Here is a 121785-nt window from a genome sequence, read left to right as displayed (position 1 = left end):
AGCGATAGATAGGTTGTATCTGTCGTAACGGTCGTTCCCTGACGACTCTGACGAGAAACGCAACACTGTCTTTCGTTTCTCAAGTACACCTGAACTCTCCGTATCATAGCCGGCTATTTTTTTATTTTAATGAAGCTTTAATTAAATTAAAAATATATCGTATTTAAACTTTTTTATATTTTCTTAAGATTTAGGAGAGGTTTTTTTAAATCAAAATTTAGAAAAAACGTCTTAGAGTCCAAAAAGGATAAAAATAATAAAATACATGTTATAGAAGAAATTTTATAATCGAAATTACGTATTTTTTGAAATTAATAATAAATTATTAATTTTAGTCAAACATTTACAACCCCTAATAATATAATCAAAACAGGATCTATTCTACAGATATAATAGTATATAATCGGCGACTGGGAGAGAAAAAAAAATATGATTGTTGTAATTTTTTTTCTGGTTAAGTGATATCTTATTATGTAAATTAGAGAAAACATAAATCTGTCCCATTAAAGCAAGGAAGGTGATAGGAAGTGGATAAAATGAAAACTACATTTATTTAACTCGGTACTGTCTTTAATATACCGGGTGCGTCCCAAAAATGGCTCATACCCATAATTTTTTTATTTTTTTCAAATAAAAAAATAAGATTTAGTATGTTAGTATATGACATAAATTAGGATTGATTGGCGCATTCAATTGTTCTTGGTCACTTCCTGTTTCACCGGAAATGACTATAACTTTTAATTTTTAAATGACACCCTCGGTATATTTCTACTTTATTCGATAGAAAATGACACTCTGAATAGAATGACATATCATATGTCAACTTTTGACATTTTCGCATATAGTTTAATTGTAATTGTAACACGCGGTTCATAACGACAATTTGACTTGAAATACCAAGTGTGTGGTATCAATATATTCATAAAAAATGCTTTTTCCAAATATGCTAATGAGTCATCTTGTTCCATTTGAAAAAATTGACATATGATTAAAAATACGATTTGTACATCTTTTAACCGGCCTAGACAAGACACGAAACCCAGGCTCCTTGATTAAAACTTAGTGTTTTTAACAACACCATGGCACCCTGGATTGAAATTTAAAATACGATTTGTTTTTAAGCGACAATGTAAGTTGACATATGATATGTCATTCTATTCAGAGTGTCATTTTTTATCGAATAAAGTAGCAATATACCGAGGGTCCCTTTAAAAATCAAAAGATGTAATCATTTCCGGTGAAACAGGAAGAGACCAAAAACAATTGAATACGTCAATGAGTCCTAATTTATGTCATATACCTACTAACATACAAATCTGTTTCTTTTATCTGAAAAAATAAAAAAGTTATAGGGGGTGAGTCACTTTTGAGACGAACCCGGTATATTAAAAAATATTGTTTCATAATGTAATATCATTTTAAAATTCTTGTATGTTATTTTAGATTCTGGAGATAATTTTAGAATAAACCGCAATATATTTTTAATAAAAACATTATTAATTATTAACAGGGTTATAATTATGATTTTGTGACAAAAACCTTTATATAAATGTTTATGTAAGAGAAAAAATTCAGATTTTACATTTTACTAAAATATTATCTAAATAAGCACATTTCTACAACAACGCCACTGACTCCTAATGGGTAAATTGAGAGTTGCCTACCGGTCGAAAGTCGTTTCAAGACTTAAATGGATTATTTAAGTAAAATTCCTTGCAAATTTGGCACTGGCGAACCATATTTTATAGTTCTTGAACAGAAAAAGTATATAAAATAAACACTTAAGGACTACAAGCTAAGAAAATGCGTTAATACAGCCGGGGACATAGGGACAACAAAGCTTTACCGCACATGTTCGACGCGTACTACAAGGTAAATAAATGAATGAATAGGCGACCTCGCCTCTAATCGGTGTTGCCATATTGTAAAGAACTTATCCTTTTTAAATAGTATCCGACTTATAATTTAGTAGTATAAGGACTATTTAATACATCTATGGAATATTAAAACCTACTTTATTAAAATGCTGTATTAATATCTCAATATATGTGTATAACAAGAAAAAAAATATTGATAATTTTAAAGACGTGACAATATAGGCTGGATGAGGAAGGCTCGGTCGACTGTGCCCAGAAGTAAACATGTGTACAAAAAAGATTGTTTGACCGCGTTTAGATGTAAATAGTGTAGTCTATATTTTACTTTAAGTCTATGGTCAATACAATCAAAAATACGGAACGGATATGAATGGAAAATCAACCTTTAATAAGAATTTAAAGATGCTGAAATTAATATCACGTAAGATTGTTGTACGCATATTTAGTTACCTAATTTTAAAAAATTAGTGTCTGCATTTAAGGCATACATATATCGATATGGGATAGTGCGATTTTTAGACTTTAGTTTAGAGTGTCTTTTGATAGCATGTTTTGTGCTCTCTCTTTTTACAATGTATATTATTTTAATACACTCTAAAATGTAATATACATATTTGTTGCTATTCTGTAATATTTTAAATAGTTCGTTTTAATTTTCTAAGTTACTTTTATATAAAAGAACATATAAAAATTGTTAAGACGTATGTATTAAAATTTCTAAGTTTTTTTTATTGTATTTGGAATCGATGTAATATAAGGAATCTCTTGCCTGGAGAAGTATTTGAAATTGAAAAGGTAAAATTTTAATTTCTAATCTATAATATATTCGAGTTCGAGTATGTGCCAAATCTTAGTATTTCATTAATTTTTTGCCTGTCATGACTTTTATATAACATCAAAATTTATCAGTAAAGCAGTTTTATACCGGAGAGTTTATTTGCCAATCTTTCTTTTTTATTTTCCAATTTTTTTTATTAACTTATTAGTGGAAAGTTGTGATCATTATTTTACATTTTTATTATCTGGTATCCAGGTGCCCGGTGGCTGGCGTAGTGATACAGGCTCTCGTCTACCAATCTCAAGGTAGTGGGTTCGAATCCCACACCCGGCATTGCATCAGCCGATTATTTTTATTAAAATAAAATAATTGGGGTACCTAGGTCGACTCAGCCTTAAATGAGTACTTGGGATTCACAATCCTGAGGTAATAATAGGCGGTTGAAGCGTAGTGCTAGCCACATTACCTTCTTGGTATACCGAACGGTTCTAGTATGGCAAGCTGTACAGGGTGGGTCAAATTCGACGCTTTTAAATGGAAACACCCTTTTCTATAGGAGATAGACGAAAACTAATATCGGTGTCTGGAGCTCAATTTTCATCAAAAACATGATGGTGAAAACCGCACATCAATATCTGTTACCGTTTCGGAGTTACGAGGTGTTTTTCAAAAATGTGCATTTTTAACAAATCGCTGTAACTTTTTTGCTGTGGAAAATTTTGTATTTCTATGAAAACATTTCCAAAGCACCTTTTTACGTAGAATTTAATGCTCTTAAGTATAATTTTTTTAAAATTAATAATTTAAGAGTTATCAACAGAAAAATTGATTTTTTATTTGGGACACCTTCTATATTTTTAATTAACTGAAAAGAATTTAAAATTACCTTTCCAAAAATATAGCACACTTGATATTTTGTTATAATCCTCTTCGAAATACAGAATTTTTAAAAGTTCGCCACTTTTAACTAGTAGGCTTTGGACACCTTATTGATGATATGCGCTTAATGGAACTCGAAAACATATTTTTCCAGCAAGACGACGCACCGACTCTGAACGCTGAAATATCAGCAAATTATTACAGCCAATTAGCTTATTTACAGCCAATTTCAAGAATAATTGAATAGCTAACGAAGATCCCAGCCGTTGGCCGTCGAGGCCGCCTGACTTAGTGCCCATGGATCTAATCCTATGGATATATTTGCGGAAGAATAAAGGTCTCTTGCTCCTTATTCTTCCATATAATCTAGACAAGAATTAGAAACACTTAGCAGTTATGAGAGGGTATCTTTCACCCCCACTGAGTTAATGAATTCCGCGAGAAATGTTCAAAAACTGCCCCGTCTGTCCATAACAGAAGACGGTTGATATGTCGAACACCTGTAGCAAAATCTCATGTCCTGGTTTGCTATTTATTTTTATTGTTATTAGATATGATAGCTGGCGTCGTCTAAATTACGTCAGCTACAACACCTGATCTCCGAGACCGCCGCAGCGTAGCCCTTCTTTGAAAAACAAAGCTGGGGCAATATTGCGAATGTTGCAACATTCTTATAAGTTTAGTCAGTTAAGATCGACTTTCGAACTGTTCACGTACTTTTAAGCGGAATAAAACGTATTTTTGAGGAATATAGTGGTTTGATTTAAGTAAAAAGACTAATCATCTGTCCCTAATCTATCAGATATAGTTTAAATGTGTTGATGTTGGTTAAATATATTTTAAATTGTTATTTTTGTTTTAATTAATGCTCACAGCTAGAATTTTTTTGCATTACAGCCGGTGCCGTTCAAAGCCTACTTATTTAAAGCGGGCGAATTTTTATATACTCTATATCTCGAAGAGGAATCGAGCAAAAGATCAAGTGTGTTATATTTTTGGAAAGGTAATCTTAAATTATTTTCAATAAATCAAAAATATACAGGGCGTCAAATATAAAAAATCAAATTTTCTGTTGATAATTCTTAAATTATTAATTTTAAAAAAATTATACTTAAACCATTAAATTCTACATAAAAAGGTGCTTTGGAAATGTTTTCATGAAAATACAAAATTTTCCATAGCAAAAAAGTTACAGCGATTTGTTAAAAATGCATATTTTTGAAAAACACCCCGTAACTCCGAAACGGTAACAGATATCGATATGCGGTTTTCACCATCATGGTTTTGACAAAAACTGAGCTCCAGACACCGATATTAGTTTTTGTCTATCTCCTATAGAAAAGGGTGTTTCCATTTAAAAGCGTCGAATTTGACCCAACTGTACCTTGCTACTCCCAAGGCGTTGAACGCTATATACGGGAGCTATTATTATTATTATTATCTGGGGGTATCAATATCACGCTGAACAAGTAACTATTTTTGAAGCATCTAAGATTCACAATAATCTCGCTGAAATTCAAATCCTGACACAATATCTTTCTAGATATTGTGTCAGGTCTAGATAAATAAATAAATTGTCTTGTGTAAAACTGCTTTTACGCAGTTTCTATAAAATGTTTGAAGGATTGAGTAAAGAATTATAAAATAAATGTCAATAAAATCAGTTTGTTGGCATTAAATTTGTGAACATACCATATGGTTAAAATGTTTTATGATCAAGCTAGTCTTTGATATCGACTATTAGGCAGATTTAAACGTCCAGTACTTCAATTTTATTCATTTCTTGGGATTTTTTATATACTATACTAGTTTTTAGATAAGTCGCGTACAAAGCCCACTTGATCATAAAACCTTTTAGTCAAGCTGTAACAAACTAACTGCTGTTAGTTTAGTTCGTTCCCTGAACAAGAATGTTTTGTAAGAGACATGTATCCTTTATTTTTGTGATAAAATACAGTGTTACTTAAATATTTGATTTTTATTTACCTCCATTTATTATAACAATATTTTTAATAATGCATATTGTGGAAGCAGAGCTGTGATAAGTATTTTGCAAATGTACTTCAAGTAATAAGTATGAAGTAATTGAAATTCCAAATCTACTTATAATATTAAGTACAAGTATTTTACTAAAATACTTAAAGTAAATTCAATATACTGAAGTTGTTCTAAGTACTGGAAATATATTAAAAATACTTAAGTACTTTTAAAGATTCAGTATTTTGAAATTTCAAGTTCTTAACTCGAAGTTTTTAGTATACACGTCAGCCAAACAAATAGTTTTGACTGAAAGCAGTGTTAGCTTCATTTCGAAGACGAAGATTTGATTTGTTTGAGCGTTTACTGTCCAGTTAATATGGTATGGAACGGAGTTGCAGTATTTTTGATAAAATACTTAAAGTAAATGTAGATACTTAAAGTAACTTTAAAAGTACTTTAAGTATTTTCCATTTAAGTACTTACTGCTAAAAAACACTTAAGTATTTTTAGAAAGAACTTGTAGATTTAGATATGCCAGTCCTTTTTTTAGGTAACAAGTAATACTTAAAATAAAATCGTAAATTTAAGTACAAGTACAAGTACTTTTTTGCAAAAGTAATAAGTAAAATTGCCAAAAGTATCGTTAGTTCTATAAGTAAAATACTTAAGTAGAAAAAATACTGATTATTTATTTCAAGTACTTTTTGTACTCAGTACATCAGCTCTGTGTGGAAGAGTAGTATTTGAGTATATCTAAATTTCTATTAAAAAATCACAGTATATACCGGATGTTTCTCAAAAGTGGCTCACCGCTTTAATTTTTTATTTTTCCAGATAACAAAACGATATTTGGTACGTTAGTATATATGACATAAATTAGGATTTATTGTCGTATTCAATTGTTCTCAGTCACTTCCTGTTTCACCGGAAATGACTATAACTTTTAAATGGCACCCTCGGCATTTTTTTACTTTATTCGATAGAAAATAACGCTCTGATTAGAATGACATATCATGTCAACTTTTTGACATTTTCGCATATGGTTTATTTGAAATTATAACTTGCGGTTCGTAACGAAAATTTGACTCGAAATACCTAGTGTGTGGTATTAAATTATTCTTAAAAAAAATATTTTTCCCAATATGCTAATGAGACGCTCATTCCATTTGCAAAAATTGAGATATGATTAAAAATACGATTTTGGTATTTTTTAACCGGCCAGGATAAGACACGGAAAACACTAGACGATCAAATCTATTTTTCCATGGCTCCTTGATTAAAAATTAGTGTTTTAACACAGCCATGCCACTCTAGATTGAAATTGAAAATACGATTTTCTTAAGCGAAAATGTCAAAAGTTGACATATGATACGTCATTCTATTCAGAGTGTTCATTTCCGATGAAACAGGAAGTAACCGAAAACAATTGAATACGTCAATCAACCCTAATTTATGTCATATACTAACATACCAAGTCTCGTTTTTTTTCCATGAAATAATAAGAGTTTTAGGGGTGAACCATTTTTGAGAAATACCATACTTACATATGAAATAGATACTGAAGTCTGCCCCCCCGAATCAAGGAAGATTTCTATAGACGACCTCCAAAATATGACAAAATACAATTTACATGTGAATTAAATGACAGACACTACTGTCGCTGTCATGTATCCTTAAGTTCCACCTTAGAAAATGATCTATGTGTGTGAAATCACAAGAAATAAAACAAATATCTTGCTGTGATAATGTTATATTAATCATACTTGCTTATAAAAATGTACCACTACAACTTGACCCATCATTTGGCTACATAAGCGTTTGGAAAATAAATATATCTCGTAAATTGTTTTCCTTTTTTGTCAGAGTTTTTTTTCTTCTTCATTTAATATACAAGTAAATCTATTATTATATTCACAACAGGTTGAAATAATTTTTGTACAAAACAAAAACGAGTAGCACTATAGCACTATCTTTTTCTTTCAAATATATTACACATTAAACTCTTATAAAGAGTACAGTATATGCGAATATCTTAACAAAGTTTCTAAAGAGGAATAATACACAGAAGCAAACAATCAATCTGCTTCCTTTTTTAAAATTTAAAAGTCTCAGTTAAATAATGTCGATTGAACAAAAAAGGACATTATTACATAAAATAAAAATTAGGTGCAATGCTAAATCTAGGCTAGTAATTAAACCCAATTTCGATTACACAACGGTCTATGTAGATTTTTAACTAAAACAGAACAATAGTTTAAAAAACTACATAGTATTTTACCGATATATGCTTAAGGTACTGTTTTTACATCAAAAACTAAGTCCCAAAACTCGTTTAGCGTACGAATCTGAAGAAACATGCGTAAATTCACAAGCCTAAATATATAGTAGACGTCGACATCGATTAAAATAAGTTTAGGGTCCCATAATATGATTTAGTAATGACAAGCATCAATTATTGGACCGTCTATATTATAGTGCACGTAGCGTTTTGAGAATATAATGAATTTCTCAGTAAGGAACTAACCTATAAAACAGCGTAATTCTATTAATAGGTATAAAAAGAGTTAAATTTTCATCTAAAGTAGAATAGTTTGCAATACGAATGATAGTTATGGAAATATTCACCACCCTGTATAGTCAAAGTTTATAACTTTGACATAAATAAGATATATTGACTGCAATGTTCAAACCCGTACTTATACAGGGTGTTTCAAAACAAATGCGAAAAACTTCAGGGGGTGATTCCTTGTTCAAAATAAAGGGTAGTTTGCTTCATAAACGTTGGGTCAAAAGTCTACCATTAGGGAGTTATTGCGGTACAAAGATGGCGGAAAAATAATGTTTTTATTTTTTATCTTGAAAACGAAAAGAGATAGACTAATCAAATTTTATGGAAGCATTACTGTTATGAAAACACACTTTCTGGTAATTTTTTCACTTTTTTAAAATGAGTGGAAGGGGTTGAAATAAACTACCCCTATCATTCTTGTTAACGAAATTTAAAGAAAAATCTTAGCAAACACATGCAAAAAATTAATTTGGATAGTTTAGTTTGTTTAGAAACTTCTTTATCTTTTGTATTTTTTTTGATAAAACTCACCGATTTGAAATTAAAAATAAAATGTAAAGCATTACATGTCAGGACAAAAACATTTTCTGATAAAGAATCTAGTGGGCTGCTGTAATTTTTTTAGGAAAAAATCTAGTCGGCCGCTGTTACTTTTAGGATGTTCCTAATATTATTTTATTTGACATTACTCTACTGCAATACGTTATTATCTAGATGATTATTATTATCGTTATTATCAGTAGATTCTTAATCTAAAAATGTTTTTTGTCCTGACATGTAATGCTTTACATTTTATTTTTAATTTCCAATCGGTGAGTTTTATCAAAAACACAAGAGGTAAAAAGTTTCTAAACAAACTAAACTATCCAAATTAAAGCATTTGCATGTGTTTGATAAGATTTTTCTTTAAATTTCGTTAACAAGAATGATAGGGGTAGTTTATTTCAACCCCTTCCACTCATTTTAAAAAAGTAAAAAAATTACCTGAAAGTGTGTTTTCATAACAGTAATGCTTCCATAAAATTTCATTAGTCTATCTCTTTTCGTTTTCAAGATAAAAAATAAAAACATTATTTTTCCGCCATCTTTGTACCGCGATATCTCCCTAATGGTTGACTTTTGACCCAACGTTTATAAAGCAAACTACCCTTTATTTTGAACAAGGAATCACCCCGTGAAGTTTTTCGCATTTGTTTTGAAACACCCTGTATATTCGAAGCGGACATAATATACGTAAGGTATGGAAAAACGCAACGGGAAAATTTTTGGTCAAGTGTTAAATGTTATATTTTTGTTATTTTTAGCTCTAATTCTTTTAGCAAACTGTATAAAAATACCGTATGATCGAAAAAAATTGCGTCCAGTTGGCTTTGAAATGACAATCGATGACATTTACCATATAATTTTACATATAAAATGACAGCGATCTTCATTTCATAGCCATCGCTGACACCGTTTTTATTCGATCATACGGTATATCACCTTTAATTAGTAAACTCAGTTTATTATAAAACTTATTAAACAGTTGTTTTTTACTCTTTCTTTAAAACACCCTGTGCAATAATTTCGAGACCAATTTTTCCTAAAACATTATTTTTTTCGGTCAGAACCATGTCTCCTAAATATTTTTTTTTCTCATGTCAAGACATGCCTTGGGTAATTTTTAAGAACAAAATTAACTTGCCACAGACATTTTGTAATGTTTTAAAATATCGTTACTTTTTTATGTTTTCTTCATAATGACGATGTGGCTTTGGTGATTATTGTTGTGTACGATTGAATATGGTTCTTAGTGTCGAAGAAAGTCATTGATTTTGTTGAAGATGGCTGAAACTATAAATATTTGCTTGATCCTTGAAGAAGAATGGGAAAACAACACAATCTATTTGCAGCCTAATTAACAGTATGAACCGATGTTTACAGACAATTATAGTAGCAGGGGATGAAAATACAAAGTATTAGAGTATTTTTGTTTGTTTGTTCACTTAGTTATTACAGTTATTTTTTTGTAATATCCTTGCTCTGTTAGTGTTACTAATATTTATTAAAACCAAGCCTGTATCGTTTCTTTTTAAAATTTTTTAAATCATTTTAATATAGAGTTCTAATCAATGTCGATATGATATTATGACAAAAGCCACCAAAGCCACCTAAGAATATTAAAAAATAACATAATAAAGTAATGATAGTTGAAAAAATTGCAAATTGTTGGTGGCAACTTCATTTCCCTCTTAAAAATGAACCAAGGCATGTGTTGACATGAGTCAAAAAACAAAATGCTCAGGAAACATGGTTCCGACTGAAAAATAATGTTTTAGGAAAAAACCAACTCACGGAATTATTGCACAGGGTGTTTTAAAGTTAGGATAAAAAACAATCCTTCAATTAACCCTGTATAATAAGCCAAATACTACGGTTTGTAAAAAACTGAATTTATGAATTAAACTTGATAAATCTATATACAGTTTGCTAAAAAAACAATAAAAATAGGGCCAAAACTAAAAAAATACAACACTTTTGGCGAAAAAATTTTCCGTTGCGTTTTTTTGCATGTGAGTGTAGTAACAATTTAATTCAGTTAATAATTTAATTAGAAATTTTTGTCAAATTAACAAAATCGTGAACTTTACTAAGTCTATCGTCCTAAAAATTACAAGTCTGTATACAAGGAGATCCATACAAGAAAGCACATCACAGGGAGATCTCATTAACTAAAAGATACTTAAATTAGAGAATAGTTGCACTTTGTTGAATCTTAACGTCATGCTTCGAAATCTAAAAAATAAGATTACATCCCAAAGTATTTTAAGAAAACCCAAATTATCCCAATTTCGTTTTAATTTTTTTCTGGTTGCATTTTAAAAGGTATGACAATAAGAAAATTCACAATAAATTTGAATTTGTAGAACAGGAAAAGTAGCAATGGCAATGTGAAATTTGTATTGTCATATCTTTTCAAATAAAGCCAGAAGAAGATAAAAAGGGGTTTCCAAAATATTTTCGGAAATCGTCGTTTTTATTAGATTTTGAAACATGTTCTTGCAGGGCAACTTTCCTCTAATTTAATAAACTGTGTATCTTCTATTTTACGAGATTTCTGAACCGTCATTCTTATTTGGGACAACCTCTATATAAAAACTTTGTGGCGTAGTAAGCGGTGCAATATTTTTTTATATTATTGAACTTATGGATCACCAGGAAAATTTGAAAATTTTGATTTTCGAATGGTAGCTTGTTAATAGAAGATTGGCAATAATCACAACTCTTCTTTGGATTAGTATAATTTTTACAACGTAAAACTCGTAGTAGTAAATTCATTTAATGTAATGTAAAACTACGTTTTTATATGATTATATCGAAAATAATGTTTCTAATAGCGCTCTTAGTTGAAAAAAAAAACATCAAAGTTAATCAATTAAATCCCTACCTAGTCTAATTCTTTGTACTTAGTTGAAACGTATCAATAATATATTAAGCCTTCTTTTGCTCTATACGCGTAATATACACAACATATTGTTGTTATGTCGTTTTAGTAGATAGATGTTATATCGCTATAATATATATTTTTTTGTTTAAGGTACTTTTATCATTGATAATAAAACAGTACGTAAGAATATGCGGTATTCAACATAATTAATATTTATTAGATTAATGGAGAGCTAAGTAAACAATTAAAAAAATACCTAAATGCTAATCGGCTAGTAGTTTACTTAGAAGATCTTGAAAGTCCATTAGTAACGATTGAACCTGAAACAGAAAAAAAACAAGATATAAAACGGCCATTACACTATTCGCGAAATAGCTCAAAGTATGTCAAGGCCAAATAGTAAAGAGGGTTATCCCGTGCTTCTTCGTCTAACTTTGTCTCGTCTCGGCTTATTTTCGTTTCTTAAAACGCCTCTAAACTACTCGTGAAGTTGCGCAGAGGAGCTTGATACTTACTCTTAATCTCTTAAATCTACCTCCGATGGTGTTTGTCCTTATGTCCGGATTTCTCCGCGTCGGTCCATTCAGGATCGTTAGGATCCTCATCTTCTTCCTCTTCGTCTTCCATGAAAGCTTCATCCTCGTCTTCTAGAATAGCATCGTCGCCTGTAAAAGAAACATACATTTTAAGTGGAGAAATTATTTTTCCAAAAAAATCCTTTATGGGTATTTCGCCACTGCACTGCAAGAAATTCTACCTTTGAATAAGAAGACTAAGGAAGGAGAATAATGCTATCCATGTATTCATGCATGGTGGGCGGAAAAAGGACTCTAGGGTGGGGATCCTTGACATTTCTGTTTGACGATTCATTTGACACATTTGAATTTGATTTGAAACTTTGTGGATTTGTCAGTCTTTACGGAGTTTATTTTATGTTATTTCTTATTTATTGTACTACTGACAGTTGTATAAAGGTAGTAAATCTAGATGGAAATTGTGGCAGAACTTAAATTAACAGTGACACTATCGCGATTTATCGAAAAAGACTCTAAAACAGTTGGTTGTGTAGCGTGCGGTAGATCTCGGCAAAAATCGAGTGAAATAATGGAACAACTTTTCGCTAGTAAGTGACTATATAATATACATACGTGTAGTAAACCGATCATTTATGAAATTCGCTTAAATTATCTAATTATATATTTTTTCTTGCATTTTTGCTTTTATTTACTCCTTGTCGAAGATTAGATGTAAAAGAATTTAGATACGTCAATTTGACTTACCTGCTTCAGTAGCGTATCTGATGTTTATGTTATATAACTTATCTATTTTTATTAGAATTTTATATTTTTATAATAATTTTAATAACTACCAACATTTATTCACAACGTAAAATAAATTAACAAATTACCGAGTCTACCCCACGTCTACCCTACACCATAGTTTTACATTTTTTAAATAAAATTAGAACGGCACTGATAAACCGGAATTTAAGTCGGCCATATTTGAGGCCCATCGCGGTGGACCTAAGATTTTTGATATGCTCCTTCCTTAGTCTTCTTATTCAAAGAAATCTACAAAATAAAATAATTATTTTAACCTAACCTAACCAAATGACATTTTAACAGAACGTCAACGGTTTCTTGTAGACGTATCTGTTAAATAGTTTTTTTCTTTATTCTTTGTATTTTTTTGCTTCCGACGACGGAAAGAGATAACTTTCCGAAACGTTAAGCATTTTTTTTCTTTGTTAGGCAAATTTGTATTACTGTAAACATAACTTCTGACAAGCAGCGTCCGTTTAGGTTTAACGCAGAAGTGTTTACAAAAAATAATTATTTTATTTTGTAGATTTTCTTGCAGTGCAGTGGCGAAATACCCATAAAGGATTTTTTTGGAAAGATAAATCCGCCACATAGGTACAGACATTTTTTGGAAAAATTATGTTGAAAAATCAACAGTCTGGACGCACACAGAAAGAGCAAAAAACATTTTTACTCTTTCCACAATAGATCTAAAAAGGTTGCAATGGAACCTCAAAAATCTAACCTAATATCATAGGTAAAGGAAATAAATTTAGATTGGAATGCCTATCAAAATTTATAATTGTTTAGGGTCGCGACTGTTGTATGCGATCTGGCGCTGCTATAGCAGTTGCTCAGAACAACCGCAAACAATAACAGAAATAATTTTCTTTCGTTAAAGTCAGAATTTTCAAAAATTATAAAATTTTTCAAAATTTAAACCGCCCTCGTTGAAAAAATACCGAAAAGTGTTTAAACCGTTTATTCTGAAAGTAATTATTGCTATCTTGCGAGTTTAATTTAAATTATATTTACTCAAACCCGTGATAATTGTGAAAAAGTGGCATTATAAACTTAAAAAGCTGTGTTGTGAACTGTGAACTGCAAAAACCATCGTGGATTGTGGCATAACGTCGATTTCGAATGTTTCGTTGGTATTTCATACATATGTCCTTATATAAAATAAAGTTTCTTGTATGCAACACGCTGTATTTTATTTATAAACTTAATAGAGAATAATAATAAATTTTGGAAAAAGCCGAACCAATCCGAAATTACCAAAAGCTTTGGGTCGCGACCGTTGCAAGAATAGCGCCAAATAGTGTTTACATTGTCCTTATGGGCACTTTCCAGTCTAAACTTGTTTCATTTATCTATGCCTAATATCTGTCTTATAAAATTATACTCACCAATAGCAGACTCGGTAGATTCGCTGTCTGCAGACTCGGCTCCGTTGCCCTCCGTAATATATTCTCCCGTATCTTGCGCTCTAAAGTTGGTTTTAATTTCTCGATGGGCATCGGGCATTTCCTGAACCATTCGCTCGTATTCGGGTGCCGATAGGGGAAATAATCGAGCCTCATATGGAGGTTGCTTTAAAGAAGAAAAAAAAACGTTACAGTTTTCTTAGACAAATTAGAAATTAAATCTGCGTTTTGTTCAGTTAAAACTGCGAGTTTCATTGCAATAAAATGACAAAACCTCTTCTAAAGTTTGAACTTTAGAAGAACTGAAATCAGTTACATAAATACACCTTTATGTTTCCATTAAAACATAAAACACGCAAGAAATTCCTTGCGGAAATTCATCGTTGTCATTTTTGAAAAGATTATAGCACAGATTAGGTATCCTATAAGTATACAGATAAAAATCTTGTCCCTAATTCGTGGTACGAAAATTGTTTTTTATGACGATGTGCAAACGAGTCAAATTTCTTGTGCGCAAAAATAAACTTGCGTAAAATAACAATAAACAGCGTAATAGAGAGATGTCGCTAAACCGAATAGCGTGCATGGACGTTAATAAGGCCAGGTGTTATTTCCTTTATGTGATGTGGTATTAACTCTCTTCATTTATAGTTATCAGATCGGAAAGAATTCTGATCGCGTCGCGTCCGCTATTTAAACTTAACCTAACTTTGAATTTAAAACTTTGAAATTGTTTTGTTTACTAGGTATTTTAAAACTAAAGGGCTAAAGTGCTTATTTCCAATACTTTATTGTTCAACGTCTGCCAGTCGGTTTAGGGCAACAAGCAACAAATTCTCTTAGAAGGGCTAAGTCGTCATTTGCTGTAAACCTAAGACTCTTATTTATAGGTTCTTTAGTATTGGAAGAGGTGGAATCCATATTTTGGGCCATATTTATTTAATTAAAACTAATCCCAGCTACTTAAATATCAAATTACCTAATAAAACTAAAGCAATAATTCAAAACAATTCAAACATAACCTAAAATAAAAGATCTCGCCGGCCGGCTCCGATTGTCAAATACCCGCACATGCCCATTTAAGCAATTTTTGAACGTTATCAGAGGTTATTTAGAAAGAGCGCTTGGTGTAATTGATCCGCAAATTACGTCAGGCGGTAACGTTATTAGCGGGTGTTGCGTTAAAAATTGACTCGCGCATATCGTAACCATGATAAGGTACGCGTAAATACTGGATGACGCTATTCGGATTCGGTTTTCCGATATCTCTCTAATAACTGTGCCGGTCAGGCGCTGTGCACAATTTTAGAGGCCATAAGTGGGCGTGCTATGTGCGCAAACTAGTCACCTAACTAGTGCCCGATTCCGAAAATTGGAACCACGAAAAACAATAAAGAAAAAACAAAGATTATAATCTGTATAATCTGTGATTATAGTAAAATAATTTTTAAAAAATATTAATAAAAATGTAGAAAATCGCGAATGAAAATTTCGAAACCAAAGCAATCAAAATCGATAGGAAAATAATAAATTTTAGTACTGCAGAGAGATAATGTCAAAAGATACTGGTTTACAAAAATTAAAATTAAAGTTAATTAACCAACTTTAAAGTATAAAATTCAGTAAATGTTGGTTAGGCGTTTATTCATTTGCAATATATTTTTTTATTTTTACATAAGTTATGTAAAAATAACATTTTTTATAACTTATTTACATAAGTTATGATAAATGTAACAAGTAACAAATAAATAAATAATAAATGCAGGAAGTTGCTTGAAACACAGCTTGAAATCAGGAAATCTTTTTATATCTTTTTTTGGTAAGTGGTGTTTTTTTAAATACACCCTTGTTTGTAATAATTACAGTATTATTATTAAAAACAATTATTGTTTTTAATAAAATACCTCGATTAGATTTTTTCAATTTTAGACAGTTTTTTTTCACAATATTTTGAAGTAATCACTTGTCACTTAAATTTTATAGTTATTTTTTATACAAGACGATAAAATGGTATTTTATCTTCGACCGAAAAGATTAATTAGCAATTTTATCGTCGTGTAGTCAATATTTTTTAATTCTCTTTCGTGTCGATTGCTGATTGAATTGAAGCCAGAAATGGCTCAAAACGAAATAAGTAAATTACCAACAGATATTCAGGTCGAGGCGACAAACGCCATATCCAAACTACTTCCATTTAAATCCCGAATAACTTATAAAAAGGAAAACAAAGTTTTTCAAAAATGGAAGCAATTAATAAACGTGCGAGAAGAAATACAGTTTTTAACCTATCCTCGCTGTTAAAGTATCATTTAATCTACCCTTGCGGTTAAAGTACTATTTTATCTACTATTTTTAATAGATATAAGACAATTTAGCAGTTTGGAAAAAAATGCGTTCCAATTGTACCAACTTATTTCTTTGTTAAAATAAAACAAACTACTTTGAAAATAAAATGACAGACACCTCTATCACTGTCAAGGATCTTGTTGCTGGATAGACTATAACTGGTTTCAGCTATTCTAAAGTTGAAAAACCGAAAATTATGCATTTCCGCAGAAAAAAAATCGTAACTTTCTATTTGGGAAGGCTTTTGAGCCAAACTTACTTCGACGAAATCGACGGGAACCGGATCCTCCTTCGCTCGGGACTGTGACACGGTGCGCCTGCGCAGCATCGCCTGGATCGAGGGCAGCGCCTCCTCGAGCACGGCCCCGGGCGTAGGCGGCGGCGACGCCAGCGCCGGCATCCCGTCCGAGCTCTTGGCTCCGCCCTCGGGGTGGGGACTGGCGGGGGGATCAGGCGTGTTGGCGCGCGAGTTCTCCGCGACGCTGTCGTGGCGCTTGTGGGAGCGTTGGCGGCCGTAGCCGGCGGGCAGCTTCAGGTAGCTGAGGAAGCGTTTCTTCTCCTCTTGCTCGCAACGGTCGTGGCGCGCGACCACTTCCTCTTCGGTAAGGTCTTCCACCTTGAAAGAACGATAAATAAAATGGCATTAATATTTAAATTTTAGAACTGCTGCATGTATACTAAGGTTATTGATTTTATGGAAAGCACTGTTCATTAAAATGTTGTATCCTATGTTATAGGGCTTGTTTCTCTCTACAATTTCCTGTCTCACAATGTACCATTTGTGTCGGAGAAGGGATCATATCATAGTTGTCTATTTTCGAAAGAAATCAGTACATGTTTATTATTTCGCATATTTTTCATTTTATTGATTTTATAGAAAGCACTGTTCATTAAAATGTTGTATCCTATGTTATAGGGCTTGTTTCCCTCTACAATTTCCTGTTTCACAATGTACCGTTTGTGTCCGGGAAGGGTTCATAGTTTCGTAGTTGTCGATTTTCGAAAGAAATCAGTACATGTATATTATTTTGTATATTTTTCATTTTATTGATTTTATGGAAAGCACTGTTCATTAAAATGTTGCAAGGGCTGTATGTTATAGGGCTTGTTTCGCTCTACAATTTCCTGTCTCACAATGCAATGCAATGTACCGTTTGTGTCGGGGAAGGGATCATAGTTTCATAGTTGTCTATTTACGAAAGAAATCAGTACATGTTTATTATTTCGTATATTTTTCATTTTATTGATTTTATGGAAAGCACTGTTCATTAAAATGTTGTATCCTATGTTATAGGGCTTGTTTCTCTCTACAATTTCCAGTCTCACAATGTACCATTTGTGTCGGAAAAGGGATCATAGTTTCAGAGTTGTCTATTTTCGAAAGAAATCAGTACATGTTTATTATTTCGCATATTTTTCATTTTATTGATTTTATGGAAAGCACTGTTCATTAAAATGTTGTATCCTATGTTATAGGGCTTGTTTCTCTCTACAATTTCCTGTCTCACAATGTACCGTTTGTGTCGGGGAAGGGATCATAGTTTCATAGTTGTCTATTTTCGAAAGAAATCAGTACATGTACATTATTTCGTATATTTTTGATTTTATTGATTTTATGGAAAGCACTGTTCATTAAAATGTTGTATCCTATGTTATAGGGCTTGTTTCTCTCTACAATTTCCTGTCTCACAATGTGTCAAAAAGAATCGACGAATATCTTTTTTCACATTATATCTTTTAAAAAAAGTATATCTATCTAAAAAAAGAAATCTGTCTTAAAATAATCAAACTTCAACCTTTAATAACTTTCGAACGGTGAGGTTTACAAAGAAATTGTAAGAAACCTTTTTTGTAAAGAATTTAATTTCCTACAAATATGTGGACGAGATATTTTTTACAATAGTAGGATACTGAGATATGAATTTTTCTTTCTAATTATAAGGAAAAAATAGAAAACTGAAAGGCGGACCACAACCACCCTAATGTATACTCTGAATAAGGGAATATTTTGACAGACGACGACATAAATAAAGCAAATTAAGTCCATACTAATCCATTTATTTCGCTAAAAAATTTCTAATATTTTTTAAATTAACTATGGAGGGGTATGATTGGAATGACAGAACGACGCACGGACGCAGATGCGTATGAACTCGACTTAAGATTACTGAAACTTGGCAAACTCTTGTCAAATTAAAGGTTATTATTTGTGTCAAATATCTAGCTTTCTGGAAAATTATAAATATTGGTTATTACGTGTATTTTTTAAAGTTAAGTGGAGGAAAAATCCAGGGAAAACTTATTTCTTTGTAAAATAAAATAAACTACTTTGAACTTAAAATGACAGACACATCAATCACTGTCAATGATTTTGTCATTGTACAGACTATACTTACATCACTATCCTCCACTAAATCAGTCACAGTACCGTTATTCTTAGTTTCAAGTTTGTATAATGGCTCTGTTTCAGCAATCCTCCACCTAAGCGAAAAAAACAGTAAAATTAAAACACACATTAAACGCCATCAATAAAAACTGATAAGTATGACGTTAGTACTTACTTTGGTGTCAGAATTTCCTTGTACTGAAGTTTTTCTACACGCGTGGACGCAGCCACGCTGTAAGGTATCACAATGTTATCAATATCATACGAATCCGACCTGACATTCCTGTTGTGTTGCTTGTAACCAGATATAGACTGAAATTTAAAAACCCCAAATAAATTCATATTAAATAAATATTACTATAAATTTAATTTATTTCTTAACAAATTGTTTTACTTAATTTTTGAAAAAAACTTCAATTTGAAAATCGTCCAAAGTTATGTTTTTTTTTCAATAAATCAGAATCATATTAGAGCAATTCCAAAGAGTACTCACTTGCATCTGAAGCAAAGGCGAACCGTGTGGCGAATCCAGTTGGTTCCGTTCCTGAGGCGCACCCAAAAACGGAGTCGAACCTTCGCCGATCATCGCTTCCACCTCCGCATCCTCCGCAGCTACGTCATAGTTCTGCAAAAGCAACTGGCTTTGTCGCTTCTTAAACTTACTGATGCCCGACGGGCGTCCCACCTTACGCCGTTTGATCTTGTTCTTTATTTCTGCAAAATAAACAGAATACAGATAAGAAAATGTCAATTTTATGTCATAAATCGCCAAGCTAGGAAGGTTAGGTTAGGATGTGGTATATGATTAAATGCGTTGTTTCGTATGCGCAGATTGACAGCACAGGTTAAAGTACTTTAAAAAAGGTTAAAACTAGGTTGAAAATCTTTAAAAAATGATATAATAAATATATTGTTTCCGAATTTTACATTATGATTCATTTCATAAATCCATCACAATCTGGCAACTCTGTCGCTATCGCTTGTCACTCAAGTTGATCACGTGCATCGGAAATTGTTTTGCAATTACTTTATATTATTGCTAAAAAAGAGCTAAACCATCAAAAAATCATTAAATTGTGATCTATAGTCTATTTCACTAAAGCTGTCAATTAAAATATTCAATAATATTTATTAAATTTAAGTATTTCAGCAGAATATAAACGTACACAGTAGATAAGATTGCCGAGGTTGGACGTCTGGAAAATGTACTAAATAATTGAACTAAACAATAATTTTAAGAATTACAAAAAAAAACCTTTTCTTACATAATTTCCTACGTGATGAATAGAAACTATTTCTCAGATCGCTCAAATTTTGCGTGAAATAATGTTTTTCTTTCATATTAAAAATGTACTAAATATAGTACAAAAATATTCGGTAATAACATCCCTTGTTTTAACGGTCATGCTTCAGGGCTGGTAAAGTAAAAAACCAATGACACATACTATACAAAAGGCTGTAAGTTTGAGAAATACTAGAATAGTTAAATTACTTACTTTCAGATAGCGTCGCCATAGTGCTGGATTTCAATCGACCGTACTTTTTTCGATGGTCCAATTTCTTCGTTCGATGCTCCAGCGACTTGGATTCCCCTTGATCCCGTTTCTGCAGTACCTTCATCGTCTTCATTCGCAAGCTCCGTTGCTGCCACTCGTGGAGTTTCATGATGGCCTCAAAGTGCAAATTTTGAGAAGAATCTACAAAACAATCATAATACATAAGACATAGGAATCGACACGTAAAAAAAATTTAAAAACTTATGATAGAAAAACTCCCAAATGGTAGACTTTTGACAGAACAAGGGATCAGCCATTAAAGTTTGCCACGTTTGTTTTGAAACACCCTGTGTATAAAGATAGATATACAGGGTCGCTGATATGTATGAAATCGGTCGATTATTAGGTAAAATATAGGAGGTACCGCAAAAAGTTAGATACAAAAGTCATAGGGGTTTGTTTTAAATATCTATTGGTGGGTAATAAATTTAAGTAAACAGGGTCGGTCATAAAGTCGTGGCACATCAAAGTTTCATTTTTTTTTAATGGAACTCCCTGTATATTATTGCATATTTCGGTTCTTCCTCCAATTCTAAGCAAAAATCGCGATACACAATGTACCTCAAACTAACCGTTTCCGAGTTATTGACTTTTGAAAATATCACTTAAACAATTCAATTTAATTAATTTCGATGTGTTCGGTTTCATTTAACAATGCCATTCTGCGGAAACTATGATACTTAATTATATTTGACATTAGTTTTCAAGTTAGCATTTATAGATGTATAAAATGAGATTATAACAAGTCTGGAAATTACGAAATTTTCGTTTAACATTTCAGAATCAAAACTTCATAATTCGGAAATTGTTGAATTTGGGTACATGATCGTAATACACATAATATAATAAAAGATTGTTCTACTTTGATGTAGATAGATGATAGATATGACAGTTATATTTTTCAATTTCAATTTCAAAAGTACTTTATTGTTTAAAAAATAGAAATATATAAAAATAGAAAATAAAAATTTTGTTAACAAAGCATAAATATTCCTAAATCTAAACCTAAATTAAAAAAAATTGTGTAAATATAAGATAGAAATACATCCATTTAAACAAACAAACAGTATTCAGAAAAATAGGTGTAAAATAACATATACAATATACAGAATAAAGAGAAAATTAAAAATAACGCTAAAAAGAATAAGTCAGACTAACAAGCAATTCTAGACTCTAAAGAGTAATATCAAGGGAGCCCCGGTAGAATTCGTCAACGCTGTAAAATGCCCTATTTAAAAGTTCCCTTTTCAGTAGTCTCCGGAAGGTTTTTATGGAATTAACCAATCTTAAAACAACCGGCAGATGATTAAAGATCTTTCGGCCCTCATATATTATAGATCTTTTGACCAATGTGCTATTTGGAAGTGGTAAGGGCAGATTCAGATTCAGGGTTTGGCGGGTAACAATATTGGGTATAGGACCCTGTAGTTCGATTTTTAAAAATAAGGGATGATGTTTCCAGAATAATGATAAACGCCATTTATTGAAAGATTGAAAGTCAGATCATGTCTTATATTTTTAAAAAACACAATTTTCTCATTAAAGAGCCATATTAGGTATAGGAAGTCCTTAATAAAACAAAATGATTAAAGAAAGTCTTGTTCGATTATGATACAAAATACAGGATCTTCCATTTAAAATAGTGGAGAAAAATACATTTAGTTTTGACTCGTCCTGTATATATCAAACAAGATTGCAAATTATGGTAGACCGAATTTTGAAGGAGACACTAATATACAGTATTTCCTGTTAAAATTCGAATTTAGAATTTTAAGTAAGAAGTAAATTTAGTTTAAAAACGGTTATATTTTAAAAACCACTCAGTATAGTATATGACATTATGGTATTTTTGGAACAGAAATCTAATAGCAAATCCACTGAGTTAAAAAATATATACTGGGTACGTCTCAAAAGCGGTTCACCCCTATAACTTTTTTACTTTTTCAGTCAAAAAAAAAACGAGATCTGGTATGTTAGTATATGACATAAATTAGGATTGATTGACGTATTCAATTGTTTTCGGTCATTTCCTGTTTCACCGGAAATGACTACAACTTTTGATTTTTAAATGGTACCCTCGGCATTTTTTTACTTTATACGATAGAAAATAACACTCTGAATTGACATATCATATGTCAACTTTGACATTTTCGCATATAGTTTATTTGAAATTATAACTTGAGGTTCGTAACGAAAATTTGACTCGAAATACCAAGTGTGTGGTATCAAATTATTCGTGAGAAAATGCTTTTTCCAAATATGCTAATGAGCCACCCTCGTTCTATTTGAAAAAAATGAGATATGATTAAAAATACGATTTGAGCATTTTCTAATTCTAACTGGCCAGGACAAGACACTAAAAACATTAGACGATCAAATCTATTTTTCCAAGGCTTCTTGATAAGAATTAGTGTTTTTAACATAGCCACAGCGCTCTAGATCGAATTTTAAAATACAATTTTTTATTAAGCGAGAATGTCAAAAGGTGACATATGATATGTCATTCTATTCAGAATGTCATTCTCTATCGAATAAAGTAAAAAAATACCGAGGGTGCCATTTAAAAATCAAAAGTTGTAGTCATTTCCGGTGAAACAGGAAGTGACCTAAAACAATTGAATACGTCAATCAACCCCAATTTATGTCATATAACATACCAAATCTCGCTTTTTTATCTGAAAAAATAAAAAAGTTATAGGGGTGAGCCACTTTTGAGACGCACCCGCTACTATTCTATTTAAAAATATATAACTTTGGTTTGAAAATATGTTTGAATCACCTGTATACCGAGAAAAATAGTTTCAAAATGTGCATTGCCCCCATATTTAAAAAAAATAACCGAAATTCACAAACCAAAAATCTAATATAGCGCTTTTTCGGAAGCCTCACTTAAAAAATGTGTCATTTATTGACTTAAAATTTGACCATTTTATGGCTTAAGAAAAAAATAGAAATAATTACCTTCGGGTAGAGACAGGACTGGATGGAAACCGGGATCAAGCAGGGCGACTTTTTCGGCTTTCACAAGGGTTTCGGGTGGATCTCTGGGATGCATAGGATCCACCCGTCCCGTGCAAAGGGCACAGGGCTCTTGACACGGCACGCAACTGCATCGCACGGTGCTAGGACGAGCGGCTTTCTTGGACACTGCATGCAACCCGGCCACCTAAAATTAAAAAAAATCATAAGAATATTAAAATTTTAAGGGGGTTAATTAAAAAAACGACAGAAAAATCGTACACAGAAATGTGTATACTCAGGTAAGATTTCGACAGACGATGACAGAAAAAAAGCAGATGACGTCCCATACCAATCTATTTATTTTACTAAAAAAAAGTTTCTAATATTTTTTAAGTTAACTGTGGATGGGTTTAAATATATATCCGTCCTGCGTCGTCTCTTGTTGTTTTTAACCAGTTTTATTGGTTTATTTCAAAAATGACAGATCATATTAGTCAATTTTATTGGTTTGACGGAACGATGAACGACAAACGGACGCCGATGCGTATAAACTCGCTTTTAGATTTTTGAGGCTTATCAAATTATAGGTTATAATTTTGTGTCAACTTCTCGGCCAACTTATATCAAATACCCTGCGTTTTGGAAGATGATGTGTCTTTTGAAGTCAAGTGGAGGAAAAATCGAGGGAAAATTAACTGTAGACCCAGAGCACAGTTTACAGTTAATACTCGGTGCCCAGGCAGAAAGTCTTATACACCAATAAAGTTACCATCAATAAAGTTTGTATACCATCTCGTCATAGATAAGTGCATCTCGTATATGGTACAAGGATCGTACTAAACATATACAAAAAACTGGAGTAATGTAATGTAAAATAACGACATCACACGATAGGTAAATAATGGATTTTAGTACTGCAGAAAAATAATGTCGGAAGGTACTGGTTTACAAAAAATGTGTTAATTTTTATTTTTTTTAATAAAATTTGTAGGTATTTAAGTAATCTACGGGAACATGGTTTGATAACCAAGTCTATAAAATTAAGATTAAAGTTAATTAATCAACCTTTAAGGTATAAAATTCGATAAGTGTTATTATTAATAAAATAGTTTGTTTTATTTATTCCTGTGGAATATTACAGATTTGTATTTGTACATAAGTTATATTAATAAACATAATAATAAATGCGTATTGTTGTGTAGGGTGATTTATTCTCAATAGACTCGTTTTATTGAAATTTTTATGTGCAGAAATTTAATTTTTTGGTGTTGTGAAAAATTGTACAAGGTGTTGTACAAGAACAAAGCGACAATGAATGAAAAATGAAGAGACATTTATTTTAAAATATATCTTCTCAAGCGAGGCATTTTTTATCAAATGCGTAATATTGTTTAACACATGATAGTGATTTTATACATGCTTGCGTTTCTTATTTATGTACAATTATTATGCTCTGATATTTAGAAATTACAATTTTCCAAGAAATTCGATTTTTTTTCTTTTTTGATTAGTAATCTAAATCGCACGTGCATCGTAATCTGTTTATATAATCTATCTTTTATATACAAGAAAGTACTCAATTTCACTTGATTTTCATATTCATTCGTCTATAGTTATGTATTCGGATTAGGCTTACTCGTTCATGTAACTAAATCAGCATTAAATTAATAGGTTATGCTACTGATATTTTTTTATAATTTTTTTATCAAACTATGCACAATGATAAAAAACGGCGTCACATGGGCATTAGAAAGGATGATTGAATACATTTTTTCAATTTTCGTTTCCATAAAAACTTTATTGAATGCAAATGGAACAATGAAGTAATTTTGAAATAAAAATCCGGCAATTCAATCCAATCGTTTTTAAGTGTTGCGTTTACTTACCGACGAGTAACATTTCATTTTTATTTATATAGATGAATTCATTTCACTATTCTATTTTTATTTTAGAAGATAACTTGGACTTAACCAGTCCGATTCTTTTGTCTTTTTTTCAGATTTTTTTATTGACAATCAAGACGTCATCCAAAAAAATGCCAGAAAATGCGATTTACACATATCGATATATTTTATTAAATAGAAATTACCTGAAAATAGATATTGCTTCTTTTATATTATATTAATAGAGGTGCCACATTTTATAACCAAATAAATTATGCAAACAGGTATCCCATCAGCCTACAACAACCTGTAAACCTGACTCATTTATTGACGTAATAATAATAATAAGCCTAGTAAACTACATTTTCAACGTTAAACGGCATTCAGATAAGGATTAAAGTACTAACAATTAATAGATAGATATAATTCAAATTAAGAAGTGTCTATAATATAGTCCTCCCCAATACTACGATACCACAAAATCTATATCTACAGGGTGGTCCAAACTGTATTCCGGAAACGTCGGCAGCATAATCTGCAGATAAAAATAAGTAAAAAAGTTTGTATGAATGTATGCCCTAAAATGCTAAGTTTCGGAGATACAGGGTGTAGAAGTTTCATTTTTATTTCGATTTTTTCGAAATAATTTCTGAAGTAACGTAAATATTTGGATGAAAATTGAGAGTTTTTTAATACGAGAAATTTGATTTAGATGTCAATATGACTCCTACTTGTAGAGGGAGATAGCTACCTAGGTATTTTTAACGGGTTTGAAGAATAATAACTTTTCGTCCGTACCTGTATAAAACTACTGAGTAAAAAATATACATTTACGACGTTTTTTTTTACGTAAAAAAGGTCTCTTGGTAAAAATCGCTACGAGTAATGGTTCTCGAAATATTTGGAACCGAACTGATCAATACCTGTCATCATTGACATAAATTAAACACGTTGAATAAATATTTATTACACTGAAATCAAAAATTTGAAATGTTTTTGTGCCAAAAGTTCAACAGAAACTGTTTTATCATCATTTTTTCGAAGAAAAATTTATAATTAATTTAAAAACTAAAAAGTTCCCAAATTTATCATTTCAATCAAAGTCAAATAACTATCTACTCAACATGTTTATTTTTTGTCAATAATGACATGTATTTATTGACTATTTCCATACTAAATACTCTTGAAAACGGTTGCTTGTAGCGATTTTTTTTGCGTAAAAAAAAGAGACATTTTTTACGTAAAAAATCACAGAAATGTAATTTTTTTTACTCAGTAGTTTTATACAGGTACTAGGGCATTCAATCCAGAAAGAAATTTTCAATCCCGGGATTTCGGGATTATAATTTTTCGATCCCGGGATTGGTCCCGGGATTCTCGAAAAATTAATTACATTGAAATTATATTATATTTTCTTTCTTAAACAAATTTTTATTGAACAAAAAAACATTAACATAAATTAAACGTCATCGCCATTACAAAACAACATAACATATAAGTTTATTTAACAAAAAAATCATTAAAAGGAACTAAAATATACATTTTTTATTTAATTTACATAACAAAACGAACAAACACAGCATAACACAGGATTATGTAAGATACTAAAATACTAAGATACTAAAATACCAACTTATGCAGTAACAAAGATGAGGATCTAAACTTGTTTTTTGAAAAAAAAAATCTTAAAAAACAAGCTGATCAAGAGTATTATCACTCAAACTAAGATCTTCTACATTCTAGCAATAGAAAATGTCCTTTCTGATTCCACACTCGTTGGAGGAATAGTCATCAGCATGTCATAGGCTAACTGCAAGTAGAAACCTCGGTCAGCTCCATTCTCGAAGAATTCCATCTCCAGGAATATTATTTTGTTGAATCCCGAAAATCCCGGGATTAAATAAAAGACAATCCCGGGATTTCGGGATTGAAAAAATGTCCGGGATCCCGGAAAACGGGATCCAGGGATTGAATGCTCTAACAGGTACGGACGAAAATTTATTACTCTTCGAAACAGTTAAAACACATGTAGATGGCGCCTCCTACAAATAGGAGCCATATTGACATCAAAATCAAATTTTTCACGCCAAAAAACTCTCAGGCACCGATTTTTATCCAAATATTGACGTTACTTCAGAAATTATTTGGAAAAAAATCGAAATAAAAATGAAACTTCTACACCCTGTAACTCCGAAACTAAGCATTTTAGGACAGAGTACATTTATACAACCTTTTTTCTTATTTTTATCTGCAGAATATGCTGTCGAAGTTTCCGGAATACAGTTCGGACAACCCTGTATATTACAATCCAATACTATGATGTAGCACACACACATTTGTCTAAAAAATACATATACATTTTTGTCATATTGATATAAGTAGATTCAAGCTAAATCTAAACAGTGAACTGCCGTATGATCGAAAAAAAAAACGGCGTACAGTTGGCCTTTGAAATGAACATCGATGAGATTCCCCATATAAAATGACAGCGATCTTCATTTCATAGCCATCGCTGACGCCGTTTTTTTTTCGACCATAATATTGTATCCCACTTTAGGATGAATTAATTACAAAACTCGTCCTTGACTAGCAAGGTGAGAACAACGGAACAACCGTAGAAATAGAAATCGAGTGAAGCACTTAACTATGACGTAAATATTAACGATTTTTTTTGTTTACAACTCGGTTATCTTCGATGGTATCTGTGACACATTTACTGTATATTTAATCTGAGCAATATTGTTTCTAAAAATATTTTTGATAGTTTATTTTTCTTTTTTTATAGACTTGTATAAAATTTCGAGTTAATAAATAGATAAGGTAAATGAACTCTCATACTCGATCTTGGAGTAATTCTTTATGATAAGATAAAAAAAATTTAAATTCCTAATTTAGTTTTTGAGTCGTTGAGAAAAATTGAAATAATATTTTGTCCTACTCTGTTTTTTATTGATCAGGGTTTATTTATATACCAGATAAAAAAAATATCTGGAAATTAAATTCACATCTACAGAATGTTACAAAAAAAGTTAGCTACATACATGGGAAAAACCATTATTAAAAAAAAGATGAAATCTCTCATGCCCAAAAAAAAATCAGTAAAAAAAATATTTTGACGTATATGTCATGAACGTCTGATGTCAAAGAACTCCCAGACACCAACTTTCATCCAAATATTGACGATACTTCAGAAATTATTTGGAAGAAATCGAAATAAAAATGAAACTTCTACACCCTGTATCTCCGAAACTAAGCATTCTAGGACACACATTTATACGAACTTTTTTACTCGTTTTTATCTGCAGAATATGGTGCCGAAGTTTCCGGAAAATACAGTTCGGACCACCCTGTATATGATATACAAAATTGGGATTGGATAAAAGAAAAATAGAAAAAATGCAATTAAAATTGAAATAATATTTTGTCCTACTCTGTTTTTTATTGATCAGGGTTTATTTATATACCAGATAAAAAAAATATCTGGAATTTAAATTCACATCTACAGAATGTTACAAAAAAAGTTAGCTACATACATGGGAAAAACCATTATTAAAAAAAAGATGAAATCTCTCATGCCCAAAAAAAAATCAGTAAAAAAAATATTTTGACGTATATGTCATGAACGTCTGATGTCAAAGAACTCCCAGACACCAATATTCATCCAAATATTGACGATACTTCAAAAATTATTTGGAAAAAAATCGAAATAAAAATGAAACTTCTACACCCTGTAACTCCGAAACTAAGCATTTTAGGACAGAGTACATTTATACAACCTTTTTTCATATTTTTATCTGCAGAATATGCTGCGGAATTTTCCGGAATACAGTTCGGACCACCCTGTATATTACAATCCAATACTATGATGTAGCACACACACATTTGTCCAAAAAATATACATTTTTGTCATATTGATATAAGTAGATTCAAGCTAAATCTAAACAGTGAACTGCCGTATGATCGAAAAAAAAAACGGCGTACAGTTGGTTTTTGAAATGAACATCGATGACATTCCCCATATAAAATGACAGCAATCTTCATTTCATAGCCATCGCCGACGTCGTTTTTTTTTCGATCATATTGTATCCCACTTCAGGATGAATTAATTACAAAAGTCGTCCTTGACTAGTAAGGTGAGAACAACGGAACAACCGTAGAAATAGAAATCGAGTGAAGCACTTAACTATGACGTAAATATTAACGATTTTTTTTGTTTACAACTCGGTTATCTTCGATGGTATCTGTGACACATTTACTGTATATTTAATCTGAGCAATATTGTTTCTAAAAAATATTTTGATAGTTTATTTTTCTTTTTTTATAGACTTGTATAAAATTTCGAGTTAATAAATAGATAAGGTAAATGAACTCTCATACTCGATCTTGGAGTAATTCTTTATGATAAGATAAAAAAAATTAAAATCTTAATTTAGTTTTTGAGTCGTTGAGAAAAATTGAGATAATATTTTGTCCTACTCTGTTTTTTATTGATCAGGGTTTATTTATATACCAGATAAAAAAAAATATCTGGAAATTAAATTCACATCTACATACATAGGAAAAACCATTATTAAAAAAAAGATGAAATCTCTCATGCCCAAAAAAAATTCAGTAAAAAAAATATTTTGACGTATATGTCATGAACGTCTGATGTCAAAGAACTCCCAGACACCAATATTCATCCAAATATTGACGATACTTCAAAAATTATTTGGAAAAAAATCGAAATAAAAATGAAACTTCTACACCCTGTAACTCCGAAACTAAGCATTTTAGGACAGAGTACATTTATACAACCTTTTTTTCATATTTTTATCTGCAGAATATGCTGCGGAATTTTCCGGAATACAGTTCGGACCACCCTGTATATTACAATCCAATACTATGATGTAGCACACACACATTTGTCCAAAAATATACATTTTTGTCATATTGATATAAGTAGATTCAAGCTAAATCTAAACAGTGAACTGCCGTATGATCGAAAAAAAAACGGCGTACAGTTGGCCTTTGAAATGAACATCGATGAGATTCCCCATATAAAATGACAGCGATCTTCATTTCATAGCCATCGCTGACGCCGTTTTTTTCGACCATAATATTGTATCCCACTTTAGGATGAATTAATTACAAAACTCGTCCTTGACTAGCAAGGTGAGAACAACGGAACAACCGTAGAAATAGAAATCGAGTGAAGCACTTAACTATGACGTAAATATTAACGATTTTTTTTGTTTACAACTCGGTTATCTTCGATGGTATCTCAGTGACACATTTACTGTATATTTAATCTGAGCAATATTGTTTCTAAAAAATATTTTGTTAGTTTATTTTTCTTTTTTTATAGACTTGTATAAAATTTCGAGTTAATAAATAGATAAGGTAAATGAACTCTCATACTCGATCTTGGAGTAATTCTTTATGATAAGATAAAAAAAATTAAAATCTTAATTTAGTTTTTGAGTCGTTGAGAAAAATTGAAATAATATTTTGTCCTACTCTGTTTTTTATTGATCAGGGTTTATTTATATACCAGATAAAAAAAATTATCTGGAAATTAAATTCACACTACAGAATGTTACAAAAAAAGCTAGCTACATACATAGGAAAAACCATTATTAAAAAAAAGATGAAATCTCTCATACCCAAAAAAAATTCAGTAAAAAAAATATTTTGACGTATATGTCATGAACGTCTGATGTCAAAGAACTACCAGACACCAATTTTCATCCAAATATTGACGATACTTCAGAAATTATTTGGAAGAAATCGAAATAAAAATGAAACTTCTACACCCTGTATCTCCGAAACTAAGCATTCTAGGACACACATTTATACGAACTTTTTTACTCATTTTTATCTGCAGAATATGGTGCCGAAGTTTCCGGAAAATACAGTTCGGACCACCCTGTATATGATATACAAAATTGGGATTGGATAAAAGAAAAATAGAAAAAATGGAATTAAAATTTACAAAGTTTTTTACGCTATCAACATGGTTTACATTTCATATAAACCAAAACAGTTATTAATTGAGGGAAATTTCAGTGAAAAAAGTAAATCATTTTTTGATTGATTTGTGGCTATTTATAACCAGCACATTCATGGGAAATCCGGGAAATCTAAAACATTTTCTTATTAATACATCAGTTAATAATTAATTTAAACAGGAAGTTCAAAAAACTATTTAACTATTTGAAGGCGAGTAATATTATTAATTTATAAATAATACCTTTCGTAGCTTTACTGTTATTAAACTGTTACTGTCTCATATATTATGTTTACTTGTTATTGCTCTCTATAATAGTCTAGTAAACAAATATTTTTTTAATTTATTACTTTTTCAAACATGTCCTTGAAATCTTTCAATTTAATAGCTGCTATAGTCTGTGAAACGAATAACTTTGAATTTCACAGTTCCCGCGGACTTTTCTAGTGTTAATTTTCTTAGGTTAGCAATTTATGACGTCATGCTAGTTAGATACTAGGGATTAATAAATATGTTGTAGAATACATGGAAAACATAATTATTCCTCGTGTTTTTGGTTTGTATTTTAAAAATGATATAGTTTACATGAAATATACATAATATACAGTTAATAAATACAATAGGTATATATATATATATATATATATATATATATATATATATATATATATATATACAGGGTGTCCCAGAAATGAGTGCAGATATTTTAAGAGGTGGTAGATCTGGTCAAAATAAACATATTTTCTCTTTACCATTTTTAAAATAAATTGAAAATAACTGAGTTATTTAACTTTGAAAATTTAAAAAAATAATCGCAACATTTTGAGAACCGCCGGCAGATATTGCCAACTACATCCAATTACCCGGATCAAGCCCAGATTTCAGTTAATTCGACGCACTGTGTTGCCATATGGACAAGAAAGTATATGTTTACAAGTAAGTCATAAAAATCACAACACCTGAGGAGTTTGCAGAGATGCATTACATTTTAGATTGTGATATTATTACATAAAATAAATTAAAAGTTAAATGTTTAAAAGTTAAATTAAAAAAACTTACCCAACATTAAAAAGATACTTATGACAGATCGATGTAACTGCGACAGTTCTCTTTTTCGATACACACTTAACTAAAATACACTTCATTGTGCTGCTTTACTTGTACGTGCTATTATAAAACTGCTAAAATAACAGTCCCCATTTTTAATTTAACACATTATTTTCGTATAGGCTTCATCACAATTTGAACCACTGATTTACAAAACACCTTGAAAAGCACACATTACACATTACTTTGAATATCTTTCTGAATGAATAAATGTTGAGAATTATTGTCTCTTACCGCCACTTTACGAACTACTTTCAATCTAAGAAAATACATGTTTCACTCAACAATTTTAAATGCGTATTTTGCTTTTTCGCTATTTTTTTCGATGTATTTCGACAATTCCGTCAACAGCCCAAACATCCGTCGGCCAAGACAGCCACGCATCACTGGTTGGTAACTGCCCAGTGCTTCTTTTGTCGCGCCGGCGTGTCGAGCTTGAGTCATGCGAGGTTGCCGTAGTTTCAACAATTTCAAATTCAAGACACTCGAAGCAATCAAATTCTTATTAAATTTTAAAAATAAAACAGAAAAACATGAAAGGAAATAAACAAAACAAAAATGAATTGATTATTGATAAGGTCACAAAAAAAAATTTCTAAATTGTTTATCGTAATTCAGAATTCAATATATCGAAAACAGCCCGACGAATAATCAATTCATTTTCGTTTTGTTTGTTTCCTTTCATGTTTCTCTGTTTTATTTTTAAAATTTAATACAAATTTGATTGCTTCGAATCTCTTGAATTTGAAATTGTTGTAACTACGGCAACGTTGCTTAACATCGTCGTCTGACGCAAGGCTGCCACGACGCAAGGCTGCCACGACGGCGCGGCTCAAAGGACCAGTTCACACGTGGCACTCTTGGCCAATACGCGACGGTCGGGCTGTCAAAATACATCGAAAAAATAGCGAAAAAACAAAATACGTATTTAAAATTGTTGAGTGAAACATGTCTTAAATTGAAAGTAGTTCGTAAAGTGGCGATAAGAGACGGTATTCAAAGTAATATGCGCTTTTCAAGGTGTTTTGTAAATCAGTGGTTCAAATAAAACAGAGAAACATGAAAGAAAACAAATATTGAATTCTAAATTACGATAAACATTTTAGGAATTTCTTTTTTGTGACCTGGTTGTGAATAATATGATGAATCATTTTCGTAAACGTCATAAACGTAATGTTTTAGTTAATTTTCGGTGGTTTTGTTAAGTTTTCATTGAAAGGGTAAGTACTAAAAATAATTAATGTTTTTTTTCTATAATAATTATTAATAATGAGCACTGATAAAATTTAACATTCTTAATTTTTGAGTAGAAATTTTTCTATGAATTTATAAATGTAGAACTATGTCGAATGTGGATAACATAGGAGGTTACAACACTGCAAGGCACTAAAAGTTTTTTCAAATTTCCCGGAAAATGTCAAGAAAAATTTTAAATTTTCAACATTTTTTTTCGCAAAAAACCTTATAGGCGTGTTTCTGGGGTTGAACTATACTACCAGTTAAAATATTTGCACTTATTTCTGGGACACCCTGTATGTGCTGGATAAAAAACACTTTCATTAAAAGGGTAAGCTCTAACTAAACATTAAAGGTTATAATTGTTTATTGAAACGATTGAAAATATTTCCTAATATGGCGAAAAAAGAAGCTAATTGTTAAGATTTATTTTTTCAGTTTACTCCACTGTAAAAAGTATTTAAAATATTGCGCGTTTCTCTACAATTAGTAGAGCAACCTACACTAATATGAATAAAATTAATTTTCGTATTTTTTTCTGTAGCAACTTAAAATAATTGAGTTTATAGATAAACATGCAGAATGTGGGTATGGTAGGAGGTGGCAACGTTGCATTCTCTCCGACACTCTCTATGCCCGGTAAACGAATTTCCCGGGGAGTGAACAGTGGCACTCAAAAGTTTTTCAACATTTTCGGAAAATGTCAGAAGAAAATATAAAATTTTCAACATTTTTTTCGCAAAAAAAAACCTCATAGGCGTGTTTCTAGGGTTGAACTATACTACCAGTTAAAATATCTGCACTCATTTCTGGGACACCCTGTATATATATATATATATATATATATATATATATATATATATATATATATATATATATATATATATATATATATATATATATACCTATTTATAGTAATAAATAACTTTGGCAAATAAACTATGAACCATACAAATGCAGCAAATGTTTTACAATATAGCTGAAATCGTACTCCATAGTCAATGTAGATAGTTTTAGCGTTGAGAATAATAATTTAAAAAAATATGTGGTCATCTTTTGACAAGTTTATATTAGTTTATTAATTGCATTAAACATTATGTGGTGTGTGGTGTGAATATTTTATATGTAATTTTTTGGATTATATTCGACACTATTTTTTTCTAATGACACAACACTGATGAAGGCTATAATGTTAGCTGAAACGTATTTTTTTAAACCAAATAAAAATAATGAAAACTTAATCAGCGTTTTTCCCGAACCTAAATCCCAAGAAAATCAAAAATTTTAGAACAATTTTACATATAAAATGATAGCGATCTTCATTTCATAACCATGGCTGACGCCTTTTTTTCGATGATATTGTATTATTTGCAAATATAATTTTTCGAACATTGATACTTGCAAAATATACATATAAATTTTGTGAATGCAAATAATAATACATCACTCTTAGTTAGTGATGTTGGTAGCGAATATTTCCAAACGAATTTTGCAGGAAATTTCGGAAATTTCTGAAATATTTGGTCCCAAAATCGCGAATATTCGCAAAAATCCGAATTTTGCAAAAAAATTTCTTTTCAAAATTCAAGACATTGAGCAAAAATTTAACGAAAGTGTATCAAGTATGTGTATTCTTAAAACAGAAGAAAAAGAATGCTTCTCTGCCTTACAAAATAGAAAACGTATGGCTCTTAAACCAATGCATTTTGCCGCGAACCTCTTGGACCCCTGTTTCCTGGGAGAGCACCTTAACAATGAAGAACACATAGCCGCTACAGAATTTATCAACAATATCACCAACAAACATCCTCAATTTGTCAATAATAAAGAAGCCATTTTTACAGATGTAACAAATTATTGCGCTAAATCGGGCTCTCGACTACGTTTGGATGTCAGTTAAAAATGTAGACTGTCTAAGTTGGTGGCAAGCAATGTGTAAAAATACTCAGTTGAAATATTTAGCTGTTGCTCTGCTGTCGTTACCAACGTCATCTGCAGCCATAGTTTGAATTTTATTGGTTTGACGGAACGATGAACGACAAACGGACGCCGATGCATATGAACTCGACTTAGATTTTTGAGGCTTATCAAAGTCTTGCCAAATTATAGGTTATAATTTTGTGTCAACTTATGTCAAATACCCTGCGTTTTAGAAGATGATTCATTTTGATTCGTGTTATTACATGTGTTTTGTGTCTTTTGAAGTCAAGTGGAGGAAAAATCGAGGGAAAATTAACTGTAGACCCAGAGCACAGTTTATAGTTAATACTCGGTGCCCAGGAAGAAAGTCTTATACACCAATAAAGTTACCATCAATAAATTTGTATACCATCTCGTCATAGATAAATGTATCTCGTATATGATACCTACAACGATCGTACTAAACATAGATATACTAAAAACTGGAGAAGCTGTAAATTAACATCACACGATAGGTAAATAATGGATTTTAGTACTGCAGAAAAATAATGTCAAAAGGTACTGGTTTAAAAAAAATTAAGGTTAAAGTTAATTAATCAACCATTAAGGTATAAAATTCGGTAAGTTTTATTATTAATAAAATAATTTGTTTTATTTATTCCTGTGGAATATTACAAATTTGTATTTGTATATAAAAGTTATATTGATAAATACCGTATGATCGAAAAAAAATGGCGTCCAGTTGGCTGGGAAATGACAATCGATGACATTTCCCATATAAATTTACATATAAAATGACAGCGACCTTCATTTCCCAGCCAACTGGACGCCGTTTTTTCTCGATCATACGGTATAATAATAAATGCGGAAAGAAATAGTTCTTTTTTTATATGTGGTGTTTGGTCCTTGTTTGTATTACATCAACACACCGGTTTTTTTAAATAAAATAACTCAATAAGATTTTTTCAGTTTTGTACAGTTTTTTTCACAATATTTTGAAGTAATCACTTTTCACTCAAATTTTAAATATATTAATTTCCTGCTTTGCGTTTCAATTGTGCCAACTTATTTCTTTGTAAAATAAAATAAACTACTTTGAAATTAAAATGACAGACACATCTATCACTGTCAAGGATCTTGTCGTTGGACAGACTATAGGTTTTGACTGAAGAGGTAAAATGGTTATGTATAGACGGGGCTTAAGAAATAATAAGATTATTCATTATTAAGATTTTCGATTATGGCGTAAAAACAAACTTAAAATGTGTACTTACTTGCAGTAACCTTCTTTTCCTAAAGTTAACCAACGGTCTCGTCCTGGCACACTGTTGACAGTCCGTCTTGTCATTTTCAGCCTTAATTCCCAATGCCCCGGGCAACTGCCCGACGTATCCGTTCACGGTTGACGTATTGTCACTTGCAGGTGAGGTTCTTTCGTGTTCTGTAATGTGAAAATAAACAGTATGTAGAAAGTTATTATTGTCATGAAAGTCTTTTGATCAGAGCATATTCAGATCATTCAGCAAAATATTCTTGATCACAGCATAACTCACTGCCAGAATTTCTTTTAAAATTTCAAAATATTTTCTCTTTCTTCTTTATATTCATTTTTGAATCCGTTTGCTTAATCCGCAAGCACATATCTGCTATTCCCGAAAAGCCATCTCACAACTATACACTTAGGAATTCGGAGCACGATCTTTATTTGCAGAGCTCAGAACTAGTTAAAGGCTCATACTGTATAATGCCAAAAAAAATGTACAATCATCTGCCTTTGAATGCCAAGTCACTTTCATTATTTCCCGTATTTCGCAAAGCTCTGAAATCATACTTACTGGAAAGCCATATATGCGGTAAACGACTTTTTTGTTGATGTTTAATAATGAACAATTTTGAATTTTAAAATTTTGATCATCTCACATACTGGTTAAAGGTCTAGCCATTTAATATTTAATATTTTATAACTCTTACATGATTATATCCATTTACAATTTTCCTATTGTAAAATTTTATTGATACGCCTTTTTTGTGTTCTTCATGTATGTTTTATTTGTAATAATTTTAAATGACGTAATTTTTTTTAATTGATTTGTATTTTATGATATTTTTGTGCTTTTTTTGTTTTGTAAATGCTTTGTCGATGAAGCTATTTTGACTTTTTGCACAATAAAGCGTTGTTTATTTATTTATTTATTCACTGCCAGCTAGCCATTTTGATAATTTCCATACAAGTTTTTGGAAATTCCGGATAAGTAAACTCTGAAATCAGGTCAAAATTCGGACAATGACAGTTGTCCCTGACTTGTTGGGGAGACGGACAGACATTACTTTAAAGGGGAAATTAAAGGCAATTGAAAAAGTATAATCTTTTGTCTTTGCGAACACTACTAAAAAAATTTGTACTGCATACGTTACAAATGACATCAATTGGATTATACTTTTTTAGTACAAAACATTTAGATCACTATACACTTTCGTTTTGGTATTATTATAATGCTTAATTTTATTGTTAAAATTAAATATTGCATTCCAAACCAATCTACCCGTTACATATACAGGGTGGTCCGAACTGTATTCCGGAAACTTCGGCAGCATATTGTGCAGATAAAAATAAGTAAAAAAGGAAAAAGTTCGTATAAATGTATGTCCTAAAATGCTTAGTTTCGAAAATACAGGGTGTAGAAGTTTCATTTCTATTTTGATATTTTCCAAATAATTTCTGAAGTAACGTTAATATTTGGATGAAAATTGGTGTCTGGGAGTTTTTGACATGAGAAATTTGGTTTTTGATATCAATATGTCTCCTATTTGTAGGGGGCGTCACCTACATGTGTTTTAACTATTTTGAATAGTAGTAACTTTTCGTCCGTACCTGTATAAGAATTCTGAGTGAAAAAATATATCGAAAAAAAAACGAAATATGAAATTTCTACACCCTGTATCTTCGAAACTAAACATTTTAGGACATACATTTATACGAACTTTTCTAATTATTTTTATCTGTAGAATATGCTGCCGAATATACTGTAGAAGTTTCCGGAATACAGTTCGGACCACCCTGTATAATTAGCATGAGCTATGTCAAAGAAGATTTCGACAGGTGACATTCAAAAAGTGACAGAAAATACAATTTACAAGTAAAAATACAAGTGAATTCAAATGACAGGCACAACTGTCACTGAAATGCATCGGTGAGAAGACTAAAGCCAGGGGCGGGAAAGTGAAATAGCAAAAGCGGTTCCACCGTTTCCACGGAAATTTCAAATAAAATAGTTCCAGCCTCAGGCGCTAGGTGGTAGTGCAATTAATTTTTAGGTTAAGAAGTTGCTACTAGTTATTGCCAGATGGCGTTAAATCAGAAATTTTTTTATAGTTTCCAACAGCCATTGTCATACTATTGTCAAATTCTCAAAAAATATTGTCGTTGTCATATGGTTGTCATAGCGCCAATCATAATATTATCAAATGATTATGAAAACGTTTTTCAAACTATAATTTGTTATATGTGTTTTAATTAGACATTTCCTTTTGTTTGTGGCCCTATATAATGTAAGTCTTTTATTTTTGCCATCATTTAAGTACCTATTTATATTTACTCCATTTACAAAACTTAGGGCGCATTACGTTGGTCTTGTTTTATTATAATAAACGATGTTTAAATATTTGACTTATAATTAAAAACTTTAAATAATAAATAATATTTCACATGTTTGGCTTTAATTTTATTTAATAATTGTATAAATTATACTGTTAAATCTTTTTTTTACACATCACAACGATACTTGTTATTAGTATTATTGAATTTGTGTAAAAAATAAGATTGAATAATCAAATTTAATTATTTTAGAGTAAAATGCAATAAATACGCTCATTTAAAAAGCCCGCGCTTCGGTCCATTTAAAACAGGCCCTACTCAATAGATGGCGCCACTTCTGTAGGGCCATTTTTCAGTATGGCAGAGTCCATTCTTTTTCTAGCTAGGTATATTCTTTGGTTATAACCGAATTTTTCAGGAACCGTGTTCCGTATTAAGAAAATTTTCAGGAAACTGATAGAAACGGAACATAAAACCATAACCAAGGTAAGCAACGGAATACACCTTTAATTGTATTTTTTTAGACATTGTGAATGATCGTAAACTAAAAAGTATAAAGTATAATTGAAACCACTAATTTATTCTACTAATTTCGAGGATCTGAATGAAGAGCTTTACGATTAAAATCTTCAACAAAGTTGTTTCTGCGGTTAGATTACCCGGACATTTTCTCAAATTCCGATAGTTTTTATGCAGAGTTCCGTGTAAATGATCGTAAGCCGACTGGCTGTCTAAAGAATAGGCTGTGACAATAATGAAACTAGGTCTTACCATGGAATTCTACGGGTTTCTGAGTGTTTTCTGGCAGCTCGGCCAGCTGGACTGGCCCCTTCTCGGCCCGGATTTGCTTGTGAATTTCCGTGTGCTGCCTGATGCGATATTCGAGATCGGAAATCTGAGACTGAAGCCACGTCCATCGCGAGGCGATGGCCGCTCGGTCCGTAGAATATTTCCACAGGGCACGTTTTTGTCTGCAACAAAGAAAAAACAATAATTATTATATTAAGATATCGTTATTTATACAGGGTGTCTCAGATTTTAATCGGGAAAATTTAATAGACGATAGAACTTGCAAAAATAAAACAAAAAGTTCATATCAACTTGTATGAATTAAAGCTTCCTTTTCGAGATACAGGGTGTTAAAGTTACTTAAAAAATAAAAAAAAAATAAGATATTTGAAAAACTATTTAATCGATTTTGATATAACTTGACCCGTTTATAATACTTACTATGGGACTTAATTTGATGTAATTAGATTTAAGTATAATGGCCAGGGGCGGCGGTGGGGCATCACTGTTAAACTATTTTAAAGGAAAAAATAGGCACGCCACTGCTTCTTTAGAAGTTTTTTAATATTATTTTTGGATTTAATAATTAAAAATATTATTTTTTTGTCTCCTGACTTTTTTGTCTATCTTGCTTACTTATTGCAAAAAAAATTAAATTCTAATTGGTAATTAATATTATAATTAGTATTCTAATGGTACCCTGTATCTCGAAAAGGAAGCTTTAAATCTTACAAGTTGATATGAACTTTTCGTTTTATTTTTTATATTATGATAATATAGAAATATGTTAGGTTTTTTAATAAACCATAAAAAATCTTTTTGCGAGCAAGTCGTTATACGCTAAAATCTACAGGGTCCGGCAAAACTTAGGAATTTTGTATAAGTGCAGACGTAAAGTATGTATTAGGATTAGGATGTATTTCAGGAAAATATTTTAGCTTCAACAGGGTGGCTCAAAAAAGTGTGAGTGGATCGGGATGAGTTTTAAATGGAGCACACTGTATATTATTGCATTTTTGTTGCCTTTGTGATCACTTTACATAATCCTAAAATATTATTAAATATGTTTTGATACTTTCAGAGAAAAAAAAATTTCGGCCTTTTTTAAAAAAATATTGGAGATACAAAAAATACACTAGGTATTTCCTATAGGTGGTCTGTACTTAACTTTGCTATAAATATAGTAATCTTAAACCATACAGGATGTTCTAAATTTTATGCCAAACTTTCTAAAATATAAAAAAATGTTTTTTTTTTAAATGGAACACCCTGTATATTAAGAATTCATATTAATAAAGAATTAAAAAACTGACATTTCTTCATGTGAAACACACGGTATATGCACATTATTTCGCAGAATTCTTTATTTGTATCAACATCGTACTACCCATGCATACAATTGGATTGCTTCAAAAGATTTCTGAGAAAAATCTAAAAAAAAAACACAAACAGAATCAAGCATTGAGTGATTCACAAGAATACTTTTATCATTTCTGCAAGTTACAGAAAAACCTAGATGTCGAAAATATTTGCTTTTAATTAGTATTTTTCCATTTGTAACACGATAACAGTATATGTACGTATATTAGATTTCTAAATATTTCTATATATATAAATCTCTATTAATCGATATGTGCATATTTACTTAAATAAAAGTATACCGGGTGCGTCTCAAAAGTGGCTCGCCCCATTTCTTATTTTTTCAGATAGAAAACGAGATTTATTATGTTAGTATAAAACCTAATTCAGGATTGACTGACGCATTTGATTGTTTTTGGTCACTTCCTGTTTCACCGGAAATTACTACAACTTTTGATTTTTAAATGGCACCCTCCGTATTTTTTTCTTTATTCGATTGAAAATGACACTCTGAATAGAATGACATGTCATATGTCAACTTTTGACATTCTAGAGTGCCATGGCTGTGTTAAAAACACTAATTTTTAATCAAGGGTCCTTGGAAACAGGGCCGGATCTACCTACGGGCTGTTTGGGCTGCAGCCCAGGGCCCCGAGGTTACAAGGGGCCCCCAGGCCCCGCGAAAAACAATAGACCCATAGGTGGGAACTGTTGAATCGTGAAATAAAATTAAAATTCAGGTTAAAAGTTTAAGCCAGACAAGATGGCCCCCCAGCCACTATGATGCTGTCAAAGCCTTAAAAAATAATTAAGTATGATGACATTATGAAAATTTTCAAAAGTTTCAGCGAAAATGAGGTTGAGAAAGTTGATTTCCGGAAAGAGGCACGAAATTTATTCAATAAAATGGCGAAACTCGAGACTGCAATTTTGATTATCTTTTGGGAAGAAGTTTTGGAGAGATTTCATTTAGTTAATAAAAAAAATACAGAGCCCTGGTTTAGACATTTGTGAAGGCAACAAGTTAATTGTTTCTTTAAAAGACTTTGTGAGCAACATACGACATCAATCAGATCAAATGTTACAGGAATACGACGAAAAAGCTAAAAAATTAAGTACTAGTGTAATAATAGACTACAATTACATAAACAAGAGACGCATTATCCCAAAATTTTCAGATAAAAGATTTAGACACGTTAAAAGTTGCGTTGGATAAGCTGATTATGGATTTAAATAAAAGGAGACCAGTCTATGAGACATATAGCAAAAAATTCAAATTTTTAATGGATTTGCAAAACAAAAATATCGAAAACATAGATTTGGAAATTGCACGTCATATTATTGATTACTATCCCGATGACGTAGACGAGCATTTAGTGAATGAGTGCATTCAATTAAAATCGTACTTACTCCAATCTATGTCTGAGTCTTACACCTCTTGCAGTGACATTTTTATGCTCATGTATGAAAATAAACTTATTAACGTGTTCCCTAACTGCTATACCATTTTAAAGATTTTTTAACATTGCCAATCACTAGCTGTGAAGCAGAACGCTCCTTCTCCAAGATGTCCTATGTAGAAAATAAATATAGGACAACAATGTCGAACCATCGACTAAATAATTTATCACTTCTTTCCATAAATTGTGATCTAACAAAAGACTTGGAATGTGATGACCAAATAACTGTCAATTTCTGTGACTACAACCTATCAATTTATTTTTCTAATTCATAATAAGTAATAAGTAAATAAATAAAATTGTTTTTTTTTTATATTCTTATAAAATATCACTATTTCAGCAATAAGGTCGCCTTTTGTACAACTAATACATGCGTAGTACTATCACAATTACCGAAGTCTACAGCAGAATAGGCAGAGAAAGAGAATTGCTCAATATAATAAAAATAAGAAAAACATCATACTTAGGGCATATATTGAGAAATGAAAAATACCACGTCTTACAATTGATAGTTAAGGGTAAGATTGAAGGAAAGAGAGGTCTCGGCAGGAAGAAACTATCTTGGTTGAGAAACATCAGAAACTGGACTCACCTAACTTTTGAAGAACTTATAAGGAAAGCCGAGAATCGTAAAGAAGAAGAATAATAAGATATCATTATAGAAACAGTTTTTTGATATGGCTATTAGTTGAGTACTTATGTAGGCCCCTAAGTAGTTTCAGCCCAGGGCCCCACAAATTCACGATCCGCCCCTGCTTGGAAAATGGATTTGATCGTCTAATGATTTTCGTGTCTTGTCCTGGTCGGTTAAAAGATGCCAAAATCGCATTTTTAATCATATCTCAATTTTTGAAAATGGAACGAGGGTGTCTCATTAGCATATCTGGAAAAATCATTTTTTTACGAATATTTTCATACCACACACTTTGTATTTCGAGTCAAAATGTCGTTATGAACCGCATGTTAAAATTTCAAATAAACCATATGCGAAAATGTCAAAAGTTGACATGTGATACGTCATTCTATTCTGAATGTAATGTTCTATCGAATAAAGCAAAAAAAAAAACGAGAATGCTATTTAAAAATCAAAAGTTGTAGTCATTTCCGGTGAAACAAGAAGGGACCAAAAGCAATTGAATACGTCAATCAATCCTAATTTATGTCATACACTAACATACCAAATCTCGTTTTTTTATCTAAAAAAAAATAAAAAAGTTATAGAGGTGAGCCATTTTTCAGACGCACCCGGTATAACAACAAAACTAAATAAAAGATAATATATAATAATATAATAAATACACTTTCTAACCGTGAATTCACGATATCAATTCTTGGAAATTTCTAATTCTGAATTTTTACAAAAAAGATTATGTATAATGTATACACACATAACTTGATTTTATAAATATAAACTAAAACTGTGTAGGAATTCTCGAATCTGACAAATTCTACCTTCGCCTTTGCCGATTTTAATCAAGGTCATTTCAGAAACGATTCGACACACAGGAAAAGAGGAAATTGATTGGAAAATATGCTCTCAAACGGTGTACGTTGTAACGCGATGTCAATTAAAAATTCGAAAATTAATCTTAACGCCTAAAACTGCTGCAATTTACTCAAACAAATTCAGCCGCAGGCAAAGAGTGCAATGTCTGTATTGAACATCTCAGGTCATTGAATTCGCAGTATGCAAACTAGTTAATAAAGAAGGCAAATGTGTGTTTTACTAATTTATGAAATTAAAACATATTTGCTCTCGGATTATCTCTAGACAGGTGGATTTAAATCAACGGATTGTAATCGGGAGATTAATATATTTAACAGAAATTGATATTTAAAATGTAATTCTAACTAGCTTGACAAAAACAATGTCTTCTCTCGGCCGAAATCAACAATCTCTCTGACATTCAACTGTTTCCAAAGCCTACTACTCCGCTACTCGCCAACATCAGCGGACACGGGGTGTAGGCACGGCGTGAAAATGACTGCCTATCATAAGGATCATAGGCGTCGATAACAGGATTTTTTTTTATTTTAATCATTGATTAAATGAAAAAAATCAACGTGTTTAAAAACATAAATCGAAAGATAACTGTAAAATTTAAAGCTACAAAAAAGTAGTCCTAATATTAAATACACCCTATATCTATTCATCAAATAAGTAAAAATTTACACTTGCTATTGTAACGTTTAAATACTTAAATAGATCGAAAAAACATATAAACGATGTTAAAACATATAACACATATCCCTAATATTTATTATATTAACCATTATATTAATAAAATTAATATTATTTTATAATATATATTAACCTTTGTTAAAATAATATTTTTTTCTCTTTATTACATTGCGCACAATTGTTTACTTTTTCTGGCTAATTATTAGTACTACAAAAAATTGAATTTACTACAATCAATTGCGTCGTTTGTAGTTTGGGTACAACTAAAGACATTATGTCAAACTATGTTAATTTTCATATTTTACTATAATTCACTAATTCCAAGAATCTTTTATTGAATTTTTTTGCTACTACATAAAACTACAAACGATTTTGAAGGTTTTTAGACATTTGTTAAAACAATATTTTTTCTCTTTATTACATTGCGCTCAATTGTTTATTTTTTCTGGCTAATTATTAGTACTACAAAAAAATTGAATTTACTACAATCAATTGCATCGTTTGTAGTTTGGGTACAACTAAAGACATTATGTCAAACTATGTTAATTTTCATATTTTACTATAATTCACTAATTCCAAGGATCTTTTATTGAATTTTTTTGCTACTACATAAAACTACAAACGATTTTGAAGGTTTTTAGACATTTGTTAAAACAATATTTTTTCTCTTTATTACATTGCGCTCAATTGTTTATTTTTTCTGGCTAATGATTAGTACTACAAAAAAATTGAATTTACTACAATCAATTGCATCGTTTGTAGTTTGGGTACAACTAAAGACACTATGTCAAACTATGTTAATTTTCAAATTTTACTATAATTCACTAATTCCAAGAATCTTTTATTGAATTTTTTTGCTACTACATAAAACTACTTACTAAACTTTACTTGAAAGCGGGTTCCAACGTGACGGAGCTCCCTAATATCTATTCATCTATTAAAATGTTGGACCGATTTTTGAAGTTATTTCGTGTGAATCCATTACACTTCTAAATGGCAGAGATTTTTTTTGAAACTGGGAAGTGCCAGAAATCCGGTATTTGAATATATTTCATTCGCAAACAATAGTGCAGAAGTAGTTTCTTCTGATGTCAGGTTATATTTTTATTCCCGAGGACTAATCAGTGTCAAAAGATAAGCTGAGCTGGAGTCAAGGCTGTTTTATACCTTTCTTGAAACAGCTGTATGCTGATCAAGCTAACTTCCGCCCTTCCTAATTTATCTTCTAGTTCATTCCAAATTTCTACGGATATTTTGTTCTGCAATAAGTACTTTACACTTTGAACATTAGATGGAACTAATTTTATTCTCCGACTTAAGACAGTCATGACTATTTCAAAAAAAAACCTTTGATCTATGCGGGCGATTTTTTTTGCCGAAATAGGGGCATCGACCCTACTAAGTTTACAGAATAAAATATATCGGTGACCGATATGGAAAAAAGACACGCGCTGTAGAAATGTTAACATTATCGATATCGGGCAGATTTACGAAAATTTAGCCATTTAGGATAGGATTAAAATAGATAGAATAAAAAGAAATAGAAAATTGACTAAAATCTCAATTAAAATAAAAAAAATCCGATTAAAATAAAAAAAATCTGATTAAAATTTAATAAAAATCGATTTTTTTTATTTTATTTTTAAATCTGTTTTTTGCGTCCTGTATATAAGTACATAAAAGTTAAATTATCCTCTGTATATCTTCAAAAATATTTTGATTAACTTCTGTAAATATTGTTAGCTGTTTCCGCGTTTGATGTGCCTACTACAACAGCTACTACTAGCTTGATAGGCGTGTATTTTTAACTCCAGTTTCGCCAAATTGTATGGCTGGAATGCTAATGAGTTTTAAGTTCGTCAATGAAATTTACAAGCAGCAACGTAACTACAATTAAACTGTATGAATCAAAGACCCTCGGTTAAATATAGGATATAGGTATCATTAAAAAGTTTGTGATAACAGTTTAACACCGATTTTTTCTAATTCAAGACTCAATGTTTTTAATTTAATCCTATTTACATAATAGATGTAATAGATTAGATAGTGATGATAAATTAATCAATATTAAGTAACAAAAATATTAGAATTATATTTATTTTTCATATCAATATACGTCCGATTCTGCGTTGCTTATACTGGGGGTTAAATTCTTTTTTTTTTCGATCGTATTGGTTTGGTTTGATCTCTAAGAACCTAGAAACTTTCAAAAATCCTGTTTTTTCTGTTAAATTGTAAACTGAAAGAAGTATTCTCGTTACTACGTTTTTTAATTCTGAATACGCCTCCACGTATATCGACAACTTGATCAATAATGCCATTACACTTTCATATACATCACAAACATTTCCGTTGTAATATAAAAAGATCAATCAATTTTGTGATTGATATATTGCAGTATAATCACGCTTAGGAGTCGAAAGGTTAGCAATTGATCCGTACATGACGAATATAAATGTATAACAGTAACCGTACCCGAGTAACCTACTTATAAAAAACACTGTTAAAACATACCACGTGGTCATTTTTCTGTATGAACCAATCAACGATCAATACCTATTATTATTAAGTATTTCTGTATATTTGGTTTGACTATTTTATTAATAATTGAAATGAGCACACATAATTATTTTAACAGATTTGCATCTTCAGTAGCTTGAGAGACCCTGTATATTTAGGTAAGTACTTCAAGTTACAAGTTTAAAATTGAAGTTTTCAAGTATAAAATGTAATGTGTCTACTGTTTACCAAAGCTGAACCCAATTCTGTACAGAAAATAGCGGGTTGTAATTTTTTGGGACACCCTGTACAAAACAATTCTTGAAATTGCTTTTTTTGTGCAAGATATTGTACATTTTTGGCCACCCTGTACAAAACAAAATATTCTTAGAATATGTACTTTAATAAACTATACAACATTTATATAAAACTGTTTTTCATATCTTTGTCAACGACGACGATATTAGACTTCCTCGTACTATTGAGCCACCCTGTATATGCGGATGCCTATCTAGATGTACCAAAAATATCTGTTATTTTATGTAAATTTATTTGGGGGGTAATCCTAGAAGATTGCTATAACATGGTGTCTCTCAAAATTGCAAAAGCCCTTTCAGAGATAGTCCTACAAATATCAGTATAAATAATTATTGTTCTGCAATTAAAAAATAATATGTATGTACCTACAAATTATCTAGTACACCGATATCCAAAAGAAGTATTTTTATTGAACTGATCGCGTGTGCGTGTAGCAATCCCATTCAAAACAATATTAAAAGTTAATACAACACCGATATTTGTCTTTTACAGCTAAAAGCGCTCAAATTTTATTTATACTTTAATTAGATAATATAAATACCCGTTTATTTTAATCGTTCAAACTACGATCGTAAATAAATTATCTCGGTATTCTAATTTAATTAAATAATTACATTGTTAAGATGAGTAATACGGTCATTAATACTAATTACTTAACTCATATTCACGACTGTTTTTTTTAACTTAATGGCAACCATGTGTCAATATATCAAAAAATATTTCATTTAATATTCTGGGCAGGGTTCGGAAAACTACATGTTAAGTACTTTTAAAAACTACATAAACTACATTACAGGTAGTTAATGTAGTTTATGTAGAGGGTGTAGTTTATGTAATCTATGTATGTAACTTTCAAATATTTTTTTGAAAGGGTTGAGGTTTTAATAAGTTGAAGCTTTAAAAACACATAATGTATTTAAGAAAACAGAAGATATATGGCTTTAAATATAATATTTACATCATAGTATCTCTATTACACCTGATACAAAGGAAAATTATTCATAATATCAATACATAGTTTATTAACGTAGTTTTCATGTAGTTAATGAACGGGAAAAGACGTAGTTTTTGAAGAAAAACTACACGTAATAGTTAATCAGGTAAATTACGTCTTAATTAACTACTTCCGAACCCTGATTCTGGGCACTGTTATTGGCCAACGGGAAAAGTTACTGGACCATAAATAGAGGTAAGATCATTCTTAATTTTTGTAGAAATGATATGTTACCCAAGTTAACAGTGATAAAAAAAATCTTATGGGCGTAAAATTATCAGAAGCACAGTCAAAAGCGTCAATAATGTTCCAAGGTTAAAATGCGAAGTCAAGAAAAAATCTATTTATTTGTTTTCTATGGGATTTTATATTGCGTATGTAGGTACATGACATGATTTGAGTTTGTATTTTTTTCTATAAAATTACTACGACATATTTTGGATCATAATTTATTCTTGAAATTGCATACCTACTAACAGGAACAACACATATTTTGTAGACAGTTTAAAACAAATAAAAATAATACATACTAGGTACTCTAAAAAACTGTATCATTAAAAAAAAACGATGTCAAGTTGGCTTGGAAATGACGATAGATGACACTCACCATAATTTTACATACAAAATGACAGCGATCTTCGTTTCCAAGCAATTTCCAAGCCAATCTTGACGGGGATTTTTTATCATATGATATAGTATATTTGAACACTATTTTTTGTGTTTACGTTATTACTTTTTTTTCTCTTATAACTTATGTATAGGAATGTACATTTCAAATTGTGAACTTTCTGATCAACAACAGCAAGTTTCACAATTTTACCCAACTACAATTAAAATGCCTTTTTTAAATTTTACTCTGCGTTCACGTTTTGATATAATCATGTTAGTAACTTCAGTACAAACATAATACCTTATCATCGAAAAAAAAACGACGCCCAGTTGGCTAGGAAATGACGATCCCCCCATATAAATTTACATATAAAAATGACAGCGATCTTCATTTCATAGCCATCGTTGACGCCGTTTTTTTTTCGATATCATACGGTACCTACAATATTAACTACCTGCTGATGATCTTAATATGGTTGCGAAACGCAGGCCCAATAAAATATTAAAGCGTTTTGGGGTGGTTTGGTAATATTGTGTAATTTTCAATACCTGCTAATTTTTTTTTGTTAAATTACTACTTAAACATCAAACTATTAAAAAAATACTAATAAATATGCAATAAACAAATTAACTTTATATTATTGTGTAATATAAGGTCAAGTCACTCAAAATAATAGGATACTAAAATTAGCTAAAAAAACAATCATTTCACTTTACATAAATAAAATCACACTTCACATAATCAAATATAGTAAGCTAAAATGCATATTTAAGTATATTTTTTCTATTGGAATTAAAACAACAGACACGTGTGATTAATTTCCAAGCTGAAGCAATATAAAATATTTTTTCCTTTGCTCTGCTTTGAATATGAGATAAATAACAACTTCTGTAATAGGTAGGTACGTGAAATCATTTTTAAATTGTCACTGTCAAAAATTCTTCTAAATGAACAAATAGCAATAATTATTGGACAAAAATACAAGAGAAAAATTTCCTTTATGAAATGTTTTTAAATACCAAATACCTAAATACCTACTTTTGTTTATGACTCAATCATTTTTAGAACTTATTTAAAGAAGGTTTAAATCCTATTATAGGTCAATATTTGACATACCTAGTGTGTACAGTTTAATTCAAGAAAGATGAGGAGTGCATCAGATTATTTTTAATCAGAAAACCATGTAAAACTAATATTTAAATGCATTAAACTAACACAACTTTCTAAATTTATTGTCTTAGGACCGGAGATGGCTTAATCCTGGCCTGTATCAAACAGAGACAGACAAACCTATTGTTCTTATACATTTTTATTTTTATTCTATTATTCACGAATGATGCGGGTACCAGTTTCACAAAAAAAAATATTTTTTAATCGTATACAATACGTTTTATGACGTAATCGTCAACTCTCGTAAACCGCACTATACATAACAATTTAAAGAGACTTACATGCTGAGGTACTGTTGATGAGGATTGTTGTAGGTCTGAAATTCGTCGCAACTCTCGCCGCCAGAACTGCTCTCGGTAGCCTCGGAGTCCAACTGATCTTGCACCAAATGCAGCTGCGACTGCAACTGCCCAGCTACTTTCTCCAGTTCACTTTTATGCTCCGCACTCCACTGAGGAATAGCGACTTGTCCGGTAACGTTATTTCGAAACATCGACACTTCTATCGAACCCGAACCGAAATATTTCGAGATGTTCTTTTGCCGGGCCGCGTTGTTCGCTTGGAGCACAGAGGCCATCTCCAATTTTCGCACTAGCATCTTAACGGACGTTGCCGAGATCGGTTTATGTTTTTCGTTGTCTTGTGAAGATTCCGATTTTTTTATAGAGCGATGAACTTGCTCGAAAACTCCGGCAACCTCTCCACTAATATGTTCTCCCATTAATTTCGATTCCAGTTTGTAACAGCGTCTTCTGAGGAAGTCGAGCCTCCTTTCGATTCGTGCATGTTTCTTCTGTAGATCGGCCAGTATTAAACTGGCCTGATTTTCCTTGATTTTATGAGCTGTTTCTAAATCATCGTGATTATCGTCCATTGAAATGTTGATGATGTTGTCTACTTGTTCGAGTAAATCTTTGTCGATATTTAAATCTAATACTTCGTTCAGATCACTTGAATTGTTGAGTTGTTCACTTGTCTCTATAGATTTAATTACCTGTTGCATAATATCCTCTACATTTGGTTCTAAAGTGCTATTAAGTAACGTTTTTTCGAGTCCCATTTTGTCTTCTCGGTCACCCATAGGTGATGAGCTTACACTCATATTCTGAGACGATGTATTATTATCCGAGGCACTGTTTACTTTTTCCGAGCACTCTTCTAATATCGGTTTCTTCGAGTCCAAATTAACGGGTTCGATATTTTCTAATAAGCTCAAGTCATCTGTATTTAGAGCTCTCTTCGCGAGAGTCGGCGAATACTTGTTTGTCTCGAAGTTATTTAGAGGAGACGCGGGATTTTTCGAAGATAAATTAAAGTTTTGTGATTGAACCGTATCTGTTAAAGCGGGGGCCATGACCTCCGCATCGGAGCGCCTCACCGAGGCCGTACGCAGTCCCATTCATTCAGTTCTTCGGGCAAAACTTATCATCTCATAAACAATAAAAAAAGACTTACAAAAAGTGTACTACTTGATCGATATGCCGACACAAAATCCCATAAATAACACTTCCCGGGCTGGATAGTTTCGGGGCTGTCAGTCAAAACCGTTTGCCGGTAGAACGCAGATGGTAAATACACAAGTTAAATAATACCGGGAGCGTAACTAACACATTTGCACATTCACTGATATCAGTCCTCATGGCGCCAAATAATACTTTGTCAAAATTTTATTTCCGGTGGTTTTAATTTTTCAACAATGCGTAACTGAAAGGTATTTCAGACAGAACACTCCCACGTGACGAGTCCAAACGAAGCTTACGAAACGCTAAGTGAATAAGCGCAACCGATTTACAAGTACGCATACAACAAACATTGCACCACTTTTTCACTATCACAGTAATCCTTCATTTGCCTCCGCTAAACGTAGTTTTAAAACGATTCTGCCCCGCAAACGTAAAAAAATAACTATTCAAAAAACACGAACACAGAACTAAACCGCTTTTTTCCTGTATTTTATTAAACAACAATGGCGACGTTCCCAAAAACATCCGAGCAACGCCATTTGCTTTTACGTTCTACAAACGGGCCGCGAGTGGCGCGCGACGCCTCCGAATAAAGATAGAGGAAATGCCGCTTTGCATAAACTCCGCTTTTACATATTTCAACCATATTTTCAACGTAAAGTCTTTATATAAGAGGCCATTAGTAACGTATTGGATCCATATTTTAACAAAAATCACTACAGAACCGCATCATTTAATAAACATTTATCAAATTTGAAGTGCGCTTGATTTGACATGCCCTGCCACCTCTTTTTTATCTGTGGAAGTAAAAGTTTTAAACCCACCCATTTCTTTTAAATTTAATTATATAATCGTTTATAATAATATACAATTAAAGACATTGAATCAAAATTTTGCTATCTACTTATGAATATTTAATTAGAAATCATATTCTTTAATTATTTTGCTACATTTGTTGTGTTTTAAATTTCTTCGTCGTAATTGTCGTAATGAAATTGAATTTTTTTTCATATACGTTAACAGTCTTTGATATTAACGATTTTTATATTATATTATTTATATAATACTTAATAATCAAGTTTCTTTTATTAGAATATAGTATTTTTAAAACTATTTTTTCAATATTAATACATTTTTCAATATTTTTTATATTTTAGGATGTATTTTGAGTTGCCTAATGAGTAAAATAGTTAAATAAATTCGTATTTTACATTATACACAACCCTGCCTCTTCATGAGTAGTTCTTTTGAACCAGTCATTTATTGAGGTTATGTCATTCATTACTGATTGATTACTGATTTTCTCGGATTTTCTGAATTATTTGGAGTTCATAAAATGGATTCAAATTATTTAAAAATTACTTTTACCGAACAGGAGCAGCGTGATTTAAATAACAATTGTGTAAGTTCATGCACTTCTATACGTATTTCATATTAAACAATAATACACTTTTAGATAAATTCATTTCAATACCGAAGTAAGCCCTTTATAAATAGCGATTTATATTTAACAACAATAGAAGATATAAAACGCTTGACGACTGATACCGAAGTGAAAACTGTGTACCAGTATGATCTATCACGAAAGGTTTTTTTATTTTATATATTATAATGTTTGGTGAGGATATAAATCTTTTTTTATTTTAGGACATTGAATACCAATTTAAGCCTGGAGACACTATCGGAATTTTACCACCAAATAATGAGGAAGAAGTGAATAGGCTTTTATTAAGGTTAAATTATGAATCCCAAAGTCACAAAATTTATAAACTTACAATTTTAGAACAAACAACTAAGAAAAATCCATCGATTCCTAAACATGTTCCAGAAAATTCAACATTATATTCTATTTTTCTTAATAATATTGATATTAGACTTCCTCCAAAAAAGGTAAAATTAGGTATTGAGTAAACTATACCTATTTGAATCACACTGTTGATTATGTAGTACTATAACTCATTTTTTTTAGGTATTTCTCAAAAGTCTTATTAAATATACTACAGATACAAAAGAACTAGAATTATTGGAAAAGATATGTTCATCATCCTCTGATTACATGGAGTTCTTGTACAGTCATAAAACACTTCTGTCTTTGTTTAACGCATTTCCTTCGTGCTTTCCACCAGTTGAGATAATTTTACAGCACTCTAGTCCTTTGCATCCTCGATACTTCTCGATAGCCTCTTCACCTCTAGAGACAGATATTCTTTCTATAATTTTCCATGTTGTAGAATACGATAATGGAACTAAAGGAGTATGTACTGGTTGGCTAGATAAACTGTATAAAAATCAGGATATTAAAAACACAAAAATACCATTTTATTTTCGAAAATCGGGTGATTTTAATTATACTATTTCAACTGAGCCTACTGTTTTGATAGCAACTGGCACTGGGATAGTTCCATTTAGAAGTTTTCTTAGGCATAAAGAACTAATAGAAAGAAACGAAGAACAATCAAAGAGTGGGGATGTTTTATTATACTATGGATGCAGATATCAGGATAGAGATTTCTTGCTTAAAGAAGAAATATACAATTTTATAAAAAACGGAACATTAACCAAATTATTTACCTCCTTTTCAAGGGAGTCGACTAAAAAATGTTACGTCCAACATGAATTATTGAAGAATGGCTCAGAAATTGTTAATTTGTTGCTAAATAAGAAAGCAAACTTGTTTATTTGTGGCAATGCAAAAACTACAGTAAAAAGTGTTAGAGAAACCATTATAGAATGCTTTGTTCTTTATGGACTTATGGATAAATCAAGTGCAGAAGAACAACTAACGATTTTAGTTAAGAATAAAAAGTTTCTTGTTGACAATTACTGGATATAGAATTTTAATAAAGTTTTTATATATTTGTTCTCGAAGTGTTTTTATCGATTTTTATATTTTTATAAAACTTCTTAAGTTAGATAAAGTTTTTACACGATAAATTAAAAAATCGCTAGATCTAGCGAGAAAACCGCCAAGTTGGCAACGCTGCTTCCTAAACCGAGATGTTTTTTAGGTTGCCAACTTCTGTGATATTTTTACCAAAGAGTAAATTCATCATATTCAGGGATGAGTTTGTATTTATTAGATATCGAATAACAAATTGATTTGTGACATTGGCCCATCTCTACTAATTAGGACAATTTTTTGTCCTGTAAACACAGGGCTGCCACTCCTACGGATTTTTCCGTAGATCTACGGAATTCAGAAGATACCTACGGAATCTCCGATTTTACTTTCAAATCTACGGAATTTTATAGATTTCCGCTTGTATTTTATTTATTAAATACATTTTTACAATGCCAATGCCATCCAGATATAACTGATATAAAATCACTCAAGTAACATAAAATTATAATATTATAGTCTTAATATTGAGCGCCATCTGTATATAGTCGCGAATAGTAAATAAAATAATACTTTTGGGTTTGTTTCCAGACTGTTTTTAAAATAAAAACATAGATGTCACACTAATCGTGATGTCGTGACCTTATTTTCTGGGAATTACAGCCTACTATGAATTCTAGAAAAATCTTTGTTTGGTCGTATTTTGTACGTAAAAACATAAGTTGGGCTGAGCGTGATTTGTGAATCGTTTTTTACAACCGTTACGGAAGTACACTAGCAATACGGAATAAAAAACAAGTCGATTATCGTTTCAGTGAATGTATTTTTTTGATTTTATATGTACTAAGTATCCTTAGGTAAGTGATGTTTACATTTTAATAATTTTTAAGTACAATAAAAAATTGTATATTTTAGCGGCCTCTGTTTCGATTTTAAAATGAGCAGTGACGAGTATGATGATTCGGATTTGGAATCTCCCGGTCCCAGTAAACGACAAAAAGTTCGATATCAACAAAAATACAACATACGTTGGGAACAGAAATTTAGCTGGATATCCGAAAGTTCAAAAGGTAAAACCTTATTTTATTGCAAATGCTGTAGAGATGATTACGTCGGGGGGGTCACAGAAGCTACAAGACACGAGCAAAGTAAGAAACATCAGACAAAATTAAAATCCTCAAAAACTCAGCGGTCAGCCTCAAGTTTCTTCTCAGTGAATAGTGACCACGACAATCAAGTCCAGACGGGTGAAATTAGAATAGCTGCTTTCATAGCAGAACATAATTTACCCATAGTGGTCGCTGATCATATTCCTCAACTGATTCAGTCTATATGTCCTGATAGTAAAATTGCAAAAAGTATTTGTTGCGGGAAAACAAAATGCACCGGCATTATTAAAAATGTATTAGGAAATTATAAATTTACCGAAGTAGTTAATTTGTTACAAAAACAAAAATTTTCCTTGTTAGTTGATGAATCTACAGATAAAGGTACCACTAAACATTTAGCGTTAGTAGTGCGGTTGCTTCAAACTAACATAACAGTAGATTTGTTTTTAACGTTAATACCGATTATAGATGCATCTTCACTACATTTGTATCAGGCAATAAAAAAGTTTTTTAACGATCAAAATATACCTTATTCACAGAACATGATAGGTTTTGCTGCAGACGGAGCAAATGTTATGATGGGTGGAAATCAGTCTGTAGCAAAATATATTACTGATGAGATACCAAATATCTTTATATTAAAATGTTCTTGTCATAGTTTTGCACTATGTGCGTCATATGCCTGCAAGAAACTACCAGAATCGGTAGAAACCCTGGTTAGGGAAGTTTATAAATATTTTAAGTACAGCACAAAAAAAGCTGGACATTTTAAAGAGTTTCAAGTTTTTTGTAACAATAAGCCACATAAGATGCTGCAACCTTCACAAACAAGGTGGCTTTCCTTAGTTGCAGTAGTGAAACGAGTGTTAGAACAATGGGATGCTCTTAAACTGTTTTTTCAAAATGAAGTGATTGAAGACCCTCGCAATGAATTAGCGAAATTAATTAATGAAAAAATGCAAAACATTTTTTGTAAACTTTATTTACAGTTTTTAGATTTTATTCTTCCTTATGCCACTGATCTAAATAAGGAAATGCAATCGGAAAAGCCAAAAATATGTAAACTTTATTGTAGTATAGAAACAGTGTATAAAGTTGTTTTGCAATTTTTTATTAAAGACGCCGTTTACGAAAAAAATAGAGATGTTTTTTATAAAATTGATATTTACAATCCACATAATCTTAAAAGTATAGATGATGTAGACCTTGGAGCTACTGTTATGGTTTATATATTGCGACACCCGGATGTCCCGACAAGTGAACTTAACAAATTTAAACTATCATGTTTAGCTTTTTATCAAGAATTAATGCAACAAATTTCTGACAGATTTCCTTTTGAAAATAATAAATTAAAATATCTTTCCTCTTTAATACCAACAAACATAAAAAACAAAAAAAATATGTCCTTTGCTGCCCTTATCAACCATTTTCCTATTGTTGGTGAAAATAATGTCAACGAATTAGACAGGGAGTGGAAAAAACTCTTAAATATGTCAGAATCTGAATTAGATTTTACAGATGACTTTGAACAGTTTTGGATCAATGTATCTTTATTAAAAAATAATAATGATGAAATGATGTTTCCCTTATTAGTAAAACTGGTAAATCATATTAGAATTTTACCACATAGTACGGCAACAGTGGAAAGAATTTTTTCCGCAATTAATCTAAATAAAACGAAAACTCGAAGTTCATTAAATACAGACACGCTTTGTGGAATGCTCCATACCAAAAGTTTTTTTAAAAACGCCAATGAGGTGTGCCACAATTTTCCCATCGAAAAAGAATTGTTAAAAAACGCCAAAAAATGGAAAAATGTGGAACGCGACATTGATGATTAGAAAAAAAAATTCTAGGGTTTCTATACCGCTGGTTTTTACTTGAAGATTAGTACATATTTATTTTTTTGTTATTTTTTAAAGCTTTGATGAGTTCTCTATTTAACATTTATGATGCTGTTATTTTTATATTGCTTTTTTAAAATAAAACTTTTTTAATAAGTCTTTTTTTTATTAAGTTTTCTAATATTAGTACTATTACTATCCTAATTTATTACTATCCTAAAAACGGCGTATCGGCGTAACGGCGTAACGACCTTGAATAGATTTCCAGTAATTGTATTGGCTGAAAAATTCATCTGACAGAAATTTTATCTGTCAAATTTATTTTCAAAAATTTCAGCCAATAGAATCACTGAAAATCGATTCAAGGTCGTTACGCCGATAGGCCGTTTCTAGGATAGTGTGGATCTGTGGTGTGGATGCACCCTAAGTTGGCCTAGATCTACGGATTTCTACGGATATTTCAGAGAATAAACACGGAATTTTAGTTCCGAGGAGGTGGCAGCCCTGTGTAAACATGGCAACATAGATAAATAGGCGTAACTTGTCATTGTCATTTATTAACGCATTTGTCAGTTTATCAAAACTTTTTCACCCGTGAAGTTTTTTTATTGTCATGTAGCAATGTTTACGTTTAATATATGTTTATTTTTATTTCTTAACTTGTATTTAGGAGCTCAAGGTAATTTAACTAATTTTCTATTCCATGTTTTTTTTAATCTCGCTGTTGAGGTTATATAGATAATGTATAGATATTGAAAATTTAGATTTTTATTTGTGAAAAACATAGCTACAATAATTTCAGGCTGTGTAGTGTTTAATGAAGGTAATTAAGAAACCAAATTAATTCTAGGGTCATACTACAATGAATATGAATGTAACACACCGCTACTAGTCAATTCAAAATTGGATGCTACTTCTTCCATGAGTGATAGAGGTCCAAAGAATGCAGTATTGTATGGTAAGTATTCTAAAATTATATTTACCTATTCCTCACAAATTTCTACGTCTTTCATCAAATTAAACATACATTCTAGACAGAAAAAACTCAGACACTGAATATCGTTTTTATTTGTTAGGTCCTATTCATTGACTAAATCGTGTATTGGAGGAGTTTACTCGAAAAAATGGCACAAACTAACGTTAGGTGGTTTTTTAATTTCTCGAAATGGACCCCGACCTATCACGAACTATTACTGGCCACTTCCTGTATTCAGCCAGAAGAAAAAGTGCGTTTGAGCAAGTTTGTTTTCCAAAAAGACTTTAAATCTTCTTTAATAGGTTTATTGTTGATGAGAAAATTTGTTTCTCAGGTTTTGGCAAAGCCTTATAACGATATAACTTTTGTGAGGAACAATAAGGGTAGACCGGTAGTTGAATCAAATGATTCGGTATCGTTTAATGTATCTCATCAAGGAGATTATACAGTTTTGGCAGGGCATTTTAGTAGTTTATTGTTAGGTGTAGATGTAATGAAACTGGAATATAGTGGTGGTAAGCCGGTTAGTGAATTTTTTCGGATAATGAACAGAAATTTTTCGACTCCTGAGTGGAAACAGATTTATTCATTCTCGAATGAAAAAGACCAAGTGAAGACTTTCTGTAGATTGTGGGCTTTAAAAGAAAGTTACGTTAAGGCGACTAGTATAGGTATAACAATTAAATTAAACGAGGTTAGTTTTAGAATAAATTCTCCATTGAATACATTTAATGTAGTGACTGATACAGAACTATTTTATAAGGATAAAAAACTACATAATTGGCATTTTCAAGAGATGCTTATCGATGACGATCATTGTGTTGCTGTTGCTTCAGATTCTGAAATTGAAACTGTTGTTTTTCAAGAAATTTCTTTTAATGATCTTATGAAAGACGCCAAACCTTTGTTGGAATCTGATGAAAGATATTGTTTAGAGTATTTTAAAAAAGAAAATAAACCTTGTTAGTCTAGAATGTATGTTTAAGGTGATGTTAAGACATTTGAAAAAATAAAAGCTGTTATGTTTTCTACTAGGTAAATTTTGTACAGGCTGGTTCATTTTAAGATAAAAAATAAATTATTTTGGGAAAACATTTTTATTTTATTTTTAATTCCTAAATACTGTTTATTTACTGCAAAATCTGGGAGTTTTGCCTCTGACAACATTTTTTTCCCTATGAAATATTGGTGTGATTTCTAATCAATATAGGGACTAAAGTTCCTATAAACGTGGGTCTGGAAATGCATAGTTTTAGAGCTACAGGGTGTTAAAACTTTTTAAAATTAGGTTTTTTGTAATTGTCTTAAATACCATTCTCTTTTTTTTTAATTTCTTTTAGGTAGGACTGAACAGCAATGTTATAAATTGCATTTTGTGTTATCAAGTATTTTACAAACTTTACAACTGTGCAAATTAAAACTTAATTTTTAATTTTTTTTTATGGGGTGCTTAATAGACCTGCATTGAATTGATTTAGGCATATGATACAAAAGAAAAAAAAATTGTATTTTTAGTTGCTTTAGCTAAAATAATACAAGAAGTCAGTAGCGTACATTTTTTCTCAATTATTTTCGATAAGGTACCGTAAAATGGGGGGAATAGAAACATAGTGGTGAATAGAAACAAAATTTCTGAAAAAAATCAAATCACGATTAAAAATATTCAAAGTAAAAAGAGTCGACATATCTAATTTTTCTATCATTGGTAATACACAATAAAATGTAAAAACTATATTTTTATCTGTGGCAGCACTGTTTCTGTCAATCCGATTATCAATAAATGTGAGATCGATTTATCACCTATTTTGTATGGCGCGAAAACTTTATAAATAAAATATTTATTTTTAAAGTAATACATAAGCTGGTACATGTAAGTTGTTATATTATATGTATTGTTAATTATTGCTAAACCTACTTAAATATGTAATAATTTACTGTTTCTAATCACTTTGTTGGAAATAGAATAGATAAAAACCTTAACATCAATGTGTGTTTCTATTCTCCCGAATAGCAGGTGAATAGAAACACAAATGTTATTTTTATTTAATATTTATATGCATATTTTTCAAAAATCAAATTGTATGTATACGCAAAGAACAAACAAAGACCCATGTTTTAAAATATACGGGAAAATAATATCACATTTTTATCAACCGGTATATCGCTAATAGCCTACGAAACTGTTTCTATTCACCCCATTTTACGGTATCCACTGGGACGGCACTGAAGTTAATAATTTTTATTTAATTGGTCTTAAATTAGGCCGTTATTACTAGAAAATAAAAAAATAAGAACGTCGGCTACAGGGTATTTAAGATAATTACAAAAAAAAAATATTTTTTTTATTTTTTAAAGTTTAACATCCTGTATCTTAAATTTATTTTTTCCATATTTTTAAATGAGGAATCACCCACTCATTTTTTAAACACACTGTATATATTAATATACAGGGTGGTCCGAATTGTATTTAAGAAACTTCGGCAGCATATTCTGCAGATAAAAATAAGTAAACAATTTCTTATACATTTATGTCCTAAAATGCTTCGTTTATGAGATACAGGGTGTAGAATTTTCATATCTATTTCGATTTAAATGTATATTTTTTCACTCGGTAGTTTTATACAGGACGAAAAGTTCAAAACAGTTAAGACACATGTATGTAGGTGGCGCCCCCTACAAATAGGAGTCATATTGACTTCAAAATCAAATTTCTCATGTAAAAAAACTCACCGACGCCAATTTTCATCTAAATATTGACGTTACTTCAGAAATTATTTGGAAAAAATCGAAATAAAAATGAAACTTCTACACCCTGTATCTCCGAAACTAAGCATTTTAGGACATACAGTGGTGGCCAAAAGTATGGAAACTTTTTTAATTTGTCATTTATGCTGAGAAATTAAAATATGAAACAAAACGACTTATATAATCGTGACCTACAAATAATTTCCTACAAAACCTAATACATTTTAATAAAAAATTACAGCTTTCAAAAAATATATAAAAAATTATGAATATTTTCTTGGTCAAAAGTATGGAAACTTAAGAAGAATGTTTATTAAAATTCAAGATAATATAAAAATTACTAATATTTAGTGGAATATCCCTTTGAATTAATTACTTCTCTACATCTTCGTGGCATCGAATCGATCAATCTCGTACAATCTTTACTGGAAATGGCCGCCCATTCAGTTTTTAGCACTTCCCATAATTCATTTTTATTTGAAATAGAATGGCTTCGAATTTTGCTATCCAAATGGTCCCATAAATTTTCTATGGGGTTAAGATCCGGAGACTGTGAGGGCCAATCCATTAGTGGAACATTATGTTCATTTAACCAATTTTGAACAAACCGAGATTTGTGTTTGGGGTCATTGTCTTGCTGGAACAACCATCTGAGTGGCATTTGTTCATCAGCATGAGGCAGCATATTATTCTCCAATACGTCTTTGTACAAAAAACGGTCCATTATCCCATCAATTTTAACAAGAGGACCAACACCTGAGCGAGAAAAACACCTCCATACCATTATACTCCCACCCCCATGTTTTACTGTGGGCATGTGGTACTTATGGCTGTACCGTGTACCTTTTGGTCTTCGGACATAACGTCTCCCGTCACTACCAAACAGTTGAAACTTGCTTTCGTCGCTAAACAGTACAGTATTTCATTTCTGATAAGACCAGGTGAGATGATCTTGAGCAAATTTAAAGCAGGCCATCCTATTTTTCTTTGATATTAGTGGTTTCTTCACCGCAACTCTTCCAAAAAGTCCTATGTCATCCAACCTTCTTCTCACCGTGCGTGCAGACACCGATATTCCCCTTTCACCCATTTCTCGAGAAATGTCTGTGGATGTTTTTCCTGTTGTTTTATTGTCCTGTTGCACAACTTTCTTGGTCTTCCTGACTTAAAAGCTGTTGAAACGTTCCCTGTTTTATTAAATTTACGAATTATTTTCGAAACGGTGAATTTTAAAATGTTTAAATTTTTACTTATTTGAATTTGTTTATAACCGCTCTTGTATAATTCAACTATTTTATTTTTTAAATCCGTAGAGAAATATTTAGACTTGGGCATGATGTTTATATTTATCTGAAGCAAATCGTACCGTTTATCAGCTTAAACTAAATAATTTTAATGTATTTATTTATGGTTTCCATACTTTTGGCCACAAGAAATCTATTGTTCTCCTACAAAAACAGATTTTTTTCGCTGTGTAATTTTTGGAATACTTTTATTTGCTAATAAGCTGTTCATTTATATTCCTGAGAGTTTAAGCATAGCAATATTTTCTGTGATGTTTTAAAAAGTAAAAAGTTTCCATACTTTTGGCCACCACTGTACATTTATACGAACTTTTTTACTTATTTTTATCTGCAGAATATGCTGCCGAAGTTTCCGGAATACAGTTCGGGCCACCCTGTATATTCTATATTTTATATTTTTTTGTGATTTTGATTCTTCCAATATATTTTCATTGTTTACATAAAAAGCCGAGAAGGCCTACTTTCCATTTAAAATGGACCAACCTGTACCAGTCACAAGGTGTCACTCAATATTTTTAGCTTGCATGCGTTCTGTGTTTACCACTGATCCAGAAGTATTTTAAATATTTGCATGTCCCGTAGATATTCTTTATATTTATATGTGTTAATCAATAATTTTGCAGCTTAGAGCATTAGCCTAGAAAGCTAGCTGTTTTAATAGAATTAAAGCAAATAGTTAATTAAATATTTTTATATTATTTATCAGCTATTATTTTATTCTTAGGATAATTTTTTAATATTCAGTTTTAATAAAACGGTCTTAAAAACTTAAATTTTCATAATTTTTCTACATTTAACTTCTGTATCATCCTTAGGGTTTATTCACACATGTCAGTTCCGTCTCAGTTTATAAATAATAGCCCTTCTCCAATAGTATCTTGCTCTTTTTGGGGGTCTCTGTTAGTAAGAATTATACGGGGTCCGAACTGTACAGGGTGGGTCAAATTCGACGCTTTTAAATGGAAACACCCTTTTCTATAGGAGATAGACAAAAACTAATATCGGTGTCTGGGGCTCAATTTTTGTCAAAAACATGTTGGTGAAAACCGCATATCGATATCTGTTACCGTTTCGGAGTTACGGGTTGTTTTTCAAAAATATGCATTTTTAACAAATCGCTGTAACTTTTTTGCTATGGAAAATTTTGTATTTTTATGAAAACATTTCCAAAGCACCTTTTTACGTACAATTTAATGGTTAAAGTATATTTTTTTAAATCAATAATTTAAGAATTATCAACAGAAAATTTGATTTTTCATATGGGACACCCTGTATATTTTTAATTTATTGAAAAGAATTTAAAATTACCTTTCCCAAAATATAGCACACTTGATATTTTGCTCGATTCCACTTCGAGATATAGAGTATATAAAAATTCGCCCGCTTTAAATAAGTAGGCTTTGAACGACACCGGCTAGGTAAAAATTCTAGCTGTGAGCATCAATTAAAACGAAAATAATATTTGCTACGAGAGATGCAGAATTTTATAACAATTTAAAATATATTTAACCAACATCAACACATTTAAACTATATCTAATAACAATAAAAATAAATAGCAAACCAAGACATGAGATTTTGCTACAGGTGTTCGACATATCGCCCGTCTTCTGTTATGGACAGACGGGGCAGTTTTTGAACATTTCTCGCGGAATTCATTAACTCAGTAGGGGTGAAAGATACCCTCTCATAACTGCTAAGTATTTCTAATTCTTGTCTAGATTATACGGAAGAATAAAGAACCTTTATTCTTCCGCAAATATATCCATAGGATTAGATCCATGGGCACTAAGTCAGGCGGCCTCGACGGCCAACGGCTGGGATCTTGGTTAGCTATTCAATTATACTTGAAATTGGCTGCAAAAATTTGCTGATAACTTCAGCGTTCAGAGGCGGTGCGTCGTCTTGCTGGAAAAATATGTTTTCGAGTTCCATTAAGGGCATATCATCAATAAGGGGTCCAAAGCCTACTAGTTAAAAGTGGCGAACTTTCAAAAATTCTGTATTTTGGAAGGGGATTATAACAAAATATCAAGTGTGCTATATTTTTGGAAAGGTAATTTTAAATTCTTTTCAGTTAATTAAAAATATAGAGGGTGTCCCAAATAAAAAATCAATTTTTCTGTTGATAACTCTTAAATTATTAATTTTAAAAAAATTATACTTAAACCATTAAATTCTACGTTAAAAGGTGCTTTGGAAATGTTTTCATAGAAATACTAAATTTTCCATAGCAAAAAAGTTATAGCGATTTGTTAAAAATGCACATTTTTGAAAAACACCCCGTAACTCCGAAACGGTAACAGATATTGATGTGCGGTTTTCACCATCATGTTTTTGATGAAAATTGAGCTCCAGACACCGATATTAGTTTTCGTCTATCTTCAATAGAAAAGGGTGTTTCCATTTAAAAGCGTCGAATTTGACCCACCCTGTACACATGTCAGTTACGTCTCAGTTTATAAATAATAGTCCTTCTCCAATGAGTATTTTGCTCTTTTTGGGGATCTCAGTAAGGAGTATACAACAACTAGTAAACCTGACCAAACCAAACCAAGAGACCTTTTTTTTACGTAGAAAATGCCTTAAAATATATATTTTTTTACACAGTAGTTTTATACAGGTACGGACGAAAAGTTATTACTCTTCAAACCCGTTAAAAAATGTGTAGGTGGCGCCCTCTACAAGTAGGAATCATATTGACTTCAAAATCAAATTTCTCATGTCAAAAAAACCCCAGACACCAATTTTCATTCAAATATTGACGTTAATTCAGAAATTATTTGGAAAAATCGAAATAAAAATAAAACTTCTACACCCTGTATTTCCGAAACTAAGCATTTTAGGACATGCATTTATATGAACTTTTTTACTTATTTTTATCTACAGAATATGCTGCTAAAGTTTCCGGTTACAGTTCGGATCACCCTGTATAAAAACAATCTTTAGTCTAGGGTTTCCAATTTTCGGGATAGAGATCCCGTTTTGAAATCCTGAGGTTAGAACCTATAATCCCGGGATTGATTATCAGAATGAGAAATTTAATCTAAAGAAATACTCAATAAAAATGCGGCTACATATGTATATCAAAAAGAAAATGAGAAAAGAGCTTTATTAAAATTGACAAAACAAAGTAACATTCATATTTAGTAAGTAAAAAAAAAACAATTTCTTGTTGCAAAAAATATAAAATAGTATTGCAAACGCGGAAATATAACTTTATAAAGTCGAATCAGTTTAGATTGGGCATTTAAATTTTTCGTGATTTTCGGGATCCCGGGATTTAATATGGGGATTTCGGGGATAAACATACATGAGGATCCCGGTTTGGAAAGCCTAGACGTGACTGACATGAGTGTGGGAATAAACCTTTATATCCCTTAAAACACGGTTTAAGTATAAATTTAAGAACTTTGATGAACGTTTAATAATAAAATTCTACGAAAAAGGTGGTAACGCTTGGAGCGCTCAAGGTAACGATTTAGAACAGTATCTTATCGTGGACCTGGGCCAGATAATGAACGTTACCAGGATCTGGACGCAGGGCAGGCCTCACACCAGCCAGTACGTGTCCGAGTACCAGATCAGCTACGGTACTAACGGGTTAGATTACGCCTATTATCGGGACTCGGCAGGTGACATTAGGGTAGGTATTTACCATAGATTTGTAAAGATAAAAAAGGGGGATTTATGTCTACAGTATGTCCCCGGATTGTCTTTAGAAGAGGAAAAACTTTTTTAAAATTCATAAAAAAAATTGCTTGTTCTAAAATGGTTAATCCCGTTTATACTTTTCCAAATTTCCATACCGTTTTAGAGAAAATTAAAAAAAACATAAAAATATGATTGAATTTTTTAAGTCCTGAAAATCAAAAAGTGTTTCTATTGCAATATAATTTCGATTTCATCTTTGATAGTTTGATTATTAATTTTGATTAACGTAATATTTTTTGCTATTGTTAAATTATCACATTTCCCGATAACTATTATCCCCTTTCCTTAGCATTGAACTAAATAAATTTTGTGCTTCTTTAGCATATTAAAACAGCATAAAATATGAATTTAATTAATTATATTATTTATTAATTCTAACAATAACAATATATCAAAGAATGAAATCGAAATTATATTGCCATATACATTTTTAGGACTTAAAAATTCAACCATATTTTCATGTTTTTTTTTTAATTTTCTCTAAAACGGTATGGAAATTTTGGAAAGTATAAACGTGATTCACCATTTTAGAACAAGGATTTTTTTTTGAAGAATGTATTTTTCTCAAAAAGTTTTTCGTCTTATTTATTTATCTATTTATTTTAGCATACAGTCTAACATTTAGTAGACATATAAACACAGTAATCATTAATAAGCCAAGATAACAAGAATTAAATATACTACAGTTACACTTACATAGAAAATAAAGTTAAGGAATAATTTAAGAGAATCTAAAGAATAATATAATATGTAGAAAATAAAGTACATAATAGAAAATAAAGTTAAAAAAACAAACAAATTTATACAAAAAGAAAAATAAAAAAAAGTAATTACATTAGGAAAATAACACACATTCTCTGTTAAAGCAATCCGGGGACATACTGTATAATCATAAGGGTATAAAAATAATAAATGCGGTAAAATTCAAATAAATGCGGTAAAATTCACAATTGATTGCTTTTTTTTAAATATTTTCTTTGTGATATACAGGGTGGTCCGAACTGTTTTCCGGAAACTCCGGCAGCATATTCTGCAGATAAAAGTAAGTAAAAAAGTTTGTATATATGTATGTCCTAATATAATAACCCCTACAAGTAGGAGTCACATTGACATCGAAATCAAATTTCTCATGTCAAAAAACTTCCACACACCAATTATTGGAAAAAATCGAAATAAAAATGAAATTTCTACACCCTGTATCTCCGAAAGTAAGCATTTTAGGACATACATTTATACGAACTTTTTTATTTATTTTTAACTGCAGAATATGCTGCCGGAGTTTCCGGAATACGGTTCGGACCACCCTGTATAATTGTTTTTAAACATGGACCTTCTAAGTTAATACGCCAAGGTATTATTAGGTTGCAATGTATTGAAGAGGATATTGTAAGTAAAAATGCCATTTCTATGAAGAGATTTACAAACAGGATTTATTAAATATATTATCTAAGGAAAATATTAAATATATTATCTAAAAATACTACGCGTCCTCATTGTACTATGGTCTGTCCATGACAGTTGTTTTCTGTCATTTTTTGGATGTTGTCTGCCGAAATCTTCTCTGACTCGTTGGGCAGATTCTGTCTACAGGATGTTCCTTAATGACATGCTAATATTTAAGGAGGAGATTCTTGGGCCTATTCTAAGAAAAAAAGTTCATATGAATATATTATGTCCTAAACATCTTAACTTTTCAGATACAGGATACAGGGTGGTAACATTTTCTATTTGGTTCAAAATATCTCTGGTGGTATATTTGATACACGTCTTCCATGCATCAAAGTGCTTATTTTAATATAAAAAAATGTTTTATTTCTTAATTTCCTTCCAGCCGATTCAGAAATTGTTTCTACACAACAGTCACCGCATCATATTATATACAGGGTGTTTCAAAACAAATGCGAAAAACTTCAGGGGGTGATTCCTTGTTGAAAATAAAGGGTAGTTTGCTTTATAGACGTTGGGTCAAAAGTCAACCATTAGAGAGATATCGCGGTACAAAGATGGCGGAAAAATAATGTTTTTATTTTTTATCTTGAAAACGAAAAGAGATAGACTAATGAAATTTTACGGAAGCATTACTGTTATGAAAACACACTTTCTGGTAATTTTTTCACTTTTTTAAAATGAGTGGAAGGGGTTGAAATAAACTACCCCTATCATTCCTGTTAATGAAATTTAAAGAAAATCTTATCAAACATGCAAAAAAAATTAATTTGATAGTTTAGTTTATTTAGAAACTTTTTTATCTCTTGTGTTTTTTTGATAAAACTCACCGATTTGAAATTAAAAAATAAAATGTAAAGCATTACATGTCAGGACAAACAACATTTTTAGATAAAGAATCTAGTGGGCAGCTGTAATTTTTTTAGAAAAAAATCTAGTCGGCCGCTGTCACTTTTTAGGATGTTTCTAATATTGTTTTATTTGACATTACCCTACTGCAATACGTTATTATCTAGATTATTATTATTATCATGATTATCACTAGATTCTTAATCTAAAAATATTTTTAGTCCTGACATGTAATGCTTTACATTTTATTTTTAATTTCAAATCGGTGAGTTTATCAAAACAAGAATAAAAAGTTTTCTAAATAAACAAACAATTTTTTGCGTGTTGACTAAGATTTCTTTAAGTCGTGCTGAAGAATGATCAGTTTGCTTCAGCCCTTCCATTTAAAGTGGCCGAAAATGTTTTTCGCCAACAATGCTCATAAAATTTCATCTATCTCTTTTCGTTTTCAAGATAAAAAATAAGAACATTATTTTTCCGCCATCTTTGTACCGCGATATCTCCCTAATGGTTGACTTTTGACCCAACGTTTATGAAGCAAACTACCCTTTATTTTGAACAAGGAATCACCCCTTGAAGTTTTTCGCATTTGTTTTGAAACACCCTGTATAATACTAAGGGTCGGCATTTCTGGTCTTGGGTGCCGATTTTCGTGTGTACGAAGAGTACGGTCAACACGCTTAGTAAAATAACATGTACTGAATAAAGACAGAAGGCAAGTATTTTTCCAAGCGCATGGAATCTAGCGTCAGGTTAAATGGTTATGTAATAAATACTATTTTTGCTCTCTCCGACTTACTAGATTGCCATAGCGATTCACTCCTATACATGTAAACGCCGCCCCAAGGTTTCTCTTGCCAGCAGGGTATAATATAATACGATATTATATATTTTTTATTATATAATAATTGAAATATTTGAATATTTCTCCAAAAATATTCAAAGTAAAACCCATATGGACGGCACTGGTTGAAATAAATAAAATTCTTTGTACACCATAAAGGTATTATATGCATAGAAGACGTGTATCGGGTTTCATAAAGATATGTAAAGTACGTCTGCTGGATCTGTGTCTATAAAAGGAATGCGGACAAAAAACATTTAAATAAACAGCAATATATTTTATACGTCGACTTGACGAGTACGTCGCCGCAAATCGCTCCGCCCACTCATTTTATTGGCTACTTGCAAATTTGTCGAATTTTTATTGATGGAACGCGTCGTCTAATTTTTTACGAAAAACATCGAGAGAATATCGTTTCCCCTCTCACGGATATCCCGTAGCTACAGAACAGACAGACGTACTGTATCTGTAATAAAATCAGAGTTATTATGAAAAAAAGTTTCTTAGGAAAATTTACCACCCTGTATCTCAGAAATTAAGATGTACATTCATATGATGTTTTTCTCGTAGAATAGGTCCAAGAATCGCCTTCTTAAATATTAGCATGTCATTAAGGAACACCCTGTATGAAACAATATAAAAACAGCAATATTACCTTTTTTTTGACTTTAGTTAATTTTATTTTCTTTATGTACATACTTATCTAACCAAATATGCATGGCATTCCTCTTTCACAAACAGTTTATGCTTGTATTTAGTTTATTAAATATAGAAGTATTTTAGAAACTTAAATATAGAAGTATTAAAAAGCATGGGTTTTATAGGTGTATGCACCATTATGTAGCAAATACTAACATTCGCTAACTAAGCTCAGTTTTCCATACACTAACACTCTTATCCTCTCATCTAAACTTCTTTCCCCCAGGCAGTTCCGCGTGGAGTCCCGACTACAGCACCTACTTCCAGAAGCTGATCGTCGATCTGGGCGCGGTGTACGAGGTACGCTCAATAGCGACCCAAGGACGTAGGGGTACACGCGAGTACGTCACCGAGTACGTGGTCGAGTACTCGGATAACGGCAACGAGGGATGGAAGGCGTTCCACAACGCGCAGGGGGAGATCGAGGTGCTTAGCTACGTGTTGGAGAGAGATGTAGTAGTGTCTTGTGTCTTGTGGTGTTTTTCTTTGTTTTGTTTTGAGTATAATTTGTATCATGTTTCAGTGCGTATATACAGAATAACTTACAGATGTGGCACGTATTTCATCTTGCTGATAAACGCCGCCATGAGCTTTAATAGGGCTATGGCGTTGTCAGACTTCGTTTTTTTCTCGAATGCATTGTTGTTTTTTGTAAAAAATGTATTCCCAATTGAAATAATACTTAATCTGTAGTACAGCTTTTTGCAGCGATTTATCATACGCACGATGATTAGGGACCGAAAGCATCCTTGTTTTATTTAGTTTCTCCGTCTTACTGATAAATCTGTGTTAATCTGTGGCATGTGTGCATCAAAAGAAGAGAAAGAGTGAATCTACCAGGTCACTTGTGAATGTGGTGATTCGTATATTAGAGAGACAGGACGTCCTCTAACTGTACGACTTAACGAACATAAAAACATACGCAAAGAGGTGAAACAATGAAGTTAGGTATTGCAGATCATGTGGGGTCCAAGCACCACTACATAAGATGGTCGCACCATTACATAAGAAAGCGTAAATTAAAAAAAGGCGTATTTATATCTTGCAATAATCTTTATCAATCCAAGTATGGGAATTTCCATAATATGGCAACCACTTATAAAATGCACTAATGCGAGAATTCTCAGTGGATAACCTAATGCTTGACTGCACCTAAAACCTACTTCCAGTAGAAGAATGCTCTGCTCTAGAAGGGTCAATCGAGAGGATAAATGAAAAAGATTTTTGCTACCTAACTTTATTTTAAAATTATCTAGGTGATGTATAAAAGAAAATTATAAGTTGTCCTATGGATGGCGGTTCCTTCTCAGCTAGGTATGTGGAAATATAGATTAAAAACATGACAATTTTTGTTGAAGTAGAGATAAGAATTGTTTTGATCTGTTTCCATTTACTCCATGAATATTTTCATTTACCCATCACATTGGGGTAAATAAAAACAGCTTGGTTTTCGTTATGAATAACAATGACGTGACCATGGGGTAAAAACTTTGCTTTTTAGTCAGTAACTCAGATATTTTAATATTTCTGAAAGCAGTATCTTTTAATTGGTAAAAATTAAAAAAAATCGTGAGATCCTGCGTATGTATCTGTACTGACTTGAGGAAAAGGAATTTTCTTTCCGAGATACGATCATTAACTTTATTTTTTTTTTAAATACGGACCTAGATTTTCTATATGCTAAAATCTTATATGAATTATTAGAACCCATCATAGGTCAGTCATTCAGATTCAGTGGCAAAACTACAACACTTGTAACTATAGGCATAGATTAGGTATCCTATAAGTATACAGATAAAAATCTTGTCCTTAATTCGTGGTACGAAAATTGTTTTTTATGACGATGTGCAAACGAGTAAAATTTCCTGTGCGCAAAAATAAACTCGCGTAAAATAACAATAAACAGCGTAATAGAGAGATATCGCTAAACCGAATAGCGTGAATGAACGTTAATAAGGCCAGGTGTTATTTCCTTTACGTGAGGTGGTATTAACTCTCTTCATTTATAGTTATCGGATCAGAAAGAATTCTGTTCGCGTCGCGTCCGCTATTTAAACTTAACCTAACTTTGAATTTAAAAATTTAAAACTTTGAAATTCTTTTGTTTACTAGGTATTTTAAAACTAAAGGGCTAAAGTGCTTATTTCCAGTGCTTTATTGTTCAACGTCTGCTAGTGGGTTTAGAGCAATAAGCAACAAATTCTCTTAGAAGGGCTAAGTCGTCATCTGCTGCAAACCTAAGCCTCTTTATAGGTTCTTTAATATTGGAAGAGGTGGAATCCATATTTTGGGCCATATTTATTTAATTAAAACTAATTATATATTATAATAATCCCAGCTACTTAAATATCAAATTACCTAATAAAACTAAAGTAATAATTCAAACATAACCTAAAATAAAAGATCTCGCCGGCCGGCCCCGGTTGTCAAAAACCCGCACATGCCCATTTAAGCAATTTTTAAACGTTATTTAGAAATAGCGCTTGTAATTGATCCGCAAATTACGTCAGGCGGTAACGTTATTAGCGAGTGTTGCGTTAAAAATTGACTCGCGCATATCGTAACCATGATAAGGTACGCGTAAATACTGCATGACGCTATTCGGTCTTCCGATATCTCTCTAATAACTGTGCCGGTCAGGCGCTGTGCACAATTTTAGAGGCCATAAGTGGGCGTGCTATGCGCGCAAACTAGTAACCTAACTAGTGCCCGATTCCGAAAATTGGAACCACGAAAAACAATAAAGAAAAAACAAAGTTTATAATCTGTATAATCTGTGCTATAGGTTACAAGACAAGTAATATGAAGTTACGTTGAAATATTAAATAATCCCTTGTGTGCGCACTGAAACATCAGATAACAAATTATACAAAGATATTTTTTATGGTTTGCACAAATTTTCCGTTATTTATGTTATATAATTTGTTAGGTGGTTTTGGTTGTAGCCATTAAAAGTTCTCTAGACAGTTTTGGCTCTATTGACTTGTTTATTATGACTTTGACTTCTCTATGTGTATGTTTCTAATTGTGTGTTTACATAATATCATCCGTCGTACCAATCACGAAGTATCATCTGTCAATTTTGAAATAGACCAATAAAATTTCGTAAGATCAACGATGGACGATTCAGGACGGATATAGGTGTTGTAAACCCACACTAAATGTGTACATATGACTAGATAGATAAAACACATATATTTGCATGTAAAATTTCAACTATCTTACTGTCTTCTATGAGCAATTAATACTTTTAGTTACTAACTATATTTCAACCGCCAAAATGCCCAATATTACCTAGCTTGTTAGTTAATTAATTATAATTACTCAGATTTTTTATATTTGGTATGTTTACGTAAAGAGTTTACTGCATATTGGTATATAATATTTTTGCCTATACAATAGAGAGAGAGAGTGATAACTAAATACGTCGAGAATATTTTGGAAGCGATACTTTTGAAAATTTTAGAGCGCTTATTTTAGAAATGCCAGGTGACTAATTCTATAAAACTATATATTTAGGTATTTAGTAAACGGTTATGAATAGGGAAATTGTCTAAGAAAATGTTTAAAAAATGTGATAAAGGTGCGGTTGAATACCAAATAATACTCTGTCCTATGAGTTCGCTTTTTATTCGTTACATTTGCTTTATACTATCCTATTCGTTGCACAAAATTACGTATAGTCTGCCTAGAGACATAATAATATAATTTTAATAAATACAGTAAAACCCCGGTTATCCGAGGTAACGTGGGGGACATCCTCCTCGGATAACTGAAAACTCGGATAATCCGGATTTATTAAAAAATAAGCACCAATACATACTTTAAACGGTTTATTAACATTTTTAACATGTAAATACATAAGTACCTACATAACATATTTGTAGATACTCTATCTACATTATAAAACAGTGAAATAAGTATCTATGCGCTGCTGTTTCATATTGCATCTTCTTTTTTTCGCTGCCATGTTTCTCCATCTGTTAAGAAGAAGCAAATCTGTTGGGGTTGCCTCTGATTGTTGTTCGATATACCTCAGAGCTATTTCCAGAGAAGCAAAACCTTCTTGATGGGTAATCTAAGTGGAAGGCTGTTCATCCACCTCTTCGTCATAGTTATCGTCATCTGATTTTTAGGTTTCGCGAAAGGCGTTTGCTATTTCTTCAATATTCATTTCTTCTTCTAAATCATCTGCTGTAACCCATTCATCAACGTCTTGTCTTGTCACATTTTCGCAACCTTTCAAGTTTTGCATTAATTCTAATAAACTTTCTTCTTCTCCTGTCTCGTTTAAATTTATACAGGACATTTCTCCACGGCTTTTCCATTTCAAAGCCAATTCATTTAATAGAATATCATCTTCACTGTCATTATAGTCCTCAAGATCAATAACTTTCGACCAAGATTTTTGAATAGTGGAACCGCGTACGAATCCTAAGCTTGGCTTACCCAGTAAATAACATTTTTTAGTGTAATCTTTCTTATCCCAGTGATAATATCCTCTTTTTTTTGCTGTGCATTCTAGTAGATGTTCAAGATATAAACGCCTATATTTTTTTTTATCTTTTCGAGGACGCCCTGGTCCATTGGTTGCATTATACTGGTTACATTTGGAGGAAAAAATTTTACAATTTCGCCCACGTGGAGTCCTTCTCCAGGGTGAGAGGGAGCATTGTCCATTAACAAAATTGCTTTAATATGGAGGCTGGTTCTCTTCAAAAATTTAGTCACAGATGGCACGAACTCTTCTTTAAACCAGTTAGTAAATAACGTCGCATCCATCGATGCACTCTTCTGACTTTTGTAATAAACTGGTTGGGCTTTGGGTGAGATGTCTTTTAACGCTCCTGGATGTGCAGACTTGCCAATCACCATAAGTGGAATTTTGTGATTACCAGATGCATTGGAACATGCCATTATGGTTAATCTTTCCTTACTTCTTTTGTGCCCAGGAGCTGATTTTTCCTGTCGAGATGCCAATGTTTTTGATGAAAGCATTTTATAATTCAAATCACTTTCGTCACAGTTATAAATTTGATCACATGTATACCCACAATGTTTGATTAGCTTTTTAAAGTCCTGTTTAAATGTTTCAATTGATGACACATCAGCAGAAAGTTTTTTTCCACATATAGTCAGTTGTCGTACACCGTACCGTTTTTTCCAGCGGTCAAGCCATCCAGAACTGCCGGTAAACCTATCTGTCTCTGGAAATTGTTTACTAATCATTATTGCTTTCTGCTGCAAAATGGGACCTGACAGAGGCACACCTTTTGATCTTTGCTGAGTAAACCACGTAAATAAACTTCGTTAACTTTTTCATAGTCCTTTTTCATTGATTTTCTTTTTGAAGACGAAGAGGCTTGTTTTATACACCATTCTTCTATTTCCGTGCTGTTTCTGTTCCAATCTCCAACTGTTACCTCACCTACTCCATAATCTCGTGCAACAATTTTAATTGTCTCTCCTGCTTGAATTCTCCTAATGGCTTTTAATTTTTCTTCAATAGGAACGACAATTCTTTTACGTTTGTTTCGTTCCATTATAATACGGCAAACGAAAATTTAAACAAAGCAGTTGGTATACACTTAACTAGAACTCCACCCAGATAAATCATGCGAGTACATACGTACATCTACTTCTCCCTAGTGAACGCAATAACGAACTGCATTCACTCAAATTTACATGCTAAAAGAGTCCAAAAATATAAATAAGGGGAACCACTTACACGGGCCAAGGGGATTCCCCGTCGGTCCCAACGATTTTAAACGGAAATATGTAAATATACATATAGCATATTTTAGAAGCTCCGTTAATACAGAGCATAGACGCGCGACCTCCGATAATCAGGGTCTTTAGATTGGATCGGTTAATCCGGAGCTCGGATAATTGCGACTCGGATAATCGGGGTTCTACTGTACATGTATTTTTGATATCAGCTGTCGAAATAATATACATTATCTCATTTAAAATCATATTTTTTGTAAAAAACAGTTTTGAGTATTAGAACTTGTCACTCTAGCATAATTTTTTGACACAATTAGGTACGTTTTAATTTAACTTGAATACAAAACTGTGCGATTTCTTGTACAATCAAGTGGGTGTTATAAAGTGGCTTTAGGAGTATTTATGTTTTACATTATTTTTTGATAAATATCAAAAATATTTTAGATGTTTAGAGGAAACGTCGATGGCGATACTGTTCACAAAAACGAATTTGAAGTACCCATCATAGCTCAGTGGATTCGCATCAACCCTTCTAGATGGAGAGATAGAATTTCCATGAGAATAGAACTGTTTGGTTGTGAATATAGTAAGCCACAATAAATCTCTATAATTTTTTATATTAATTTGTTTTTATATATTATTTAGTTGCCGAGAATATGTACTTTAATGGTACGTCCTTGTTAAGACTGGATCTACTCAGAGAGCCTATTGCTGCCTTAAGGGAGACCATCAAATTTAGGTTTAAAACTGCTTCGCCAAACGGTGTTCTTCTCTACAGTAGAGGAACGCAAGGAGATTACGTTGCTTTACAGTTGAGAGAAAATAGAATGTTGTTCAATGTTGATTTAGGTAAATTTTTAAACATCTTCGTCTAAAGTAAAAATTAATTACACATATGGTAATCGCAAAACAATTGACGATGCACGTCATCAACTTTGAGTGACAAGCGATGGCGACAGCGCTGCCAGATTGTGATGGATTTATGAGATGAATCTTAATTTAAAATTGACAAACCACATATTTATTATATCATTTTTTAAAGTTTAAAGAGTTTTACGTTTTATTTTAAATTTAATAACTAATATTTTAGTGATTAATTGATTTATTTTTATATAGCTTTAACCTACGGTATTCGCAAAACAATTTCCGATGCACATGATAAATCTTAATGTAAAATGGGGAAACTATATATTTATTATATCATTTTTTAAAGATTTTTACGTTTTATTCTTAATTTAATAATTAATATTTTAGTAATTAATTATTTGTTTTATAGCTTATTTTCACAAAATTTAATAAAAACTAACTTTGAAGTGGTATAATGTGCTTATCAATCGAACTTACTTTTCTGACTGCAGTCAAGGATAATAAAGGACCTTTATTGTCACGTTCTCGTTCAAAATAGTTCTAAAAAAACAGGGAAGCTACAAGCTCTTTGCTTGGGCTGTTTAAATGCTTCGGCATATTTTCAACACACAATTTCAAGAAATGCAATACAAAAACTCGAAAATTTAGTTCTTAAAAGAACTGTTTGTGCTTAAATGTGCAATTAAAAAAAAACTATGAAAATAGGCAAAAAAACGAGAATTGCTTATAAAGGTTCAACAAAAACACGATATTATACAAAATAATGACTGACACTAGGATAATTGTCAAATAATAAGGACATTGCTGAACACGGCTCAATGTGACAAAAATAGCTATAATAAAATTCGATTTAATCTAATTTTTGCAGTTTTAATCTAAATAAAATATCTGTTACAATCATTTGTTCTATAAAGTAAAATAAAGAGCTGCTAGGTATCTTAAATTATACAACAAATTTAAACATTTTGGCCGAAATTTAATTTAGTCAGGTTTATAGACGTTTATAGACGTGTGTATCGGAAAATGTTTTGCGATTACAATAGTTCTCTACTCTGTAGTACTGCCTTTTTTTATTTCTAATTGAACTATTATCAAATTTTGTTATTTAAAAATCTTCGTTTAACTTACGCAGGATCCAATATGGTGACAAGTTTGAGCGTTGGTAGTCTTCTGGACGACAATATCTGGCATGACGTAGTTATTTCCAGAAATAGAAGGGACATTCTATTTTCGGTAGATAGAATTGTGGTTCAAGAAAGAATTAAGGGAGATTTTCAGAGACTGGATTTGAACAGAGAGGTACTTATTTAATTTTATATCACATTTGGTTTTTAAAGTATCAAACAGTTTTATGATCTAGAGGACTTTGATTTTTACACAATTAAAAAAAGGTGCAATTTGAAACTTCTTACTAATAGCTATCAAAATTGGAGGATTTGAAGGTCATGTTTGAAAAAGTGACATAATATAATGCTGTGACACATACTTTTATGCAAATGTTATCGTTATGTTAATGCTTAAATTTATGCTTTGAATAAGAAGACTAAGGAAGGATCATAACAAAAATCTTAGATCCACCGCGATGGGACTCAAATATGGCCGACTTAAATTCCGGTTTATCAGTGCCGTTCTAATTTTATTTAAAAAATGTAAAACTATGATGTAGGGTAGACGTGGGGTAGACTCAATATTTTTTTTTATTTTACGTTGCCAATAAATGTTGGTAGTTATTAAAATTGTTATAAAAACATATTATTATAATAAAAATAGATAAGTTTTAATAATTATTTATTAACACAAACAACGCTAATGAAGCAGGTAAGTCAAATTGACGTATCTAAATTCTTTGACACCCTTCCTGGACAGAAACGGTACATTGTGAGACAGGAAATTGTAGAGAGAAACCAGCCCTATAACATAGGATACAACATTTTAATGAACAGTGCATTCCATAAAATCAATAAAATGAAAAATATACGAAATAATATACATGTTCTGATTTCTTTCGAAAATCGACATCTATGCAACTATGAACCCTTCCTGGACACAAACGGTACATTGTGAGACAGGAAATTGTGGAGAGAAACAAGCCCTATAACATAGGATACAACATTTTAATGAACAGTGCATTCCATAAAATCAATAAAATGAAAAATATACGAAATAATATACATGTTCTGATTTCTTTCGAAAATCGACATCTATGCAACTATGAACCCTTCCTGGACACAAACGGTACATTGTGAGACAGGAAATTGTAGAGAGAAACAAGCCCTATAACATAGGATACAACATTTTAATGAACAGTGCTTTCCATAAAATCAATAAAATGAAAAATATACGAAATAAAATAAATGTACTGATTTCTTTCGAAAATCGACAACTATGAAAATATGAACCCTTTCTGGACACAAACGGTACATTGTGAGACAGGAAATTGTAGAGAGAAACCAGCCCTATAACATAGGATACCTACAACATTTTAATGAACAGTGCATTCCATAAAATCAATAAAATGAAAAATATATGAAATAATATACATGTTCTGATTTCTTTCGAAAATCGACATCTATGCAAATATGAACCCTTCCTGGACACAAACGGTACATTGTGAGACAGGAAATTGTAGAGAGAAACAAGCCCTATAACATAGGATACAACATTTTAATGAACAGTGCTTTCCATATAATCAATAAAATGAAAAATATACGAAATAATATACATGTTCTGATTTCTTTCGAAAATCGACATCTATGCAACTATGAACCCTTCCTGGACACAAACGGTACATTGTGAGACAGGAAATTGTAGAGAGAAACAAGCCCTATAACATAGGGTACAACATTTTAATGAACAGTGCTTTCCATATAATCAATAAAATGAAAAATATACGATATAATATACATGTTCTGATTTCTTTCGAAAATCGACATCTATGAAACCCTTCCTGGACACAAACGGTACATTGTGAGACAGGAAATTGTAGAGAGAAATAAGCACTATAACATAGGGTACAACATTTTAATGAACAGTGCTTTCCATAAAATCAATAAAATGAAAAATATACGAAATAAAATAAATGTACTGATTTCTTTCGAAAATTGACAACTATGAAAATATGAACCCTTCCTGGACACAAACGGTACATTGTGAGACAGGAAATTGTAGAGAGAAACAAGCCCTATAACATAGGATACAACATTTTAATGAACAGTGCTTTCCATAAAATCAATAAAATGAAAAATATATGAAATAATATACATGTTCTGATTTCTTTCGAAAATCGACATCTATGAAACTATGAACCCCTCCTGGACACAAGCGGTACATTGTGAGACAGGAAATTGTAGAGAGAAACAAGCCCTATAACATAGGATACAATATTTTATTGAACAATGCTTTCCATAAAATCAATAAAATGAAAAATATACGAAATAAAATAAATGTACTGATTTTTTTCGAAAATCGACAACTATGAAAATATGAACCCTAATCTTTGACAAGTAGTAAATAAAAGCAAAAATGCAAGAAAAAATATATAATTAGTTAATTTAAGTGAATTTCATAAATGATCGGTTTACTACACGTATGTATATTTTATAGTCATTTATTAGCGAAAATTTGTTCCATTATTTCCCTCGATTTTTGACCGAGATCTACCGAACGCTACACAACCAACTATTTTAGAGTCTTTTTCGATAAATCGCGATAGTGTCACTGTTAATTTAAGTTCTGCCACAATTTCCATCTAGATTTACTACCTTTATACAACTATCAGTAATAGAATAAATAATAAATAACATAAAATAAGCTCCCTAAAGACTGACAAATCCACAAAATTTCAAATAAAATTCCAATGTGTCAAATGAATCGTCAAACAGAACTGTCAAGGATCCCCACCCTAGAGTCCTTTTTCCGCCCACCATGCATGAATACACGGATAGCATTATGCTCCTTCCTTAGTCTTCTTATTCAAAGAATTTATTTAAGAAGAGAAAACATTTTGAACCTAACCAACAATTTGTATTTATAGTGGTTTACAGTAAAATTTTTAGATGAATATTCTTCTTGACTATTGGTTTGAAATAAACATGACGATGTCCTATAATGAAAATGCGAGTTGCTTAACTAATAATTCTAATTCTGAGCTAGCTAAAATGAGCTAAATGCTTTACCTAGACTACAAAACTATGGTCTAGAGTTTATTTTTTTGTTATTTCTTAAAGCCAGGGTGTTCTCTTGATCATAAAACTTTTAGATCATATTATGTTACAACTTACTATGTTTCAGTTTTATGTTGGAGGCGTCCCGAATATACAGGAAGGTCTAGTTGTCGTCCAGAACTATACAGGGTGTATCGAGAATTTATACTTAAATTCCTCAAACGTCCTGCAAGACGTGAAACAGGCTTATGACTATGGTGATACATACAAATACGAAAAAGTTAATATTGGATCTAATTGTCCTGTAAGTCATATTATTTATTTTATTTATAAAAAAATAAATTAAAATATTACTTATTTTATTTTAGAGACCCCCTATAATTCCGGTTACTTTCACAACTGCCAGGTCCCATGCTAAACTTAAGGGCTATGAAGGGATGTCAGCCATGAATGCGTCCTTTGCTTTTAGAACATATGAAAATAACGGTTTGCTGTTATATCATGTTTTTTCGTCATCAGGTTTTGTCGCGGTAAGTATATACAGGGTGTTTACCCATAATCTGTCTGTAACTAAGTCATAAAAAATATTTTTTTGTGAAAGCGTTTTGAACTTGACAGTTTTTGATATTTATTTATGATTTGAAATGACATTCTTTTAGGCACTAGTATCTCAAAGTGACACTTGTTTAGGCACTAGTGCCTAAAAGTAAAAAATGAAACGTTGAAAAGAAACAATGACAATATTTATTTATTATAAATCTTAAAGGTATAATTATTTAAATTATTAAAGTGAATACAAGAGGCATCCAACTTTTCGTCTCTAAGAGAAATGCAAGTTGTAGGAATCCGAATAAGTAACTTTCTTGTACTGGCAATGTTGGTATAGTCTATAAGATGAATAACTTTGAATTTTGACCGTTCTTTTTTACCAACATGGCAAATATAAAATCCCTCTATCAAAAAAGTTACTGATATTCTTTAAATTGAGTGCCTGAACGAATCAGATAGGTAACTCTTTTTTACTTTCGTGCAATAGAAAAGGAAAATAATAAAACAAGTGACAGTTCTTCCTCTTCTTGCAAAAATCAACACGAAATGTCATAATTGACAAAAGTAAAATGTCATCAGTTTTTGACATTTCTAAATATTAGACCAATGCCGTCTCTAAAGAACAGCCATGGATCGAGATTTATGACGTCACGCTAGTTAGATACTACGGATTAATAAATATGTTGTAGAATACATGGAAAACATAATTATTCCTCGTATTTTTGGTTTGTATTTTAAAAATGATATAGTTTACATGAAATATACAGTTAATAAATACAATATAATATATACCTATTTATAGTAATACATACTTTGACAAATAAACTATGAACCATACAAATGCACCAAATGTTTTACAATATACAAATAATGAATAGGTGGTACATAAGATAATGGGTAAAATGTAAAATATATTTTAAATTTTGGGGTTTGAAAATCGATCTAATTTAACAAAAAAACATGTATTTAACAAAAAAACATGTATTATTATTTGCATTCACAAAATTTATTTATATATTATAATGTTTACTGCGATTAATAAACTAATATAAACTTGTCAAAAGATTACCACATATTTTTTTAAATTATTATTCTTACTTTGGTTTGGTTTGGTTGATTCTTAACACAAAAACTATCTACATTGACTATGGAGTACGATTTCAGCCATATTGTAAAACATTTGCTGCATTTGTATGGTTCATAGTTTATCTGCCAAAGTATTTATTACTATAAATAGGTATGTATATATATATATATATATATATATATATATATATATATATATATATATATATATATATATATATATATATATATATATATTCAGTAATCAAGATGGCGAACCGCGAGAACGCGCGTGAAGATCCTGAGAGCAAAAAGTGTAAAAGGTGTAATCAAACACCTACATCGGGTCCTAAATGTGTAAACTGCCAATGTATTATGCACCCGGGATGTGTTAAATACCTAAGAAACGTGAAACAAGTGGACGATGAAACAATAATATGCTGTGATAAGATACGGATAAATGATAGCGATAACAAAACACTTGAAAATGACAGTTCAAGATATCAAGTTGGTTCACGAGATTTTAACAAGTTGCTCGGAAGTACAGAAGAAATTCAGACTCAGCATAGTCCATTTCACTATTTGCATCAGATTATAGATGAAAAAGATAATTACATAAAGTATTTAATGGAAAATATTAATTTCCTCCAAGAACAAGTAAGAACACTTAACAGCGTGCTACTCCAGATCAGCTCATTCCATGGAAACGATCACACCGCCCAGCGAGTGTCATTAAACCTACTGCCGACACCTGGCGAATTTGTGAATAATGATTCTATCGATCGAGTGTTGAGTAAAGATAGTGCTGCCTCTGCGGATACAGTTTCGAAGCGTTCTAAACAACAGCAGGAACCCAGTCCATCTATTAGTGAGATTAACAAACCGTCAAATAAACAAACAAAACTGCGATCTACCAGGGATAATCCGAACACGCGCCGAAATGGACAAATTCTTGACAGGACGCAGTCCAATCTGGTTTCTACTGCTAAATCAAAACAAACAATATCAACACAATCTAGACAATTAAACTGCGATGGAAACACTAAACAGGAAAACAGGATACAAAACAACATACAAAGGAATAATAAGATAATAGGATGTGCGGTAAATTGTGACGGAATTAGTGCAATACCAAATAAACAATTTTTATTCGTGTCTAAATTAGATCCAAATGTAAAAGAAGACCAACTCAAGCAACTATTAAAAACTCACTTCCCAGAAGTAGAATGTCAGAAATTGGAATCAAGAAACACCAACTTTTTCTCATCTTTCAAGGTAATTATTGATGAAACAAATTACGATAAAGCATGGGATCCAGAGATATGGCCTAAAGATGCTCAAGTTTCGCCGTTTTTTCGGAAGAGAACTAATAAATATTTTGCAAAACAACAAAGAAGATATTAATTATGACAATACTACCAGTTCTGTCGGTGCTTACTTATCTAAAGTGCAATATCAGAATGATTCAAATGATACTTTGAGAACTATTACATTAATGTATCAAAACCTTAGATCACTTAAGAATAAACTGCATGAAATTCAGGCGTATATATGTGACAAAAAACTTGATATATTGTGTGTCTCTGAGCATTGGTTAGACGGTAGTGAGTCAGCCGAACTTAAAATATCTGGACTTGTTGTGGGTTCAATTTTTTGTAGGGAGGAGTCCAGAGGAGGTGGGGTAACCACCCTTCTTGACTCTACTATTGAACATAATAATATTACTAAAATCTCGAAATTTTCAATAGAAAAAATCATAGAACTTTGCTGTGCTTACATAAAGAGTCTCAATATTTATATATTCTGCGTTTACAGATCTCCTGGAGAAAGTATAGAGGTATTTGTGACTCAACTTGGTAGAGCCATTGACAGTGTGGGACATCGCAGAAAAATCATTATTGTAGGCGATTTTAATGTACTCTTTGGTACAAAACAAAGCGAGTCAGTGTTGGTAAATGACATGCTGGAATCATATGGATTTCGTGCATTGGTGAGTGCTGGTACGCGCGGCGGAAACTGTATAGATAACCTATTTATTAACTTCGATGTTCTTTTTACCGATATCAAAATAATCGACAATGATCTGTCTGATCACAACTTAATAGAGCTTCGGTTTGGAATAGTATAGCGATACAAATAACAAGACACTGATGAGGAAATATAGACCTATCACTGAAAGAGGTAAGCAATCTTTTTTTACTTTAGTTGTACTGGTCTTTTATATCTAAAAACAACATAAATGTCAGTACTAAATGCAAACTTTTTTGTGATAAGATTCAAGAAGCTTTTGATGCTTCTTTTCCAGAAAAAATATATAAAAATAAACAATATCAGACTCTGTTTCCTTGGTTTAATGACACACTGCGGGAAATGCGAGAACGTCTGTGTTTTCTTAATGATCTTTTTAAACAATACCCATCCCAAGAACTGCTTGACAATAAAAACTGCTTTAAAAAACAGTATAGAAGGGCAATTAAAGTCGCGAAAAGGGAATATAATGTTAGACTTATTTCTAACTCAACAAATAAGTCAAAAAGTATTTGGAAAATCTTGAATAACAACCGTGCAAACAAGCAGAAACAAAATCCCTCAATGACAATTGGTCCCGATGCATTTAATGATTTTTTCTCTAGTGTGGCGGATGTCTTGGTCGGAAATGGACAGTGATCTACGCAAGATATTCCATTTCGGATTACTCATCTGCTGGATGAGGAATTCAAGTTCGGAGATGTGGGTTTTAATGAGGTCAGGGACGTAATACTTACTTAAAAAATAAAGATTCGCGTGACAAATTTGGGTTCAGTGTTAGGATTATAAAGATGATAAGGGAACTTATCCTTATACCGCTAACAAAAATTATTAATTTGTGCTTTAGGGAATGCATTTTTCCATGTTGTCTCAAGGAGGTTGTTGTTGTACCAGTATTCAAAAAGGGGGACACGAATGATATATCTAATTATCGTCCGATTTCACTGCTTCCTGTTTTTTCAAAAATCATTGAGAAATGTATGGCCTCAAGAATGGCGTTATTCCTTGAAGAGTATTTATTGCTGAACGACCAACAGTTCGGCTTCAGGTCCGGACGCAGCGCTGTGGCGGCTATTCTGGACCTCGTGTCATTCATCTTGGATGGCTTTGAGGGTAGGAAACATGTTGGCGCGGTATTTTGCGATTTAAGTAAAGCCTTCGATTGTGTGTCTCACGAGTTGCTCATTAAAAAACTCGACTATTATAACTTTAGTGAGGGTAGTGTTGCCCTTTTGAAATCCTACATGGAGGACAGAATATAGAGGGTGGTCGTTGATGGTGTGTGGTCGAACCCAAGACCTCTTAAAAATTGTGTCCCACAAGGCTCAGTACTGGGTCCTTTACTTTTTTTGATTTATATAAACAACTTACCACATATCCGACGTGACAACCACTACGTTATGTTCGCAGATGATACAGCGGTCTCGGTCAGGGAAAAGAACTAAAAGACCTAGAGGGAGGCGCGGATGACGCTCAAGCGAGGGCGGCTGACTGGTTCCGGAAAAATAACCTAGTTTTAAATGAGGCCAAAACAAATCGTGTAATTTTTTCTTTGAGGAGTGTGCCTGAGGACTGTCGCTTCTCCAGGGAATCTGTTCCATTTTTAGGGGTTCAGTTGGACAGTGAAATGAGATGGAATGCTCATATTGAGCAACTATGCAAGAAGCTAAGAAGCGCGCTCTTCGTTCTGCGTAATTTTCAGGTACTGTTTCCTGTTGCGTATTGCGGACGGCTTACTACGCTCTTTTTTCATTCTGTGATGTCCTACGCTGTTTTGGCTTGGGGTCACGCACCTCAGTGGCGCAGGGTTTTCGCGCTTCAGAGGAGGGCTGTGAGAGTTGTCGGAGGATTGGGCTACAGGGATGATTGCAGGGAAACCTTTAAAATGTTAAATATACTTACTCTCCCAAATCTTTATATATTGGAAAATCTATTATATGTTAAAGCCAATACGGAAAAATATCCCACAAATGCTCAGGACGGCTCTCATGACACTCGTAGGGCGGAGCACCTCAGTATCCCTATACATAGATTAGAAAGGTCTCGAGATGGACCTAGATACTGGGGTGTGAAGTTTTACAAGTTTTACAACTTCCGGATGGGTATAAACTATTGTCCGATAAGGTGTTTAAGGGCAGGGTTCGTGGCTGGTTACTTGAAAATCCACTGTATGACTCGAGGGAGTTTCTTTCAAGTGATATACATATTAATCTCACTTGATGGAAATTCCTTCTACAACAGAATGTGGGAACTGGAAACTCCCACCCTATGTTTATATTACAATGTATTAACTAGAGTATATAATTGTCATTGTGTACCCATCTAATATGATGGTCTTAACTTTATGTCTTTTGTGTTAATTTTTAAGTTAATTGTGTTTTATATATGTATTTTATTTTATATTTTGACTTATGTTCGCCACTATTTGTATGGTATTGACATCAATAAATTATTCTATTCTATTCTATTTATTCTATTCTATTCTATATATATATATATATATATATATATATATATATATATATATATATATATATATATATATATATATATATATATATATATATATATATATATTTATATATATATATATATATATATATATATATATATATGTATATATATATATTGTATTTATTAACTGTATATTATGTATATTTCATGTAAACTATATCATTTTTAAAATACAAACCAAAAATACGAGGAATAATTATGTTTTCCATGTATTCTACCATATTTATTAATCCGTAGTATCGAACTAGCGTGACATCATAAATCTCGCTCCGAGGCTGTTCTATTAGAGACGGCATTGCGTCAGCATGGCCGCAAGTTGCTAACCAAATAAAATTAACACTAGAAAAGCCCGCAGGAACTGTCAAATTCAAAGTTATTCGTTTTACAGACTATAGCTTCTGCTTCCACGTGAACTGTTTTTAATTTCTTATTTGGCGTATTTTTCTGTCCCATGATTCTTTTTGCTATTTCTGTTTTCTGTTCAACTGAATTTTCAATGTAATCTTCAGCAACCGAGCTTGATCGCCAACCTCCATGTCGCTTTAAAACTGTTATGTCCGCTCCTGAATCTGCCAGCATTGTTGCAAAGCTGCACCGGAAACAATGACCAGTGTATTCAATTGCGTTGGAGAGTCCAAGAAATTCCGCTATCTTTTTTGGCATACCCCCAGTTGTATTGATTCCAACTGGCAGGGTATAGTGTGACCAACGGATCTGTAGCTACGGGGTATCGGCAGGGGAACGCAGTTGTAAACAAAACACGCCCAATTTCATTCATAAAATAGGCATGGGCGTACGGTGTTATATGAAAATAATGTGTATCATAAATATAATACCCAGATTAATAATTTTTTTCAAAAAACTTTATGCTGTTTGAATCGTTACTGTAGAGTTAGCAGATAAACACTAAAAGCTTTTATTAAAGCTCCCTTAAATATTTTGAATTATTTTATTATTGTGTTGTTAATATAATAGAAGAAATAATTACAGCTGGGGGTTGGAACCTTTGGTGTTACACAGCAAAATAAAACACTAAATCAGTACAATACACCAAAACACTTTTAATTTTACACTGGACGCACGTTTCGCTAACCATGTCTGCCATCAGCAGATGATCAAGACTGAGTCTTGAGGTATATTTATTTATATATCTGTACTAACTATATTTTTTTCTATAATACATAATTTTAGATATAACTATTTCCAGCAAAAAAAAATCTTGAAAATAGTTAACTTTGGAAGCGCAAACAAAACATAATTTTACTCATCAGTAGATCTGATATTGCCTATTACACCAGATATGGTATCGCTCCGCCAGCAGTTTTTAAAGGTTAGGTCATTGTCTACCCATATGTTACATCCAAATAGATAATACTTGGCTATATTTTCGAATTTCGCGTATATATATTTATATCTCTCTCTGCAATATAATGGGCCGCTCCATTAATATTTATCTGTTATTTTAACATTTACGCCAAAAAAATTCATTTGATTTTAATAACCCCCTAAGCGTTTCCCTGCAAAAGGAAAATTCGATTCTTCCTGCAATTTTTGCAAAAGCTTTCTAATTGTGGGGACGAGTTTGAATTCGAGATAAAATCTATTTATCAAATTCCTGACCACTTCGAAAAAGTCGTTGAGCTTTTCGACAGCAGTCTCACGTGGTCGTTTCTTTCCAGAGAGGATATCATTTTATCGGGGTTAGTTTTCAGCCTTTTTTTTATCTTCTGTGTGAATTTTTTTATAGCCGATACGCTAACTCCGGTATAAAGAAATATCCGCTCAAGTTTACGTTTAAGCGGCAACTCAAGCGAACTCTCTGTAGCTTCTTCATCGCAAACCCTATTATGAACACAAGGAAATACACCAAATGAGATTTCATCCACGTTATTATTAACTTACCTATATAAATTAGCTATTATTTCTCTTGTCTGACTATGTAGCGTCTTACCCTTAACAAATTTATTCGTTTTAAAACACAAATATACGATCAAACTTGATATTAATAATTAAAAACTACGAACGAAAAACATTATAACAAGATAACAAAACAATAAAACACAACTTAACTATCAAATATACTAAAAATATAGGAATAAAGTTTAGGATAACCGGTATAAAATAATGAAATAAAGTAATAATGATCAAAAAAATGACACCGCCACTGGATATTTCAATAGTATTCAATATTCCTACTCTTTTCAGAAGAGACCGTGAAGTTGGGGATAAAGCAAGCGAATAGGAAAGGCGTAAAAGCCATGGCAACCGCGTGGTAACAAATCCTGTGACGTACTTCGCCAATCATGTTCGATGAATAGGCGGCCATGCGCGGCGATGCCGGTTTGCCAATGATATCGTTGAAAAATCTTCAACTTTCATAATAAGCAGATTATACAGAATGAAAGAAATAAGTTATTAAATAAAACATATCGAACAATATGAACTACGTTAAAATTCCTTAGTAATATACGTCAGAATATATGCTAAACACATTATATATAATAAAAATATATGAAATTTATAGTTCATGTCTGGCAATTTTGCAATTTTATAGATAAACGTGGCAATATCGATTTTTTTTCTCGCATTCCTTCCGTAGCTTCAGATCCGCTGGTCAAACAGTACAGCATTGATTTTTTCAATACATTGAGTGTTCGAAGTTTTGCGTACTTACGAAATACATGTAAGAAATTGATACCATCTATTGGTCCCTCAGTAATCGTAAACACTCTTGGAAAATGAGTTTTTGTATTCGGAATCTTCACACTAATAAATGACTGACAATCTTTAATGGCATCTACGGTAAAAAACGTGATTTCTTCCCTCCTACATGCTCCAAATACTCCAACGATTAAGACAACTTTAGCTAACAGAAATTCTTTGTCATCGGCTTCTTTCATAAAGCGTTCTATTTCCAGTTTTGTAAATACTTTTGATCTCTTTGCCTGATATCTGGAAGCTTTTCTTTTTAAAAATGCAATAAGGTTTGTGAATTTGATAATATCTACGTTTCTGTTCAGGTAAATCATGGTGCGGAGCATCGAATATTTACTCCACAGAGTTGACGGCTTTAAGGTAGTGGATAATTTCAGGAAATAGGCTAGTAATACATTTTCTGTGAAATTCTCAACATGTTTTTCTTTGACCCAGGTTTCAAAATTGTTGTAGGAGGTCTCATATAAGTTTTTCGACTTCTCGGGCACTAACGTGGATAGCGCAGTTTCACCAGCTTGTTGAATATCCAAAGACTCGTCATTATCACTCATTTTTTCACAAAACTTTGTAGGAAATACGGCGACGTTTGAACCTGACAGAACTTTGTCATTAAACAATGCATAAACAATGCCTGAGAAAGCGATTACCAGAACATATTAAAAAATGTTTAAAAATAAATAATAATAATAGCATGAAAATCTCAAATTATCCGCTGTCACAAAAAATCTTGTATGAAATTCGTTGCGAAAAGAGTGTTTTAAGCACTCGACGCGTCCCGTGCTTAAAACACAACCTAACCAACTGTAATTTTTATGATGTCTTTTGTCGAAATTTTCCTTCGCTCATTAGAAAAACTTTAGTTCCTAGTGAAAATATTTGACATAAGTTTAATTTGTTTACATCTTTGAATAAGAAGACTAAGGAAGGAGCATAATGCTATCCATGTATTCATGCATGGTGGGCGGAAAAACCACCATAAAAGCTCTCTAGGGTGGAGATCCTTGACAGTTCTGTTTGACGATTCATTTGACACATTTGAATTTGATTTGAAATTTTGTGGATTTGTCAGTCTTTACGGAGCTTATTTTATGTTATTTATTATTTATTCTACTACTGATAGTTGTATAAAGGTAGTAAATCTAGATGGAAATTGTGGCAGAACTTAAATTAACAGTGACACTATCGCGATTTATCGAAAAAGACTCTAAAATAGTTGGTTGTGTAGCGTGCGGTAGATCTCGGCAAAATTTGAGTGAAATAATGGAACAACTTTTCGCTAGTAAGTGACTATATAATATACATACGTGTAGTAAACCGATCATTTATGAAATTCACTTAAATTAACTAAATTATATATTTTTTCTTGCATTTTAGCTTTTATTTATTACTTGTCAAAGATTAGATGTCAAAGAATTTAGATACGTTAATTTGACTTACCTGCTTCAGTAGCGTATCGGATGTTTGTGTTAATAAATACTTATTATAACTTATCAATTTTATTAGAATTATATATTTTTTATAACAATTTTAATAACTGCCAACATTTATTCACAACGTAAAATAAAACAACAAATTATTGAGTCTACCCCACGTCTACCCTACATCATAGTTTTACATTTTTTAAATAAAATTAGAACGACACTGATAAACCGGAATTTAAGTCGGCCATATTTGAGGCCCATCGCGGTGTACCTAAGATTTTTGATATGCTCCTTCCTTAGTCTTCTTATTCAAAGGTTTACATAAGTTGATATTTTACATAAAATTATTAAATTGCATTGTCTTAATGTTATAGATTTATCTTGAACATGGTAAATTAAAAGTGGAGTTGGTTGCCGGTAATAGTTATAAAGTCGTATTGGACAATTATGAAGAAACATTCAACGATGGTAGATGGCACGTTGTTGTACTGACTATTAAAACCAATGACGTCACTTTCAGCGTCGATTATAGACCAATGAAAACGACTAGGCTGTTGAAAATTGTGACCGGGGCATTATACTACTTTGCCGGTGGTGTCGACGTCGCATTGGGATATTCAAATAATGTCATACCTGGTAAGTGTACATACAATGTCTGTCAAAAAGGAAACCTCGTCAAAATAGCCCGAGACAAGATAGCACTTTCGAGCATGAGTGTGTCTTGTCACGACTTAGAAATCAGCTTGAGATGATTTTAAACGCCCTTTACAAGACGGTAGTACGCATTTCCAAGATGTAGTTTCATAACAATTTTCTCTATCAATGACCATCTTTTAGAAGCAAGTCCTGTCTCTTATGCGACGGTATTATCTCCATTCTTTCTTCGTTTAAGAATTTTTGGATTTATCAAAATGGAACAGCCTTACTAATTGACAGTATGATTTGATATGAACCTAAAATGGCAAGGTTATTAAATTAAACAGGTTGTCTTGTAATTTGACATTAGTACTCAGCAGTTTTCAGCTGGTTTACTAACAATTTTATATTGTTTTCCGTGTATTAAGTGCATTATAATTCAGTTTTAGTGGACATACTGTTTTTTTAGATGAAGTGAATATAACCTAACCTACCTATTATAACAGCCCATGTTCAGTACTGTTTTTTCTGAGTGATGTATATTATGTCTAATAAACGATTTCGACTAGGTTTCCATATTTTAAAGCGGTAAAAAGCTAAAACTGTTTTTTTATTACAAGTACCGTAAAATGGGGTGAATAGAAACAGTTTCGTAGGCTATTAGCGATATACCGGTTGATAAAAATGTGGTATAATTCTCCTGAATATTTTAAAACATGGGTCTTTGTTTGTTCTTTGCGTATACATATAATTTGACTTTTGAAATATATGCGTATAAATATTAAATAAAAATAACATTTGTGTTTCTATTCACCTGCTATTCGGGAGAATAGAAACACACATTGATGTTAAGGTTTTTATCTATTCTACTTCCAACAAGGTGATTAGAAACAGTAAATTATTACATATTTAAGTAGGTTTAACAATAATTAACATTGAATAATAACTATTTTTAATCAAAAACATTTATTTTTTTTATGAAATACAAAAATATAGTAAACCTATTCTAAGCATCTTATATCAAAGTCAAATTCTTTAAGGCCTCTTCTAAACTCTTCAGGAGGATTAAGCTTCCCAATAATTTGGGTATATTCAAATTCAGAGATATCTGGAATATTGGGCAATCCATAAATGTATCCTTTAAAGTCCCTTGAATCTCTTTCGCGATAAAATTCTCCCTCAAAGTTGCCGTTTCCAATAAGGGCTCTTACTCTTCCTATATAAGGTTTCTTATTTGAAGTAGAACTACAAGCCTTTGTTGTGCTTACAAAAAAATTAACAACTAGCCAATCACCTTCTCGAATGTCCTCTTTGTTTATTTTAAATGGGTAAATAGTGGTGGACTTTGTTGAAATTGAGCTTGTTCATTCCTTTCATAGACACAGATCCAGCAGATGTACTATAAATAGACTTGTTCATTTAAGCACAATAAATCCAAATGTTCTGAAAAAAGAAAACAAAAGTATGAGGTGAATAGAAACAGTGTTTCTATTCACCACACAACCTAAAAAAAGTGTTTTATTTACAAAAACTATTATTTTTGAAAAGTTTATACAGTTGATTAGAATTATCAATTGAGTACCATGAAAAATACATATAATATAACAACTTACATGTACCAGCTTATGTATTACTTTAAAATAAATATTTTATTTATAAAGTTTTTTCGCGCCATACAAAATAGGTGATAAATCGATCTCACATTTATTGATCAGCTGATTGACAGAAACAGTGCTGCCACAGATAAAAATATAGTTTTTACATTTTATTATGTATTACCAATGATAGAAAAATTAGATATGTCGACTCTTTTTACTTTGAATATTTTTAATCGTGATTTGATTTTTTTCAGAAATGTTGTTTCTATTCACCACTATGTTTCTATTCACCCCATTTTACGGTATTGCATAAAAATGTTATATGTCAGCAAAATTAGAGAAAAATAAATAATTATTTTATAGAAAAACAATTTAACTTGCGTAATTATTAATAGTATATTATTGAACGAGCAATTTATGCTCAATAATGGCTATAAATTGCGAGTTGAATACTATACTTTGTTCACGGCCATTATAATAATTATGAGGAGTGTTTGAATTTGTATTTTTAATGTTAATCTTACTATTAAATATTGTATTCATGTTTTAAGGGAAAATGTCACTACCTACTTAAAATTTGGCAATTTCAAAGGTCAAAATTAACTAAAAGATAATAAAAACGTCAATATCATTAGTTGCTATGCATCGAGAGTCGCAGTCATCTCGAACTATTCTATTTTCAAATATTTGGGAAGTTTATTATTAGATGTGTTTTACGACATACCTGTATATTAGTACTTTTTTCTACCACCTTTAGTAAAATAAATTTGTTGAAAAATGATAAATCGTACTACCACCAGCTGACTTTTTGTTGTTTTGTGTAACTAAAGTTGGTAGTTTGTGTTTTATTTACCACTAGCGTGTCCCAGCGACTTCGTTCGCGTCGAATTAATCATTTGTAATGGCGATGAAGCAAAGCAAGTCAAGAATTTCCATTAACATACAAACTGGATAAAATTTTCTCACATTTATGTCAGCATGAGAAAATACAATATGGCGATATTATTATATAACTTGGTAATATTTGAGGGGTAGTTTCATCTCGTTGGAATTTGACTTTAGAAAAATCCGTTTGCCAAAAAAAGCTTTTTACGTCAAGCAGTTTAAGCAGAATCGTGGTTAAGAAATTACCCAACTTTTTGGAACACCCTGTATGATTTTTTAAAAAATTTCAAAATATGTACAAAACCAAATAAATTATGCTTGTCCAAGCGTTTTCCCGAAAGACTAACCGTTTTTTAAATAACAAATATTGTAATATTTGAGGGGCGTTTTCACCCTCTTGGAATTTGAGATTCGAGAAACCCCTCCTTATCGAACCTCTACACCCCACAGTCAATCCGTTTGCCAAAAATCAGCTTTAAACGTTAAGCAGTTTAAGCAGAATCGTGATTACTCAATGGTCATATTTTATGAAACACCCTGTATAAATTTATAAAAAATCTTAAAATATGTAAAACAACAAAATAAAATATACGTGTAAGAGTTCTTCCGAAAAACTCACCGGTTTTTAATTAAAAAATATTATAATATTTGAGGGATAGTTTCACCCCCTTAGAATTCGAGTTTCGAAAAATGCCTTCTTATCGAACCTCTACACCCTAAAGTCAATCTGTTTTCCAAAAATCAGCTTTTTACGTCAAGCGCTCAAGCAGGATCGTGATTAATCAATGACCAGGTTTTTCGAAACACCCTGTATACATTTTTAAAAAATCTTAAAATATGTAAAAAAACAAAATAAAATATACGTGTTTAAGCGTTTTTTTCGGAAACTTGACCGTTTCTTAAATAAAAAATATTGTAATATTTGAGGGGTGGTTTCACCCTCTTGGAACTGGTATTTCGAAAAATCCCTTCTTATCGAACCTCTACACCCTAGAATCAACCTGTATGCCAAAATTGAGCTTCGTACGTTGAGTGGTTTGAGCAGGATCATGATTAATCAGTATGTCAGTAACTTAAAGATTTTATATATTAGTATAGATTATATATTTATTTGAATTTTATTGATGCTGCTTCAAGTTTTTTGCAATAAAACATACTTCTACCAACTTTAGTTGAGTACAGTTGTTGGAGAACGATAAATTGAAGTACCAGCATCTGACTTTTTGTTGTTTTGTGTAACTAAAGTTGGTAATTTGTGTTTTATTTAGAGTTATATATGTATTTGAATTTCATTGATATTATTTGAAGTTCTTTGCATGAAAATAGCTTACCAACATTCTTTAGCAAATCAGGAGATTGATTTTTGTTCCGTTACAATGGCAACTAAATGTACTAATAACACGGATTCGGAAAAAAAAATTATGCCTTTAGCAATCCTCCAGTCTAGAAAGTTTTTATAGGCAGACATGTAATGTTCCTTAGACTTTTGTGGTAGCAATCCAAGACTTGTTAATTTGGCCGCCTCTGCTATCTCTGGTGGTGTACAGGGCTCATTATCACTCTCATAATTCATTTTTGATTTTAAATGAGTTTTTGATATGCCACTTAATAATCACTACCTACTTAACATTTGACAATTTTAAACGTCAAAATTAATAAAAAGAAAAGATAAGAAAAACGTCAAATCATCCACGCCGCGCATCGGGATGTTGGGAGTGTCACGTTAGCATAGTAACAAATGTAAAGTAATTGCAAAGTGTAATTTATCATAATTCACTGTTATCAGCTGTTATATTTTATTCTATTACAAATATGGGCACCATATTCCTTCAGCTAGGAAGTAGAATATTGATGTATTATTAAGTGGTCGTGGACAAATATTATCATTAAATCTTATGTTAATAGTTATTTTAAATGTCCCTCTCGCTGACGTAATCGTGCCATCTACTGTGATTGATCCAAAGTTACGAGGCAACCTGTTTAATATAATATCCTTTCTGAAATGGTAGGGCAATGTAAAAAAAAACGGTCAAATGTTTAGCTAATCAAAACTTATGTGGGGCTGTTCTGGTCAGAGAAAACAGTTTGCAACAATGGGGAACTTTATTATTGGGTTACCAAAAGTATTTAAGCAACTATGAAGGGTTTTAAAAAAGAATTTAAGCGATTGCAGCGCCATTACCGCCAAACAATAAAAGCATAAAAAAAAGTAGGGGTAGTACCATAAAGTATACCTAAATTGTCGTGTTCATTGAAAATATTTTTCACAAGCCACTGCCTAAAACTCTATGGCGTTTAGGCTTTCTATAAATGTATCCAGGAACAAAACACCTTTTCACAGGCATTTTCAAGAGTATATATGATTTATTAATAATATTAAACAAATATAATTTAACAAAAACAAACTTTAAGATTACACACAAGAGCAAAGCATACTGACATTTTAAAATGCCATGATGTCGTCCCGGCCTAATCCTGACGTCAACTGTTATGTCACTTGTCATTCCCGTCAGAATAATTCGTGTCTGTAGCGACCCAAGTGCCTGGATTTGTCCCTAACATTTGACAATAATCCATTGAAAAAAAATTTATGGCGGAAACTTAAAATATGCCGATAGGACTCTCTTACATATTCTTAAAATCCTCTATTTTTATGCTGATCATAATTATTAAGTATCTTTTTAAGGTTTTATTGGATGTATGAAGACAATACGAATTGATGGAAACAGTAAACTACCGACAGATTGGAAAGAAAACGAATATTGTTGTAAAGACGAGGTGGTATTTGATGCATGCAGAATGACGGACAGGTATACTCGTTAAAAGTTACAATGGGACGCAATCTTCTAAAATATATTTTTAGATGTTATCCAAATCCTTGCCAACATGGAGGTACGTGCCATCAAAACGCTGCCGAATTTTTCTGCGACTGCAAAGGAACAGGATATGGCGGTGCTGTATGTCATTCTGCTATTAATTCCTTATCCTGCCAGGCATACAAAAATGTTCAGGCCGTAGGGCCAAAAGCTGACATAAAGGTATATGTTTTAGATAGGTCTTATTTTTTCAGGTTATATTTTTAATATTTTAATTTATAAGTTTTAACAACCAACATATCAGATATCATTAAAATTGGGCTAGCCATTCTTGAGTTATAAATGGGACAACTAACCCGACTTTGTTTAATTTATATAGATTGACGTTGATGGTAGCGGACCTCTAGCACCGTTTCCGGTGACGTGCCAGTTTCTGCCAGATGGGCGTGTCGTTACAGTACTTCACCATAGCAACGAAGATACGACGCCTGTAGACGGATACCAAGAACCGGGAAGCTTCAGCCAGTTGATTCGGTACGATGCTGGTGATGATCAAGTAGCAGCATTGACTAACAGGTAAAGTTGATTGACAAGTATTACAAAATATGACATACAAAAATATATAAAAAATAAACATTTCGTACTTTAAAGCTTCAACAAGCTTCCTGCATTTTTACTATTTTATGATTGTAGCTTATGTACAAATAAATAAAAGTCTTAATATTGCACAGGAATAAATAAAACACAATATAAATTAATACAATATAAGTATACAGAGTGTATAAAACAATATTTTTTTCCATAGCGAGTTACGTTTTAAAAAATATTCAGAAATTATTATTTCAAGGAATTTATTACAAGTAGAAAAAATATTGTGCTGGGTTGGCGTTGGTTTCTATGTTTCTTTGACAAATAAATAAAGCTGTCTCTTTAGTTGTCAGTTTTGAGTCAATATTTTTTAATTCTCTTTCGTGTCGATTGCTGATTGAATTGGAGCCAGAAATGGCTCAAAACGAAATAAGTAAATTACCAACAGATATTCAGGCTGAGGCGACAAACGCCATATCCAAACTACTTCCATTTAAATCCTGAATAACTTATGAAAAGGAAAACAAAAATTTTCAAAAATGGAAGGAATTAAAAAACGTGCAAGAAGAAATAAAGTTTTTAACCTATCCGCGGTGTTAAAGTATCATTTAATCTACCCTTGCGAATAAAGTACTCACAGATTATACAGATTATAAACTTATCGTCAAAAGCATTGTTTTTCGTGGTTCCATTTTTCGGAGTCGCGCACTAGTTAGGTTACTAGCAGAGAGAACACTAATAACTAAAGTGAGCAGATAATAGGTACATTAAAGAAATGCTAACTTCATGTTAAAAAATGGAAACAGACGCCACCTGGTGTCGCCTGGCAGTACTAGCTAAATTGAGGGGAAAAGAGGAGAAATTTTTAAAAAAATATATTTATAAGTATCACTGACTTACTGTTTAAAGTTAATAAACATATTTTTTATTACTTTAATATAATTTAATGTATTAAAAAATATGTCTATGAATTTTACACAGCAAATCAATGATATTATTAAAGACTTAATAAATTTAATTATAATAATAATAAAATTAAATTATAAAATAATATTATAAAAATTAAATTAAAGACTTAGTAAATAAATTACACATTAGTAAACAATATCATTTTTATTTTTTAGAGCTGCGATTTATATTACAATAATATTGAAATATATATATTTTTTTAACAATGAAAAAGAATATCCCGGAACCTGAAAAAGAAAGATGATCAATTAATGACTTAAATTAGTTCAAAATACATTTTGCAAATAACTAGTGAATTGGAAAGATAAACATACTATTAAAAAGACATTTTAGTAGTATGTTATCATCTACTGATAATACACTATATAAGTATATAATAGGTAAATAACATGCATAAGGCCTTATGATACAACTATCTGTATCATGATAACACACTAATATGACAAAAATATATGCTAATTTAAATTCCTTTAATGATCTAATGAAACACTATCTAGCCTCAATGCATGCCATTCCAAAGGCAAAAAAAAACTGTTAACCAAATAAATATAAGCTGAATAAAACATAAACCAAGCCAACGTGCATAAAAAACCAAAAAATGCATCAAAAAATACTTTTATCAGATCATACCCTTGGATATATTATGTATTTTATATATCGCACATCCCGTTCAAAAGTTTACTAACTCAAAATAGAGAATATAGAGAACATTGTCAAGAGAAGTAAAAGAAAATTTAAGTTAAGGCAATATGCTCCTTTTTGGATATTAATGGCCAAATAATATAATGTTGATTTAATAAAATTTTACTGGCATCCTTCTGAGGTATAAATCAGATTAAAAGGACATTGTTTTTGTAATAATTGTTTGTTTTGTAAACATTTTTTGAAGACAATACAGTTTTGAACGGGCTGTGCGATATAAACAAGGATCTTACTATTATTTGAGGTTAGAAAGTATTTAAATAACATAAAACATAATCAAAATCATTTGTCATCATAAATTATAGAGGTACTTACGTGTTTTGATATTATTATCAGGAAATAATACGTTTAGTTAAACAGGTACGCTGCCAGGCAAGTTCTATCGGCGGGTCTTTGCAAAAGTTGAAATCTAAAAATACAAAACTACGTTTACATCTTAGTTGTATTTACGAATAAAGTATTTGTGTGTAATTTCTGACTTACCAGTTAATTGAATAATCGCATTAAATACATCCAAATGGTAATTTAATATTGTAAAAAGCAAAATTGTTTTAAATCACTTGCCAGGACAGCCCGGCCAGCTTCTTTGTTGACAAAATGGCCGCGGTATCATGATTTAAGCAATGTGAGTGACAAAGAAAGCCAATGCCTGGCAGATGTTGCTTTCTTTGTCGTTGGTCCTGGCACGTTTAAATTTGCCTGTTGCCTGTTTTCCCATACAAGTGACACCCCCGTGAAAGTGAGAGAGACCGATCAACGTTAATTTTTGAAGACTGTGTTAGTGGCGCGGCCTTTGGCGTCTAACCCGAACTATGAGCGTATTATCGATATAGTAGGTTGCATTTATACCTATATACAGGCGCCAAAAAATTAAAATTTGTATATTTGAACCGAATCTTAATCTTTCAAGTTTATAATAAGAAATCTTCGTAGTTTTTTTAGATTATTTTCTTGACAACGAAAATTTATTATTAGACTTTAAAGCATTAAAACCTATAAATAAAATACTGTGTAGGAACATAATAATTTATTTAACTCCAGACTCCTTGCCATACTCCAACTCAAGGCTGCAATCTTCAGTATCTTTTTTATCTAACTTGGTTGGGAGTGAACAGGGAAGCACGGTTTGGAGCTCGCACAGAGTATCAGTCGGTATCCCGTAGGTATTCAATGATTTTGATGGTCTTTATTCTATAACAAGAACCTAGCAGTGAAGAAAATAATTTGTATTACTGGAAATAATACCAGGTATAATACCTAGTCGTTCCATAGGTATCAGAAAAGAATGTGATGTTTTAAATTAAAAAAATTAAATTAGCAATGTACAATTATTATGTGCACTCACTATTACTATTAGGTATGTTAAAACAATTACCGAGATAAAACTTACCTTTAAAGGAAACGTTTTGTCTGGGTCTCAACCACAAAACAAAAATTACAAAATGCGGAATAATCGTGGAATCTGAAATAATCAATAATGACAATAATCTTCTCTTCTGACAAGCTAAAAGAACAGGCACATTCAGTCAAAAACAATTTATTACTCCGATTTGCTCCGATTATCAACAGATTTTAGTTATCTCCTTCTAGAACTAAGAAATAGAAAAAACTACTGACAATCTAATTAATCCTGTCAAATGTTTAACTTGCAAAGTTGAAAACTTCCTTTTTTGACCGCCTAAACGCTATGCGCGTCTGGGATGCGCGGTGACAAAATAAACTTGTCTACGAAATACTGTGTAGGAACATAATAATTTATTTAACTCCAGACTCCTTGCCATACTCCAACTGAAGGCTGCAATCTTCAGTATCTTTTTTATCTAACTTGGTTGGGAGTGAACAGGGAAGCACGGTTTGGAGCTCGCACAGAGTATCAGTCGGTATCCCGTAGGTATTCAATGATTTTGATGGTCTTTATTCTATAACAAGAACCTAGCAGTTGAAGAAAATAATTTGTATTACTGGAAATAATACCAGGTATAATACCTAGTCGTTCCATAGGTATCAGAAAAGAATGTGATGTTTTAAATTAAAAAAATTAAATTAGCAATATACGATTATTAGGTATGTGCACTCACTATTACTATTAGGTATGTTAAAATAATTACCGAGATAAAACTTACCTTTAAAGGAAACGTTTTGTCTGGGTCTCAACCACAAAACAAAAATTACAAAAATGCCGAATAATCGTGGAATCTGATATAATCAATAATGACAATAATCTTCTCTTCTGGCAAGCTAAAAGAACAGGCACATTCAGTCAAGAACATTTTATTACTCCGATTTGCTCCGATTATCAACAGATTTTAGTTATCTCCTTCTAGAACTAAGAAATAGAAAAAGCTACTGACAATTTAATTAATCCTGTCAAATGTTTAACTTGCAAAGTTGAAAACTTCCTTTTTTGACCGCCTAAACGCTATGCGCGTCTGGGATGCGCGGTGACAAAATAAACTTGTCTACGAAATACTGTGTAGGAACATAATAATTTATTTAACTCCAGACTCCTTGCCATACTCCAACTCAAGGCTGCAATCTTCAGTATCTTTTTTTTATCTAACTTGGTTGGGAGTGAACAGGGAAGCACGGTTTGGAGCTCGCACAGAGTATCAGTCGGTATCCCGTAGGTATTCAATGATTTTGATGGTCTTTATTCTATAACAAGAACCTAGCAGTTGAAGAAAATAATTTGTATTACTGGAAATAATACCAGGTATAATACCTAGTCGTTCCATAGGTATCAGAAAAGAATGTGATGTTTTAAATTAAAAAAATTAAATTAGCAATGTACAATTATTATGTGCACTCACTATTACTATTAGGTATGTTAAAATAATTACCGAGATAAAACTTACCTTTAAAGGAAACGTTTTGTCTGGGTCTCAACCACAAAACAAAAATTACAAAATGCGGAATAATCGTGGAATCTGAAATAATCAATAATGACAATAATCTTCTCTTCTGACAAGCTAAAAGAACAGGCACATTCAGTCAAAAACAATTTATTACTCCGATTTGCTCCGATTATCAACAGATTTTAGTTATCTCCTTCTAGAACTAAGAAATAGAAAAAGCTACTGACAATCTAATTAATCCTGTCAAATGTTTAACTTGCAAAGTTGAAAACTTCCTTTTTTGACCGCCTAAACGCTATGCGCGTCTGGGATGCGCGGTGACAAAATAAACTTGTCTACGAAATGCCCTATTCCACAAGCCCTCTCACTTTAGTTATTAGTTTCTCTCTGGTTACTAGTTTGCGCACATAGCACGCCCTCTTATGGCCTCTAAAATTGTGCACAGCGCCTGACCGGCTCAGTTATTACGCTGTTTAAACACGAGTTTATTTTTGCGCACAGGAAATTTTACTCGTTTGCTCATCGTCATAAAAAACAATTTTCGTACCACGAATTAGGGACAAGATTTTTATCTGTATACATACAGTATACCTAATCTGTGGTACTATTTTATCTACTATTTTTGATAGATATAAGGAAATTTTAACAGTTGCTCTGGCAAAAAGAAAATATTTTATTAATATTAATAATCATTTCAATAATTTACAAACACTAGCGGAATTTTATACATTAAAAGTTGGTTAATTAACTTTTTTATACCTCTACCTTTGGAGCTTATCTCTCTACAGTACCAAAATCTGTTATTATTTACCTATCGTGTGATGTCTTTATTTTACAACTACTTCAGTTTTTAGTACCATGTACGAGATGGTATACAAACTTTATTGGTGGCTAATACAACTATTTTGATGTACACTTTCTTTTTTCTTCGGTTATTTAACATAATTAGACACAAATAATAACCTATAATTTGGTAAGAGTTTGACAAGCCTCAAAAATCTTAACTCGTGTTTTCATCACTCCAACCATATTGAAATATGATCTGTCATTTTTGAAATAAACCAGTAAGACTGGTTAGAAATATCAAGAGACGCCATGACGGATTTATATATGGTAATTGCAAAACATTTTCCGATGTACGTCATCAATCATATCGAAATTGACACTAAAGCCTATAAACCTGACTAAATGAAATTTTGGCAAAATGTTTAAATTTGTTGTATAATTTAAGATACCGAGCAGCTCTTCATTTTACTTTAGAGGGCAAATGATTGTAACAGATATTTTATTTAGATTAAAGCTGCAAAAACGAGTTTAAAGCAATTTTTATTATCGCCATGTTGGTCGCATTGCGCCGTAATCAGCAACGTTGTCGTTTATTATTTGACAATTATCATGTCAGTCATTATTTTGTATAATATCGTGTTGTTGAATCTTTCGGACTAATTCTTGTTTTTTGCCGATTTTCATAGTTTTTTTTTAAATTGTACTTTCAAGCACAAACAGTTCTCTTAAGAACTAAATTTTCGAGTTTTTGTATTGCATTTCTTCATTTTCTTGCGTGTTGAAAATATGCCGAAGCATTTAAACAGTCGAAGCAAAGAGCTTGTAGCTTTCCTGATAAACTATTTTGAAAGAGAACGTGACAATAAAACTTCTTTATTACCCTCGACTACAGTCAGAGAAGTAAGTTTGATTCTTTGAATAAGAAGACTAAGGAAGGAGCATATCAAAAATCTTAGGTACACCGCGATGGGCCTCAAATATGGCCGACTTAAATTCCGGTTTATCAGTGCCGTTCTAATCTTATTTAAAAAATGTAAAACTATGATGTAGGGTAGACGTGGGGGAGACTCAATAATTTGTTATTCTATTTTACATTGTGAATAAATGTTGGTAGTTATTAAAATTGTTATAAAAATATAAAATTCTGATAAAAATAGATAAGTTATAATAATTATTTATTAACACAAACATCCGATACGCTACTGAAGCAGGTAAATCTGGTAAATCAAATTGACGTATCTAAATTCTTTGACATCTAATCTTTGACAAGTAGTAAATAAAAGCAAAAATGCAAGAAAAAATATATAATTAGTTAATTTAAGTGAATTTCATAAATGATCGGTTTACTACACGTATGTATATTATATATTCACTTACTAGCGAAAAGTTGTTCTATTATTTCACTCGATTTTTGCCGAGATCTACCGCACGCTACACAACCAACTATTTTAGAGTTTTTTTCGATAAATCGCGATAGTGTCACTGTTAATTTAAGTTCTGCCACAATTTCCATCTAGATTTACTACCTTTATACAACTATCAGTAGTAGAATAAATAATAAATAACATAAAATACGCTCCGTAAAGACTGACAAATCCATAAAATTTCAAATCAAATTCAAATGTGTCAAATGAATCGTCAAACAGAACTGTCAAGGATCCCCACCCTAGAGTGCTTTTATGGTGCTTTTTCCGCCCACCATGCATGAATACATGGATAGCATTATGCTCCTTCCTTAGTCTTCTTATTCAAAGGTTTGATTGGTATTATACAGGGTCTACAAAAAACTTGAGAATTTTGTTTAAGTACAAACCTAAACTATGTACCAGGATGTATTTCAGGAAAATATTTTAACTTCTATAGGGTGGCTCAAAAAAGTGTGTGTGGACCTGGATGATTTTTTTTAAATGGAACACCCTGTATATTATTGCATTTTTGGCTTCCTTTCAGATCACTTTACATAGCCCTAAGATATGAATAAATATATTTCGATAGTTTCAGAGATATTAAAAAATAAATCAAAAATATATATTTTTCAGCTCTTCTTAAAAAAATTATTAAAAATACAAGAACTGTTCTGAAATCAAAACTATATTAGGTATTTACTTTAGAATGTCTTTTCTTACTTTGCTATAAATATGGTAATCGTAAATCATACAGGATGTTTACTATTCTACGCCATACTTTCTAAAATATAAAATATTTTTTCTTTGTTTTTTAAATGGAACACCCTGTATATTATTTTTTTATTAGATGGAGAGTAAAAAAATGAGCATTTTTTGTATTTAAAGTATTTCAAAATTTTTAACGGTTTCGCAGATACACGCATTATTATTTCATATGGCGCTTTCAATGGCAAAATACGAGAAAAAATCATTGGGTGGTTTTGATAAAAATTTACTGTGGAAAATGCCATATAAAATATAAAACCGCAAATATCTGCGAAACTGTTAAAAATTTTGAAATACTCTAAATACAAAAAATGTTCATTTTTTAATTCTCCGTCTATTGAGAAAATAATATACAGGGTGTTCCATTTAAAAAAACCTAGAAAAATTATTTTATATTTTAGAAAGTTTGACGTAGAATAGTAAACATCCTGTATGATTTACGATTACCATATTTATAACAAAGTAAGAACAGACCATCTAAAGTAAATACCTAATATAGTTTTGAGTTCAGAACAGTTCTTGTATTTTTAATAATTTTTTTAAGAAGGGCTGAAAAATAAACATTTTTGATTTATTTTTTAATATCTCTGAAACTATCGAAATATATTTATTCATATCTTAGAGTTATGTAAAGTGATCTGAAAGGAAGCCAAAAATTCAATAATATACAGGGTGTTCCATTTAAAAAAAATCATCCAGGTCCACACACACTTTTTTGAGCCACCCTATAGAAGTTAAAATATTTTCCTGAAATACATCCTGGTACATAGTTTAGGTTTGTACTTAAGCAAAATTCTCAAGTTTTTTATTCTAGGAGCTACAGATGCCTAACGCACTATTGCCGGACCCTGTATAAGGTTTTAGACAGTTTATGAGAAAATAATTTACGTCTTTTTATTCCAACAGGTCTTCCACCTGCGCTCAGCACATTCGCTACAGCTGCAAGAGCGCCCGCCTGTTCAACTCGCCATCGGAGGAGAACAAGTTCCAACCATACTCCTGGTGGGTGTCCAGGAAGAACCAGAAAATGGACTACTGGGGTGGCGGCTTGCCCGGCTCCAGAAAATGCGAGTGTGGCGTATCTGGTACCTGCGTCGATCCTACCAGATGGTGTAATTGCGATGGTGATTCTGAAATCTGGCTGGTCGATCAAGGTAAATGATTTATTCTCGGTAGTTGGATCTCCTATAGGCTTGGTGAATTCTCCGCCGGTGCTGCCACCAACGGAGAATATCGTAAACAACTAGTATATATATGTCGTAGTCTCATAGTGTATTCCGTCTTTTCATGAAGATCCTAGTCACTTCATGAAATACACTAACCTAATAACCTAACTAAACTCCTAATCTAACCGACGCTTCATGAAGTGACCTAGGATCTTCATAAAAAGACGAAATACACTACGAGACTACGATATATACATATACACGGGTTTAAAAAAGTGTTAGGAAGTATAATTTGTGAAAATTCTAAAAATAAAAATAAAAAAGGGAATATTTTAATATCTTCAGAAGGTCTAACTTGTATTATAATTTATTATTCCAGCTAAAAAATCTTTTTAGATGAGTTCAACTATGGTAGCGATCATAGTTTTAATTACTGGTTTTGCTAGCGGGGTCATAATTGGGGCTATTTCGGCGATAACGAAATTTTTTTAAGGTACTAATTATAATTTTAGAAGATGTTGATAAAACATTTAATCACCAGTTGATTAAAAAAAGTATACCATTAATACTGTAAATTATATTTTATCCTCTCATTATGTGTATTTATTTTTTTGATTATGTAACGAGCACTGTTTGTTCACTTGTTTCGTCGAACTGCTTGAATCCATTTTTGCTTTTGGTCAAATCGGTGTAAGAAACTATAAAGCTATAAAATGTTGTTTCGGGAGAGTTGAATATCCGGGAAAGTTGAGTTATTGAATATTACTGCACCCAACAACGCCCTAATTACGCCCTCCTTTACTTGTTAACATTTTTTCGGCAATTTTATTAACATTTGAAATTGTCACAACACAACACGACGCGACGCCTAACGGGTTCTTCACTTATATGTTACTACCCGAAACAGCGTTACATCACACACACCTCGCATAAATAAAACAATTTAAACTTTTTAGGAGAACTGAACGAAAAAGAAGATCTTCCCGTTAAACAGTTGCGTTTTGGCGACACTGGCAGTGCTCTAGACGATAAAGAAGGAAGATACACTCTCGGACCTTTGAGATGTGAAGGAGACAGTCTATTTACTAACGTAGTAACGTTCCGTATCTCGGACGCAACTATAGATCTGCCTAACTTCGATATGGGACATAACGGAGACATCTACTTCGAGTTTAGGTAAGTGTGGTTTTAGAAGACACTTTTTCTATAGTCAGTCCAGCGGAAGAATGTATAACAGTGACAGTTGTAGTACCCGTCAATTTAATTAGAATCTAGGTTGTATTCTGACATGTCTCTTCCTTTGCTGGACAGACTTTACCTAGTTTATTACCTCAGAAGAAGTTATAATTGATTTTAACTTGCTTTAGAACGGCGACTGAAAATGCAGTTTTGTTCCACGCCAAGGGACCAACAGATTATATAAAATTGACTATCGTTAATGGGAATCAACTACAATTTCAGTATCAGGCTGGAGCCGGCCCTGTGTCTGTATCAGCGGAAGTTTTATCTTATAAACTGTCTGATGATGAGTGGCATACAGGTTAGTAAAGATTGATAATACAGAATGATCTACAGTGATTGAAATAGTTGGCAATACATAGTTAAAGCAATTTGTTTCTTACTGAATTAATATAAGCTTATATTGTCTTGGTTATCCTAATCATACATAGTCAACTCTCTTGGGATTAACGGGAATTAAGATGCCATAATTCCCTCTACGTTTTATAAGTAACAACCATAGAAAATAGAAAACATAATTTTTTATAAAAATGTTTAATATCATTATGATTTAATCATAATGAGAAATCGGAATCATAAAGTCTTAACAACCGTGGGCAATTATTGAAGAAACTTTGCCCGCGGTGATAATAGTACGAGAGCTAGCAACGTCGGAAAAACAAGTTTTTTAAGACGTCTGGCTCTTTGATATATCTTTTACTATGCTCTCTAGAACAGCATGCGGCCCATCTGACTGCCGGTAAACGTTGCGTTCCTTACTGGGCATTGAAAGAAGATCCTATATTTTTATTAGTCCTTTAAATTCTAGTATTGAATATAAATCGAACATGTCTCTATAGAGCAGTGCGTAGAGATTCTGACCACGAACCGATGATTCAGAGTTCGAATCCGGGTCAGGACAAAGACTTTTTTATTTTTTTCGCTTATATTCTAAAGTATTAATTTTTTTTTAATTACCAGAATTATTTAATACTTTACTATCAGAATATAAACGAAAATAAAATAAAAAAGGCTTTGACCTGACCCGGATTCAAACTCTGAATCATCGGTTCGTCAGAAACTCTACGCACTGCGCCATGGAGACATGTTCGATTTATATTCAATACTAGAATTTATAGGACTAAATTAATAAAAAAAATAGGATATTCTTCCGATGCGCAGTAGTGAATGCAACGTAGAGGTGTGTAGTTCGTGAACGAACTAGTTCCAATGAACTATCCTGACCCCGGAATGAAAGGAACTAGTTCCTGGTTTCTCAAAGAACTGGTTCCTCAGGACCTATACCGGGATCGAGACTGTGACCGATACAGAATAATATGCGACGGCGACGGATCGGCTAGCGCGCGTAGCCCGATGGTAGGCAGGAGTGGAGAGTGCCAGCCATACGTTATCGGATCCGGACCTAGAGGAACTAAACTAAATAAAAGACTAGTTTACGTACGAACGAATCGGGCCAGCGCGGTCGATGCTAGGCAGGAGTGGGGAGTGCCAGCCGTATGCCGTATATTATCGGATCCGGACCTAAAAGAACTAGAGGAACTAAATAAAATAGTTTACGTATGGATCAGCCAGCGCGATTGATGCTAGGCAGGTGTGGGGAGTGCCAGCCGTATGTTATTGGATCCGGACATAGAGGAACTATTAAAAGACTAGTTCACGGGAATATATTCAGTCGGCAGATTCGAGATATAATACAAGGCGACGACGATGGATTGTCTATTGCCACAGTCGGCGCGGCGTAACAGAAACCACAGAAAATTGTCGTGGATACTGTTTTTGATTTTTAGTTTGTTTTTTAAATATTTTATGGGAATGTTTCACTTTAGGTCCCTAAAATTAAGAAATATCTTTTAAAACAAAGTAGATATTCTGAATTTTTAGACAAAAACAAAAAGCTTGAAATGAGGAAAAATGCATTTTTTCGTAAAATTTTTGTAATATTTGCTCCAATTGATTTGTGATATAGTTTTTTAAATTCTGATTTGAGTTTTTTATTTTTTTTTATCTGCAATAAAACTTACCTATATGTTTTTAACATACACAATTACACGTCTCGATATATCTCCGTACATTATAAAAATTATACAGATCATACTGTGAATAGTTCTGACTGACAACGAAACGCATTAGCAAGCAAGGGGGATGTCAATGTTAGTCGGGAACTATTGTGAACTAAAGACCTAGTTCAAGGAACTATTCCTCTGGAGGAACTAGAACTAAGGAACTATATTGTGTTTCTTATTATATTTTATACTAATTTAAAATGATGGAAATATTCTAGTATCCGTGGAGAGGAACAGAAAGGAAGCTATGATAGTCGTGGACGGATCACAAAAAGTTGAGGTTAGAGAGCCGCCAGGCCCAGTGAGGGCTATCCACCTTACTTCTCCTTTGATCATCGGAGCATCCACGGATTACAGGTGCAGTATTATTTAATTTATGTATACCCGGTCTCCCGTAATCCATAATGCGTAAACAAGAGATACGAAGATGATTAAATTAAAGAAAAGTTGCGTCTTATTATATCCTACAACGGCACCTTTCGGAATTAAAAAATAAATCCGATTACTTATTATATACAGTATGTCCCCGGATTGTCTTTACAAGAGGAACAACTTTTCTATTGACATTTTGAGAGCATTTTTCATAAAAATTTTTGCTTGTTCTAAAATGTTTCCAAATTTCCATATCATTTTAGAGAAAATTGACATGAAGATATAGTTGAATTTTTTCTAAGTTCTAAAAATCATAAGGCGTTTCTATGGTAATATCAATTCGATGGCATTCTTTGATGGATGGTTATTATTAATTTTGATTAACGCCATACCCCATAGATAAATGAAACAAGTTTAGATTGGAAAGTGCCCATAAGGACAATGTAAACACTATTTGGCGCTATTCTTGCAACGGTCGCGACCCAAAACTTTTGAAAATTTCGGAGCGGTTCGGCTTTTTCCGGGATTATATCGCCAAATATTGTTTATTCAAATTTATTATTATTTTCGTTTAATTTTATAAATAAAATACAGTGTGTTGCATACAAGAAACTTTATTTTATGTAAGGACGCATGTATGAAATACCTATGAAACATTGGAAACCGACGTTATGCCACGATCCAAGATGGTTTTTGCAGTTCACAGCACAGCTTTTTAAGTTATTAATGCCACATTTTCACAATTATCACCGGTTGGAGTAAATAAAACTTGAATTAAACTCACAAGATAGCAATAATTACTTTGAAAATGGACGCTATAAACACTTTTCGGGATTTCTTTAATGAGAGCGGTTTAGATTTTGAAAGTATATTATGATTTTTGAAGATTCTGACTTTGACAAGAGAAAATTATTTCTGTTTTTGTTTGCCGTTGTTCTTAGCGACCGCTATAGCAGCGCCAGATCGCGTATAACGGTCGCGACCCAAAATAATTTCGCGATCCAAAATTTATACGGGCTTTCCAATCTAAACTTGTTGCATTTATCTATGCTATGCCCTTTGCTGTTAAAGTATTACATTTTCCAATAACTGTCAATAACTACTAAAGATGGCGTTAATTAAAATTCTATAAATAACAATCAAAGAATGAAAACGAAGTTATATTACCATAGAAACGCTTTTGATTTTTAGGAAAAAATTCAACCATATTTTCATGTTTTTTTTAGTTTTCTCTAAAACGGTATGGAAATTTGGAAAAGTATAAACGGGATTAATTATTTTAGAAGAAGCAAACATTTTTATAAAGAATGCATTTTTCTCAAAATGTCTATAATAAAAAATGTTTTTCTCTTGTAAACACAATTCGGGGACGTACTGTATATTAATTTTACCGATTTTGATTTTTTTTTCTCCCAAATTTTTCGACTCCCATTGAGAGTCTCATTGCTATTTTTCCTGATCTTCAAGTTGAAGTTACTAGATTTTCAATCGGACGTTTCGTTTCAGATGCCATCATCAACCCTTTTTTAGATACTAGAAAAATTGTTTCATTTCTATAAAACTCTATAATGTCATTTGTATAATTTTAGAGATGGCTTTACCGGATGTATTAGAGCTCTTTTAATCAATGGACAGCATATAGACTTGAGAAGTTACGCAAGAAGAGGTCTGTATGGTATTTCCGAGGGTTGTGTCGGTAAATGCCAGAGCAATCCTTGCTTAAACAACGGGACGTGTTTTGAAAGATATGACAGTTATATGTGTGACTGCAGATGGACCGCATTTAAGGTAAAATTTTTAATTAAATCTTAATCAGAATTAATCTACATACAGTAGATTTCGAATGTACATACATATATGAATATAAAAATAGTATATAAGTCTCTCTTTCTCTTTCATCTTTTTTTAGTCAATGTTTTGTTTAAAAAAAGGAAACAAAAATCTTGAAAATGTTTGTTTTATTTAAAAAATATTACCTTTTTAGGGACCGATATGCGCTGATGAAATCGGTGTCAATATGAAGGCCAGTTCAGCTGTCAAATACACGTTTGACGGATCGTGGCGTTCCACCATAGCGGAACACATCCGTGTCGGGTTTACCACAACAAATCCCAAAGGTTTTCTGCTTGGTTTTATCTCAAAGATCAGTAAAGAATATTTGACTATCATGGTATCCAATTCGGGCCATTTGAGGGTTGTGTTCGATTTTGGTTTTGAACGGCAAGAAGTCATATATCCCGATAAGCATTTCGGTTTGGGACAGTATCACGATCTCACGTAAGTTTTCTATGTATATTTAATTTTTGTACGTAATATTTAGGTCCTGTAACCTTGTAACACCATGTACTTATTATAATACAGGTTGTAATTTATAGAATATTATTAATGTTAATATGTTACAAAAATCATTACTTAATATGTTAAAACTAAAAATAATACGTTGGTTCAATTTTGCATAAGAGTAGTTCAAATGTCCCCTATGCTAAACATTTACAAATATTTATTTTTTTGAAGCAAATTAAATGCTTCATGAAATTATACCTACGGTAATCGCAAAACATTTTCCAATGCACGTCATCAATCATATAGAAATTGACACTAAAGCCTATAAACCTGACTAAATGACTAAATGAAATTTTGGCAAAAATGTTTAAATTTGTTGTATTATTTAAGATACTGAGCCGCTCTTTATTTTACTTTATAGAGCAGATGATTGTAACAGATATTTAATTTATATTAAAGCTGCAAAAATTAGTTTAAACCGAATTTTATTATCGCTATGTTGGTCACATTGCGCCGTGTTCAGCAACGTTCCCGTGTATTATGTGACAATAATTATCATGTCAGTCAATATTTTGTATAATATCGTGTTGTTGTTGAATCTTTGTGAGCAATTCTCGTTTTTTGCCTATTTTCATAGTCTTTTTTTAAAAATTGTACTTTTAAGCACAAACAGTTCTTTTAAGAACTAGAACTTCGAGTTTTTGTATCGCATTTCTTGAAATTGTGTGTTGAAAATATGCCGAAACATTTAAACAGTCGAAGCAAAGGGCTTGTACCTTTCCTGATAAACTATTTTGAACGAGAACTTGACAATAAAGGTGCTTTTTCACATACATTCACACACATAAATAATTAACCCGTAATAAGGCTTAGAATAATCTTCATAATATTGTAATAAGTAAAATAAGCTATAAAACAAATAATTAACTACTAAAATATTAATTATTAAATTAAGAATAAAACGTAAAAATCTTTAAAAAATGATATAATAAATATATTAATATATACTATATAAGATTTATCACGTGCATCGGAAATTGTTTTGCGAATATCGTAGGTAAAAGTTTTTATATTTAATTGAAAATTATAGTACAATGTATACAGGATCGGCAACAGAGAGTCTTGGGTAGGTATTTCTAGGAGTAAATTGCTATGGCGATCTGGTGAGTTGGAGAGAGAATAATTCGAAGTGTTTATTACATAACTACTTAATCTGGCGCGTTTTTCACGAGCTTGTTCTTCTCTCTTTGTTCAGTACTAAGCGGCACTGTATCTTATTGTATCGAAGACATTGACTGTACTATTAGTACACACCAAAATCGGGACTCAAAAGCTAAACGTTGCCGACCGTGTATACGTAGTAGTTCAAATGTCCCAATCTTAAATAGATGAAAGTGTGCAATTTTTTGTGGTACAAATTAAAACTATCATGGTAATATCTAGTACTATGTTTAAAATATTTAATTTGTACCTAGCTTTTACTACTTTTACATTTTTAAAATATTTTTCATTGTAGTTTGTCGAGAAAGAATGGAGGATCGACATTAGTGATGAAAGTGGACAGCTATGAACCAAAGGAATTCCATTTCAACATCAAAGAATCGGCAGATGCCCAATTTAATAACATTCAGTACATGTACATTGGTAAAAATGAGTCTATGAGCGAGGGATTCATTGGTTGCGTGTCTAGAGTCGAATTTGACGACATTTATCCGTTGAAACTTCTGTTTCAACAAAAGGGACCAGGAAATGTTAAAGTACTGGGAGGTGAGTTTAAAAATATTATACCGTATGATCGAATAAAAACGGCGTCCAGTTGGCTTGGAAATGACGATCGATGGCATTTCCTATATAAATTTACATATAAAATGACAGCGATCTTCATTTCATAGCCATCGCTGACGCCGTTTTTATTCGATCATACGGTAGTACTGGTCTGTAAAACGTGAGTATATACACACATGGCCAAAATTATTGCATATAACGATATTTTTATTTTATTTTTGACCTAATATGATTCTTGTTATATTTTTGGACATATTGTCTTACTACACGACTAACTAATATAAAATTAAAAATCTAAGTGCAACTAGGCTGTTATTATAATTTTATTTCATAATGAGTGAAAATCAACAAAAAGAAATTTCATTTTAAACAGAAAATATTGAAAACAATTTTAATTATTTCTCACAACTAATAGTCTGTATTGCCTCCTCGAGCCTCAATGCAAGCTGTGAGACGACGTGGCATGCTCTCAATTAAGTTGTCCAGAAGATGTTGAGGAATGGCTTCCCATGTTTCACGCCCAGCAATTTTCAATTCATTTAAGGTACGGGGGGATCATCCCTTTTGGCAATATGGCGTTTTAGCATGTCCCAAGCATGCTCGATCACATTCATATATGGAGATATCGGTGGCCACCACAGTTTTCTTATACCCTCTTCCTCACAAAATTCGTAAACCGCTAAAGTGCGATGGGGAGGAACATTATCGTCCACACACCAAACAAATTCATCCCCACTGGCTCTAAAACGTCTCTAAGATATGAGGCACCTGTCACTGTGTCATCAATAAAAACAAGAGTAGTTCGAGCTCCGTGCATTATACCTGCCCATACCATAATGCTTCCCCCTTGAAACGGGACACGGGGTTGAACTGCATTCAAGCGTGCTCGTCTTCCAGATGCTCTCCAGACCAAAGTTCGTCGCGAGTCTAGGCCTATTCTTGTTTCATCACTAAACATGACGAAATTCCAATTAGGTCCATTTGCTCTCATTTCCTCAGCCCATTGTAGTCGCGTAATTTTGTGCTGTAAATTAAGCTTCGGAACACGTAGAGGCCTCCTTAAACGTACTCCTCTGTCATGGAGTCTTCTTGCTATGGTCTTTCTCTTTCATTTATTCCTTCAAGGCGAGCTAACTCATTTTTAATAGCAGTACTAGAAAGCAGGGGATTGTGTCGTACAATTGGGATATTTGACGGTCTTGCGCAGTAGTAGTAACTCTCATTCTACCTCTTCCAGGCCGGTCTGTAACCTCGTTTCCCTCCCTGATTTTTTTTAATATTCGCGAAACATCGCGTTGGTTTGGCAATTTCAGCTATTGCAACTTGCCGCTAGCCCTGTTGAGACAGTGTTACTATTCTGACTCCATTAAACTGTGAAATAATGTTTCTAGGCATTTTAAGGCCAAAGCATTGGTCAAATTTCTTCTGAAACTCAAGAGACCACAAATCGAAATGTGCAAGAATTTGTAATAATATTGGGTCTGAACGATAAACATTGTTTACCATATCAATTTTTACAAAAAAATGTTTATTACAGATTATCAAAGCTATGTATAAAAAAAAGATTCTTTAAATTCCTTTCTGTATATTTTTAAACGATATATGCAATAATTTTGGCCATGTGTGTAGAGTCCGACCTGCACTTGAACGCTTTTTTCATACAGTAGAATATTTCGTAACTCGTTTGCTAATTGTAATCATATTTCTCGAGGAACTGTAATTTTGTGAACATAATAGGCGATTCGTTAATTTCAGAACCTTTAAACGAAGACTTCTGTGGTGTGGAGCCTATAACTCATCCGCCCGACACAATCGAAACAAGACCGGCACCTAGTATCGACGAGGACAAACTAAGGAAAGCTTACAATCAGACTGACTCCGCTATCTTAGGAAGTAAGTCGTTAAGAATTTCTCTTCACTTGCCTAAAAATAGTATAGACCTGGCATTCCATTCATTAATTGTACTTTGTTTTGTCTTCATTAAGGTTGATTATTACTATACCTTCCGTTTCCTTTCCATATCCGTTCCGTATTTTTGATTGTATTGACGCTATACGTAAGCTTCCGTTCCGTATCAGTTCCATACTTTTTATTGTACAATTTATATCATTACGAAAGTTTTATTTTAAAAATTTATATCTTTTGAAAAAGGTAATGGATTTAATTAAGAGGTGAATGAATAAATAAATATCAGCAAAATGTTAACTGAGCTGGTACGAAGTAAGAACTTGACAACAAATGAGACTGTTGCAGTCCGGGTGGCGGGAGGATGCCCGCAGGGGGGAGTTCTCTCCCCTCTGCTGTGGAATCTCGTTATGGACGGACTGCTTGATAGTCTCAACAGGGCTGGTTTCAGCACTCTGGGATACGCAGACGATTTGGTCGTGTTAGTCAGAGGTAAGTTTAACACAACAGTAAGGAAGCGAATGCAAAGGGCCCTGAAGATTGTGGAATCATGGGTGACACGGGAGGGACTAAATATCAGTCCTACCAAGACCGTAATAATCCCCTTCACCAAACGAAGAATTTTGGAGGGACTAGGACCTCTAAGACTCTGCGGTGATGAGATTCCTCTCTCGGGGGAGGTCAAGTATCTAGGAATCATGCTGGATACCAAACTGACCTGGAACCGACATTTGGAAAATGTCACAAGGAGGGCGGTGACTACACTAGCGGTAGTCAGACGACTTCATGGAAAAATCTGGGGCCTCAGACCACAGATGGTGCACTGGCTGTACACTGGAGTGGTGAGGCCTTCAGTAACATATGCATCCTTGGTATGGTGGCCTAAAGTAATGCTACAAACAACAATTTCAGCCTTAGTAAGGTGCAAAGACTTGCTTGTCTGAGCATAACAGGGGCAATGAAATCAACGCCCACTGCATCAATGGAGGCGCTTCTGGATCTTCCGCCTCTTCACATAGTGATCCAGGCGGAGGCAAGAATGGGACTCTATCGACAACAAAGTGTCTTGTCTCCGGGAAATAGGACAGAAACAGGACACTTAAAGATGGGAGATTCTATCGGAGGATCTCTACTCCAAATGAGATCGGACCAAATGACCCCTCTTTATCACTACCACAAACCATTCGAGGTGAACAAAATGGATCGAGGAATGTGGACAGATATAACATTCCTTCAGGATGGACTAACCTGGTATACAGACGGGTCAGAGACCGCTGAAGGAACAGGAGCTGGAGTATTTGGGGAAAGACCAAGGGCAAGCTTATCCTTTTCCTTGGGTAAACACTCAACCGTATTCCAGACAGAAATCTTCGCCATTCTACAATTTGCAAGAGAAAACAATAGAAGAGCTTATTCAGGGAAGCTCATCAATATATGCTCAGACAGTCAGGCGGCACTTGGGGCGCTTATGAACCCAAAAGTATCGTCGAGACTCGTCTGGGAATGCCTGGGTGAACTGCTAGGCTAGAACCGGAGGAACTATGCTCCCATCCTATCAAGGACCTGCATAAGCTAGTGCAGGGCACAGGGATAAGAGAATGGGTGCAGATATAGAAGGGGGACAAACACAATAGCCCTCACAGGTCGCAGTGTTTCCGGCAGAGGACGGCCCCTTGTTATGGAAAAAAAAAGAATTTGACAACGCTGTTTCCGATACGCTTCAGTCTGTCCGCCAAAAAATGTATGAAAGGAAAGGATATGGAACGGAAGGGAAACGGAACGGATAGTGTGCATTGTCCTATTCATTTACATGATGTAATATTTTATGTAAACGGAAGGGAAACGGAAGGGAGCTGATATGGAAGGTATAGTGAGAATCAACCTTTACTATATTATTATTGTACATGTTCACGTTATACCCTGTTCCTATATCATGTCATTTAAAAACATTATTTAATTTTTTTTAAACGACATATAGACATCAGTGTCAAAAACAGAGACAGTTAGATAATTGAATGTCTCTGATATGATTTCAACAAGAATGAATCGAATTTACTTATCCACGTAGATTATCAGATCTATAGGCTAAAACAGGTTTTGGAAACAATTTTTTTTAGAAAACTTCCTCCATATAAATGTTTTAATTTCGATATATTTTTTTAAGGTGTCCTAGCAGTACTCTTCCTGGCTTTGGTAATATTATGTATTATCATCGGAAGGTATCTTCATCGGCATAAAGGCGAGTATCTGACGCAAGAAGATGCTGGTGCGGATGCGGCTTTAGATTCAGACGATGCAGTGGTACACGGTACAACCGGCCATCATGTCCAAAAGAAGAAAGAATGGTTCATTTAAGACAAAAACTGAAAAAGGTGTTTGTTATACACTGCCTTTATTTTTATTTAACCAACATGAAATTTGTTTCAGTTTTCAGGCTGTTATATTCTTTTAGTATGATATTAGCGTAAATAACAGGCTTTAGGATGTTTTAAATAATTTCTAACCATTATCAACGTCTCTGTAATTATTCGAATTTTAAGACATTATTTTTTTATGATTGAGATTTAGTTATAATTTATAATCAATGCAAATCAATTTCCGATATACGTCATAGCTTTCCACTCATGCCAGGTGTGGGCAATGTTGCCAGATGCTAACTAAAATTTGTAAGTATGCGATTATTGAAACTACATAATCTGAAGACACAAAATCATTGTGGGAACATTAGACCAATGATAGAAAAGTTGTCAACTTTGAAGAAATAAAAGTCAAATTAAAATTATTTTTGAAATTTTCTAAAAACTAAAATTATGTGTTTTTGTCTGTCAATCCGGAGTTTAACCATAGTTTTTTTATTGCAAATAATTAATCCTCAGACAATTTTATGACACCTGTATTAAAGTAGGTATAAAATTAATTGTATAATAAAACTTAAGGAACTTACGTTAAAATTATCTTCGCAGCAAAATTTCGTACTTTTGCTGACATATTGTTGTCTTTCAACCAGTCTTTTCGACGGCTTTCATCCAAAGGAACAGTTATAAAAACTTTTTCTGGAGAGCCTTCAGAGTTATTTAGCTCCTTTCACAAAACAAACTTTAACACCCTTCATTACAAAAATAATAAAGAGGGTACAATAAAACAAAACTGAAAACTCAAAGTATTTAACGCCAAACGCAAAATCCACAAAATACAAATCTAACCTCGAACCCTCGAATGCCTCGAACATCCGAACAACTTTGGTAGTGTTTAGTGCTTCAATAAAAATGGCATTAACCTGTTAATTATAAAAATTTAAGTTTTAATTTCTAGTAGTAAAAAATATAAAAGTAAATTTAATATTGGGGTAATAAAGAATAATCCCACATAAAAACGTATTTTTTAACGATCTTAATAAAAATAGAAAAATCTATCGTGATTTTAAGATATATGGTGTAAATACGGTAGCAGAGAACTAGACACGCCATAATATTCTTCTTCAGAGGCTCGCGCCCTCTGTCAACTATTCCGTCAAATGCTGATAGGTGACGTCACAATTTTCTACGCGTCATTTCAAACCAGTGAAATTTGTAATGAATTTGATTTATTATTTATTCCTTAATTGTAACTTCGTTGCATTTCTTTTTGTATTGAGGGACTACTTTTTAATCATTTCAATTGAATTTTATATTAAAAATAACAAAAATTTACTATGGTTAAACACCGGATTATCAGCTGTGTGATGACGTGCATCAGAAATTGTTTTGCGTTAAATATATATAAGTAATAAGTTTTACTACATGATACAGGGTGTTTCAAACATATGTTTGCGAGGTTTTAGGGAACAATTCCTTGAATGATATTAGAACAAGTTATGAGAAGCTAAAAAAATGGTATTTTATTGGGACAAAAATAATTTTAAAACGTTATAAGAAAATCCTTCATACTATTATGTTGTTTGTCCTAATATACATATAATTTGAACCATTTTTTCTGTAATTTAGACATTACACATTTTATAAAATTCGATTCTAAAAAATCTTTGAGAATCTCCACTCTAAAATCTTCAAGTTCTTCTCCTTTAGTTTTGAAACACTCTGTATAATATAATAGTAGAGTACGAACTGAAATTAACTGTCTTAAAGAAAAATTGTGTTACTACATATCTTAATTTTTAATTTAATTTAAGGAAAATCGCTTTTTTAAAGGCCTATACAGTACAAGTATTGAGTTTATTTTTCCGTCCATTTTTTTTAATTTGTATATTATTTTATTTTTTTTATATTTTATATAATTTTCTGTATAAGGTTTTGTACAGGGTGTCCCACTGAGAATAGCTCTCGGCTATATCTCGGAAAGTATTAGCCGTAGCGGCTGCGGAAAAAAATATTTATGACTAAAGAGGCTATGGGAAATTGCTGGAAATTATTTTCAAGTTTGTAGAACGACTGCTAGGGGGCGCAACTGCACCAAAAAATAAGAAAATGGAGTTTTTACACAATTTTGCCTAGATAAGTAACAGCTTCATAATCTTCAGTAAATTTTGAATATTTTTTGTTAGACCCATTTTCCCCTATCTACCAAAATAAAGTGGTGGGGGAAGGTTAGATCTGTTTTTATTTGAATATTAATAACTCTGGACTGGATGATCGGAATCCAACAAGCGAGGGCTCGTTTAAAAGAGCGTTTCTTACTCTATATTGTACCATATAAACAATAATAATAAACTTTTGAACCTAGACGCTAGGGGGCGTTGTCTTACTATTTAACAAACATTGCGCGTTTTTTCAAAAAATTAAATGCAACAGCATATGTAATTTTAGCTGATAGTAAAGAGTAGTAAAAGCTTAAAAAGTCAGCGAAAACCGCATCTTGATATCTTCTTTCAAACCGAAGATATTAGCAAAATTATAATAAATACCAAAAAATAAGCCCTTAATAACCTTATTTTTACAACACGGTATCAGTAGCCCTCTTGATTATGCCCGTTCTAATCTAAAAATAAGATAGAAACAGTTAGTTTATTTTAAAATCGACGATATACCAGAATATCATAATATCAAATGTATTAATATCTAATAATTAAGATATTAATAATAGTGAACAAGAAACGATGATTCAGTGAAGTCATGGTAGGCTTTGGAAAAAAGTTGCTTTTGACGTAATAGTATAAACGTCAAATTGTTATTAGATCAACATTTTGACGTTTATACTATTACGCGGAAAGCAACTTTTTTCCAAAGCCTACCATGACTTCACTGAATCATCGTTTCTTGTTCACTATTATTAATATCTTAATTATTAGTTATTAATACATCTGGTATTATGGTATTCTGGTATATCTTATTCGTATATTCTATCTTATTTTTTTGTTATAATGGGCCTAATCAAGAGGGCTACTGATACTGTATTGTAAAAATAAGGCAATTGGACTTATGTTTTGGTATTTATTATAATTTTGCTAATATCTTCGCTGTTTTCGCTGACTTTTTAAGCTTTTACTACTCTT

At 32.0% G+C, this 121785-nt stretch overlaps 4 protein-coding genes across 7 annotated transcripts; 3 read left to right on the top strand and 1 right to left on the bottom strand.

Moving 5' to 3' along the window:
- Nucleotides 1–11351: 11351 nt before the first annotated feature.
- On the bottom strand, nt 11352–52800 carry LOC115888776 (KAT8 regulatory NSL complex subunit 1). The gene is made up of 12 exons (XM_030908618.1): nt 50880–52800; nt 39989–40188; nt 36897–37063; nt 23488–23692; nt 20467–20667; nt 19464–19684; nt 19146–19282; nt 18981–19065; nt 16844–17200; nt 14221–14404; nt 12026–12175; nt 11352–11830 (listed from the first exon to the last, which is right to left on the bottom strand). The coding sequence occupies exons 1-11, from the start codon at nt 51995–51997 to the stop codon at nt 12042–12044; spliced, it is 3009 nt and encodes a 1002-aa protein (XP_030764478.1). The 5' UTR covers nt 51998–52800; the 3' UTR covers nt 11352–11830; nt 12026–12041.
- A 507-nt stretch (nt 52801–53307) lies between these two features.
- LOC115888852 (methionine synthase reductase) lies at nt 53308–54923 on the top strand. Of its 2 annotated transcripts, XR_004051324.1 has the most exons (5): nt 53314–53463; nt 53518–53649; nt 53709–53794; nt 53845–53951; nt 54031–54242. XR_004051324.1 is itself a non-coding variant. In XM_030908711.1 (4 exons), the coding sequence occupies exons 1-4, from the start codon at nt 53398–53400 to the stop codon at nt 54892–54894; spliced, it is 1305 nt and encodes a 434-aa protein (XP_030764571.1). In that variant the 5' UTR covers nt 53308–53397; the 3' UTR covers nt 54895–54923. The 2 variants fall into 2 exon arrangements, 1 of the variants encoding a protein (XP_030764571.1); XM_030908711.1 differs by having other exon boundaries at nt 53308–53463; nt 53709–53951; nt 54031–54923.
- A 297-nt stretch (nt 54924–55220) lies between these two features.
- Nucleotides 55221–58116, top strand: LOC115888832. Its single transcript, XM_030908690.1, has 2 exons — nt 55221–55757; nt 55816–58116. Exon 2 carries the CDS (start codon nt 55838–55840, stop codon nt 57848–57850), a length of 2013 nt encoding a protein of 670 aa, XP_030764550.1. The 5' UTR covers nt 55221–55757; nt 55816–55837; the 3' UTR covers nt 57851–58116.
- Nucleotides 58117–58386: 270 nt separating this feature from the next.
- LOC115888897 (neurexin-4) lies at nt 58387–119429 on the top strand. 3 transcript variants are annotated; one of them, XM_030908773.1, is made up of 21 exons: nt 58387–58532; nt 58704–58811; nt 70656–70855; nt 76601–76742; nt 76802–77005; nt 78156–78322; nt 81314–81490; nt 81555–81716; nt 91853–92114; nt 97284–97407; nt 97461–97635; nt 97793–97989; nt 106391–106638; nt 107607–107826; nt 108018–108190; nt 110171–110309; nt 111914–112112; nt 112309–112601; nt 114124–114374; nt 116148–116285; nt 118462–119429. In XM_030908773.1, the coding sequence occupies exons 1-21, from the start codon at nt 58475–58477 to the stop codon at nt 118650–118652; spliced, it is 3828 nt and encodes a 1275-aa protein (XP_030764633.1). In that variant the 5' UTR covers nt 58387–58474; the 3' UTR covers nt 118653–119429. The 3 variants fall into 3 exon arrangements, with proteins under 3 accessions (XP_030764633.1, XP_030764634.1, XP_030764636.1); XM_030908774.1 differs by lacking the exon at nt 70656–70855 and adding an exon at nt 66327–66523; XM_030908776.1 differs by lacking the exons at nt 58387–58532; nt 58704–58811 and adding an exon at nt 66411–66523.
- Nucleotides 119430–121785: the final 2356 nt, after the last annotated feature.

The sequence above is a fragment of the Sitophilus oryzae genome, unplaced genomic scaffold, assembly GCF_002938485.1.
Source record: "Sitophilus oryzae breed Bouriz unplaced genomic scaffold, Soryzae_2.0 scaffold_808_pilon_pilon, whole genome shotgun sequence".
Taxonomy (NCBI): Eukaryota; Metazoa; Arthropoda; class Insecta; order Coleoptera; family Curculionidae; genus Sitophilus; species Sitophilus oryzae.
This window is presented reverse-complemented; position numbering and strand designations above follow the sequence as displayed.

Coding starts and splice junctions, on each gene's coding strand:
- LOC115888776 (XM_030908618.1), bottom strand. CDS start 51,997: ATGGGACTGCGTACGGCCTCGGTGAGGCGCTCCGATGCGGAGGTCATG. Junction 40,189..50,879: donor CATCAACAGTACCTCAGCAT/GTAAGTCTCTTT, acceptor TCTTTGTTGCAG/ACAAAAACGTGCCCTGTGGA. Junction 12,176..14,220: donor ATCTACCGAGTCTGCTATTG/GTGAGTATAATT, acceptor TTTCTTTTACAG/GCGACGATGCTATTCTAGAA.
- LOC115888897 (XM_030908773.1), top strand. CDS start 58,475: ATGTTTACGTTTAATATATGTTTATTTTTATTTCTTAACTTGTATTTA. Junction 70,856..76,600: donor ACGCGCAGGGGGAGATCGAG/GTGCTTAGCTAC, acceptor AAAATATTTTAG/ATGTTTAGAGGAAACGTCGA. Junction 97,636..97,792: donor GGCCAAAAGCTGACATAAAG/GTATATGTTTTA, acceptor TAATTTATATAG/ATTGACGTTGATGGTAGCGG.
- LOC115888852 (XM_030908711.1), top strand. CDS start 53,398: ATGGATTCAAATTATTTAAAAATTACTTTTACCGAACAGGAGCAGCGT. Junction 53,464..53,517: donor GTGATTTAAATAACAATTGT/GTAAGTTCATGC, acceptor ATACACTTTTAG/ATAAATTCATTTCAATACCG. Junction 53,650..53,708: donor AGTATGATCTATCACGAAAG/GTTTTTTTATTT, acceptor TTTTTATTTTAG/GACATTGAATACCAATTTAA.
- LOC115888832 (XM_030908690.1), top strand. CDS start 55,838: ATGAGCAGTGACGAGTATGATGATTCGGATTTGGAATCTCCCGGTCCC.